The sequence below is a fragment of the Aythya fuligula genome, chromosome 1, assembly GCF_009819795.1.
Source record: "Aythya fuligula isolate bAytFul2 chromosome 1, bAytFul2.pri, whole genome shotgun sequence".
Classification (NCBI taxonomy): domain Eukaryota; kingdom Metazoa; phylum Chordata; class Aves; order Anseriformes; family Anatidae; genus Aythya; species Aythya fuligula.
The window spans coordinates 176,661,961-176,806,139 of NC_045559.1; the positions used below are offsets into that span (position 1 = coordinate 176,661,961).

Below are 144,179 nucleotides of genomic sequence, written 5' to 3' on the forward strand. Positions count from 1 at the left end.
CTTGTGCTGACTGTGCTGGAGGAGGGTCCTTGCCTGCCTAGCAGCTCCATGAGCATGTTTTGTTCATCATTCCCTAAATTTTTCCAAAGCTATGAGCAAGAGGGAGGCAGGGAGCACTTTCCAGGGGATGCTTTAACCCCCAGGTCCTGCTGCACAGAGATTGCTGCCCTATGATCAGAGAGACATGATGCAGGCCCTCTGAGGACGTCAGAAAGCAAATCATTTGGGGCTTTAGAGGTTAAAGCACAGACACCTCGGATTGCTTCCGTCTGCCAGCATCGAGCAGCGGCCTGCCCAGTTCCCAGCATGATCCATTGCCCATGGGAAGCGCTGCTGAATGAGGACACGTCGCCACTCTGTCCTGCACTCACTGCAGCTTGACAAATGCTTATAAGCAGCATCTTACATAGGGCCCATTGTAGGGATCATGCCTCAAGGCTGTGTCCTTTCTTTCCGAGCAGAAGAGGCTGAAAGCATGCATGGAAACTATTTCTCGCTGGGCACATTGGTGCAGAGAAATCCTACAGCCAGAGAAATCCTACAGCCCTGTGCTTTTCAGCCTGGACACCTTCACTTACACTTCTCTCACCCTTCTGGCTTTTGAGACTATTAAAACAGTTTAGAGCACCTACTGGTGAGCAATTTGCAGTAGAGGGTTTTTTTTCTGACCCCCGGTTAAACAGACCCCTGGTGATGTTGCTGCAAAGCAGGACAGAAGGACACACAACACAAAATGCACAGCATTTCCCCCTGCACAACCCACGAAAAGGCAGTGTGCTTGGGAAATCCCACTTCTGGCAAAGTGAATGGCCAACTTGCTTCAACAGCGTTAAGATTTTGTCTTGATATTTATTTTTCTGTAAATAAATAGCACTATGTGACGTGAAGAAGAGTGGTGGCCAGGCTTGTTCTGCAGAGCATAGCTGGCTATGCCACGATGCCTGCCTTCCACGTAGGCACAAAGCAATGGCTTGGGTGTCATTATTTTAAAGTCTCCTTTTGCTAAGCTGTACCTACATGAAGCTGCTTTCACCGTGGCCCTTCACTTGAAGACTTGCTGAAACGCAGCTGTTACCCCCAAGGTATATATCCTTACATCTCTGAAGAGAATACGCCGGTTCATTAATTTTGTCATTTCATCTGGGAAGGATCAAATCTGGAAACTTTTTTTTTTTTTTTTTCCGTGTTCTCCTTAACTCAGTAATTACACTGCCTGTGAGAAAACAGAACAGAAAGGAAATTGCTTCTAAAGGACACGGTAATAAACGTGTCCTGTATATATCACTTTTGGTGGGTTGTGTTTATTATTAACCTGGAGAAGCCTCAAGCCCAGACGTGGGAGCACGGCAGGCGGGTTTCCCTGGGAGCACAGCCCCAGACAGCACTTTATTGCCCCGTGTCTATGCCACACGAACCAGCCCCTGTGGCAGACCTCATTAGCCCAGCCAGGGAGCTGGGAAGCCTACTGCTGCCCACATTTCTCTGCAAGGAGCTCCCTGACGTTTTCCCCTTTGCTAATTTCCACTAATGGATGATCCGACTAATTTTAATTAAACCACTATATACTGGGAATAACTCCTCCGGCTTCACGTTAATGCCAGCTAATAGAGAAAATCTGCCTTGCAGAGCCTCATCCTTGGAAGTTGTCAGCTTCGGTTGTTCAGCTGAACTCCAGCACCTGGGGAGATCAACCTTAGGACGTTGGCTTGACGTTGAGTCTCGTGCCAGGACCGGTGCCAGTGGGTCTGATGCCAGTGGGTGCTAAATTCTTAGGAAAAGTCTCATCAATTTCCGTGTAATCAAGATTTCACCTTTATCTCTAATGCCTGTCTGCATTCAGGCCAGATTTGCTATCCTGTTTTTGATCACTCCCAAGGTGTGAATAAAATTAAATCTGTTAAACAAGTAGCTGCTTAACCTGGGTTTACTGCTGCTTTGCATAAGTGGAGTGCTTAAAAGCAGCTAGCAGGTAGGATATGTAGTTAAATATGGAAAAAGCTTGCCCAGACTTTTCTAAAGAAGTGGCTTGGGCACTCAGCCGTGTGTTGGGGTTCCTTTGTTTTTAACAAAACCTGCAGTAGCACTGCTTAGAGGTGTGAAAGTGGGGCGGCTGCACCTGAGACCCTCTGGATTTGGAAGTGAGAGGGAAACAACCTCTCCATGATGTGTGCTGGGACCCTATGTCATTCCCTGGAGCCATCCCAGGACATGGGAACATCACTGATGTAGGTAGGATGCTGAGATCACCTGGTTTGAAGTCCACTGGGTGAAGAAAATGATGTTCTGGTGGTGGCCAGTTTAGTTTTGCATGGCCAGTCCTGGGACGAACCGAAGCAAGCACACACGTAATTCCCAGCTCCTTCCCTGTGCCATGAGGCACACTTCTCAGGGCACATCTTTTGAAAGAAGCACTTTGACCCTTGTCTTTTCAGGAAATTAAAAAGGTGGAATCCACCCCCCCAAAAACTGTTTTCTGCTTAATTTAAGATAACAAGCCCCATCAAGATAGCAGTTGTTCTCCTGTTTGAGTACTGCCTCTGCTCATTATGTGTGTGTATATTATCGTTATCAGTAATCTCCTCGGAGCTTTACAGTGGCTCAAAATTATGACATTCCCTGCTCCCAGAGCTTGCTATATCAAACACAAACAAGTTATCAGGAAGAGCTGTAACTACTGAGCCGCTGATCCGAGCCAACCTTTGATCTGTGGCTGGAGATGGGATGAAACAAAAGGTGGCTTGTCAGGTTGTCAGGACCCTGAGTTTAATACGATTCATCAGACAAACCGGGTATTTCGGCTGGGGCACAATCAATGCATATTCTTTCGAGGATGCTAGGAGTTTTTCCTTGGTTTGGGATTTTTTTTTTCCCCACACATGGCATTGGTTTGAAAGCATTTAAGTGGTGATTATCCCTTATTTTCCTACTTTATTGGCAACAGTGAAATGTGGGGATAAACAGAATATATGCAACGGTGCAAAAAGAATAAAAACACATTTCTGAGTTAAGAAAATGAGCTGTGGAGCAAAGACCACAGTGTGATTACACAAGCTTATTCACTGATGGAAATAAGTGCTGTGGCAGGCAATTATTTCCAGATCTTACCATGCAAGAAAGGCAAACTGTTTGCTGGATAGCATTCATGAGGGTCAGATGATGGAGGGAAAGGCCAGGAAGACAAGAAGGAAAGCTTTCACATCCCTTTTTGCAAGCTGTCACATGAAAGAAATGCCTGCAGTAACACTCACTGAATGTGAACAGGGGGATGTTTGCAAACTGCCAGAACGTCCCTCACAGGGGCAGAGGGAGAAGAAAATGATCATTAAGCGAAACAATAAGAGAATTGTTGCCATTTCATGTTATTTTCGTCGTCCGGAGCTGAGCAAAGAGAAACAAGCCGTGCTTGTCCGGTCCGTGCTATGCCAAGAGAAGCCTGATGCCGTTAGAGGGGCTGCACGGACTTCTCGTGCTGAGACCATAAAGGTCTGGGCCCCATCCCCACCACAACATCACCTGGGCTTCTTCAGAAGCCACGCTGGTCCCAGCAGCACCTATTTGTGTATGTGTGTCTGTAGACTCCTGCCAAGCCACGATTTCAGCCATTTGCTATTTAGCCCTGTCAGCAGCTCGGTGGCCTTAGGACCCCTCGGTAGATGAAGGGTGAAGATCAGCCCAGAGGTGCCCCTCTCTCCCTTTGACTCCAGAGGGGACCTACAGCTCATGTTCTCCCACCAAAGACCCGTGAGGGAGGTGTTCAAAGCCAGGGGGGGTGGCTCTGGGCCTGCAGACATGTCTACAGCTGTCTTCAAGGCTTGGCCCGTGGGCCCAGCAGCTCCTGAGCTGCTCAGAACAAGGTGACCTGGCAGAGATCTCCTCAGGATCACGGCCATCCAGGCATAAATAAGAAAGTGTGCAGTGCCCTCGGCTGCTCGGCAGCTTCATAAATGGCCTGGGGAAAGGGTGAGGGGTGAGGAGGCAGAACCTGCTGCCGATAAGAAGTTATCTGAGGGCAAGGACACGCTGTGGGAACTGCAGGAGGCCCAGTGGTCAGTGAAAGGGCTGACATGCAACAGATAACTGCAAAATCGGGGTTTGGGTGGGTGGGGAGTCCTAGTTCATGTGGGCTCTGCGCAGGCTGATGCTGGTCAAGAAGCAGGTCCTGTGCTTGGTGTCCACCAAAGCATGAATGAGCTCAGGGCTCAGCAGCAGCCACAGAAGCGAAGTCAGATGCCAGGAGCCTACAGGAAAGGAGCCCAGAGGCTGGCAGATTGGTTTTTAAAGCCCTCAGCAATAGGCTTATTGCCTGCTCGTGGGGCCCTGGAATAAGCAGTGCCCATCAGAGGGTGGTAACATGTGCCACGAGATGGGCGAGATGAAATAAAATAACATATAACATAGCATAACATAGCATAGCATAACAAGGCATAACATAATATAATACAACATAACATAACATAACATAGCCAGGGATATTATAATAAAAATAAATACCCCAGCCCCTGGGGGACACCTCCAGGCGTGCTCCCCTGTGGCAGGAGCAGGCAGGGTGTCTCAGCTGGATACCTCCTCCCAAAAGCTGTTTGTTCTCTGCAAAGTGTGCATCTGCCCCAGCGAAACCTGCAGAGGAAGTGTCAGACCCCACCCTTGGGAAAAAAAAAAAAAAAAAAAAAAAAAAAAAAAAAAAAAAAAGCATAAGAATGTGTCTGTCTTTCTGTATATTTACATTTACACACACCCCTACATCTGTTTTTCTCCTGCTGCTCATTGAGGCCGTGGGCAAGGCGGAGGAGCTCACAAGGACAAGCATCTGGGTGCTGTCCCCTGGGGGCTACTCGAGCAAAGCCCCCCAGCAGCAGGGTTTCTCCCCAGAAACCTTTGGCCACCATCTAGCTTCCCTGTTGCATCGCCCTCATGGCTCCAGGGATAACCTGAAATGCTCCTCTAAAAGGAAATACGCTGCGGCTCTTGATGTTTTCCAGCCCGTGGCGTTTGTTTTCCTTCCACAAAATGCAAGTCAAAAATCCAAATGCTGTAAGCCCATTTAAAATGCAGTGTTTCTGCATCCCACCGCCTTCCTGATAACACAAATGGAGGGTGCTTTTGTTCTTTTGTTTTTCCTTTTCTTTTTACGTTGACTTTAAATGGAGTGAATCTGTTTTTCTCCTTTGCTCCTGCCTCTTGCCGATGTGCAAAGCAGCGTTTCTGCTCCGAGCGTCTGGGACTAATAGCGGGAGTCATCCCCAGCGCCACAAAGGTTTCCTTTTGTCACCTTTGTGTCTCCTCTGCCTGCTGTCCCGTCGGGTCAAAGGGGGCTGCTGAATGTCACCCCCATGCCGTGGCCCAGGGGTGCAGCGGGGACCTGCCCCAGGACCCCCATCCCTGGGGGGAAAAGGAGGGGAGACGAAGCAGGGGCTGTCAGAAGGGGCTAGCATCACCCTAAGGAAAAATGGAAAGAAAGGGGAAAAAAGGGAAGCCAGACTAGGGATTCTGCCACTCTTTAGACACAGGGGGAAAGGAGGCAGCGTCTTACATGACCTTTAAGTCCAACGGGTATCAGTTTATGAAAGCTGCTAGCTCGGTCCTGGCAACATCTGCATTTAGAGAACGTTTGTGATTTGTTTTTATTTCTGTGGAGTTTTAACTGTTATACTAATTAGATTAATTCATCGTTTATATTAATCCTTAATTAATATTAATTCATAATTAATATTGATTCTTAATATTTAATAAAGCATTGCAAACTTGAAATATATACTTAGCAATACCAGAAAGAATTACTAGTTAATTCTTCCTTATTGTTTTCGTTCTTCAACCTGCTCTGTGAGTACCGTGCTGGTGGTACACGTGAAAATGAAACTCAGCAGTCCGAAATGGCCGTAAATTTCTGAAACTTCTCCTTTTTGCCTTCCTCCCCAGCTTCAGCACCCTGCCTTGCCCTGCTTCGTGGTGCGGACTTGAAATAAACTGAATAGAGGTTGCAACATCTTAGCGAATTCCACATGAATATATTCCTGGCGCAGGCTGAAGAAAGAATAAAATTAATGGGATGTGAGGGAGGGAGGGAGGAGGGTTTAACAATTTCGCTGTTTGCTGGAAGTAGGAGTCGGCAGGAGGTGCCTGTATCAATAGTGAGTGAGGCAGCTCAGCAAGAGGAAAAAAAAAAAATAAAAATAAAAATAAATAGAAACCTCCTGGGAGAGAAACTCTATTGAACCATTGAAGCTTTCAGATCTCGGAGCATCCCCTATTGTATTTACAGCTCCTCTGTGACTAAACACTATTTTCCAATTACTATATTGTTGGTTTTTTGCTTTTTTTTTTTTCAGTTGGGCTCCTTATCCTTTCTTTGAAGCAACGTGACCGCATAGTAAACTGTTTTTGAGGAGTGTTTGCTGCTTGAGGTTAGAAGTTGAAACCACAGAGTTCCTTATCTTGTCTTTCTGCCTCTGTTTTTAAATGAGCTAGCAGGGCAGAAGAGCGCTAACAACCGAAATGTTCTTTTTGCCCTCTCCCCACCCATATTTTCAAGGCCACAGGAGGAGAAGTCCCCGGCAGGACCCAGCTGCTGGTTTTGCTGCCCGCAGACCAGGTACGTGCTTCTGAGGGGTGGGCAGGGAGGGGAGAGCAACCACCAGCCTAACATAGCTCCCCTGAAACCTGTGCTGGTTGCTTAGCAAAAAGCTCCAGAAAACAAACAAAACAAAACAAAACAAAACAAAAAACTAATTTTGGTACCTTTCCATCCCAAGCTTCAACCACATGGAAGCTTTAACTGCAGTGGGCCTCTGCTCCTGGGCTGCTGCAGGAGGGTCTCTGTCACTGCCTCCATCTGAGACAGCTCTTGGAGCCCCCATGGAGATCCAGGGCCTTTGGATGGATGCGGGTGACAAAAATTTCCTCCTGTGGTTTGATTTTAGTTTGCACGCTTCCTGGCACGTCTGGGAGAAGATGCTTCTAACTGGGGTGAGCTTGGCCAGCTTTCCAGGCTGCACCATGTTGGTACCTACAGACCTTCCCAACTAGCTCAGGCTTTCAAAATCACATTTTGCAGCACATTTTGAAGACATTTGTCTCCCATGCAGACCTGTAGTGGTGCTGGATACATCCCAACATCATGGTTTTATAGCAGGACAAGTGTGCTGGCATAAATCCTTTTGCAAGGATGTCCCCTTTCTACCTCCCAGAGGTGCCTGGACTCAACAAAGCTGGGTTCTGTGCTTAGTCCTCATTCTTAACTACATCTGTACTTGGCCTTCTGTGGTTTTTTTGTCTTTTTTGACTCTTTTTAGAAAGAAATCACTGGCACACAGACACATAGGTAGCCTCATTTCCTAAAACTCATAGCTAGGTTTTTGGGAGGGAACTGACACAGTTTTTCCAGCTGTGAGCGATGCCTCCAGTGGATTGATTTCTGCACAAAAACACTTGTGGTATTGAACCCCGAGTGGTGTTTGCCATTTGCACTCAGCTGTCGGCGAGTTACATGGGAATTTCACATGGGAAACAGAATTACTTTCATTATCTCGAGGCCCATCTCGAAAACACAGCACTGATAATTACCTCTGTTTAGTTCTGGCTCTCAGAAAATCAGACTTCACTCTTGAGCAAAACAGCCGGGGGGGCTGTGTTTAGACAAATGCTTCCTGCCTGTGGAAAACCTTTCCGAAGCAGTCCCAGCCAGCTTCACCTGGGGCCCTTGCCCTCACAAATGGCCATGCTGTGGGGTCTGCAGCCACCCCGAGACCCCAGCCACCTTCACCAGCACGTCCTGGGGCTGCGTGCAGGGACGAGGGGCACGAAGCTCGTGGTCCGGATGGTGAAGCCTCCTGAGATGACACTGGCTGACCCCGGTGTTTTGCAGGACAAGTCACCACCTAGTTCTCGTAAACTTCTTGACTTCTGTGGGTGACTTCTCACAACCACCTGGCCTGCCAAAAGCCTTAAGCCCGAGTCTAACCTGATTGATTTTTCCCCTGCAGTTTCAGGGCATTGCTCCTCATCTGGAGCAATTCCCTCCCTTCATTTCTGTCAGCACCTGTCACTACCTCTCCCATCCTCCCCCCCACTCACTTATTCCCATGGAGAGCCCTTTGTGACCCCAGAAGTTACACGTGTCAGCCTTCTGTGTGTTTGAGCTAGTTTCTGTATGCCTTTCCTGAATACCAAAGGTCAAAAACACAAGCTGTGTTGCTCTACAACCTCATTAACCCCACAGATTTCGCTAGCAAACTGTCTCTGCATGTTTGCAAGCAATCATCTTGTTTCCCTCAGGTTTTCTCTGCGGGGCATCCTGGCGTGCAGCATCCCTGCTTAAGCTCCCGGGCACTTTTTTTGGGTCCATGCAATCCAGATCTGGGCAGAGATGTCTCCTCTCTGCTGGACAGCAAGGAGATTTCAGGGGGGTGACTGGCTCAGCTGTAGCTAATTGTTAAATACCCGCAGCTAAAGCCCATACAACCCCCTCAGGGTTAAAATAAGGCTTGCATAGGGCCTGGGAGGGAAAGCCAGCCTGTGGAAGCACAACGCCACCACCCTAAAGGTGTCCTCATCTGCCTGGGCTGTGGTGGGCCACCGAAGCCCATCTCAATGAGCTGGGGCAGGTTGGGGAATCCAGTGGCTTCCCTCCTTCCTTTTTTTAATTCATTTATTATTAATTTGCTAATCCAGCTATCACACGAAGGGAGGGATTGACAGCTCTTACAGCATGTCCTGAGCCACGGGCTGGGGAACATCTTTCCCCCAGATGCTCACGGAGGGCACGGCACACGCGGGGACTGCCGGAGCCAGACCTGCTCCTCTCTCAGCTTGCCTCGGGTTTGTCTGATGCCTGGCTGGAGGCTGGGAGCACCCCTGGATGTGTCCTTCTCATGTGGCCCTTCTCACCTCCTTCACAGCCCCTTTTTTTGTTTCCTGTGATGAATTCTCCTTGCTCTGCCTGCGGAAAGTAGCTGGAACGGTTTCGTTCCTGTGGTGCTTTTCTCCCTCTTCATCCCTCTCAGCAGGCTCGGAGCTATTCAAATCCCCTCTATTTTCTTCCTTTCCAGCGCAGCTTCCTCCAGTCTCAGCTTTTTGGCTGATGCTGGCCTTGAAATCTGCCTTTCCTCCTCCCAGCGCTTCCTCCTGCGGTAACCCTCTGTGAGCCACGGGCTCGCTTTCTGCAAATCCCTCCTTGCTCCCTGGCAAAGCCACGTATGAGGAGTCCCACGATGAAGGGATTTCAGGGCACCCTGCAGGCTGTGAGGGCTCCATCCAGCAGATCGACGAGGTGGACAGGCTCCCAGCATCCTGGCATGCAGCAGGATGGCAGGATCAGGCCCCGAGGGATAGCATCAAACCCCTGTGGCATCGACCTCTCCTGATGGAGCGACAGTAGGCTTTGGTACCCTCGGTTTTGAGGGCATAAATGCCATCTTCTCCTCTTGGGGACCATCCCAGCCTGACCTGGGATTGGCAGCAACTCAACTGCTGTATCAGCAGAGAGGGTTACACATTCATAATTAAAGTAAGGAGGGGAAATTTATCAAAGAGGAATGGGATGGGGCTCTTACCAGCCTGCCCAGCTGCAACAGGAAAGTTCATTTTCCCTCTTGCATTGACTTTAACCACAGCAGTTGGCTGGCCTGGCAGCCCTTTTGGTTTTCCTTTTTGCCCAAGAAATGTATTCACCAAAAATACATTCTTGCTCATGTAGATGACTTTTTTTTTTTTTTAATGTTAAACGAGCCAGCTGCAAGAGTCACCCTTGTTGGACCTCCTCTCTCTTCCTAAAAAAAAAAAAAAAATAAACCAAGCTGCTCCCAGCCCTGCTCCAGGAGCAACCCATGGAGATCCCATCCACGGAATGCTTTCAGAAAAACATCCCGACCCATTTCAAAGGTGAGGAGCAGCATTTCCCAATGCCTACCATTAAGTTCTCCCGAATCCCCTTCCAGATGCCCTGTGTGAGGACCAGCTCACTGGGCTTCAACCCAGCCATATCTGAGAAAAGCGCCCTCCAGAAATGCTCCTTCCTACCTTCACCTCACTTTTTACCTGCCTTATATGCCTTCTGTGGCGTTTCATTAGTACTGTACATTACATAAGAATATTGTGCCAGTTTGTTTTTTTATCCTGTTTCATTTTAAAACTATTAAAACCATCTGCCACTTGGTAAACACTAACATGTTTTCTGTTCCAGATCAAAGTGTCTCCTGTCTGTGTTGTAGTGGAAGTTTGACATTATTTTTTTATTTTTTTTTACAAGACGGGCAGGAGACTCTTTGATCGGGTGCCAAACTGTTTCCCTACAACAAACAGGCAACACTCTGAGCTAGAAACGATAAGATGTTATTATGCACTGTGATGATTTCATGACATGTCAGCAGTGATGTTTTTTTTTTAAAAAAAAAATCCCTAAATAATATATAACATTTAAAATATCATCGTGAAAATCCAGATTTTTTTAAATGAACAATTTATGAATTGAAAGCGTGCCTTTTATATTTTCCCTCTACGTGACTGTGACTTCTTGTTAGCATTTTGACCATTTTGTCGTAATCCTTTTCAACAAATCGGTTTCTTCTGTCAAGAACGCTGCATTGAAAAAATTCTGACGGAGCCGACTTAAAAAGCTTTTTCCTGAAAGCCTTTTTACACATGCAAGATTATTGTCCCTGCCAGAGAACAAAAGGATCACCTGCTGGCTTTTTTGTCACGGCTAAATAAATTAATTGCTCCAGGATTATTTCCTCAGAGTTCCCCAAACACGGCGCTTCACACCAGCCCTCATACACATATTCTCCTTTGATGCCACGACGCGTTCCCTCCGCAGAGAGCCCACAGCTTCGCAGTAACACAAGCACTGAAGCTGCATGCTGAGAAAAGAGACATGCACGTTGTCATTTCTGTCTTCATTTGCATGCTGACAAGGAAAAGGGCTCTTCCATAGCCTCGTGCGTCTCTTCTGGCCCTCTGCGCAGCACCCGTCTTCAAACCTGCAAGCTGTCTCACCCTAAAAGAGGTGGCAAGGAACAGACACTTCACATCCAGGTCTCCTTTCCTCCCCTGATGGGAGGTCGCTGTCCCCAGAATGACTCTCAGCACCCACACGGCACAGGCTGCTCAAGAAACACTGAGCCCGAGCTCGTTTTCTCCCTCTTTAAGCAGGCCGTGTGGAAACAAAAGCCACAGTATTGTACGCTTCGCCGTTTCAACTCAATGGCAGTATTTTAATACACAATAAATCATTATTGAGGGGAAAAAGTCAGAACTCCAGACCGGGAGGCTAGACGTGTGGGTTGGGTGTTGCAAACCAACCCAAATGAATTCACGTCGGATGTCTCATTCCCTGGGGCCCCCCCAGAATTCACCACTTCCACGCTTTTCTTCCCCAAAGACTGCGTTCAGAAGTGCACTAGGCAAAGTTCACTTATTTTGGAGAGCTGATAATTCAGCATTTTCTCCCCTCTGAAAAGAGGACCTGCTTTCCACAGGTTGGTTGTTGTTACTGCTTGTCTTCAGCACCTCTTCCCCTTCCTCTCCCTCTCCAGGCAAAACTCAGAGCACTTCCTACTGCCCGTGATGCCTCAGTACCCCATGGGGTTATTAATTAGCTCCTGCCCTTTCCCCAAACCCCTGCGTGCAGGATGACCCAGGAAACCACACAGCCCGACGTGCCCAAGGGCTTCCCGCTTCACCAAGAGAGGGAAATGGCTGGGAAGAGAGAGACACAAGTCCCGAAGAGCCCATCTCTTCCCCAGTGAAAATATTTTGAAGCTGTGGCCTAAAGAGAACAGCACGTCAGAAGTGCCTACCCACAGACCTTGCTCTGGTACAGAGAGAGTGGATCAGAGCAGAACAAGACATGGAGCTGCTAGAGCAGGTCCAGAGGAAAGCCACGAAGATGGTCAAGGGGCTGGAGCTCCTCTCCTGTGGAGAGAGGCTGAGGCAGTTGGGGTTGCTCACCTTGGAGAAGAGAAGCCTCCAGGGAGACCTTATAGAGGCCCTCCAATATATAAACATGGGCTTATGAGGAAGATGGAGAAAGACCTGTTGCCAGGACCTGTAATGACAGGGCAAGGGGCAATGGTTTTAAACTGAAAGAGGGTAGATTTAGATTGTATATAAGGGACAAATTCTTCACTGTGAGGGTGGTGAGGCCCTGGCACAGGCTGCCCAGAGAAGCTGTGGCTGCCCCATCCCTGGAGGTGCTCAAGGCCAGGCTGGATGGGGCTTTGGGCAACCTGGGCTGATGGGAGGTGTCCCTGCCCATGGCAGGGGGGTGGGACTGGGTGGGCTTTAAGGTCCCTTCCAACCCAAACCATTCTGTGAATCTATAAACTGAGTTCATGTGCCATTCGGCTAGAATGTGCCATTTTAGCCTTCAGTAGCACCAAGGCCACCCCATGTTCCTCAGCTCCCGTCTAGGAGCTCCTAACCCTGCCTGGCTTCCAAAACCAGGGAGGATCAGGCATGGTCAAGGCGTTACAGCCATGGCAGAAATAATACAGACAAAATACAGCACCAGGAGGCCAGCAGATCTCTGCCCTGCACTCTCCCAAGGTGGCCAACTGTGTCTGCTCTGAAACACGGCAGAGATCACCTGAATCCAGCCCCATCCAGGCATCTTACAGGCTTCATAAACCCCCCAGCTGGCTAGGTAGCCGTGATCCTTAATAGCAGCATTTAACAGCGTTCCTGTGTTACCATGCTGAAGTACACCACGCAGTAATAGCCCGGGTCCCGAATGTGCCATTTGCCACATCTATTCGTAGAACAGCTTTCCAGATGATGTTCGAGCCTTTCCAGGAACCAAAGGCATCTCCACGAGGACCGGGCTATTATCCCACTGCTCCTCTTTGAAGTGCCTTGCCCCCATTAAGCAAACAGTGGAGGAAAAGCTTCCTATTTACCTGCTCCAGCACAGCCCTTTGTTTTAGCCCAGCCAGGCTGCATCTGTCGGAGCAGCAACGTGCAGCATATTCTGCCTCTCTATTTGCATGGTTTGAAGAAACAGGCTGCCTACACAGGCATTTTCCAGATGGAGCAGTCCCATGTGGGTACAGACCTTTACTAGCAGTTGCCAGACTTACCACGGTACATGAGAAATGCCTACGTGTAATTACAGGGTTGGGTTGTTTTGCTTAATCATCCTGCTGATGGTAGAATACAGCTGCCCGAGGGATTGTCCTCTTGGAAACCTCCCTCAGCACACATTTTGTGACACTCAGGAGGAACCAAATCTCCCGGCAGGCTCACGACAGGTAGCAGCTTTATGGGGGAGGAAAAGGTCTATTTCTTCAACTAATAGCTCTTGTTTTATTCAACACGCTCCCGTGTAGTTCTGCAAAGGCCACAGCACACGGAGGGGACTGGGGATGGGATTGTTCCTGCAGCCAGTTATTGCTGTTGGAAATGGCTGCTGCTGTTTTTCCATCTCCTTGATTTAGCCGGTGGGTTTCCAAAGAACAAAAAAAAAAAAAAAAAAAAAAAATTGGTGCTTTCTCTTGACCCATTGCTGCAAAACTCAACCTGAGATATAGCAAAACCCATGGTCAGCAGGCTCTCACTCTGATCTACCCTCGCCGTTGGTGGCACAGTAGGAAGTCACCAAGGATTGTATGGTCACCATCCTGCTGGGCACAGAGGGACACCAGCCTGAGCATGGCCCCTCTCTAATGAAGCCATCTGATATAGAGCAGTTGATGCTGTTCAATGCCCACACCGCAGACACTAAAATAAAAGCACTCCAGAGAGCCTTTGGGGGTGAATGAACTGATGCCATTGCTTCAGAAACAAAAGCAGAGTCTAACCTTGTGAGGTTGGGTATGATTGTGACACACCAGGTTGAAGCTGTTCCTCCCTACCTGTTTGCACAGCTAAAAGCAAGCAGATAATTTTATTTTCCATTTTTCTGGGGAAAAAGTTACAACCTTAATTCCTTCCTTAAGGAAGACATTGAATTTCTTTTTATGATCCTGAGCAATGCGATCATTTACTCATTTACTGAGTCTACAAAAGCAATTCGTGTTTCAGCTCGATTATTTGCATATAATGAGTCACGGGACAAAACACCGTGGGTACAAAAATGTTCCTTAATAGAGAAATTGATAAAACATGGTGAAGATTAAGGACCTGACATAACCTTAAACATCGCAAAACTGTCGCACATCAAGAAAAAAAATCATTCAGCCCCATTTTGTGAAGAGGGAAGGCCAGTCCTGTATTTCTGTTTAATCTTAATTAACTCTCCGCAGGATCAGGGGACACAACAGCACTGGCAGCTTGTGCTACTGTCAGAGCACGGGGGCAGAAACTTTGTTCCAACACGGTTTCAGTGCTCTCAAAGCTTCCAGAAACTACGTAAATCAGGCCCCGATGTGTCGTTTAATCTTAAGAAATAATTTGGGATTTTTTTCTTTTATTTCTTTTTGGGTTTCTGGCTCCATGCGTTGCAGCTCATTGATATTTTCGGCTCTTTTCCTCGGAAACCAAAGGCTGGAAGCTGACTCATTGTTAATAGAAGGTAAAAGCCTCTTGGAGGCAACACGATTTCAGGAGCTCATACCTTAATGGGAACACCAAATGCATCTGGCATTATGATAAGGTCATCAAAAATTAGCAACACCGAAGGTGCATCCTGGCTGTCCTAACAGAGATCAAAGCTGATATATATAAAACTGCATTTTGTGAAGGTTCAGACCAAAAGTAAGGGTTATTTTCCTATTCACTCCTTTTAGGCAGAAAACAGAAATCGATCTCTGTGAGGGTCCCACACAACGTCTCCGAAGGGTGAGCAGCTTTCATTCGAGCCTTGCCTTGGCTGGCTCTGCCTCCCAGCCCTGCCAGGATTGCACTCTCATCAGAGAGAGAGAAGGTAAAACTGTGCACAGAAATGAAAGTGACCCATTTAATGATCTCTCCTCTAATGACTTGCCCACAAAAGCAAATAAAATCAATGCTAATAAGGGATGCCAATGCCCAAAGCCCTCTCCAGATCAGGAAGAAGGGAGATCACTTCTTTTATGTAATGGAATGAGATGGAGACAGCGGTGAAGCAGGGGAGAGGAGATCTGTGGAGGACACCACATTTGCCACAAGAGTCTACCCAGAATGTCAAGGGTGGGGAGCAAGGGACAGACAATGCACACCAGAGAGGAAAAGCAACATCTGAGGCAACACACGTGGGCTGTCAGCACTAATCACCACCACTGCAGGGCTCCAGGGGTACCACTACGCTGGGGAGTGAGTGTGAACGCTCTCTTCCCCCCAAACTGGACTGGGGTAAAATTTTCATGACCAAAGCCACCAAAAATCACCATCTACAGAACTGCCCTCTCCTTCTGCAGGGTGTTCTTTGATTATTTTGGTTTGGTGGTTTGGGCTTGTTGTGTGTGTTTGTTTGTTTTGCATTGCTCTTTCTCCCCTGTTAATTCAGATGATTGCCTTAAATTTATTTTGAGAAAAAGAGAAGGATGCACCCATCCTGCAGACAACTTCATTTAGCACCCTGCTAATTTCCACCTCCATGTGGAAGCAGTGCCGTTGCCACCACCTCCAAGGCCAGGCATAGCACCTCAAGCAAGAGGATGGATGAGCGCAGCACCAAGGCCAGCCAAAAACGTGGACAAAGCCACTTTCCCTGGGCTACCCAAAAACTCCCTCAGACCACCAAGGCCACCAACAGCCTGTAGAAGTCCAGAGCTGGAGTAAACACACCGCTCACCCATGGCTTTTCCAACGAGGGTATTGGCATCCAACAGGTCACATCAGAACATGGTCACTCCCACAGTCTTCCTGCATCCTTGATCTACCTGAGCAGTCCCAGCCCTGGCTTCTCTGTAACCCATCCTAGGGTGGAGCTGCCTCTGTTCCCTACGTGCCCTGGCAATACAGCAGTACAGCCACTGCTTTTCCTCGGAAATCCGGAAATCTGGAGTGCCTTTGTTTATGGCACTTAAGGAGTAAATAGGAGTCGTTGCCTCCTGAGAAAAGGCTGTCCTGGCTCAATCCTTCACACAAACCCATAAAAAAGAGGAGCTGGTGTTCATTAAAAGCATGACTGAACCTGATTCACCGCCGTTCCTAACAGGATTTGAAGCCTATGGAGATGGGGAGAAGGGCTAGGGGACGTTTTCCTACACCACCTATCAGTACCTACATTTCTCTCCTCATCTCAGTACTTTTGTATTGCCCTGATCCCCGTTTCTTTTTTCTCCCAGGCATCCGTTCAACATCCTTCCCCACTGACCAAAGCAAGCCGCCCCCCGGGGCAGCAAAGCCTGCAGCGAGCTGCGCGCCACGCATGCTCCTGCTGCCCACCTCTGCTTTTCGCTTCTCTTCTGGTTTGGGGTTTTTTGTCAGCAGCACCTTTTCTAAAAAGGAGCCCACACAAACCTCCCTCCTGACTGCTTTCACTTGCGAGCCTTAGAAACAGCCCTTAGAAACACTTTGAAGGAGGCCATGAAAGCTCTCCTCAGCCTCCTTTAGGGCCTTTTTCAACAAGGCCGTGATGTGGGCCTGGGGACCGGCCTGACACAGCTCGGGGGACACATTTATCTCCAGGGCATGACTCCAAACAGCCCCCCATGAGACACAGGAGCTCGCTGCAAGCCTCTGTAGGCCACCACCACCATGGGGTCGGTGCCCCAGGAGCAGGGCCAAGGCCACGGATGAGTAGGACAAGGGGACGAGGCCATGGACAAGGCAGGGAGCAGAGCCCCCGCAGGCTGTGGCCAGTTTCACGGAGCTCACTCATGAGTTTAAGCTCATATCTAATTGAATTGCAGATGGCTTTTCTGATGGCTATCTGGGAGCAAAGCTTTGATTAAAGCAGCAGCGGAGAGGCAGAACAGGCTTGTTGTTCCCAGTAATAAAACTAATGGAAGGAGGAACGACCACTTACTGCAGGCTCCACGGGGAGCATAAAGCAGGCAGATACTTTAAACAAGATTTTATTTTTATTATGACTTTTTTTTTTTTTTTTTTTTTTGATTTTTGAGATTTGACAGCTCAGCACAAACCCCCAGCTTCTAGCTCCTAGAGATACAGAACACACGGAGGGCTGGAAAGCAGCTGACTGTCACTGAAAGGCTCCGCAAAGAAACTCACCCCCGTCCCTTCCCATACTCCTTGATGAACAACAGATCTGCTTTCTGCTCCGAAGGCCAGATATGTTTGCTGTCCTTTATTCTGTTTTTAGAGGCTGGCAATTTCTCTGCTCCATCCTTTTGTCGCTTCCAAGAATCAGGTGGCTTGGCCCTGAGGTCGCACACGCTAGATCTCAGCCTCTTGAGATCTTCTGGTGCCTTCAGAGCTCCGAAGAGGGAGAAGTTCAGAAGAGCTCCCAGCCCACCCAAACTAGAAAACTAAACCGAAGCGTTATGGGTTGTTGTTTTTGTTGTTTTTTCTTTTCCCCCTCATGACGGCTTGAACCACATCCAATGCACATTACCGCATACGCATCGCTGAAAAACCACCCCCACCCAACGCAGCTGAAGAATCAAAGCTGAACTTCGAGCTGACCTAAAAACCTGGCTCAGCTCAGGAACACGGTGTCAGAGGACTGCACTCCCCTTCCACAGCTGGCTGTGCACAAACCGAAGCCACACTAGGTCCTGGGGGCCTCTCGGCCACGTCCTGCTTCAACTTTCTCTCTCACCTCTTGGCCTTGCACAACTCTCCCGGGGGCACCTCGATGAACAACAACAACAACAACCTGGGGCTGAGTTTCAAGGAAAGTCCTTGGAGGTTTGCTGGTTTTCCCTTTTGAACTGCTGCCCTTTTCCAATGTATTTACAATGTAAGGAAGTCAGTTTATTCACGGTTTGGCTTTTAACTTCATTGTTGAGCTTGGCCTTGCTCCTGTTGGAAATTGGACCCTGATTCAGGAGGGCAGCTGCCAGTGTCTGCTGGAAACTCCTTGCCACGGGATTTTCAAACATGTTGCTTGTTGGCCCAGCTCAGCACAAAGTAAATGCAGGAGGAAGAGCCCTGCTTACTCATCGCAGGAAAAGAGGCAAGCATTTCGCAGAGTAGCCTCAAACACACATCGCAAACTCCTGAGCTTGTTCCAGGCTTCCCAGGAGCTCCCTCCAGCAGCCGGCCCGGGCTCAGTTTCGCACATCTGAAGTTACACTGACCAGCGGGGACGGAGTTGGGCCAACTGCCAGCCTCCAGCCTCGGCTTTGCAATTTGTTTCAGGTCCACCCCAGCAGAAATCTCTCCAGAAAGTTAAAACGCATCATCCCAAAGAGAAAAGCAAGAAATATTTCAACATCTCAGATGCCAACTGCTACTACTCACGAGGCTCCGTTAAGCCAAGAGAGCTTGAGTACTGCTATTCTACCCCACAAAGAATAAATATATGTTGTATTAAACTCCATATACACACATGAAGCTACAGAAATCAAGGGTGGTGATTCCCAAACAGCCTCGCTGGGCTCCTTCTCCAGCTGAAAGAGGGGAAGCCACCTTCCAGGCACTGATTTATTCCATAAGGACTGGGGAGAGGCATCTCTGAGACCCTGCACTTACTGCGCTGCTGCTGGGAGGTTTTGTCTGGATGCTCTCGGGATGGTTTTCAGACGCATAATGGAAGCCTATTTCTCTTCCCCAGCTATTTACAAAGCCCTCATTTTGGACAATCTGCACTTGCCTTAGAATTATTTGCCAATCTTTTTTTTTTTTTTTTTTTTAAAGCAATTAGGGAAAAATAGCAAGTTGTGCTCAGCGATAATTCACTTACCTCAGTTCATCATGTTGCTGTTAAAAATAAAGCAAGCGTGCGGCTAAATGTCAAGAAGGTAAATGACAAACAGTTTGAATATAGCCTGAAGAGCTACTGAGCGGCAGATAGGCAGAGATTAGGAAGCCTGACAGATTACATTTAATTTGATTCTCGCTGTGGATGAAAGCCCGAGCATTTCACAATTCTTACCAAAAAAAAAAAAAAAATATATATATATATAAAAAAAACAATCTAGTGGGAAAAGAAAAAGGGTACTCTTGGCTATTGGAGCCATTTGATTTAAAGTGCTCTGAAAAATGATTTGTTATAGAACAAAAGCAAAAATCAAAACAATTCATTCCACGAGCATTACAGCACAACAGGCTGAGCAGCCCTCCCTTTGTTTTGGGCTCAAGTGAAATTTTGGTCAATTCTGGGCTGTTTCACAGAGGGAGCCTTCAGTTTTGACAGAGGGGTTGCTAAAATAACCTCGGCAACCAAGTTTCTCTGCCTAACTTTAGAAGTTTCATGAACAGCTCCAAAAGCTGGCTCCATGGTTTTAAAACGATTAAAACAGCGCTTCACCAAGGAATAGATGACGAGATTTGCCAACGCTGAAGCACAGCATGCTAAAATTATTGACGTATTACCTAACCCAAAGCCTTCAAACTCCCAGACGCTGCCTTAAAGAACAGTTTGGAAAACAATCCTGGATTTAGGACATGCTCGGGCTGTTCTCCTAAACAAAGAAGAATAAATCAATCCAGAGGTCAATCTCGTTTTTAAACATAAAACAATGCTCGGCAAATTCGGGTGAGCGAAGTGGGTGAAAAAGCTTATCTGCATGTTAACATTGGCTTTTTAGACACTCAACATTACGGCCTGGAAGTGCTAAAGAGACATTCAGAATATAAAGGCAACTGGAGACAATTAAGCCACTTACAAAGCACCAAAATTAGCATTCCTTTTGTCAGGCCCAGATAATTCAAGTGCTGTTCTGCCACAAAGGCTATCATCAATTTCTAATTTTAGCTTAATCCATTAAAAAAAAAAAAAAAAAAAAAAAAGCATCTAGCTTTTCTCTTCCTCATTAAGGATACTTTTAAATTATATACTGAAACCTCGAGAATGCAAACTACAAATTACAGTTCACATTCCCACAGGGACATAGGCACTTGCTTTGATATACTAATCCCAGCAAGGGTATCTGACGCAGCTCCTTGTGCCCTAACACAGCCCAGCAGCGCCTGAACTGCTGCATGAGCTGAACCCAAAAGCAAGATTTAGTTCTCAATCACAGAAAGAAAGTCTCTCCCTGCCACTGAGCCCACAGCCTTCTTGTTTCCTCTGCTACACATATTTATCCACAGTAATGTTCCCCAGGAACTGTAGCTCCTGATATTCACTCACCAGTATTCACTACATGCTACCCTGCAAAAGACTCCGTAACAACTTTGTAATTACCCTTCACATTTCAAGCAAAATTCCTGCACTCAGTTTTTAGGACGGTGCTTTCCATGGCAAAGTACTGTCCTACCAGTCTGTAAAGGACTAATCATTTCGTACTTCATCAGTTGCCCAGGATCCACTGTAAAGCTGCAAAGCCCTTTGCTACCCCAGTTGCAGGCTGCAGTCTTGCTGTTACCTACGAGCCTTCGCCAGTAGCTTTGTAGGTTTTGGTTCACTTCTATTTTAATCATGATTACCAAAGAGGAAATAAGCGCTTTTTCCAAGCTGAAAGTGCTTTTTATCTCCATGAAGAACTTGGAAATTCTCCTCCACAATCCCACAAGGCACAATTAACACCAAGTTTGCACAATTTCAACTTGCAGAAAAACAATCGAGGTAAGAGCTGCGGGTGTGAAAGCGAGGTATTTGTGGCCATCCAACGTTTCAGCCAGGTCTAAGCACCAAAAGCTTCAGAGAGCATCTCGCTGCGGCTCGCTGCTGGGTCCGTGCTCCTGCTCTTCAAGGTACAAAAAGCACCCGGTGGTGCTCCTGGCACTTCCACACCACTTCCTCATCTCTCCGCTCAGGCAGAGCCCAGTTGCAACATGCTGAAGTGACCGCAGCTGACATGATTACAATATGCAAACAGTGATTTATCAACATTGTATGCTTTATTGAAAGTTGACAAGTGCAACAGTTAAATACATTGACGTGTTACAACTGTTTAGAGAACATGCACAAAAACATATGCATACTACTATACAGATCATATGCAAAAATCCATACTGGGAAATCCAATTTTTTTTTTTTTTCTTTTTTTTAAATTCTTTGCTAGCAGGGTTTGATAATAATTTTTGGAGTGGTTTTTCCTGTCTTAAACCAAACTACAATGAACAAAGATTTACTTCAAGATAATCAGCAGCCAGGGAACTTCAGAAGTTACACAAACAGCATAAACCTGCCAAATTCTGAACAGTTGCGTAGGTGCATTCTTATTTATGTAGCATTAAAAAAAAAAAAAAAAAAAAAAAGACTTTCCAAACTTTTTCAGATCAGCCAATGAAACAACTAAACTTCAATCTGTACAACCTAAATAGTTACAGTTTTTCTATTTTACAAAGTAATTACACTAAATACACAAATGTACAGTAGGCAAATAACCTTCATTGTAATTATCCTATGACCCAACTGTGTGTCACCTACCTGCCTTCTATATATAATACAGCTTTATGCACCTGTCCACTGCTGCAGAAAACGGTGCAAGTATTTGCACTTAAGGTTTCAGGTGACAATTAAGTGTTAAACACTGAGTTTACCTTTCTCCCTCTTCCTCTCAGATCCTACGCACCAGTCCTCACTTTGGAACCCCGGTGCTCTCTGGGGATCGAGCCATCGCCTTTCGTTTTTTAAACTCCAGTCTATTTCTTCACGTGTTCCAAGCTTGAAAAGCACTTGTATCGGTAGCATCACTGGATGAGTGGAAGATTTAAAAACAAACCAAAAAAAAACCAACAAAAACAAAAATATTCAGGCGTGCAGCTTCGTTCTTCAGCCATCTGCAGAAGCTGCTCCAGTCCCCAGTGTACTTGTGCTAATTCTCTGGAAGAAGTTTATTTTATTAAACCAACCTAAGAACAAAGACTCCTTCAAGCCAAAGGGGGAAGGGAGGGAAGAGAGGGAGAGATGAGCGCGTAACATGGCGGTGGGCGGGCGGGAAGCCTCTCGTAGTGATGCGTGCAGGGCACCGAGTCCTCAGTCCAGGCTGCGACACGCGCCGAAATGGATGTCGGGCGGATTCCCGCTACAGTCCTCCTCGCTCCGGGCAGTCCAGGGGCCGGCGATCACGACGGCAATGCCACGGGCGGCTACGCTGAAGGCCCCGATCCCTGTGAGGCCGGCTGGGCGGGCTGCTGCTGCTGCTGCTGCGTCGTCGTCCCTTGGGACTGCGAGGAGGACGGCGGGGACCCCGTCTGCAGCTGCGCCTGGAACTGGGCGAGCTGCTCGGGGCTGGCCAGCGTCTTCAGCAGCGTGTTCTCCTGCTCCAGCTGCGAGTTCTTCTCGATCAGCTCCTTGATCTGCTCCTTCAGCACCTCCACCTCCTCGCGCACGGCGTACATCAGGTGGCTCTTCACCAGGTCCTGGGGGGCGACACGCGGGGGAGAGGGGGACATCAGGGCACGGCCGAACACGTGCGCCGGGTGGCGCGCCGCAAGCCACGCCCCCCCTCCCCTCAAGCCACGCCCCCCTCCCTTCAGGCCACGCCCCCCGCCGCGCCGGCTGCAGCCAGTTCTGGGCGCAGGTTGCCGCATTTCCCTCCCCTGCCGCCGGCCGGCCGCGGCCGCGGGTGACGTCAGGGCGCGGCGCGGCCAATGAGCGGCCGAGTTATTTATAGCCGGTTGTTAAAGGCTCGCACTTCGCCTAGCAACAGCCGGCCGGCGGAGCCCTCCCGGGAGAGCGGCGGCTCCGGCTCCGGCACCGCTCCGCCAACAAAGGGAGCGGGCGGCGGGCACCGGGCACCGGCACGGGACCGGACCCCCACGCCGGGAACTGCCGGGCCCCAGCCCCCCCGGGCTGCCCCGGCCGCCTCCGGGGGGCTGCGCCTGTTTGTAGGGCGCGGGATGCGCCGAGGAAAGCAACAAAATCGATTAAAAAATGAATTAGAAAGCAGGGGGAAAAAATGAGGGAATAGGGCAAAATGCTGCGTGCTGCCCCAACGCACCGGCACCCAGCCGTCATGGGCTGTGGTGAGAACAGCCCCGTGGTGAAGCCTGATGGGCAAAGCCCCCAGCCCCAGACCCCGGACACAAAACCCTAAAAACACGAAACCCTAAAACACAAAACCCCAAAAACACAAAACCCCAAAAGCTAAGGGGTCCCCTGCCCGGCCCCACAAGCCTCCCGGCGCCGTACGTACCATCGCTTGCTCAATCTTGTTGTCGATCGCTACCACGCTTGCACCAGAGGAGCTGCGAGAAAAAGGAGGAAAAAAAAAAAAAAAAAAAGAGAGAGAAAAAAAAAAAAAAAAAAAAAAAAAAAACACCATAAAAATCAAAATAAGGACCGGAGGGCTTAGGGGCGGCCGGATCCCTCCCGAGCCCCGGCGGGATGCTGGGGCTGCAGCGCTGCGAGCGGGGCGGCCGCCCCCGGGCTGCCCCCCCCGGGCACGGCGGGGGGACGGCGCTGGGCTGGGGGCGGCGGCCCCGCTCCCCGCTCCCTGCTCCCTGTCCCGGTCCTAATCCCAATCCCGGTCCTGACCCCAACCCTAATCCCGATCCCGGTCCCGATAGGGGCAGGCGGGCAGCGGTGCGGCTGTGCGCGGACAAAGGATGCGGCTCCGGGGGTCGTGCCGCCCCCCTTTTACCCCTCACCCCCAAAATAAATCCCCCCTGCGTGTCTCTTTACCTACTGTCGAGCCTCAGGGAGGAGCTGTCGGTGCCCAGCAGGGACGAGAGGAAGGAGATGGAGAAATGCCGCAGCTGATAGACCCCGAGATCCATCGCCACCGCTCTACAACATCGGGCGCTCATGCGAGCGCGGCCGGGAGCGCTCCCCGCGACAGAGCCCACGGGGACGAAGAGGATGAGGAAGGGGACGATGAAGGGGACACGGGACGGGGCGGGGAGCCGGGGGGCTACCGGGATGGGGCCGGGGCTGGCCGGTGCCGGGCGAGCCGCGGGGCGAGCTGCGGGGCCGCGCCGCACAAAACCCGGCCATCCCGGCCCCCCCCAGCTTTTATGCGCCGCCGCCGCCGCCCATTGGCTGAGCCGCCGCCAGGCCACGCCCCCTCCTGCATCTCATTAAGGGAGCCCCCCCTCCCTCCCTCCCTCTCCCCCAGCCCCCCCCCCGCCCTGCTCTGAGCACCCCCCACACACACACCCCAAATTGGTGGGCACAGGGAGGGGGGGGCACGGCCCCTGCATCCCCCACATCGCTTTAAAATGAGACCCGAGGGGGTGTGGGGGGGTCTTGGGACCCCCCCCTCAATCCAAGCTGCCCCCTCCCTATTCAAAAAATTCGGTAGGAAATGGTGCAATTCAGCAAAAGCAACTTAAAAACGCGGGGAAGCGGCTGGCGGGCAGGAGCCCGGCCCCGTTGCCTCGCCGACACCGCCACCTGCCGGCCCCCTGGCTGTGTGTGTGTGTGTGTGTACAGGGGGGGGACCCCAAATCCACCCTAAATCCGCCCCAAAACGCAGCGCGGAGCACGGAGCCCGCCCGGCCCCACACGTGTCCGGGGCAGGGGGGAAGCCCCTTAGGGCTAAGGAGAGCGGCCCCATCCTTCTCAGCTCCCTGCTTCACCCGAAAAGGCACCAGCAGGGAAACCACCCCACGCACACCCGGCATTAATAAATATCCCCAAATAACAGACAGGATCCCGAGTCCGATCCCGGCTCGGGTCCTTAACCCTATTCCACCACCAACTTTACAGCGTGGGCTCTCGGCAAATTCCTCCGCCTGTTTTTAGCTGCCCACGAGCCCGGGTTGTGATTCCCCAGAAAGCTGTAGGGCTGCGCGTTGACGTGCACGCTCTGCTCTGCCCACCCTATAAAATAAAGCTCCCGCAGGGGCTCAGGAGGATGGCTGCGGTGTCACCGAGCGGAGTGCTATAGGGCCAAGCAAGCAGCGTGCAGAAATAATGCTTATATCAAAACACAGACCAGAGCCAGCAACTTTTGAGCGAGCTTCGGCTTTGGTGGTGTTGGAGATCTGAAACGCCGCTTCTGCCATTAAATAATTTCCTCTTGTCTCAATTTAATCCCGCTAAGCACTCCTCTTTGAAGTGCTTCTCATCTTAAGCACATAATGAGGTAAGCTGCAGCACAGAATCCTTTTGTCTCCACGCGAGCCTGCTTCTGCGTGCTTGTTAAAAAAAATAATAATAAAAATACCTCTTTATCCATCAAGCACCTCGCCAAGGTGGGCTTCCTTCGGGTGCCAGCACGGGACGCCCTGCACAAGCATCTCCCCGAGCTGAAATCAATCTCAGCTTTGGGCTGGGCCCCCAACTCAAAGCTAGAGGTATCCTACAGGTATCCTAGAGGTACCGACAGCTATTTTCCCAGCAAACTTCTGTGAAACTGCTCAGACCTAACAACCCAAAGAAACAACTCCGGCTGCATGAAACCAAGGGCTGGAGGGCTATTGATTTCAACAGGCCAGGATTTTTTTTCCTCATTTCAACGAGAGCGGAGAAACCGTACGATAATTTCTTTCCCCTCAGTAAGTCAGATTTTTTTTTATATACAATAAGATCCAATAAAAAAAGACAGAAGTGTAAGTTAAAAACACAGAATCTCCAGCCTCAAACCCGTAGCTCTGGTCTTTAAGGACACCAAGTTTTAATGCTGACAAAAGATGAGGTCTGTATTGAGTACCTGGATATTAGGACGCACAGAGAGGATCCCCCCTTACCAGTCAGCGAGCTCTCCACAGGGAAATCCGGGCCATCTTTAACCAGTTGTGATGTTTGGGACATTTCTTTCCTCAGATCATCCCTAGCTGACTACCTGGCGATGCGGTCGGGATGAAGGCCCCTGCTCTGTGCACATCCATGGGGTTGGGTTTCCGAGTCCCCTCTGGGAGTTGAGCAAGGTTGATCATAGCTCAAAGCCCGAAATGGCATCCAGATGCTGCACCATCTAAATTTAAGGACTTGCACGTTTGCAAGTCCGGGAATCAGAGGCTTCCCAGATTGCATAATCCAAGCTTAAAATGACAAAGAATAAAATATTTGCCTTAATTAAAAAAATCCTCCTCGGTGTCCCGTAAACTGCTCTTAACCAAAGGCTGCGAGCAGGAAGAGATCCACCAAACGTGTCAGTGCCCTCAAAAGTTTTAAATGAGACCCAGGAATTGGTTTGTATTTCACACACACACCCCCAAAAAAAACACACAACCTCGCTCTGTGCGCTGTTGCTATCCCTGGGATGGCATTTAGTGCCATAAAACAGTATACGTGGAAAAGTGACAAAATGTCACCGTTTTAGGTCTCACCACCCCAAGCACGGCGCTGAAATTCATTTTTCCTTTCTGTGAAACCGCTTAAATCATCCTAGATTTAACTCATAAAAAGAGCATTCGACTCCCTGCTCTTACGTGCAGCTTTCATGTGCTGTGCTCTTCTCAAAGCCGAGGAGAACACCTCGGAGTAAAAGCCACTTACGTTAAAATTTAATCCCACTCGTTCTCCTGACAGCGCGAGAGGGGATTTTTCAACCATCTACTCCAAAATTAACTGAAGAAGGGAAGAATGAGAGTCACTGGAGCATCTCGAGTCACACCTAGCATCACAAAAGAAACACAGCGAGGACGGGATGTGGTTTGGCACGCTGACATGGCAAGCATTTGGGAAGCCCGAGCACCCCTACCCCATAGGGCTGACGCCAGGACAGTGGCACACACACACACACCCCGCACAGCACTGCACTGGGATTTCATCATCAAATTAAAAAAAAAAAATGGATCAGTTAATAATTTAACCACACGAGAAATTATTCAGCATAGCAGCAGGCATGTACTTCTCACCAACTAGTGCTTCTCCTCTCTTTTTCCTTTTCAATTCAACCCCTGAAAGCAAGCCTGTATTTCAGACAGACGCCTATCACACCAGGAGGAACAACTCACAGGTGTGTGCCTTACACCTTCTCGGGGCTAGAGCTGGTTTTAGGGGCACTTCCAGCTTCTCCTGCAACCTTTTTGCAGGCTTTTCTTCTTGAGTTCAATGTCACTTCCCTCCCTCAGCAGGTAACTGGATGCAAGTCTGTTCCTCACCCGTATCTTCGCTCTCTGCAGTCACAGGCAAAGGGCTTCAAAGGCATCAGAAAAATCGCTGGGCAACTGAGGGAACGCGTTTCAAATCAAGTCCCCTGGATCTCCTGGCTCTAGTGCACGTGCATTAACCAAATCCCTTTGTTTCTGAGCACTCAGGGCACTACTGCAGCTGGGCCTGGACTTCCAGCTCATCAGCTTCAGGCAACTTCCTAAAAAACGTGGAGAAAAGTCAAGAGCTGCTGTTCCAAGCAGCCCTTCAGGAAGCAAGGGGGGAATTTCCAGAACCATGACCTGATTTAGCAGGGTTACTGCACACTGCAGGGCACCCCAAAGCCTCCCTCCTTTACCAACCACCACGTCAGGCACCCCGCAGAGCACTTCCATGGGAAATGCATTGAAACTTGCCTTGCTCAGGGAAGAAATCATAATAAAGCCACGCAGATGCGATGCTTGGTGTAAAGACTACGAACGGAGGTGTTCTTGAAAACTACTTAAAATTACCTAAAAGACAGCTGAAGAGGCATTTCGATCCGATCTGACTTGGCCTCAAGGCTCTGGAAGATGCGCTACCTACTTGAACACGGCTTTTCTCTCCCGTAGCCCTGCCACACTGCAAACCAGAGAGCAGCCAGCGCAGACGTGCAAGCTCAGCACGTTTTGAGCACGTCCCCGGAGCACCTTCCAGGCCAGAGCCTGCAAGTGGCTGGCAGAGCTCCACGTCATTTAAAGAAAGGAAAAAAAATAAAAGCCAAAGACCTTGTTCTCCTTGGAGCAGGGTCCAGCCTTCCCCAGCACCCTGCTACCACTCCAAAGGAGCTTTAGGGCTTCCTGTAGGGCTTTCTGTGAAGCCCTACATTTAGCCACCCCTGAGCCAGGCACTGCCAGCAGAAGATGTCCCCTTACCTTAATCTTCTCACGCACGGCCCGCGGGGATTACAGCACGGTATTTCACAGCTGCTCCACACAAGGGTAATCACCTCGATGGGGAGCTCGCCGAGTTTATGAATGGTGCCGGGGTTACAAAGCGGGCCAGCCCATTCCCTCAGACTGACGGTGGTTTCCTGGTGGATATCTGCCTAAAATACATTTCACGAGCTGTTCCAAGAGCCTCCCGTACAGAGCAAGGCCTGAAGTCACTTACGGGCCGCACCAGGAACATGACACTTCTTGAGAACTCTTACCTAATCCTCCAGAAACCGCTGTCACCAAGATGACACCTGCAGCCTCTACAGCTGAAGACAAAAACCAAAACCCAACAAACCCCAACCCCGAGCGATTCCAGCAGCAGCAGTGTGAGATGAGTAACCTGTTTGGGAACGCACGGGAGTCCCAAACAGCTCCCAGGGACGTTTCCTCATTCCCAGGCGAGGTGTTAGCTCAGGTGCCCAGCAGCAGCCACACTGAGCTGCCACCCCACAACCCATTTGGGAAGGAAAAAGGGTCTGCAGCCATCCCGGGCTTGAAGTCCCTCCTCGGGGAAGCCAGGGAAGCAGAGTGGCAGTGCCCCAGCAGGCGAGGGACAGGTGACCTCCTGCAGAAACACCCGTGGGCAGCCTGCCATCACACAGTCATCGCCTGCCCTGACCCGGTACGGAGCAGGGGAATTCCTCCGGCTCTTCCCGGCTGCTGGAGGCCCTGGGCAGGAGGAGGTGCCATCAGTCAGTTTAATCATTGTAACCAAAAACAGCGGTAAGTGAAGGTTTGAGTCACAGGTGGTGCTGCTGAGCTGTGCCCCTGCCTTCGGTCAGGTTGCCCAAACGTGCTCCTCAGCCCCGTTTCTGTAGTGCTGAGCATTATCATGCTGGCTGCTGATAAACCAAAGCGGGCAGAAAACCACCACTGAATTGGTTCAGATATCGGAGGAATTTACTTGTGCTGATGGACTGAGGTGTTACTGTACCTGAAATAATCCTTGAAAGGACTGGGACCTGTTTAAGTGGAGCAGTTACCTTTAAAGGAGAAAATGCTGGGTGCTGTCAATTTTTTTATTTCACTTATCAGGGCACATCTGTTTAGTATGTTAATGATGAATTAAAGCCTACCTTTTAAAAACAGTAGGGAGGACTAGCCCACAAATACAGGATGGGCTTTCTAGCCCTTGGTATCATCAGATGGCCCAGCACCAGAGTGACCAAATGCCCTTAGTTAAGCTCCACTTTAACCAAGCTGAAAGTATCTGAATCCGGATCTGGCTTTTTTTTTTTTTTCCTTCCCCTTTCCCATACCCAGGTCATCTCTATTTCCAGCCACGTTTCAAGAAGAAGTAGAGGACACCCCAGCACTGTTCTTTCAGTAGCAGGATGGAGAGGCATTGACATGCTCCAGATCTCGAGTGGACACAACTGCCTACCTGCAGTCTTGACTACAAAGGAAGCAGGAGCTCACACACACCCATATTGACCCTATTTCCAGCTGCCCAGGAGCATGTAGGAATTTGGGGTCACTTTTCCAAAGCACTGTGGAAGAGCTGAAGTGCCTGGAATCTAAATCTCAGGCTTCATTCGTTTAATCACGAATGGTTTGGGTTGGAAGGGGCCTTAAAGACCACCCAGTTCCCTCCCCCCTGCCATGGGCAGGGACACCTCCCACTACATCAGGTTGCTCCAAGTCCCATCCAGCCTTGATGGGGATTCTGGCAGCTAAGCTTACAATGAAAAAGTGTAAAATATTTAACTCTATTGAAAGTAAAAACCTTTCTCAGCCCCCTGTAAACTGCCATTGACCAAGGACTGCATGTGGGGCAGTGAGAGGGGATGAACACCAACTGTGTGGTAGCATCCTGAGAGCCTGAAATGAGACATCTGACCTGGGATTCATCCTTCTTTCCTACAGAAAGCTGCACACAGCTTCACTCGCCCTCCAAAGACACCGTGTCTTCTTTGGACTTGGCCTATGTGTTCAGTAGGGTCAGTTTGGGAAGGGAAATGTAACCATATGCAGTATAGGCTGCAAAAGCAGTTCAGTTTCTCCTTCACTTGTAACCCCCGGTGACGCGACAGTCATTCAATCTTAATTTAGAGAACAGCAGCCAGAGCAAAACCAGCATCTCTGCAAGAGACACCGAAGGAAACACAAACAAACGAGAAGCAAACAGGAAGCAGCCTGCCGAAAACGCGCAGCAGAGAGCACCCGAACTCTCAGAATAAAGCTACCGTGCAAATCGTGTCTCTGAGCAGAGCTGCCGCATCACGCCGCCGTGTGTAGCAATAAAATGAGTGACAGCAAAACACTGTGACTACGCCAGAAGCTGACAGAGGAACATCACACACCTCGGCTCCATCACACGTTTTCACTACTATGCTGTGTAGTTTTTGTTTTAAGGGTGTGGTGTAACAAAAGCACCAGTTCAGAGACTCGAAGCTATGAGGAACATGCCCCGTGCTTCCTCCCACAGCAGCCTATTTGTCTCCTGTGCACAGACCGATAACCAAGCAGCATCCGAAGTAGGGCATTTCCCCCCCTCTATCACGTATTTTAAATCAGCTCGGTAAAATAACTCTTCCCATTCACCAAATTACAGGGTATTTCTTCTACACACTAGGGGAAACAGATCAAAGTGAAGCGTGCATTGCACATTTCCCTGTTTGCGTGGGAAATTAGGTTAATAAATGCAGCTTGCAGAAGACCTAGTTGTATTTCATCGCCTTTCCAAGCATTCAGCAAGGCTGAACAACCGCGCCTTGAGTGTGTTGAGGTGGGAGATGCTACATCCTATTTCTGAAACACGCCTGAACACACACAATATTGTTTGATAACATGATTCAAACCACATTCAAATTCTCGTTTTGGGTTTAGCAGTACCTCACCTAAGTTTCCGAATGACTGCAGTGATGTGTTTTTGAGAAGAGAAAAGAAAACATGAATGGAAAATGTTTTATAATAGGGATTATTTTGAATATTGCAGTGAAGACTCTTCAAGACACGTAGACTTCTGGTGAATGAGTAAACCACTCTGCGTGACACAGTGCTCTCAACTGGAATTATACTCGTAGCTTGAAACAGCCTGAAATGGTTTTAACAAGTGCCAAGTACTTGGGTTTAGGAGAAGCATTTAAGTACTTGCTCAAACAAAATGGTTTAAGAAATCCTTATAACAACAACACAGAGAGACAAGTGAAGCAAGCATCGAAAGATTTCAGCTTTCTAAATACCTCTTCTTTAGGTGCTGCTCCAGTTCCAAGAAGAACACTTTCATGGTCACCCCGTCAGAGCCCCGCTTCTGGAGAAACGTCACTCTCATTGATGTATCTGTGTAGTACCTGCTGACCAGTTCCCCCAGACAGAGCCTGAAGAAGTACCCTGCAATCCCTGGCAGCCCTGAGCAGGAACCACAGAGCCCTGCCCGTTAACGATTATCCCCTCGCTCCTATTCAAAGTTTGCGGAGTTCAGTGGTGGTTGGTGGCGATCAACAAAAACAAGAAGGGCAAACGGTGACGACACAGCAGATCTCGGGATCACGTGGCTTTGTGTTACATAAAGCTTCAAGAGAGATTACCATCTTCACGATTAGGTTTTCGCATCTCAAGCAAACGCATCTGCTTTCAGCAGCGCCGGCTCCTCTAATTCGGACTGCTCCTGCTTGTTGTGAAGCAGGGGATCGCTGCTAACAGGTAGCTAATTGTGCTCACAGCCAGCCGAGCTGTACTACTCCAATCAGCCCCAGCACTTAATGACAGCTGTAATTAGACACGGAACCAACGGGTTAGCCCCCCAAAATTTACACAGGCAAATCCTGCCCCTGCCCGCTATCACCACAAGGACTGGCGGCGAGTTACAGATGTGATTGATTCATTTGAGCCTTCCCCTTTAGGCCAGGTTAAGACAACTCATCTCTCCTCCTGAGCCCTGTATCAATTCAAAGTTCCCCTGATTGCTGTCTATTCCTCTATTCCTCCTCACAAACACAAAAACTATATAGGAAAGAAAAGCAGGGAAGGCACAGGGCAGCAGAAAACCAACCCCAACTGTCTGAGCTGACAAGTCGAGCATCACATGAGGGGAATATTTTGGCTAGGAGTCAGAAAGGAAGCAGGCGGACAAAAATAACACAATTTTGGGCAGGGGGGGAATAGCTGCCCAGTCCCAGAGCCAAGAGGGAGTTCAGATAATTTAGGCTGGTATCCTGCTGGTATCACCACCACCTTATCACTTGTCCTACAGCCCCCTCGGCATCCTGTACACTCCACAGCTGACCGGAGGATTGCCATCAGTGGTGGTCAGGCTTGGCTGAGCCAACACCCAATGGCTTCAGATTTTAAGCTGTCCTTCCCACAAACCTCTTTAACATCCTTTTTGCCATCTGTGCTGCCTGTGCTCCCCTCTCTAAAGCTGCACCACTGACATCAGCACGGAGACAGCCTTCCTCCTTAGCTGCTGTGCATGCAGCCGTCACAGATGTCCTGCAGGGTGCTCGAACCAACAAATACACGAGCCTGTTGGCATGGGAAAGGACAAAAGCCGATGTTAACCTTTTACTTGGACAGTCTCTGCTTCCTCCCTTCCTATTCCACGATGATCCCTGTACAGGAGCTCCATCGAGGCAGCTGACAACGAGGTCCAGTAACGTGCACATCTCACCTACAGCAGCACAGCTCCAGCACTGCTCTGACTCAAATCCGGGATTCCTTTGTAGTCAGAAGGATGATTAAATAAATGTTAGATTACGTGGGGGAAAAAAATAAATCAATTTTTCAGAGACCAATCTTCAAGCACTAAATATAATTTATGGAAGATAGATAACCATATGTACTATCAACTCATGCCCACACACAAATTAAAAGATACTGTAAAAAAAAAGTTTTCCATCCTCCTCCTCACAAGCTAATGCCAAAATCCTTGTAATTTGCTCTGATTATTGAAGAAGCCATGACAGAGCCAGTCTGACAAAGAAAGGTGAATATATTTATATATATGCACGTATGATGCAGGGCTACTGGATACATTCAGCTGCTCTGTCTGGCAGAGAAGCAAGCCTGCTGCTGGATGCACAAGGAGAAGCTCCCATCTCTGATAACACTGTGCCTTTCCTCATGCCTCAGCCCCAGTTCTGGCAGCAAATTCGCAGTAAAAGCAGGCTTTAACACTCACAGGCTTTATTTAAAGCTAATTCTCCAGCTATTATACGTAGAGCTGTTTCCATACCACTGACCCAAAAGCGCATATTCATAGCTGCGACGCATCACCTTGTTATTTGGGGTGTTCGCGCCCCAGAGGAGTTTTATCGGTTCAATTTGCCACCTTCAAGAAAAACAGCGAAGGATTTGCTGTGTCAGTTGCTAGGCTGAGACCAAATTAAATTTTAAAACACAACCACTTCAGGGCCAGGTATGCCGATAACCGCGTGATTTTGCTCGCAACCGTGCCCACAAAAGCGCCTGTTCTGGTTACAGGGCGTCCAAGTAATTAAAAATATTGCTCAGTTATGTGTAGGTCAACAACTTGCAGGTAATAGAAACCACAGCGAAATTGTAAGTCAGCTGGATGAACCAAGTGATGGAACATTTTTACTGCTTTGAAAAATAGCCTCTAGCTGCAACTGAAAAAAAAAAAGAAAAAAAAGCCTGAAGTACAAGGATCTGCTTTCTGCTGCTGTCACATTCGAGAACTCAGCACCGAGCTCTGCTTTCCTTCCTTTGTCCTGAACCATCCTGGCTGTTATGTAAAGTGACAGATTGCGCACAGATGAATTATCACCGTGGGTACACTAGGATGTCAGATATGGATAAGTTTTAGCATTTAATGAAACAAAACAAAAAAAAAAAAACAACAAGATTTCATGCATCATCGCATCAGGGTACCTCGCTTCCCCCACACACACCCCGATAGCTGGGATGCCCCCAAAGGGGAAGGGGGGAGAGCACTGCGAGACGTTCGGCTTGCTGTACTCCCCAACAGCTTTGTTTTTAATAAGAAAATAAAAAAAAAAAAAACAACGCAGAAATGCACCAGCTTAGATTCAAGCTAAGTGAATTAAGCTGGCGCCCAGCCAAGAACATTTACCGCGTGTGTCAGTCTGAATGAAGTTCAGCTCCTGAGCACGTCACGGCCCGCCGGGGGAGCTGCCCTACCTCCGCCGAGTAAACGCTTGGCAGGTTCGCTTTCCACGGGCTGGGGAGGACTTCGGAGACAGCTTGAATAATCTCAGCTTTTAACACGGGGGAAAAAAAAGCAAAAAATAAAAGGCAAGCCAATCTTTAGATGACAGACATAAAAAAAAAAAACCCTCGGTAGAAATACCTATTTTGCTATGAAGCAGCAAACTAAGGAGGGGTTTAAAATTCTGGTGCAAATACTGGTGCCTGATGGGGCAGAGCACAGGCCAAACAAAGCATTCGAGCCCTTTGCGAAGTTTCAAACTCACACGTCTGCAATCCTTCACATATTTCAGCATTAAAATTACTAGAACAGATCTAAGACTGATTTAAGACACTGATGCAACAACAGCCTCCAAAGACTACAACTTTGTAAGTTAAAAACCACCCAATTTATACAAATTCACAGTGCTTACTGTTAGGGGAGATGCTCCGGGCACCCTTTACATCATACCTTACGTATTTTTTTATGCTTTGCTCCCAGCAGCACGCACACACCTTGATCAATCTTTATGGTGCACTTGGCAAGGAGCGTTTCGCAAGGCTGCTCAGCAGAGACAGCAGCACACGAAAACAAACCCGATCTCAGAAAATATTCATTAGAGCTCAGCAGTGAAGCAATGCGTGCTGAAATATCAAAGGAAGTGAAACCGACAAGAAGAGGCAGAAAAAAAACTACCAGAAGCTGTACACAGACACCGTAATGAAAGCCAAAGCACTGGAGTGAAAGACAAGTGTGCAGATGCCAGGCCTGGGAAGTGCCTCATCCTAAACACTGTAGCAGCAGAAGACACGGCTGGATCTTTGCACTCTTCGTATTTTAGGCTGATGTTATAAGTTTTTCTTCTCTAGTTGCAGTTTATTTCAGCTCACCATGAAGCAACTAAAAAAAAAAAGCATCTTTAGCTATCAACATCACAGCTGTGCATCTTTGGAATATTGTTTGAAATCCTTCCCAATTACCACCAAGCAATACAGAAGGCGAGCTTTAAGCTTTTCAGTGAAAAATGAGCATTACAATTGCACACAATTAACCTGCTGTTCTATTTTGCTTTATAATTTCATCAGAAATACCCATCTAGCCCAGGAAGTGGGCTACAGGACAACCTAAAAAAAAGGCAGGCAGGCAAGCAGGCAAGTTTAACGCTCCTGTGGCATCCTCCTACCTGTCAGCCTGCAGCTTAGGGAGCTCCTGCACAAGAAGAGATCACTTAGTGCTTAACTCTTGAGAGAATATTCTTCTAACAGCTGGTTCAGTTGGTTTCTTTTAAAGAAATGACTCACATCACATAGCTGAGACTTTGTAAAAACTCTGGCTAGTTAATTCTGGTGAGGCAGTTTTGAAGCATCAACCGCCCTGGCTGCTAAAGAGAGATGAATTTGAACCTCTAGAGCAGATCCAGGAGGGATTTCTTATTTACAGAGATTTGGAAGACGCCACAAGCATGACAGGGCAGCTGCAGGGAGCCAGTCTCCTCCAAGAACCACAGTGAGCAATGCGAGTGAACACTTTACCTGCCACTAAAGGGAAATCACTGAGCTCCCAGCATTGCATCACAGACCAGAACAAAAGGCCTCCAAGTGTATTCAGAGTGGAAATGTGTCCATGTGACTGATTTATGGTTTTTTGTACTATGGAGATGAGTAAAACCAGAGGTGTTCAGGAAGACGAGCCTCCTATCTCTTCAGCTTCTCCAGGTGAGATGTCTTTCCCCTGGCCACACTATGCTAATCTCTTAGCACCGTTCCCTTCCTTTGCTCTAGCACCTGTGAAATCCAAATGAGCAGAATGTGATTAAGAAGGAGCCTGATTAACGTGGACTGACACAGCACAGCAACAGCGGCTCAGCACTTTTTGCTGCAAGGGGTTGTCAATTTATTTCCCGTGTTACATCAGCTGAACACGAAACAAACAAGGAAGGGTTCCTGGGTAGCAGCTAGACCGGAGGGGAAGGCATCCTCCCCCAGCACTCCCGTACATTTGGATCTTAAAAAGACTTCAGAGCATGATGAAGTTGCCAGTCGTACAACCCATGAAACAGAGCCTCAAGGTCAAGGGTAAATTAATTTCCACAGACAAATAGGGCACTAAGCAGGACACAAACCTTTCTGTTCAAGAGGGCAGCTCCCCAAGGGAGCAGCGGTTGTACCTCAATACCCAAAACCTTCAAAGGACAGCTAAACAAGTCAGCATGCTGCCCACACCGAGGTACATCATGAGGTGTGGGCTAGCAGTAACCTGTAACAAGTTTTCCTCAATACCAGGAACTCTTTGTAAAGCTTTTAAACTCTGTAAGAAAAAGGATTGATAATTAAAAGCTTTTTTTTGCCCAACATTTTCACAGGAGGGGAACCATCGGCAGCTCGCTGCTGGAAGGGGAGCTGCAGCACCTGACACATGTTTTGCACAGCAACCCTTCCCACAAATAACTCCCGTGGTGGCTACAAACCTCCCTAAAACCTTCACGGAAACCAGCGTGTATCTCCAAGATCCCCTATAAAGAGATTTCACAGGACAACAGCAGCAACAACACAACACCCCAGGCAGCAAAGCCAATACCTTGCCACTTGGAACCACTGACATACAGCAAGTTTTTTGCCCCCATGACTAAGCCCCAGTAGTTCGTGTGTCACCAATACCCTACCCCTAAGCGTTTGTTATTTCAGCAGGCATCAGGAGACAGCAGTAATCCCGTAGTTTCTTATTTTTACCATCAACATTTCTCTTACCCTGTATTTATTTGGGTATTTTTGGAAATCCAGCGCATTCAGCACTGTTTGTTTCACAAGGACTGAAAGCCACAACCTTCAATGTTCTGATCTGGCTACGTAACAACAGCAAGCCGTTCTGAAATGAGCTGCTTCTGACAAAGCATTTTCTTCCAACGCCTTCTGCCTGTGTATTTATTTCTTCCCTTATCAGTACGCAGCACAGAACTGAAGAAAGTCCAGATGTACCAAAACGCCCCTCTTTTAAACCTGAGATTGTGACTTTGGCTCCGTAGCCAGCAATTATCAATCCCTTTCTTGAAAGGAATTGCTCAAATCGGGTAAGTAAGAGCTCTGGAGGTTATTCTGGGAAGCTAAATGCGGAAAGGTTTGAAAGGGTATTACTGTATCTCAGAGGATGAGAGATTATTTTTACATACACTGTTATTAACGAGACAGAGCTGAAAGGACGTGTTTATAATGAAATCGAATATTAAGTAACAGAATCACAAGAAAACCACCTAACTACAGACCTGGGGACTAGAAAAAACGTGTCAGTGAACTAAAGACATAACAATGAGAGAGAAAAAAGAAAATAGAAATAAAACAGCAAGTGGAAGCTGGGAAAGAACAGGGAGAAAAAGTAGCCAGAGAAAACAGCAAGGAGAACAAGGCATTAAAGACAGCAGGGTCAGGAACTGCATGTGGGAGTGAAGAGGATAAAGGAATTACGAGCTAAAAATATCCAAAAGAAAGGTAATGGCAGATGTTATTTTTTGGTACGTTTAATACAACATGTGAAAAATAGAAAACATTTCTGGAAACTCCGGATTTTTCGGGGAAGAGCAAAACATCAGAAGGGAAGGATTAAGAAACTAAATCTACGGTAAGTGGTTGCTAAAGCCCTGCAATTTCCCTTGGCAGGCCAGCGCTTCGATTCATCACCCTGTGCCATGACACCGCTGTCTCACGACGACAGCTTTTGGAAAAGGCAAAAATAATGAAAATGGAAGCGTCCAACTCTTTTCTCTGTATAAAGAAGCACAAATATCCAGCCTGTTGTGGCTCTTTCCTTAGTTCATGCTCTAAATGCAGTGGATTAGAGAAACACTTCAAGCTAAGGCACCAGAAGTGTAACAGCTGTGTTAGCCAGGGTCTTTGAATCGCTCAGCTCATCCCACGGGGCAGGGTGAAGGTGGCAGTGCTAGGGGAGCTCACCCCAAAACAGCTCACACCCTCTCCCCACGCTATTCCTGCTGCCAGGAGCACTGCAGCAGCAGCCCTGGGCTCCACTGCTCCAGCTGCTGCCCTTCGGTGGAGGCGAGTTAAACAGCGAGGCAATGAGGTAAAGTAAATGGAAGTAAATGAAGTAAGATGAAGTACAAAGCCTGCCCACACCTGCCTTTGCACCATCACAACTCATTCAGTCACAGCAAGCTCGGGGATTTTCAAGAGAACGGCTCTGTGTGAGCTCCAAATAGCACAGCATCGTTTTCCTTCCACGGGGAGGAGGGAATGAGCAGGCGTTGGAGTGGGGTTGGAGCTCGCTTACTGACATATCCACATTTCTTTCTGAGTTAATAATGGCCAACGCTCCGTAACGCTCAACAAAAACACCCGAAGAGGCAAGGATTACGGGTTCTAACTGCGCTCCGCAAGCCTGTGCTTTTGGCTTCTGAATATCAATTTATCAAGTTATAAGAGCCGAGAGCTCCTGTTTCCAAGACGCCTGAAACAAAATCGAAGTGTATTACTTTCTCCTTCAGCGAGCAGTTCAATATCCCATTAAACATCTGTGGTGAGCCCTGTTGGTGCGTACATACGGACGGACCCGAGTCCAAGGATGCGATCTGCTCAGGCATTCATGTCAACAGGCTGACAGAAGCTGGACTCCGTGTTTCACTGAGACACAAACACAACTAACAAGACAAGTTAAATTACATTCTCCTCTTGCCCCAGTAATGTATTCCACTATTGTATTTCACAACGGGCTCCGATGAATTGCTGCGAGTTCTCCTACTTCATCCTGCCCACACGGCCCTGCCTTCTCCTTTGCGTCGGACCTGATGGAAGAAGTAATCTGCCGAAGGTTACCTGCTGTATAGCACATGGACAGTACAAAAGCGACGGCAGAAATGAGGGGCTGATGGAGGAGAAAGAGGGAATATATTAACATTATTCGTTCTTGGCTAGCTTCCCCTTCCTCACACGTACACACACCAACCACGCTATCAGGGTAAAGTCCTCTGGAGCACACTAGACACGAAGCACTAGCACCAGAAAGAAAGCACGGATGATTTTCTGTCTATGTGTAAGGAGGATTCGGGGACAGGTCAGGAAGAATAAGAACAGCAGATAAGGAAGGAAATATTCAGGACATTCTCCCAGCTAATCTTCTTCTAACGACACCAGCCACTGCAGGGGGATTGCCCTGTCCCAGCCTGCAGCTGTGTGCAACGTCTGATTAAAGATTCACTGCGTGCTGCCAGGCAGAGGGTACGCTCGGTAAATATTGGTATCAACAGGCTGGTGTTTACCTGTGTCAGAAGATTATCAGAACAGTTGAAGAACCACATTCCAAACAGGCAGAAAAACACAGCCAAAATGGTAGGAAAAAAAAAAAAAAAGTTATAGTCAAAGCTCTAATATTAAAGAGAAACATAACAGCAAGCACAATTAACATGAAGCCTGTTGAATACTTCAAGGTTATTTGACAAGTGACTGAATCATCTGCGCCTAGGAACAAAGAGGTATTGGCACTGACATTACCCAACGATTTTACTCAAAAAAAAGTACAGTTGTCAGATCTGTCAGCTGTGTTACTGTTCAGTCCATTGAGAGGAACCCTTCCACAGAAGCCCGTTGTTAAAAGGGGACAAAAAAAGTCTGCTTGCAATGTTACTGATATAAGTCTGTGTACTGTGTGTGGAGGTATTTCCCAAAGCTTCCTTTAGCATAGGCAAGGTTCGGTGCCTAGGGGGCAGAACCCAGCCTAAGGCACTTTGTCCCTACCTCTCTCTCCACTGGAGAGAAGCAGCCCAATGAAATTAATCTCCCTGCACCAAAGTTAGCTTTTAGGAATCTTTCCTTCCTATAAAGCATTTTTTTCAGTGTCCAGCGTAATCCAAACTCTGAAAGGGAAGATCTTAACAGACAAAAACACCACCAAAAAAATAATCAGTTCAATGGACTGAGTGAGAACTCTGGTAGGCAAAAACCATTAGGCACAGCATCTAATGGCTCTCCAGAAGGTACCTACAGATGGTGCCCTTTCTGGGAAGGAGTCGCAGCTTTTCTGCTCCTGTGCTTTGTTCTCCTGGTTTCCAGCCCATCCAGTTCTTTCCCACAGCCTTTTCCACCCTTTCCCCTTCATTTAGAGGACTGCAACATACTGAACTTTCTAGGTCTTTTTCCCACCCCAGAAGACACATTCGGCAATCACCTTACAAGCATAAGGGACACAAAACACAAAGAGCTGAGGGTGAAAGCAAGGGATACCAAGTTCATCTGAGCTACTGACATCAACAAAGAACATAGGAAAAAATATTTTTTTGATCTGTCTGGTACCTTTAAAAAAGCCACAGGTAACAGGTAAAAAGAAAACTCATTACTTGTTATCCTAAATTGCAGACTAACCCTAAAACCAATTTAGGTTCTGATCTTTTATGCTCAGCTCAGCAGCTGTCTCAGCAGTTCCAAAAAGTGCTCACATTTTTTTTTTTTTATTTTATTTTTTAAAGGCAACAGGAATTAGTGGAATGGAAAGATTCTGATTTTTAAAGATCTGGACCTTTGCTACATTGCAGAGCAAAAGCTACTTGAAGAATCTGGAACCTTGCAGACTTCATTCTGTTCCATCACTTGTCTCAATTATTTCCCTGACAACCTGAATTAAGAGGAAATCAGAGAGCTTTCAGTCTCAAGTTGCTGCTCATGTGTTCAGGAGAGCTTTTCCTAGAATTAAATGCTATTCCACCAAACACATCCTCATTTATTTATTTATTTATTTTAAGTGTGACTGCTCGTGCTGACTTGAGCCTCCCTGCATTTACCGCTCAGGTTGCTGCTTTCTTCCTTCAAGGCCCATATTATATAATAGCTCAGCTGCCTACAAAATTATGTATCGCCATACAAAAAGCGTGAAAAAAATATCTAATTTTTGCTATGCGCTCCTCTAAATATATAAAAACCAACTTTATTTTTGTTCTTTACCTCTGCATCAGCTTGATCGCGTAGCAAGACAAAATTGTCACTGATACCAGCAGACACAAAATAACTCGAGCTTTGAAAATAAGCTACCCTTTGACCACATGCGTAGTGTTTGAGGCAAACCGAGGAGGTAACACGCATATTTTTATGCTTCCCCACAGCATGCAGTGCACAAAACTGGGAATCAGCAGTGCACAGGGCTTATGCAACCAGAAAGTCCCCAGCCTTGCTGAAGCACAGCTCAGTGCTGGCCACACCAAGCCTGCCCCTGAAGGTCTCCTTCCAGGGTGCAATTAATGTCTACAGTCATGCTAGGGCAGCAAAGGCTTCTTGTTTCCAGCTGGGAACTCGAACAAGACAAAAAGGTGTAAGTAGAGATAACACAATTCACCTATTTTTTCCCCAGGCATCACATAACCTGGGAGCGTTATTCAACTGCAACAATAATTAGGACTGCCTAATTAAGAGCAGCATACCTAAGAGAATTCTGCTGAAATATGCTACATTACTGATAGCACAGCCTTGGCTAAAAATAAGCCAGTCCTGATGTTGTTGAAGCTTTTTCTGCCTTTCCTACCTCTTTCTGCTTCCCTCCTGGGCTAGGAGAGGGACATCCCCTCCTCCCAAGGGTGACTTCTCACTGGGGGCCTAGCTCTGAGTGACTTCAAGGTTAAAAGCTATTAGAATGCTTCCCTGTTTCTATTAAAACACATCATTTAAGCGTAAAGCCGGAATCGCTGGCTCAGGAGGTGGATAAAGCCGCTTTGGGTTTGGGTTTATTTTCCGCCTCAGCTCCGCGGCCCAACCCCGCCATCTGGCGGCCGCGGCCGGGGGAGCCGGGGCCGCCAGGGAGCGCTCGGGGACCGGCCTCGCCTGGTGCCTGGCGCCCCTCCGCGGCCAGCCCCCGCCAGCTGGGAGGCACACAAATACATATTGAGATATATATTTTATATATTTATAAATACGCCTTAGCGGAAAGTAAGGGGATGGGCGAGGCGAGGGGCGAGCCCCTGAGGTGTTTCTGGTCACCTCAGAGCTCGTCGCGCCCGGCCCCTGGCATTGCTGCCAGCCCCTCGGTGCCGCCTCATACAGCCCGCTGAAGCTGGCTTGGTAGCTGAGGGAAAATACACACACACACAGAATATCCCAGTGGAAAAGTGGCAGGAGAAAACCTGAGGAGTGTTTAGGTGCCCATAGCGGTGCCCCCCTCACACTCAGCCCCTCTCAGGAAGGCGCTGAGAAATGGGGTGTGGGTGGCTGCAGGGCTCAGGTACGCTTTCCTACGCTTTCAGGGCTGTGAAAGAGCTCAGGGAGCAGAAATGCGGTGGCTTTCGGAGTAAATGTTTAAGGAGGAGCCCCCGCAAACATCCCTCTAGCTTTAAGGGCAGGAAGGCACAGCAGCTTCGAGCCCTAGGGGCTGACTTGCACAGAGGCACAAGGAGAGTGGTAAGAAACGGGCTGGGAGCTCACGAAGTTTTTTTTGGGTGAGTTGAGCAAAGGTAACGAAACGCTTTCTTTCCTCAGTCCTCTGATCCATGACATGCAAGAAAGCAAGATACTGGTGCTGATGAAAGGAAAAAAGAGTATTTCGTTTTATGGAGCCATAACCGAGTACGAGACACCTCGTTCTCCCCTTTCCAAACACTGAAGTGACAACATTTAAAACTAATGTCCTTTCTAGACTAAAGTAACCCTTACATTAACTAACCTCCTCCAAATTGATTACTTTCCACTGCTAGGAGGTCATCAGCTTACCCACAACAAAGCACATGCCCACAGTGTTGCAGCTTTAGTGAGAAATGACCCTTACCTTTGAGCCAGATTCACAAGATACCACAAAAATAACAACTCGTCGTTTTAACAGAGGATGCCAAAGGGTCACTGTGCTCCCACCCCCCCCAGCAAATCTGAATTTGTTCGCTGGCAGTTACCTCTGAGCAAACATTAAGGCTGCAAGACGTCATGCATCGGGACCCTGAATTCCTGCCACTATTCCCAGGGACGGAGCAACTCTGAGCTGAACCCAGCTTGAGAAAATACAAGCACAGGTACGTCCACACACAGGGCTGGTATGTCAGAACAGCCAGATTTTAGGGAGTCTTAATTTCCGAGAGCATTTACTGCTAAAATACCAGAATGCACTTTTACAGACAGATTTTCTTTCTTAAAAAAGGATTTCCTTACAAAAAACAACAGTATTTCTTTTAAAGAAGCACTCCAACACGCAATCATTTTCACCATGCTGGTATCTATTCAGTGTTCTCCCTTTACAAACACCAAAATGCTTGCGGGTATTGGTCTACCCACCTCTTTTTTTTTTTTTTTTCTCCCCCGTTTGTTTGTTTTAATAGAGCATCAGCCAACATGGCAAAGACTTGCTCTTCAACTGCCAAAAGCATCACTTGTGCAAAAGTGATGTCAGCACTGCTTTGTTGGGAAGCTGGCCTTCCCTCCGAAGAGGCAGAACACACACATTGCCAGGTCAAGCAGTAACGGCAGCTATTGTTGGTTTGCTCAGCCCAGCAGCGTGACAGCTCGTAAGACAAGGCAGCATCATTAAAGATGATCTGGGATCACCTCGAGCTCAATCACTGCGCTCCCTTCTGGAGATCCATACGCTCAGGAATCCAATTCACAAAATCCAAGTGACTGAGGACATCACAGAGGTAACAATACACAAGAAGATAAAACCATGACCTGCTGGGGCTCCTGCACCCCCTTCTAAGCTGTCTCGCCTCTACATGCACAGAACATGGTGTTCTGCAGAAAGCACTGCCCACAAGATTATGAACTCAATGGAAAACAGGCATTTTATAAAATCTACACTTCCAAATTTAGTAATTAACTGTCAGAATGCGATACAAGAGTGTCAAATCTTTTGTTATTGTACCAAGCTACAGTTTTGTCTACTATTGTAGCTCCAATACTGCACGTAGACTCCACGAGTTTTCTGGTCAAGACTATTTCTAACTTTAATTATTAAATCACTTCTTTATTCAATTATTTCAATGAATTGCCTTAGCTTCCCTAATTACTCAAGCAGCCGAGTTCTCTGCTACCATCTACTTCGGATGAAATTACAAGAACACTCTGAAAAAAGACCTCAACTGGGATACACAGGAACACATGGGCCACAGGAAACAGGAATACTGAAGTACAAATATTCTTAATTGACCAAATAAATGCCTTTTGCTGGAGGCTTGACACGTCAGAGAACTGAAGTTTATACCTTCAAGGCATAGGAGCAAGTAATTACGTGGCAGACCAATTTAAAAAACAATCAAGGAAATTAGCTGAAATGTAGGCCTCAGAAACCACTAAGCCAAGTACAATGTAGCACACAGTAGTCTGGTACTACCAACCAAAGCATAACAAAAAATAAGCTTGGGAAGGTTCTCTATCTAGACCAACCTCCTGCTCAAATGAGGGTTAACTTCAAAATGACATCAGGTTGCTCATGGCCTTCTGAATCAATTTAGCAAGAAGAGACAAAACTCAAAATTCAGGAGCACTACTGCCCCAGCAAGACCACCACAAGGCTCAAGAGCACTCAACAGAATAATGGTGCAGACTTCACAAAGACCTTGCAATTGAGATCAGCAAAAGCCGCACTCCTGTGATCACCTTCCAGGAGCTAAAGCAGAGTAAGTGATTTTCTGAAATAGCAGAAAGGAAAATAAAACTTTAGATGAATTTGCAACTGGTTCCCGAAATACTCTAACTCCAGGATATGAGAAGCAGGAGGCTGTATGGCCCATGAAAAACAGTTCCAGGAGTACAGCAGACAACTCCTCACAACATACCTTATATTAAGTTATATTTTAAAAATTACATCACCTATTTGGCTTCTACACCCCTGGTTGGAAGCCAAGCCACAACCGCAGCTCTCCAACAGCAGTAGCCTTCAGTATGTGGCACACAGTTCCTTATACCAGCTGAAGCTCAGGCTAGCCCGAAAAACGAAAGCGCAAACAACTCTTCTCCCTTCCTGGTTGTTTTTTAAGGAGGAAAGCCACATTCCCTCGTTCTTCCACGGGTGAGGGCACATAAGGCAACAGCTGAAGAGAACAAGCAGCTCAGCCCATGAAACCTTTTCAGACGGGTACAAATTGAACCTGTACTGCAGACAAAAATCGAAGTGAAAGATGACAGTGAAAGGAGCACCAAACACATCCATCACACAGAAGGTACTTGGCTGTGATGTACGGTCCCAGGTGACTCCCTGGTCAGGTGCCTTGCATATGTAAATCCAATCACATTCCAGCTCCAAACCACCCAGAAACCCCAAAAACTGAAGACAATATAACACAATGGTGATATGGTGATAATAAGGTCCAATTAGATTCGTAGGAACAACCGGCACCAACAGTTTCTGGGGTACAGGCAGCATTAAAAGAAGGCTATGTTCAAACTGGCAAGAGATCTTATCAAAAAAAAGCAACCCCAAGAAACTGAACCAAAACGTTAATGCTCTGAAGACTGCTGTAGACTTAAGACTAAATAGAATCCATTAAAAAAAAAAAAAAAAAAAAAAAAAAAGAAGTCTGATTAGCAGGTAACCGTAGGTAAGATTAAGAAAAACAAGGCAGGCACAGATAAGATTGCTTTGGTCTTAACTTTACGTTCAAAGCCTGCCCATAAATCCGCATGAATTTCATCCAGTCGTAAAAGCAGCCATTTTACCATCACAAGACTTGCACAGTCCAACAACTACATAATTTGGGACCACTTTGTTCATATTCTGCAACTAGATGAACCACTGCTTCAGTCCAAATGTTCAGATTAAGGCTGCCTGAATTCAGCCACCATTAACAGTTTGTTCGAGTGAAAAGACAGGTATTTAATGGAGGTACTCAGAACATTTCCTACGTATTTAACCCAGAAGGTACTGCTTTCTACAGTCACTTCTGGAACCTGAAAGGAAAATAAAGCAGAAAAGGAGAACAAACACTGAAAATTAAGAGCTATATGGATCAATGATTACTAATACCTATAAAGACAAAGCACAGAAGGAGGCAGGGTAGATGCTACATTAAGAGTACAAGACAAATCCCCAGCTGATTTATAGCCTTGTATCACCCCATTTATCATTATTCTCCAATTGCCTATGTTAAGCAACAGCAACTGAGTATTTTTGAAGTACATTAAGATCCAGTTACTGTTTGAATGCCAAATACTCTTGCCTGCACTTACAGACAACAGTAACCACGTGCTTAACTGAAATCTTTTTCCATAGTTTCTGTGAGTTAGAGAAGATTGATGTTTGCACAGCTTCTTGATGTTTCCACGGTTTCGGTAACCTGATGGTCAGAAAAGTTATGATGGAAGGATTTTTTTTTTTTAATGCCAGAAATTGTACTCCAGACTGAACTCTACCAGCAAGGTTAAAGACATGCTAGAAATGTTTGCAATACATGTTTGCAGAGGTTAAGAATAGCCCAAAGATAAGCAGTTGCCTAAACTTGGCAGTTATGAACTGGGACTCGACACAGGCACAAAACATTCTTGTGATGCTCAGACTCATTTGTTCTCAAACACAAACTGTCCCGGCTCCAAAGCCACACAAAAGTTTAATGAGGTGACAATCCCCTGTTGTAACAAAGTTTTGAGAGATTCAGGTCACAGAGGAAAAAAAAAATAGTCACTTGACACAACAGGAACTCACTGAAGAGACTGAGATAACAGGTGCTGGGAGATGGGTTTTTCCCCCATCATGACCAAAATCCCCCCCAGCCATTAAAACAGAAGGCACATACACAATTTTTCTGATACCAGGTATATTTGACACTTGAGGCTTGGGAAGGATTTGAAAACCTCTGATTAACCCCTTCTTTTTCAGGGCAGGGATCCCTCTCAATTTCTTTTCCCAAAGCTCTTTGGGGCTAGAATCACCACAAAGCAGCCTTACCTTTGTGTGTAAACTGAATTAAAACCATGTTTGGAGGGGATGGCTTCGTAGGGAAAGAAAAGTAGCAGTGCACATAACATCGGCCACAGTGGTGCCTGCTTTTCATCAACGTGACTGGCACACTGAATCCATCTTTGTTAAAAGCACACAATTTCCCAGAGCATTTGTGGGAAATACCAACTTTTACAACTTTAGCTTTTATTTTAAATCTCTAATGCTATCTATACCATTTCTCCTGAAGCTATTGTAATCCTACAGCTACTGGAAAAAAAACATTAAGTCATAGAACCAATTAAAGAATTATCTCTGCCCATAAAAATCCAATTTATTTACAGTAAAACATGCAGTTTTATTTGACATTTACCTTTCAAATGTAAAGTACACTTAAATCTGGGCTGTACTAGTACAAGCAAGCCTTATTTCAACTTAAAATTTGATCTGAAACCATCCATAAACACCCTGAACACAGGCACACTAGCAATAATTTAAGTAATTGTACCTGCCTGCTCTTTATTCATTTTTATCACCACATAGTTTAACATCGAAAGGTCCATTTAGTTCAAATGTTCCCATATTAGAAAGCTGTACTGAATCATTTTTCAGTCAACTCTAATTAAACGGGGACTCCGCCCTAGCATCGGTGACCACTTTCTAAGAGCACACCACGCGCAATTAACTGGACAGTCTGCACCTAGGTTAGTCAGATGCAATAAAATCCTTTCATTTTTCCTTTTTTTTTTCTTTATATATTCCTTGGAGGAAGTATCCAGGTTTCCATTAGTTTTAAAAGGAAACCCAGGAACAAAAACTTTTTTTTCTTTTTTGAAAAATCAGAAGTGATCTCTGAAAACAAAGAGGATTCTATACTCAGCAGGACAGTGCAGTCCTGCTTTGCATCAATATACGAGTCCATTACATCATCATTACATTGCACAATCGCCAAGAAAATTGAGCTTCCAGATATCTGGCATACGCAGCCAACAATCTGGGTATTTCATCACCGTGTGCAGGAGACAACAGTTAAATGATCAAAATTTCAGAGGTTTTACCCCCAAAACTGTCTCATGTACTGCAGCCAGAAGAAACTGAAGGCGTCATTCTCCTCTGAAAGAGCTTCATCTCAGAGCTAAGTTACCTGTGGATACCACCACTACAGACAGCAGTTTAGTTACTGGAAATAAAGTGTATTTTGTGTAAACTAGATGGTCCGACTCTCAAATACACTAGCTATAGTCCTTATAGATTAGCTAATAAAAACACCTACAGAAAACACCAGAATTAAGAAAATAGCAAAGTTGGAGAGGCAGAGCTGTAAAAACATTCAAAATACATCGAAACAAGGAAACCATCAACACAAGATATTTAAAATTATGTTTCCAGGAAAAAAAAACTCGGAGTTTCATTCTTTTCTTATGCTAAAGAACTGAAGAGAGCATCTTATTCAGCTTCCCCCCCACCCTCTATCGTGGGATAGAAGTTTCATGTTTTCGTCTAGATAATTACTACTTTAATCTTTCTGAATATTCTCACCCGTTTCCAGCCAAAATTGATTCATTTATTAACTTAAGATGGAAGGATTTGGGCTTCGAGTCATTAAGTATTTCAGAAATATAGGCTAGCCTATCTATAATTAGCGTTCCTGATGATTTAAGCACGGTCTGATGATTACTAAATTCATCATCTTTAAATAAACACTTCTGACTCAGCAACAGTAGAATAGAGACATTTTCATCAACTAATTTAGCTTAAGACTTTTTGGCAGGGAAGAATAGGAAAAGAACTGATAGCTTTTTATATAAGATCAGCGAAGGCAGGAATAGGCACGCAAGTATGTTAGTTAGCAAGGAACAGGGAAAATATTATCAGGGAAAGGAATCCAGAATCATCGCAGACAATTGTTCCCATACGCCAATGTTTTGCATTATAAAGTGAGTAATCAGCAAGCAGACACTACACAGACAAAAAAAAAGTCCTTATCTAAATATTCAGGTAAGGGATCTACCTTTTTTTTTTTTTTTTATTATGATTAAATGCCAACATGCCTTAGAAGTCAAGTTGGATCTTGTAGAAGCTAACACAATGTACAATGGAAAATACTTATTTTGGTACTTAGTGGTCAAAGAGGATGAGGCTAATGACTCCTGAATTAAAGATTTAATCCTATAATGGAACCATAGCGCTCAGTTGCTGCGGATGAGCAGGATTCATCTCAGCAAGTCACCTGCTAAGTCAGGAAACAATATAAAATTTAAGTGCCACGTATCCACATGGGAAGAACGGGTAGAACAAAGGCTCAAAGGACACGTACCCAGGAAGGTCCTCAGCAAATAGCCAAAAAAATCAGTTCAGTAGTTCCGAACTGGGATGTTCCCACACCTCTCAGAGATCCATCCCATATAAAGGCCAGATGGAGAACTTCACAAGACAGCTGAAGCCCAAGATCATCTTATTTACAACACACTGTGCCTCACAAGGCCAAACACCACGCTTTCTAAACACTCACAGAGAGGTTTTCCCAAGATGTGTGTGTGTGAACCTTCCCCTCGGTGTATCGATACCACACACGCACCCCGATAACTGCAGCAGAAGACGAGCCACTTCGCATATCAAGCCCCAAAGTCTGTTTTGTCTACAGCCTCCTTGGAAACTCGGTTTGCACAACACATTCTTTCCAAGAGACTCCTCTGCTGAAATAAATGTATTTTTTTCTTTTATTAAAGATAAGGCAGCTCACTTTCAGTTTCTAACTTTCAATTCTTTTTTTCCATCTAAAACACAGCAGATGGCTCTTCCATTTCTACACGGCACGCGAACACACGCTGCCACCCTACAGATTTTACCTGGAGGCAGTTCTTCCCCAATTCAGGATCCCTCTCAGCCTTTGTGTGTCCTATTGATTTCTTTATTCCACACTAAGATATCTGAGACCTTTAACTCTCTTTTCTAGTGTTACATCAGTCTTCAGCTCCTAGGCTGCATACCATTCCTCAAATAGCACAAGCCATTCACTTTTTGCTTGTTTGTTTTTTTACCAGTGCATACACACGAAGCAAACACCATTCCCCACGTTTCTACAACAGTTTGCCCAAAATAGTCAAGACTAAAATGTTGCTTTAGTGTCTATCTTAAGCTTCTCCAGAGGACTCTGCTTTAAAAATAAAAAAGGACTTTTTGGAGGTGACAAGTGCACCTGCACCAGGTAGGAGGATATGGCTGCCTACAACAGCAACCTATTTACACTGTCCCTGTGACATTTTTGAACAGCCTTGCAGCAAAACATGCGAGGCTCCACGCAGCACAACAGCATCCAACATTTTTTCACGGTACCTTTCCACTTTTCCTGGTTTTTGTCTGACGTTGCTATTTCCTCCAGCCAAATAGGTGGCTGAGCGAATTCACCAGAGCAAAACGTTTGAGGAGCTGTCAACTTGTGTGAGATGATACAATATTGCTACGAATAGTTTAAGGACTTAGGCCTTATGAATAGAGGCTTTTGTTCAGATCAAGCTTTCAATGCCATTAGGGTGATACTTATTACAGGTAGGATATGATTTGCAACCTGCACTACATCAGCATAGAAGACTAGCCCAGAAACTGCAGGCACTGCATGCTGCTCCTGGCTGATTTCTGTATTTTTCCACGGGGTAAGTGTGCAGAAAGAAGTCTTCAAGGCCAAATTTGGGACCCTGAATTTTGCCTAAACAGTCTAAAAAACGAGTTTAATAATATCAAGCTTTAATAACAACCACCAAGTGACAACATGGTACCAAACAGACCCCATTAACAGTTTGAAAAGCCGCAGAGAGGTCTAGCAGGGGAACAATGCTGTCGAACACAGCATGCCCATCTCAACTGTTATTCTAAACCAGTTTTTAACATATATAATTTATAACTTTGTTTTCCAAATGGTGTCACCTCTGACTTTCTAAAAGCCACACTATCTGCAAATCCTTGCGGATTGTTCTACTCGTGTAATATTTAAAATGCTACCACGTTCTTTATTCTCTACGCTTTTTACCAGCACAGTCTGGTTGAAAATCAGTCAGTACCTTCTGAAGGAGTCTGGGACATTCAGTCTGAGGTTTAAAAGGTGAGAGACACGGAGCATCTCCTCCTAGGAGCTGCTGACTCCAGCAGCTTGACCCCAGCTGCTGGCACTCAGAGCCCCATGCACATACAGGAGGCAGCCCCGTACCCAAGGAAGCAATTAACAACAGTTTAATGAGAAGACAGACCCAACAGCACTGATCAGGGCACTGCATGGCCGAACATACAGTCCAGCCACCCACTTTCTCCCTTTAAATCCCCCAGCTCTTCCTTCCCCCCAAAAAAAATCACCCCAATCCATCCTTTCCCCACCTTCGGTCCACTTCCAGCCTGCACACCCAAAGCCATTCCCCGAGCATTTATCAAAGCCCCGAAAATACCATTTTGAAGCTGAAGGCGTTTGGAAAATCATCGTGCTCGCCGCTTGCCTCGAGCTGGTGGCGGCGGTAGATTCGAAAACACAGGCACATCATTTATCAGATCGAGTTGTTGCTCTGAAGTGTCAGGTGCTTGCTCATGTGTAATCCCAATAAGCGTTTTCCAACGGTTATCAGGACACTTAAGTAACACCAAAAGCACCACACAGCTTGTTGACCATATCCCATTATATTTGCTTTATAAACACTCAGGGCTGTTAATGTTATTGCTAAGCAACTGGGCCGTCTGCCGGGCACTATTTGCCGAGCGCTGTCTATCAGCAAACAAATGATTTTGAGCTGCTTTAATTCCCAACAGAATTACACGTGTAGCTAACGCCAGGCAGATGTTTGGGTTTTGAAGCTTTTGAGAAATTAGCTAAATCTGACGACAAAAACATTCACCACTAGTGTTTAAAACGATTGGGACCATCAAAAGATGGAAAAACATGGGAGGTTTGGGTTGTATGGGAGACGACAGCTGAAGTTTTAATTCAGCAGCTCTGCAAGGTGGGTGAAACCAAACTGAAGACGTTACCTGGAATTTGCCAAGTACCATTTCATGCTTAGGATGCGAGGCATCTCTCCCTTTCCTCACTGCTACAGCAGCTGCAAAGATGCAAATCTGGTCATGCACAAAGGAAAAAAGTTACTTAGAAAATGGAAGAGGAACAGACGAAGAGGAAGCAGGGCAGCGCTTCTCGTGTTGCAGCTGAGAGGCTGTTCCCTTCCATCACCTCCCACTTACTACTTTCTCCAGTAACCCTACTTCTGTCCTGCCCTACCAATGCCTGGAGTGATGGCTCTTCCTGATCCCTCTTCATTTCCATGTTTTGTTCTGAAAAGCAGAGATTTTTACTTTTTTTACATAGATTATAACTTCATTGTTTCCAAATGATTCAGTCACCACGATGTACTTAACACCTGGCGATTCAGCTGCTATTACTGAATTACTCTAATGCTCCTTCCCCAAGTTTCACTGATCTGCAAGAAATTCTACCAAAATTCACATTCTGGGAGGCAGGAGCTTGGCCAGACAAGCCGAACGAGGCAGCACCCTCAACATCTGCAGGGGCAAGCAAGCCGAGCTCTCGCAGTGCTTACACAGGGAGCAAAGTCTTCACAGTCGAATTTTAGCCCTGAAGATCAGCCGTGGCAAACAAGCTGCGCTCTTGTCACCGCGATGATAGATTGAAACCCCGTCGGTCATAGCGAGGGGAAGGTCAAAGAGACACTAAGAGTCAGTGTAGCGTTTGCAATGCCCCATTTTTCTGGGCAGAAGCATGAATGGCGCGGGCAGCCACACGCCGGCTGAGCAGCACCAGGAGGAGCTCACATGTTCCCGTTGTTGTCAGGTCAGAGCAGTGGGTAATTTTAGCCCTACTCCCTGAAAAGAGGCCTTTAAAATAGACGGATGAATGATAGGGATCTGGAGCAGTGGGTGAGACTGCAGAAATTCTGATTACCCAGCGTCTGGAATTGAATGCTCCGCCAGCGGGAGATTAACCCAAATATTAGTTAGGCAGGTTTTCGAAGCGCGGAGCTTCACAAAGTCTAGGGCCGCCCACACAGCCATATGCCGCGCTCCTACCGGGCGTTCCCAATGCAAGCTGCCTGCTTTTTCGGTTGGATCTTCCCCCCATCACGAAGGATTCGTCACCTGCCGGGGTTTTGGGGAAGCTGCGGCCCCGCTGTTGGCAGCCTGGAGCTCAACAGGCGCAAAGACTCCCGCACAAGAGGATATAAAACAGAGGCTGTGCAAGAGGATATGCAGCAGATTTAAGCCGCTTTCACGTGAACACTGACCTGTTAGCATCATTTCTGGGGCGGTTTTAGGGCCGAGAACATCTCTTTTGGGTTGAACATGGGAGAGAAAGCTCTAGTTCACTGGTAAAGTCAGCACTGTAACAGCTGAGGTAGGGGGAGGAAGGTGGAGAGCAAGATGCCATACCCAGCAAGTGGAAGTGGGCAGCCAAACAGTATTACTACTTCTTAAAAAAGGGGGAAAAAAAGTTTTTAAAATCCTAAAATATATGGTTAACAGCAAGAATCACAGCTAGGCAGAGTAAGGCTGAGAAGAAAGGACAACTCCCTACTCCTCCAGCCTTACAACGTCCTCTAGAACACTGCATGTTGAGTTTTAAGGAGCTCCCAGGAGAATTAATCCCCTACTTGCAAGAGTTTTATGAAATACTCACATTTTGTATTATTAAGACAGTACCTGGAGCCATACAGGGCTGGAGCCTGCTAACAACGCGCTACAAATCAAGTCTGTATTTCCACAGGTGAAAACATCAAATATTACAAAAACTGCTTTTACTTACTCTGAACTTTTCCAGGGAGAGTGGGGGAATGCAGGAGGAAATGATACAAAGCAGACAAGACCCTTTTGAACACACTAAGCATGCTCACTGAGATTGGCAGCCACAGGTTTGGGAATCATCATTTAAAAAAAAAAAAAAAAGCAGATTTTTCAATAATAACAGTAGGAAGGGAAGCAACGCAGATGCCATCAGTGTCAGTTGAGAATTACTCACACGCTGATGAGGCTCAGGGCTAATTTCGGTATTAGAAAGCAATCATGTCAAATTTGTCCTGGTTTAATTCCATTACCAAAGCAGTATTCAATTTGGTCTGACTCGTCGAGAGCTGGCACATCCACTTACGGCAGAACTGGGATATGCCAGCAACAGCAACGAAAAGAAGCCCTTCAAGAAGGTACCTGGATATTTACAGAGCAGTTATGCACAGCCTGAAGTTCTCTGAATTAAACAGTACAGCAAGAGTTAGGAGAACTTCATCAGTTTCAGTGCTGTCGATCAAAGAAACATGAACTTAAAACCCCCTAGCAAACCCTCATGGTTTCACGGCTCAGAGATGACTAACACAACGTGGCCAAGCATCCCATACACCCACGTCAACTTTTTAATTATTTCTGTGTGCAGCTTCTCCTTCCACATAAAATCAGAAGTACGGTGCTTAGTCCAAAGTGCACGTATAACACAAAAACAGAAGCCTTTAAGGCTCAAAGACCATTTCCTAGTCTCACTTACACTTTCAGTCTCGTTTTAAAAGGCGACGAAAAAGATGACCTCAGTAAATTGCGGTTCCTTTATTGCAACGACTGATTTGCTAAGAAGTTTTCTTCGGTCTGCCTCATGTCAAATAAACTCTAGAAAAAGGACTGGGGGAGAGCAAAAAGCTCCAGCCTCGGCTGCGTTCGTGCAATTAAAAAGTTACAGCCAAGCCGTGTAAGATGTTTCCCCAGTAATGTCTCCGCAGAGGCAGAAAGCATGTATTTCTGCATGCTAAGCACCATCTGCAAGCAATAAGCTTCCCTGTCTTCCCCTGGCCTCCAGGAACGTGAATAATAACCTTTCACACAGAAGATACACAGCGAGGGAGGGGAAGATAAGCCCGGCGTACTTGTGTTTACCCTACTGAGTCCTGCACAATCCTTACAGAGTTCTTGGGAAAAGCCTCTCTGGGAAACCTGTCTCGCTTCTCCTTGTACACGTCCTGGCTTCATCTCTCTTTTCTGACACGCTGAAACAAAGAAGGGTTTTGGTGTGAAACAAAAGCTGAACGAGGAAGAGAGGAGAGCCCCGAATCTTCAGCTGGGATGGCAGCACCTCCTTCTTCTGAGCCAGCGATGCCGGAGCAGCACGTGCTCAGAGGCAGCAGGTACCCTGTAATTTAGGCAGCCAACACAAGCCAGCTCTGCCTACCAGAAATACCAACGCGCCCTCCACGAGCCCATCAGCTGGGAGAGGACGAAGTGAGACGGGTTCCTAAAAAAGGCAAGGCACCACGAGTTGGTGGCGGCAGACGGAGCCCGTTAATCCCCAGGGAAGGAGCACGATGCCCGCGAGAAGACTCGGCAGATGCGATGCGAGAGGTGTAGCTGCTCTCACGCCCTCCCCACCAACAGGAAATTAAAGCGGTGTTAACGAATCCTCTTGAGCTCTGAGACGAAGGAGAGATCCTTTTATGAAAATCTTTTTATAGATGGCTTCAGGACTCAAAAGCATCTCCTCAAAATAGATGTCTGGAATCGAGGCTCTTGTAAATACAATAAAAAAATAGGAGAGGCACTTCAGCATTCAAATCCACTTCTAAAGCAAAAGTACCTCAATATTTTCACTTTTTTTCCCCTCCTCCAGTGGGATCTTCAGTCTTATATACTGCTATGGCTGTCACTGAGAAATGCTGGGGCCAAGATATTTGAACTTTAGAAACTGCTAAAACAATTAAGGTGCAGGTTAGATAATTCATTTCATTACCAATGCAAGCAGGCACAATTCAACATCCCTCAAGTCCTAGCCCACTTTATTCCAAGTTTTCCCGAGCTACCCCTCAGGTACTAGGCCACTAAGGGAAGTTTTGTGTTGCTTTGCAACCACAGAAAACCTCATGTATAAAAAGAAATGTACAAAGACGTGTTCTAAACCAAGCTCACCCACTTCTCGATATTCATTAACAGCAGCATTTAATCTCCGAAGTTGGTGAGGGATCTGCTTTTCATCACTGCAGCAGTTACCATGAGCACGCAGATTCAGCACTTCTACGTGTATTTAAGCATCACCATTTGAGATGGATGCTCAACTGCAAGACAGCAGCCCCCACAAAGGGGTTAAAAATCCACACTGCTGACATGAGCCACCTCTTTCACTTCAAACGCAAACCAGTGGCCACCAAAACCACGTTAAGGTTTGATTTAAAAATGAAAGAATTAAGTGACTTAATGCCTTGTTAAGCAGTCTGCGCTCGGTATTTAAACCTCGACAGGGCAAGAGCATTCGGGTCAAGTCAAAAAAGCAACACGCAGGAGTGACAGATGGCCAAAAAAAAGCTTCCTACAGCCGTGCCTAATGACAAAGGGGTACCACTGCTGCAGGAACAGACCATCAGGGTCAACGTCAGTGCAAAGTCTTTAAGGGCTAGGGACGTGGAGCACAGTTACAGTGTGAAATGTTGGAAAAAAAATATTCTAAAGGCCTCATCTATTTAATGATTAGGTGCTGGTTTTGATGGAGTTTCAAGTCCAAAGGAAGAAATTTAAGTTGAATCCTCAATGCTGCTTACAAAAGGGATATCCTGCACCAGCACTACAAGTGCAGCTTGGACACAAAACATACCTGATGCTCCAATATGCTCTAGCTTTCATTTTAAAGGCCAGTAGGAGCATCTAGTGCTCTGAAGCAGCCCTTTAAGACATCAACTCTTTGAGACATCCTAAGTTGAAGACTTCACCGCTTTTCTTCCACCCTTCAATGTGTCTCACACACCACACACTATCATCTCCAAAACTCTTCTTCAGTGTGAAAACAAAACACACAGTAGCGTTACTCAACAACAGATCCCTTTGTAACCTGTTATATAGACATCAGCGTACATTTCCACACACAGCCCTGCATAATATTCACGGATCAAAGACAGACTGTTTTGTCTTACTCTATAGATAACAGCATAAAATTTTACATAAAACGCTAGAAACGCGTGTTTAGTTCCTTTACCTGTTTGGAAATTTTAATTTGGAAAAAGTAAACTCATCGCTATAGGCGTCACAAACAGCACAGTAGAGAAAAATGTCTTAACTTGGAAACGTTTAGCTAAAAATTCCTCTTTAAGGAGTACCAAAGTACTACTAACAGGCAAAAAAATAAAATCAGCGTAATAAACAGTCAAACTAGGTAATATGGGGACAGGGCTTATCAGCAGAAGGTCTTCACTAACAGAGCTCTACAACATTCACTAACCCTAACTAGCCCTTTTTCAAAAGCTCAGCTATGGGGAAAAACATAAAACCCCCACTCTTTGAAGATAATTACTCTTAGTCACATTAAAAGAAATGTTATGTCTTATTTTACTTTATGTTATACCTCTCTAACGCCACCTTAATGGGATTTTTGTCTTAATGAAACCTCTGTATACAAACCTGCCATCCCGTCTGACCCAAGCCAGAACTGTGAGGGAACAATTTTCAGTTTTAGGCACAAGGAAAGGAAGGTTTAGCTGGGGGGCAGATAAAAACCCTTGCCTTATAAACCACATGCTTAACTATTTGTAATGAAATACCACCCATAGGATTCATTTAATAAGCAAGGAACCCTCCTTTTTGGCATCAAGTAAAAAAGGGAAAAATGACATCCTAAACTACTTCATACAGACTTAGTATAACCGTAGATTTGAGGGGGAGAGGTAGGAACAGCATCCACAATACAGTCACTAATTCTAGGGGAAAAAGTAAATTCCTGAATTTTGAGACACACTGAGGGATTTTGGTGTGGGTTTTGTTGTTTTTTTTTTTTTTTTTTAGCATAACTACTGTATTTTATAAGTCATTGATTATACCGAAAATGATGAATTTTCTGGAGTTATCCAATAGCTGAAGATTCACTGAGAAGCATGGGGAGTTCAGTAAGTAAAGAAAAACCTCCTCATTAGGAAGGAGGAATTGCAAAAGAAATAGGGGCTTCAGGCAGTTTTATTTTAATTCCTTTTAGCTAGGGCTGAAGGAAGTTCCTTTGGGCCAGAAGATGACACGTCAGTCAAACTGGGGGACTACTCACTGAACCAAGGCCTGGCACACGTGTGGCTCTCAACATCTTCAGTTTGAAATTTTGGGCTCTGTGCATGGAAACGTGCAAATTGAACAAACACAAACAGCTTGTCAAGTCACAGCATCTTGCATCTACTTCAGCATGTATAAAGAAATCCTCCTCTCTGCCTTGAAGTACGCCACGTTGGCTGGTTTTGAAACAGCAGGCACTCCACGAGGGAAAAAACAGATGGCAGCTCAGGGGAACAAAATGTGGCAACACAAACCATTCACTGCTCGAGTGTACAAGCAAGTGGAGATCCTAGATTTATCTCACTGATCTACATATGGTGTTCAAGCTCTAAAAAAAAAGTTTAACTTAAAGCAAAGTCATCAGGAATGGGCAGGAGCACAGCCCTTCTATCATTATTATTTTGCCACAGGGTTTATAATGAAAAAAAGTCTCTTAAGGAGAGAAAGTTGATCTGAAAGAGTAGCTTGAGTCCAACTAGAGGCAGGAATCTGGGTGTTGAGGTTACCTGGACAGGCAAACAAAAGGCCCTGCAGCTGCACAAGCGCCACGCTGGAAGCACAAGGGGATACTCGAGTCCTCCAAGCAGTTTTCTCCAAAAACACAACAGGGGGAGGCAGTTTGTTTTCTTGATTTTTTTTTTTTTTTGAGCATTTATTCTCTGGACAAGTGTAGTGTTACTGTTCAGCATTCCTATTTGCAGAATTCATTTAATTAAAAAAAAAAAGAAAACAATTCTCAACTAGTTGAAGGAAGTAACTCAACACTTGTTTAGAGTACGCTTAATAAGGGGGATAGATGGAAAAGGTCTGCCAAGTGCAAGTATAGAAGAAGATAGCTAAAAATACTTACATTAAATTTAGCATTAACACAGAACATACTTAAAAGGTATCATTAATATAAACACAAAATGAATAGAAATGTCAGGACAGAACACAGCTTGTGGAACACTCCTCGGTATGCTTCAAAAAAGCAGTTCCCCAAAATACTCACGAACTAGTACAAGTTTGTTCTACGGCAGTCTTCATTTCAATATCCCTATCTTTTTTTTTTTTTTTTTTTAACCTATTTCTAACCTCAACCCAATCCAACAGAGGGCTACAGCTTCTGAAGGTACATGAGTTCTAAAACGTTGCCTAAAAGTAAATAGATAAGTCCAGAAGCCCTTCTACCTTATGCCTACTTTCTCCTTAAAAAATGCAGCACTGGGTCTATAGTTTTAGACACCACTGGGTCACAAGCAATCAGTGACAAAGGGCTAATGAAGCTGCAAATCAGAGCTCACACTTCAGACACCACAAAACCAAACCACACAAGCAACAGCCCTACAGGAACCCAGACTTTGATAGTGTCAAGCTTTTTTTTTTTTTTTTTTTTTCTCTCTCCCTGCCCTGCTGTAAGCAACAAGTGCTGCAAGTGATTTTCTGCCTGACAAGGGAGAGCTCCTACATTAGTTGACTGCTTATTTCAATTCCTGTGCTGTTCCGCTACCCAGCTTAGCCAAAATTTCTCTAAAATGACCCAAAAGCATCCTGTCCTTACACAGCAGCTTGCGCTGAAGTTATCTCTCCATTTGTTCTCATGCCCTTCAGCCTGGTTTCATCTCTTCTACACGTTCAAAAAAGATCTTGCAAATTAATTTTCCTGCTTTCTCATCTAACACAAAGTACTACCACAGATCAAGAAGATATTTTAAAAGGTGTTTCAAGTTTCACTGTTCTGTACAGTTCTACCCACAAGAGCAGCAGCAGGTGTGTAAAAACCCCCATGAATCACGTCAGTGGACGTATTCAACTCACGGCTTATGCATTTGGGGTAACTTCCAGTTTCTTAGAGATTTGTATTTCACACCCAAATGCCACTTCACTTTACTTCACACTCAGCTGAACTTCCTAACCTTTCACAATGCCCTCCCTCCCTGGTCATTGCCAGGGTAGACAGCTGTGACAGCACAAGGACTGAGGACAGAATTCAACTCCTACCTCAAGGAGCTGAGATTTCCTGACTGTGTGCCTTAAGCCTTCCCCTGTCCATAGGGGATCAAGCTTTGGAAAAACAGATCTCTCATTTGTCAGTAATTTCTGTAAAATTACGCATCCAAAGAGCCTTCCCATTCTTTCTGCAGCCCCATGCAACAAGTCCATTACAGATTATTTTACCTTGCATTCTAAATATTTTCCTAGTAATAAGAAACTAAATGTTTGCAAACTGCTAGAGATGAAACAATAGAGATCAGTTTGACAGAGCATTAATTTCATATCTCACTCAAAAGTGTTGGAAGTGATCAAGAAAGTACCACTGCCAGTGGTGAAAGAAACCAACTTCATATGATCTTCAAAACTTTTTTTTTTTTTAAATAGTTGTTTTGTAATGCCTTCCATGCCATTCATACGATCCAGCTTCTTCAGCAGCCAAACCCAGTAATCCCTGAAACAACCCGTCAACTCACCTCACTTTGCTGGTAACAACCTGAATCATTTATGGGCCTGGCTGAGGAGCTGTGCAGCTGCCAATTCTTCATGAAGTCCATGCAAGAAACAAAACTGGAATGGTTCAACTGTTTGTTAGCACTGCTGTTCAGAGAACACCTTTCTCCAATTAAAAAAAAAAAAAAAACACTTTTTTTTTTATTAATCCCCAAACCACATGCTTTCTTTCAGCAATCAGTAACATGTTTGACAATCCACGGTATCTATCTGCTTTCCTCAAAGAGTAAAGAGGCTGAAAAAATAATTTTGTCATTTCTACTCAATCAAATCCCAGCGTCCTGCAGACAGGGATGCAGAAATGAAGTGGGAAGCCTCTCCCAACTTACAGTACACTACTGCTGATGGAACCAGTCTTTGACTTTCAGAAGTTCATTGCAAACTGCTGATAGTCTTGTAATCCACCCTCCTTCACCATAAAAGCAAGGGAAAAACACCCCAGAATCTACGCTGTTTATAGAAGGATCACACTTTTGGTGTTTCTTTAAAAAAAAAAAAAAAATACTCTGAACTGACAAAGCATCTAAAAAAAAAAAAAAAAAAAGGTTTAGTTCTGGCAGAAGTATTCAGCAAGGTTTTCCCTGGAATTTCTCAAACTCTTTAAGAGACTCCATCACCTTCAAAATATCCCATAGCAGAGAAGGTTGCAACACAAGCCACAAAGGGTGGAGAGAAGGCGTGAAGAAAGCACATCTTTCAGGTTAAACAAGCTAGCTTTTCTTGGACAGGAGAAAAGACGTCAGCAGCCAGGATTTTATTGACTGGATATGAAACAGTTAGGAGGGGCTGGCATCTCGTAAAGGAGATGTAAAGAATTACAGACAGCGAGTTACGTAGCTCTAATGCTCAAGGAATCTTAAAGGGAGCAGAAAGGAAAAACAGGAACAAGCTTGTCCTGCACAATTATTAGTATTTGGGATTCAAAACCTAAAATCCCTAAAATCATCCCGTGCTTTTCCGTGTTTCCTGACATTCTGGAGACAATCAGAAGAGAGTCACTCAATACTCATACAATTACGTTAAGTACAATATAAACAAGAAGAAAATGGTTTTAGACATCTTTATTATTTAATAACACAAAGGCAGGAGCTATTGCTCTGAAGACGTATCAAGAATCCAGGATTCCAGCTGCAAAACCCAGAGAGCACCATAATAGCAGGCTAACAATGCTGATACACAAGTATCAAAACACTGACTTTATAAAAGCAAGTCTTTTGTGTCTTTTTTTTTTTTTTTTTTTTTTTAAATTGTTACTATGGAGAGGAGGGGGACAAGTGAAATCATTTTGGGTTTCCCTTCACTTTGGGCAGCAAGTGAGACAATAACATTAGAAAGCTCTCAGTGCCCCTGATATTTCACCGTAAGCATTTAGTGTTCAGAAGCATTTCATGGTCTTAAATTTACCTTCTTCTACAGAACACAATGACCAAGAACTGTGGCTGAGATAAGCGTACCTCTCTTAGGGAAGGCACACAACGTTATCAGACCTTAAACAGACCAGAAGTTAGAAAAACACAGGTATTTTTCAACTAACAGCGCCACTGGCACAGCTCTTAAGCCACAGATGTTAGTATTTATTTCTAAGACTCACAGATCTTCAGCTTCTAGCTTCCAGATTACTCCTGTTAAGCACACAATTCACATCCAGAGGTCTGTACCTGTAACAGCTACTCGGAGTCACCATAAACATATGCACACATTTCCACTTTTTTTTAATGAAAGCCATCGAATTTGATACATTAAACTGATTTCTTTAAATTTCAAAGTGTTACTGTGGTCGCATAGTTTAACACACGCATCAGTTTTCTCAAAATACCACGTTATAAATTTAGCATTTTACTTGATAACCCCAGAAGAAGCAAGGCAAAGGAGCCTGATATTCGTGGCAAAAAGAGTCGTAAAGCCATCCGCCAGAGCCAAATTTCAAGAAGGCCAATGCAAATGGCTCACTGCATAAGTATGCACTTAAACAGCACCATCTGAACAATTATTTTTAGAAAGCACCAAGACTGCAATGCATTCCAGCATAATAAGAAGTCACAACTGCCATGAAGCAGTAGCCCCGGGGCTACGTTAAGACAGTTCGACCATTTAAATATGCTGGTGAATTTAATGAAATTCTAGGCATTAGTTAAAAACAATGCTTTCACGGTGACTGATTCCAGAAATTAGCTGGATTCAAGCACGAGCATCTACTTTCCTCCGAGGGCCAGAAGCAGAAACCAGGAAAATCAAAGTGCTCTTCACCTACTGCCAGAGGGGCCGCTTCACCCTCCTGCCACCCCTCCTCGCTCTCAGCTTCAGAGCAAAGCTTCCCCCTCCCCTAATCTGAGCGTTCAAAGTCAGGCTTATTGTTCAAAAGCCATTTCCTATAGTGAAAAGGAACAGAAGTACACGGGCATGCGTGTGTTTGTCGCTCCTGCCAAACATAAGGTTTTTATTTGGGATCTTGCAAGACATTTAATTTAAGTTCGGCTGCAGAATCCCCTTAGGGGAAGACAATTAAAGCTTTCTGCTTTCTAACAAATAACTTTTCAATCTTCAATAATTTTTAAAGAAAAAAAAAATTATGTTTTTCTACTTCCACAGCTCTCAGCACTCCCAATGTACCTTTTATCTACAGAAAACCACAGGAAACCTCAAAAGATGCAGTACTTTTCACAATGCCGTTGACATTTTTGGCTTTTTTTTTTTTTTTTTTTTTTTTAAGTAAAATTGAAGAGGTGGAAAGCCTAATTAAACGTCATTTCCATGAGAATCTTCATTATATGCTTTATAATCATTTGAATAGGCTAGAAGTCGAAAAGGCTTTACAAATGTCAGTCCAAACCACAGCAGAACCCTGTTTCCCAGACTCACGTGGCATCTCCTATGTCCAATAATGACATTATCGGACCTGTAAACTCTTACACTTGGATTTATTGATTTCATCTTCATCAGATAGCAAGGTGCCAGGTTTAGGTTTTTATAAAAAAACAGCTTTATGACATCGTAACAACAGGACCATGGAAGGCCAACCAAGTTTCCTAAGGAATCCCGCGTTAGAAGTAATTCTCTGCCTACGCTTCCATATCTAGGGTGGCTCTGTGTGATGGAAAAAGGAGTCATTTCTTTCCCAATCCCATTTTTGCCAGGAGATCCTGCTTAAGGAAGGCCAAGATCCAAACCCAGTCATCTTCCAGCAACATAAATGGTTCTCAAGATCTTCTGCTGAAGGCTTGTGACGCGGTATAAAGGTTAGAAGGTGTCCTGAAGCGATTTGGAGGGAATGAAGAGGGAGAGAAGAGTCACAAGATGCACCAAAGTAATAATGCACGTAACATAGTTCCAAACGACTTCACTCAGCATCAAAGAGGAACTGGTAAAATCTCCTTAGAATTACACTGCCACTTCTCAGGTGACGCCTTTCGCTAAAAAAAAATCTAAAGGAAATTGGGAATCAATTTCCTGTGTCAGCAATGCCTGAGAGAAAAATGCTGGAGAAAAAGAAAAGGTCTGACTTGGGGCTGCTGACGTCTGCGAGGAAGAGGCTGTTGCTCTGCACAGCGTGAAGCGAGGAAGGCAGAATTTACCTGAACTGATTGCCCCTATCTGGGCCTTAGGAATTGCTGACTGATCAGCAGCATATCCCCTTCCTTTCTCAGAGCATTGCAGTCAATTCCCTTTGCATGGGCAAAGAAACGGGACAAACCCAGCAGCCGGACTCCTCTGAAGGCAGAACACATTTGCACATTGAGGTTCAGACCTGGGGAAGGCTGTCACTGCTGGGAACCCACCTGCTGGCCTCTGCCTTTACTGCACAGCCAAAGCTAACTAACACTGGTGAAAGAGACAGGGAGGAGATGAAAATGATGTGGCTACGGGCCTTGTACAATCAATCACTGGCTTTACCTAGGCCCTAGCCACCAATTTCTACTCAACTTAGCTTCCTGTATAGAAAAGGGTCAGACGCAGAGTGCCATGAGAGCCTCAAAGAGCTCCAGTGCAAATACGACCCTGTGAACAGGAAGCTTATGCAGAGGTATAAAAACATTCTTCCCGAGTACCCAGGATATTTTTTCTCCTCTCTCTCTCCCCCACGTTTTTCGTTAAGCCGCTCACACTTCCTCTCTCTCAGCCTAGAGAAGTGGAAGACAACATCAACAAAAAAAAAAAAGCATAGAGAAACAGCATAAAGTCCACCCTTCACACCTGAGTGGATGGCGGTTTAAAGGGGCCCTACCTACCTGCAACCCTGTTGTTTGCTTCAAGAACTCTGTCTGCCCAAGGAAAAAGAGACGAGCAAATCCTGGAAGCAGATCCTTCCCCAAAGGAAGTTTCTTTCTGAGTCTGCAACCTGGAGCTTTTGCTTGAGACTCAGTCCTCTGAGCGGGTTCTTTCTTCAAACTTTCACACTGGTTCTGTACTTTTGTGGGCAGCTGGAAAAAGAATGAAGCCGTAGGCTGAGGCAGGGACTCCAGACTTCCAGGGTAGGGAGGCAGAAAAGACTGGAGGGGAAGGAAAAGTGCTAGTTGGTAACTTCTTGGCAAATGATCTGCATTCCCTCATTTTCGGCCACACAGAGACATACACATAGAGTCACTGCAATAGGGGAGGATGACGAGAGATGAGTACTAGACATGCAGTTTTTTCATGCTCTGATGCCAAAAAAAAAAATCCCCAGGGTGTTGAACTGTGAACTTTCAAGACTGTTAAGACATCTACCAATAGATGAGATCAATAAGATGTTTTGTCCAGAAAGTTCTCTCAGTTTGTTACAAGGAAATGTAGGTGGGGAAAAAAATGTGATTTTAATTTCTGGGGGGAAAAAAAAAAAAAAATCCAAATTTCTCCTCTGCTCACTCTGAAGAGAATTAAAAATGGCATCTAGTGCAATGCAGTGAACATCTCCCCATGGTCATAGACAGGAAGTCTCTTTAAGAAGAAATTATACTTACCTGAATGTTTCCCTCACCAAGGGCTCCCTAACCCCACTTCCAGCTCCTCTGTAAGAGGCCTTAGTCCAATCTCAAGTTCTCTGTCCTTTTCTCTACCCTTTTGCAAAATCAGATTGATCAAAGGCTGACACCAGTTTAACTAGATGCCCTAGGAGTTATTTTTGTTATTGTTTTAATACAAACTATCAATGCACAAGAGCAGAAATTTTCCTCTTCATAAATTCTTGAGACTGACAGGTTCCAGTCACGTTTTATCAGGAGCAAGGAGCCAGCATCCAAGAGAGCAGCACAGAATGGGACTTAAAGCAAAATTATACGTAGAGTCATGTAGACATTTACTGGCTATTACCCACTGCAGTAACTTCTGCACAACAGCAGCAGGCTGGTATTTGCACATGGGCAGCCGTTGATCCATGTACCTCAGATGAGATGTCACCATTTTATCAGCAGTGCTTTCAGGACAGAAGGTAAAGCACAGCCCAACAGTTAACCAAGAAGATGCATTTCATGCAATTTCTCCTATAATTAATTTGGGGGCAGTTTTGGTGGCTTTTTCCCTCCATTCTCTTCTTTGGACCCTACACCTAACAAAAACACTTTGAATAGTTTGGTATCTTGAGTGCCCTTCAATTATAAGCTTTCCCGTCCTTCCTTCGTGCTGCTCCAGGTCACAAAGAGAAGCTGGAATGAAAGCTAAGTTTCATCATCCACATCTCTGCAATAATCTATTGTTAGAAAGGCACCTTTAACTTTTGCTGTTAGGGTAAAACAGGAATGCTTCATATGTTTCTTTAAACAGATGATGGAAAGCCATCAGCAACAGGACCTGATATCCTGCACTCACTGAAACAGAAAAATCAGCAAGTCAGTTCCAAAGAAACTCCTTGGGCATGCAAAAAGATGCTCTGCCTCTTGATTCCTGAGAACAAACAAACACAGTGATACTACTTCAATTTAAGGTATAAGGTTTTGCTCTAAATAGACTATTTTATAGGGGAAAAAAAAAAGATTAGCTATCCTTTAGTGGAACCTCATGACATCTGCTTAGATATTTTCATGCGAACATCATGAGACCAAGGTGTGTTCCTGTACTTTTCAATCTGGCAAAACACTGGCTTTTTGATTTAGTATCAACTCAAAAGGTTAGAGAGCCAGGTTGAGTCTTTCATCCTGCACGCCTGTTTCTGTGAAAGAGGGTCTCTCTGTACACCAAGAACTGAGCAAAACATACGTAAATGTAACTGGCCATTAGATGTCTCCAGGATGATCCTTTATGTTCTCCACTTCCAATAAGGTAGATGATACAAGATAAACACAGAAGAAAAATATCATAAACATGATGGGTTCAAGGAAAGAATTTCTACTGTTGGTTACTTGCTGGCAAAAAAAAACAAATCACAAAGGGACAGTACAATTAGAAGCACATATCTTCTTGTAATTATAAAGTTCCTTCTTATTTAATAATTTGTGAATACTCTTGACTCTGCAACTTTTCAAGTTGCCAGCACCTGCTACATACTCGACAATACCTATCACACAGCATTCCAGGCTTAATTTCAGGTGGTAGGTGTCGAAGCCTAGAACACCACCAACACTTCCTGAATTGATATTCCTTTCCAGCTCAATGTAATAGACCATATCAGAGCAAATCAACCCAGATGAAGCAGCATGACCCAGCTTAGTATAGGTTGCTTTCAAACAGCAATTTGTCTAGTGTCTCTGTGATATTAAGAAAAGGCTGCCTTCGAGACATCCTCTATAAGGGAAAGATCCTATTCACTGGAAAAAAAAGACTCCAGATCATACTGCCCGTTATGAAATCACCTATTCAGGCTTCAGGGGGGTGTGGAGAAGAGGATTACTTGGTCATATTCTATTCGTGTAGCAGTTCTGTAGAGGAGACAAAGATCCAACACAAAACCTGAGGAAAAAAAGCATCTATGAGAACTTGGAGCACTGGTGTTTTCCTCATGAAAACAGAAACAGATACGCAGCAAAACAGTTTGGGAGATCATTCTGAAACACGCTGTTAGGAATAACTTGTTTTTAAGTTCCTTTCTTTGCATCAAGGTCATAGTATTTCTCCTTTTTAAAAGGAATGGGAGAACCCTTTATTTCTACTTTTTACCCTTTCGTACATCTTTCTTCCCTTGTAGACTTGTTTTGAACACTGAAGAACAAGAAAAATTGGTCGTATTTGTGTTCTAGCTATGAAAAATACTAGCCTGATTTCTATATGCAGATCCATATTTCAGGCTGAAACAACTGAAAACTCCTTTGTTCTTCTAAAATTTAGAAGAGCAGAAAGGCCTGAAACAGGTCATCCAAAAGTACCTGAATTCCTCTTATGGGAATTTTCAGAGAGGATTACCATTTTTTTTTTTTTTTTTTTTGCCTCTTCAGAAGTGATTCCTGCTACAGAGACTGGGTGTTTGACCAGTTTAGGGAATTGAACAGACAACAGCTCTTCTCTCAGTCACTGTACTGTAGTTTGCTGATTTACCTCAAGTGCAGGCTGTGATGGGATCAGTCCAGTTGGAGCAGGGAAAAATTCTGGCTGTGATGACAAGAACTGCACATGTAGATGATCTTCAGATAAGGATGAGGTCAGGAAGGCCCTGGTATCTCTGCTTCTGAGCATACAGCAGACATTAAGGAATCTTACAATAGATGTTTCATCTCCTTTGTGGGAAAGAAGGGATCAATGCAGTGTCTTTGTCTCTCCATAGTGACCTGACAGTCGATAGAGATGCTGGGAGCAAAGCTCCCTTTACTGCTTTTTTCTACATTCTCTGCTCAGCAGGTTTCACTGCCACTAAGTGGATCAAGAGACAGTGAAGACTGATCCCCATTTTTCTGCAGTGTGGTTCTGCTCCATAGCCAGTAAAGAAAAATCTAAATAATTGAGTAAGTTCTGTGGAAGACCATCTGCAAAATAAGCAAAAAACTGAATCTGTGCATTTGGTAAGTGGTACAGAGTACAGAAAAGGAAAAAAAAAAAAGTGTTGCTGCTTGTAATACTGCAGCTCCAACCACTACAGGATCCAAGTAGAAACAAAAAGCAAACTGCTGCATCTGATTCACAATCCCAGCAGCTAGTTTAACTATTTCTCACCCTCAAACTGAAGCCTTATAGGATCATGCAATTATTTTAAAGTGCTGCTGGCCATACAGAGTATCTGCAACTACAAAACCAAGACTTCCTAGGTTGAGAAGTATCTGTTACCCTGCTGCCATTCACTGGTTTACTGGTTTAGTCCTACCTCTAGAAACATGCATGCTGAAATCCCACTGCAGGATCTATGCAGCAGCATCTGGTTGGACTGTTATTCAAAATAAACATTCCAAGAACAACAAATTTTAGCAAAGCACCTTTCTCCTGGAAGTTAGCACCAATATGCCATGGATATTGAAGAATCAGCAACAGTGATGTAAAGGTAACTGCTTACATTTCAAGCCACTGACCCAAAACGTTTCCCAAAACTTGATGTATTTTGGTTTCAGGGAGTGGGAGAGGAGCAGGGAACTGAGGGGACAGAAAGGAAGGAGGCATTGAGCATTGCAATAGCCATATCAGGAAACATTATCAAATCTCAGGAAAGAGAAAAGGCAGCAAAGCTATAGATCGAAGTATTAATGTAAAGAATTAAGTGTCATGCAAGCCATCATTAAAAGCTAAACTTGCAGGCAACTGGGGTGGCAGGAATCTTGACGTGCTGAATTTCAAAGTGTCTTTTAAAGCATTTGGCCTCTTTCCAGAAATATTTTGTGCTCAGTTTCTTTAACAGCCTACTACACACCTTTGCAGGCCACAGTGCTATCTAGATTATCGTGCAAGGACTTAGGACCTACCACGTGGGTCCTGCTCACTGAAAGACCTTTCCTATTTCCCGGTTAGGAGTGGTAGGAAACTATGGCTTCTCCAAATTCAGCAGGACAGAATCCCAAAGTTGTATAAAGCTGCCACAGAACGATACGTTTGAGAAATACAGACAGTACTTCTTCAAGCTTATATAACAGCAGGAAAACACTAAGGGTATAAAACTCAAGAATTGGTTGATTATAGAAAAATATTGCCTTGTAAGAGTAAATTCCATTAATAGATGCATCCATTTTATTAAATTAAATAAATGGGTACTTGTTAAGTAATGTTATTTTCATTTTAAGAGCACTTAATATTCTTTCAGTGTAAACAGTTTATCAGCATGCTTTGTTTCTTGTCAACTTTGTACGCCAAGCACTGTTGATAGCAAACCTTTCATGGCCTAATTAAAACACATTTTAAATCAGATTAACAGACTTTACTGGCACTAACTAATTTCTGCCAGAAAGACAGACCTTCATTCAGCCTTTGGGAAATCTTACGCTCCGAACAACGAGGCAGAGCCCATGAGCTGATACGCAGTGCTTTTAAGAAATAACATCTTTTATGATGCCAGGTTGTTCAGCTTTTTCTCCCTTAAAAAAAGCCACCAATAGTGACAAAGGTTGCAGTACTCCCAGTACTTACACCTTGAATTTAGTTGAAGAAGTTACACAAAACCAGCAGTTTCTTAATATTAAGAGGCTTTGTGCTTTTCCTTTCCAGCTCTAAATAGATGTTTGCTTGATTGAATTTGATTCCGCATACCCGCAATTAGCTTCTATACATTTATTACAGAATTTTAAGGATTTTTTAAAAGAGATTTTTCTCAATGAGTTCTCAATCTTCACGCAATTCCTGCAGTTCTCTGTTGAGGGTCTATCTGTAGAAACTAGAAGGTGAAATACTACACACAAGCAATGTTAGGAATGACCCCAATACAGCTCAAGACTGGATGCCAGTGGTGGGTTTTGGTGGGTTTCTTTTGTTGTCTTTCCTCCCCAGACTCAATTTTCAGGTGAAAACAGCTCAAAGCTTTTCTACGTAGGTTCTAACCCTTGCTCATCTCTACAAACTCTCCGCTGATGCCTATGGTATCCGGAGAACTCAAATACAGCAAAAATATCCCTTGCACACAAGTATTTGCTCAAACATATAGAGATTTAACGAGCTTATGTTAGTAAGTCACAGCACAGATGAACTAGAAAAAAATGAAACCTAGACAAATTTGTGGTTTTTTTTTTGTGTTGGTTTTTTTTTGAAGTCCTCCGTTTTAACAAGTTCTACTTGGGAAAGTACTCAAAACGTACATTTCAGAATTCAAGCCTTACCATGTTTCTTTCCATATCAAATATTAATTTCAACACCTTTCATATTCAAATACGTCACTAATTCTTGTCCTTCCAAATTTAGCGTGTAATTTGACCAACAGGCTTGACCATCGTCTCAGCCATAGGAGCTCTATGGCCAGAACCTGGACTGTCTCCTACAAACTTACTCTTCCTGCTGAGGCAAAGTGATGTTATGAAACTATTGTAGCTTAGAACTACAGTACATTTTTGACTATTTTTGCCTGCTGAGTAGTAACAGTACACGAAAAATGCATTCTAGGTTATCTCGTACTGCTACCACCACACAAAAAACACTTTCTGACTTTTTAAGTTTGCTGACTTATTAGTTTTCCTTACTGGACCACTGCCCCAAGTTCACCCATATTTTAGTATCGCATTAAAATTGCACGACTCTTCCCAAATATGACTTGAAGTAAGACCGCCACAAGTTTTATAGCCAAACACTCAGAAGTCAGCTGAGGTTAAGGACACCTGAAACGTTATTTGGCTCTGCTTAAGTAGAGCTGAGATCGTGCTGAGCTCCCCTGTATCTTTTCTCCATGCGAGCACCTTCACACCTACCTGCTTTGATCAGCCAGAGCTCCCAGCTTTTGCACTAGACACAATTAAACTTTGGCAGTGCCTCTTCACGGGCATACCAGTGTGCAATGTTTGACTGTCAGTCTGTATCTGTTGAAATATCAGCACTTGGTTTAGGTTGCATGAAAGGAAAAACACAGCATCAAGTCATACATAACAATAAAAGAGAGATGAATACACATGCACCAAGATCTGTTTCTAGCCCAGACTTATGGCTTGCACAAAATTATTCAGAACAGGGAAAGAGACACCATGCATCCATACCAAATAGAAACTTACCCCACTAACTGATCTGGGGTGTTTAATCATACCCTGAATCTCACAGGACCCTCTTTCTTTTATTTAAATACTTCATTGGCAAAAATATAAACGCAATCCAGGACAGATAAAAAGAGCCTCCCACACAGTCAGGCAAATATGCAATAGAGTAAGAACCCTTTTGATAGAAAACATTATTTGAATCATTACTGAACACCTCTATATATGATCAATACATACAACATGCAGAGCTGATTTTGAAAGCAAGCTTGACAGCTATATACAGCAGAAGCCCTTGACATAACAGGTTTTTTAGCATGAAATCAGTTGCCTCATCTGTGCAAAAATGTTAAAAAATCACCATTTCCTCAAAATAGCTGTTATATTTAATAAAATGCTTCTGCCTGTAAGGTTCTAAGATCAGCTCTCCTATAAAAGAGCAGCGAGGCTCCTTTCCTTCCCTTCCATCACATTTTCTTTTTAAGGCAAGATTCTAAAATTAGTTTGCAGCAGGACCAGGGAGAGGTCTGCGTTACAGTTATCAGATCTTAGCCGCACGGTATCTGTGAACAAACTGGCAGATTTTCATCTGAGGGGCTTCCTAGCCACCAAAGAAAAATAAAAGCCAAAAATCTCACAAGCATTATTTCTACACGCAGGAAAGGTTGCAACAAAACTATCTTACACACTCCCAAATCATTGTTTAACTAGAACTCCATCTTCTAGTGAACCAAAAATACAAGGAGGAAAGCAGAGAACACATGACAGAGCCTGACACAGCCAGCTTAAGGAAAACTGCAACCCTGATGCCTAATAAAGTAAAAGGCATTGTTTGCATGTGCTCAAAATCCCTTCTCTAGATGCTGTAAAATTGAACACTACACAGAATTCAACTGAGTCCGCGTTAAGTGCGGTTACTCTTCCAAATAGCTGTTTCCCCAAGTTTTAAGCAATTCTTTGTCATAGTTTAATAGCTACACAAGTGAAATCCCTTTAAGCATTTCACGAACTGGACTGGAGCCTTATACAGCCTAACTTTTTTTTCCTCTCCTCCCTTTTTGGCTGGGCAAGCATTACGCTGAGCATCTTTCACGCAAGCAATTCTATAGATCAGCATCAAGTAACTCTCTGTTCCTTTATTTCTTCAGTATTTTTATTGTAGACTTCAGTCCAAAGGAAAAATTCTTCGGACAGAACTGCCAAGTTCATATTTCATGATGCAGCTTACTGCAACACTCTGCTTTTCCTACCTCTGGCAACCTTTCACATGTCCTGTGTTGTGTTTGTTTTTTTTTTTTTTTCCAAGTCATCAGGGAATTGCCTTTTACCAGTCAAGTTCTTGCAGCCTAGCTTATAAAACACAGCCTGCGTATGTATTTAAGCAGCCTGTGTGACAGAAGAATCATTGATGGTACCCAGTAAAACACGTTCTAGTCATACTTGCAGAGGCAACTGCACCACTTTGTTGGAGAGAAGCTGTAGGAAGTATTTCGGTGAGCACTCAGTGGCATGTTGCAATGCACCATTAAAACATTCTTCATGAACTGAACACCACTTGAAGAAATACTGAATTTTCAAGCCTGTGCTAAGCAGGAGTTTGCTTTTCAATCAATGAATCTTGATATTATGACTCAACATTTTGCTTCATCAGTTCTTCTCGTGTATTTTAAGCATGTAGACAGAATAAAGGGCGTGTTAGGAAAAACAAAAGCACTAACAAAGTGTTGATAGTCTGTCACTACCACAAGCAAGTAAGAATGTCTTCATACTTACTGCAATTTGTAACAAAAAAATGCAGTGAAACACATTCTGTATTCAACAAAATAGCAAGGGGGACTATTCACATCTCCCGCTGGGGAAGAGAGAACAGAGATGGAGAGAAGAGAGGTGGGGAGGGCAATAGTCCACAACTGCAACAAAACCACTTAAACACACTTTAGCAGCATGTACATTGGCAGGTAATTGTCAAAGAGCAAGTAATTTAAGCATGACAACCCCAGCCTGCAAGGAAAGTAATCATTAAAATGGATCTCTCAGATTTTTGAGCTCTACAAAACCTAAAGGTGCTTCACTTCAAAGTCACATTGATTATACACTAAAAGAGTACAGAAACATATGACGACTCTTACCCCCGCTTATGGGGTTGCGGTTAAAGAAACTGTAATCTGTAAGTATTCTAAAAGGAAAGTCAAGAGAGAAAAAATAAATGTCTTAAAATCCTTTTCACTGCAGAAAAGAGTTGTCTTCTTTTCCCATACACTCCCCAGCATGCATTAACACAACACTGAAGACCTACCAGAACAAATGGCTTTCTGAGCAGCGCCCTAAAGACTAATGTAAACCAAAATTAAGCCTATTTAGCAGCCAGCAATCAGGAACGTTAATATCATCTGACTCCCCTGCTTTCAACCTACCATAACTAAATTTTTACTACTTTCTGTTAATTTGGAGCATAAATGTATGGTGTAAATAATCTGAGGTAACAAGCATGACACTACAGACAATAATATCAGTTTTGAGTAATCCCCATTAAAAAGGAAGAACCTAAGTCACTGGGAGAAAGACAAACTCAAGCAAGCTTGTTGATCCACTTGGGAACTGCAGCAAACTTCAAATACAAAAAGCATTTTCTCCTTTAAGAAAAGCGGGCTCATGGCTGTTTGAGCTTTAAACCCTTGCACATATTTGATTAGAATTACTCGTTTTATTTAGCACATGGCTAAACATGACTAGAAGGTGATTTAGTTCACACAGGCAGTTTCAAACCCCATGAACTTGCAAATTACTAGTTACCACCCTCAAATGGTCTGAAGGGATAAACCATTCCGGATTCCGCAGGATTACTGCCCGTGTCGTCCTACCACAATTTTGACAGGGTCATTAAAAAAAAGGACGGAGTGTTTCTGCTGCATCTTCCCTACGAGACAGCTTTTAAATCCAGCTTGACACCTCCCCTGTTGGAGCAGCGAGGCAGAGCATCCTGAGCTCGCAGAGCAGCAGCACCGTGTCTTCTTCGGGCAGCCACTAAAAGGGAAATTGCAGTGGGAGAGGAAGAGGAAAAGCAAGAACTTGAATTATCAGGGGTGAAGGGAAGGGAAGAGCAGCATGGCAATAGGAAAGGGATAACTGCAGTGCCAGAGTAAAAGGGATTTCCGATGGGAAGTCCTAGAAGGGCTACCTATGCATGTTTTAACTCTAATACTCGTGGGATATATTGCTTGTTTCTCAAATAACAAACAAAATCACCTGGGGAGGGGGGAAAACAGATAGATGGAAGTCAAATCTTTTAGCTTTGCTTCCTACATCCCACACTCCCCCTGTAGCAGAGCCACTGGCTCAACCTCCCTGACTTGAACGCTGCAAGAGCCGACCTAACTTTCTGCATTTATTAAGCCCTTTGCAGGACCAGCGGCCACGTTATGGCTATAACACTTAGGCTTGAACATTAACCTGAATATTGCATCAGCTATGCTATTTTGAAGCACAATTCAGCTTTTCTTTCATGACCTGATGCAAGCCTCGATGTTTTGGTTTCCAAAAAAAACCTTCAAGTGTAGTTTGTTCAACATCGTCCTACTTGCCAAATATTTCAGAGCCATTCTAATTTCACGCAGCAACATCAACTAGCAGAAAGGTTTATTAAAAGCAGTGACTGTTGTGCTTGACAGGAAAGCAGCTAATATTAAATTTATCCTTCTAAATACACTAAGAAGTTCTGTCAGCTTTGTTTAACTTCCATTTTACTACATTAGGCTGCATGAATGATGGTATCAATGAAAAGAAGAATTCATCGTGAAAAGAATTTGGGAGTCTCAGGACTGAAGTTTAAGAGATTCCTCATCCATAACACTGATATCTCAAAAAGAAATTATGGAAAACCAAGCTTATCATTTGTGAAACTCCTGCTGTCACAGTGCTATCGGGAGACCCCAAAACACAGGGTCCGGTTCAGTTACCTGCTCTCTCCTGTTTTAATATTTAGCATTCAGGCATTTTCTAAAAGCTTCCCAGGAGCTCATGAAGAGGTAGTCAGGCTCTAGACAGGGTGTATGAAGAGGCATGCAGTTGCCAACTCCTCCACCTTTGTTTTGCCTTGAGTTACCTGCCAAAGGCATTTAGCAATTTAACAAACAGGCAAAGAAATAGTTTGAACAAGGACTCAACAGCATATGCCATTTTCTTGGCTCCAATACACCCACTCTGGTCTGCTCACTGGCCAAAGCGAAACCACAAAAAACTAACAAGTTCTGAATTACTGGTGTAACTGAAGTCTGAGCATGTCATTTGCACCCAGTTATGCCACATTCTCTGCAAGTGGAGGAGATACAAAAGGAGGAAAGCGATGAACAGAGGCTTCTGATGCTAGAATATCTGAAATCAGTAGGGCTAAAATACCCTATTTTAGGGTCTAGTGGTCACCCTAGGGCTTACCTAGATGAATTCCAAAGGATCTGCCTCTCTGCTCCTGACTCTCACCTACCTAGGAGGAATCTCAGTGTCTGCACGGGCTGACAGCTGTCCAGAAACTTGCAGGCTGCTGCCTGAAGCAGCAGGGTAACAGCATACCGCAAAGGGAAAAAAAAAAAAAAAAACAAAAAAAAAACAAAAAAAAAAAAACAAAAAAAAAAAACACAGAACTGGCACACAGACAGAGCCAGGCCAACAGGTTCCCCTTCAACACTGTCATACTTTACGGAGCTCGACTTCAGGCTTCTGTTCTCTCCTCTGTAAGCATCAGGGAAAAGGAATTTGGAATGCAAAAAAAAAAATAAAACCAAGGCTCTTCTTCCCCACCCCGCCCCCAGCTGCCTCCCCCAAAAAGTCAGCATAAAAACCCGTTAGAAATCCCAAGGCGCTGAGCTCAGGACAGCTTTGCTGACTGCGCTGTGGATTCCAGGACTGAAGGAGCCAGAAGGGGGGCATGACATGGCTCGAAGGATACAAAGGGTCAAACAGGCAAGCATCAGAGAGATAGCAGAATAAACTCTAGGTTTCCTCATAGTCCTTCAAGAGAGCTTGGTTTACAGAAAGCTAGATGCTTTCTCTCTCTCTCAGACTAAGAATAGTCAACTCAATTACCAATAATAACCAACGCCAGCACCATGCACTTCTCAGAGAAAATACTACATTTTCCACACCTACTGAATTTATCACAGGATCACCACATCGCTGAGATTGGAAGGGATGGCACAGCAGGGTCAGCTAGCAGGAAGAAATAATAAGCTGCAAAGGGAAAAATAAGCTGCAAGACATTGCAGGGTACTACTCCTGAGATGGAAATAAGCAGGGCTGGGAGCTAGCCACCTCTCCCCAACATCCCCTCCTCCTGCCCACTGAAGATGTGCATTTATCTTGTCTTTACAGGAACAACCCCACTCACAGCAGAGCACCACCTGCCACAAGGCCATTTGTATAAGGGAACTCTCTTTACCGTATCACTCGGACACCTCATTATCAAATGGGTAAACTTTCTTGTTTATAGATGTGTCACAACTTGGTATTTCCCAATTGAGGGGAAGCCTTTTTCTATTTGTTGAGAACCCCTTCCAGGCAATATGCTGTACCTTAACTGATGGGAAAAGGCTATTGTTGATTCTTAATTAAAAATCCACGTACGGCAAAACCAGGGCAGCACACAAAAAGCCTGCACCTCACAGCTTTAATTTCAAGGGTGTAAAATGCATAGTGAAAACTAACTCCTTCTCCAGCTAATACAAACCTGAAGCTTATCAGTAACTTTAATTGATAACTACTTGTTTTGAAGCTAGAGAGCCAAGAGACAGCTCCAGACAGTGTCTGAACCTTTTTATCTATCAGTGTGACTTAACCCAGGAAACACCAGAAGACATGAGAAGCGTGAGCTGAAGCTTCAAAGAGCCAGCTCCATAAAGAGCAAAGATAGTGAGAAATATTCATGGACACTATTTTTTATTGGTTTCAGGTGAATTTCATCAGGATGGCTCAGGATACCTTATTTTTAATGAGTACATACCATGACTACTAAATAAACTAAAAAGAGAACAGGAAGCAAGTAAGGTAACCCCTCTTGAAGCCCGACTATTAATAATAATGCATCATGCTCAAGTGTTGTGTTTTTAATTACTATCAACTCAAACCCATAAGCAGAATTAAACGAGTTACACAAATATTACTAAATCGCTCCTCCCTAGATGTTAAGTAAACATTTAGAGTCACTCGGGACCCTTTAAAGACAGTGATTTATTTAAACCGGGCCAACAACTGAAATTAGCATGAGCATTTTATGTTATGTTTTCGTATCATGTATCATCACGCTTTAAGCATACATCAAAGACTTGGAGACAATGTTGTGAAGTCTGTTTTAGCTTCTATAAACTAATAGCCACATCAATGACAGAGAAAACATGATACTGTAAACACAGAACTGTAATATGACTCGTGAATAATCCCACTGACTTCAATGAAAGCTCTTTACATGTACGATTTAAGCTAGAGCTACATTACTAAAATCTTCATTTTTAACACAAGCTTTTTATATCCGTAACTGTTAACTAAATGTAGAGTGAATAGTAATGAGAAACTACTCATAAAGGAGTCAAAATTGTGAAAAAAATGAGGAGCCTCGAGGGAAAGACATCCAAATTCCTGTTTCTGTGGTTCACTGGTGCAAAAGGTAAGCAAGGGGTTTAAAGAACAAATATAATCAACTCAGTGTTAAATTATAGCAATTCACATTCTCTCCCTTTCCGTTAACTTTCCCTTAGTCAAAAGCAAAACCATAAATAAGCAGTTGCAGTACCAAATCTCAATGAATTAGCTACGAGCGAATTCCAGTAGAAAATTCTTCCCTGGCTACATCACTCTTCCTTTTCCTCCGTAGAAAAATGGGTTCCACATAACTGGAAATAATAAGCGTTTGTCAGAGTCCTTGAAATTCCTCCTGCCTAGACACAGCACAGAAATAACCGTCCTATCATAAACCCCAAATATGCCAACAATCCTCTTCCCGAATTTATGCAGGATTGCAAGAACGATCAAAGATCGATTAAAAAGTTCAGCCACAGATTTGTTTGTTGATCTCCTTTTCCAACCCAGGCTTTTGTGCGTTAAACCTCAGGTGCTGGGATTTTAATTAAGTAGGGTTTTTTACATAGCTAATTATTTGAATCAATTATATTATACTTGAAAGGCCAAAAACTGTTAGCGCAAACAAAGAATTTAACAGCTTGTTTTGATGCTGGACCATGATGTAAGGCTCTTTTGTGCAGCAGCTGAAAAGCTTAAATAATATGGGAGATCAGATGGTCCAAACCAAAACAGAAAACGCTGTACACAATAACCTGAATCAGGTTCAACAGTCCTCAGAACAGCTCATGTTTTCCACATAAGTTTCAAACAATCCCCAAAAAATTTGCGTTTCAGCCTCACACCCTGAGTAATACACGTACTAATTCAATCACTGAAATTCTACTTCTACACTTCTCCATCCGATTACTCCTAAAGCTTCTGAACCTCACCAGTCTATTCTTTAAATTAAGTCACATACTTGCAGGAGTAGCAAGTTTTCCAGCGCAGCCACGTGATATAAAATTGCTTCTATTTCCCTTTACATTCTTGGAGGGCACCGACATCAGAAATCACTGTTTTCAAAGGTCTTTACACAGTAAGAATTATGCTCTGAGCTGATCTGGCTTCCTTATTTTTTCCTCTTAGCTCTGTCTCCATCATCATTCTACTGACATACCCATCTTTTTTCTTTAAAAGAGCTTCTGCATCATTCTGATATATAGTTTTTAAAAAATACCTAAGCCGTACCATTTAACCGAACCAAAACATTTAAAGACCCAGATTCTAGAAACTGCAATCCTTCATCATTTTCTTCCCTTAGTCTCAAGCCTACAACAGCACAATCGTTTCCCAAATGTAAACAGTTGTGACAATTCTTCTCAAAGGCAGAACAGAGCCAACACTTCAACAACTTACATCTGAGAAGTGTATCCGGAGCAACTTGCCTTAAATCCTCACCCAGCAGGAATAGTACCCCATCCGTCTCCAGTACTGCCTGCTTCCAGCAGTGCTATCTGATGAAATTGTAACCAACTGTGCAAAAGGACTTGCTGCAAAAGCCACCTATTAAAGTTATTGGCGCTGGGTAATTAGCCTAATGAGGTGTATAAACTTATCCAGCCCAGCAGACAGGGTCCTACAGAATCACTTGGCTACAGGTGGCAGCAACTGATCCTGTGCTTTAAGAAGTACTTGAAATAGTTTGGCCCATTATTACTCTTGGACGTCTTCAGACTTCTCCTAGGATGTTTTACAGAGATAAGCAAACTTGTACTAGACAAAAAGGGGTCACGTACAGTTTCTTGAGAGTAAAGCCACATACAAGTTCATAAATTTCTTGCATCCTTCTCCCCAGTCCTTCGCGCCTGGTTTATCTTGCAGGAAAGTCTCGTGTTCACATCTGTCACTCTTCCTGGAGATGCAAGCAAGTCATAAGCACTAGCCTAAGAATTACGGTTACTTATTTCTATTTAAATTCATAGAACAGAATTATAGAATCATTTAGGCTGGAAAAGACCTCCATGATCATCACATCCAACCGTTAACCTAGCACTGCCATGTCTACCACTAAGCCATGTCCCTAAGCACCACATCTCTGCATCTTTTCAGTGCCTCCAGGGATGGTGACTCAGCCACTTCCCTGTGCCAACCCCTCACATCCCCTTCAATGAAATTTTTCCTAATATCCAACCTAAACCTCCCCTGGAGCAAACTGAGGCCATTTCCTCTTGTCCTGTTTGTTGCTTGGGAGAAGACACCAAGCCCTACCTTGCTGCATCCTCCTTTGAGGCAGCTGCAAAGAGCAATGAGGTCTCCCCCAGCCTCCTTTTCTCCAGGAGAAAGAAGCCCAGCTCCTTCAGCTGCTCCTCACAGGACTTGTTCTCGAGACCCTTCACCACCTTCACTTCCATTGTCCTGAGAAGATATTCGAAACTCTAAAATTACCTGCCTCACTTTACCATTCCCATAACAGTATTTTACATCACCTACAGAACATGATGTAAATTTTGAGACTATTTTCTTCCTCCAGCAGGAGAAAGAAATAAATTTCCTCAACAGTGAGCTGCAAATAGAACACTTGGTTAACAGCTTTAGTTAGCATTCATAAATTCTTGAATATGTTATTGAAAAGTTAGGATATAACACTTTTAAGGTAAGAATGCTTTTTAATTTTAAGCCATACATATTATTTCCCTTCACCACTACCCAATGGTGCAGCTAGCAGGGAACATTTCAAATGTTTTGGTTTTGATACTTAGAAAACGTTACAACAATTTACTGGCTTTAGTAACTGGAATTAATTTAAAAATTTCTTTTTTTAAAAAAAAAAGTTTTCAAGTTTTTATATTTAAAACAAGATCATTAGGCTTCCAGTATTTCTCAATTTATTATTCATTTTACTGCTAACGTGCAAAGTAACTGCAATGTCTTTGTATAACCCACACCCCACTGCATTAAAATTGAATCAAGCACCTTCTCCAAACACCAAATACATCTCCTGAGAAGTCTGCAAACTCCTCCAGTTTATGAAGAAGGATTCCTGGGAGAGGTATAATCCAATACACTACTAATATGCAGCAGAGAGCCACAATACAAGGAGGGAACGGCAGACTTAAGGGCTCATCTTAACCCAGGTTCTGACTCAAGACCTCACCATAATAGTACTTCCTTAGGGAGCACATTCAGGCCTCGTTCAGGCACAAATGCATTAAGCAGAACATTATTTGCCCAGAACGACTGCTGAATGGATTAAAATAAATACAACACAATGGAAAGAAAGCTATTTTCAATGTAGCTAGGTGTTCTAAATAAAGTCATAAAAAGCTTAAGTAGATTACTTGTCTCCTCTAGGGTTTAGTGACCTCTGACATCTTGCTGATCTGCAGAGCATCTGATAACACCAGCAGCTCTAGAAATTTGCAACTCCTGAAAAACGTGTTTCAGAAGTTATTACTGAAGTCCAATTCCTCCTCGGTGATACTGGCTAGAATAAAGCATAACAAGGACATCTGTATCTTCCTGCATGGAAGAGCAGAGCTGCATTTGAGAGAAGCAGCACCGTGATGAGGAAGAGCTTCGATGAAGCTGTATCAGATCTCACAGATTCTCAAAATGACTATTAGTGCTCCAGTTCCAACAATAACCATGCAGTTGTGAATCAAGTGGAGCTGTACTGTCCTTTTTTTTTTGTTTGTTTTTTACTGCAAAGACAGTTCTCAGCAGCTTTGGTACCAGCACTCACCTGCCAGAACTGGGAGGGGAAGCATTTCACATCTTTTATTCAGAGACCTTCTCAGGCAGCAGTAAAATTAAGAGCCTGGTAATTTTTAATGCTTGCTACTCATTTATTCATTAGCAACAGCTAATGGAGTTGTTCACAGAAGCTTTAAGAGTGGATATCATAAGAAAAGGCTTCTCTCCTCCCGTGGGGGAACGTATAACTACCAAGCATGTCTTGGGTAGGAGCAAGAAAGGAGGCTGCTGAAGGATTCCCCTCCTCCTGCTGCGTGGCAAGGGACAAATGGCATTGCTCGGCTCTATCACATAACCACCACACACATTTATGAAAAGATGAATTTGCCTGGAAAGGCCTACAGTGTATGCTGATAAGGCAACCAAGCATTTGCAAAACATGCACGTAGGGAAAACAGAAACATGCAACTGCTGAAGCTTGTTTCTTTTGACCCTACAGGTGCAGCTACCCCTTCACTTCAGCGCAGTTAGGCACCCCACATGCCCTCCTGTAACAGAGTTATTTTTGTGTGGCCTGTAAGAACTGTTTCTACAAAGAGACTCTTCACAGGGTTTTAAACTTCGTAGTAGCTTTGTGAAGTAGGCAAACAATTTCAAAACGTTAGCAAAACTCAACATCAGAAGCTGCTTTATGAAACCAAGTTTAACACATAAAGCATTTTTCTTCTTCTTTTACATTGCTCTTGGACGTTTGCCAATGGGGCTCTAATGTCAGTGCTGTAGCATCCAAAGGGCTATTTTAAGCCATTGCTGTGCTGACCATTACATTTTTCAAGCACGAGAACAGCTTCCTGAAAAATAACGATTGTGAATGAATGTTTTTGTTGTTAATGGCACTGTAAATATCTTGCTTTGTGCTTACGTGACATCTTAATTTGAGCTACGTTTTGAAAGAACATGGCAGGAATTACAGCTTTCCCTACCTCTCAACTTCTGTTATTCCATGAAGCGACACATCTTGGCTTTCCAGCTTTTAGCAGCCCATGTGATCGATTGTGATCACTCACACTTCCATAAACAGTTTGGGGTATGGCCTATTTCTGTACCTCTTTTTCCATTTGACTCCATCAGTTCCCTCTCCTGCCATCATACTTCAAAACCATTCTCAACAAAAGTTTAAAAACAAGCGTGAAGAAGTATCCTGTCTTCAACAAATGCCAGTGCCAGGTACTTCAGAAGCTGCTGCAGAAGGAAGCTATGAGTAACCTGTCTCAGAAAATAATACATTTACTTGTACATTTACTGGTACCAGATCTTGATTGAAACTAGTGTTCACTTATAACCTAAAATACAAAATAAGTATGTGTGTTATAGCTTTAGGCTCCTTCTGAGTCATTGCCTCAACCAGCAGCCAGATGGAGGTTTACCATTCAGCTTTAGAGATTTGTGTTTCTTGTTTTAGGTATTACTTTGCCATTTCTTTTTGAACTCGTTCTAATCCCAGTAGATCATACTTAGTCATTAAAAAAAATGCAACACTAACTGAATTCTACAATGTCCTACTAAAGGCTACAGCAACACCACAGGTCTTAACTTTAACTCAGTTTTTGTTTTCAAAGGTTCAGAGCAAGCAAGCCTACTCTAAGAGGAGAGGACAAAAGACTTCTGGTTAAATAAGAGTGACTCTAGTCACCAAGAGTGACTAGTTTCAGTTTTCAGAAAAGCCAAGATGCAAGAGGCTGCCTTAATTTCCACGTTTCACGGTCCATGTCTGTGCAATCTTAATTCAACCCACTAACATACTTACAGACAAAACCTGCCTAGCTTTTGAGGAACTGCATTTCAAACCATTACTTCCCCATCTGAGATTTAAAACAACCTTTGTTACTATCCAAGGACAGTCTCACAGGAATTGGTCACATTCCCTGACAGACACTGTAATTAAATAGTATTTAGCCAGGGCTAGATTTGCTTTCATGAAGAAAAAAGGCTACTTACTTTTACCAGCAATTATGTTTGGGGCATTTCTTTTGTGGTCACTTTAGGCAGACCAGACTACCTATGGTAATTACTTTTTCTAACTCTTATTTCTGAAACGAAACCTTCCCAGAATTTATTTTTTTTAATCGCCCGTCTTCATTAGAGGCAGATGACATACGCCAGTGGCTGTAAACAAACAACTGATAAGCAGAAGTTGAAATATCCAGCGTTTGCCAGTCACACTGAAAGTATCCTGCACAGGGACAAATAATTTCATTATATCTTAGGATAAAGTGTATTAAGAAGTTAAAATTATATTTGGCATATAAAGCACTACAGAAAAAATACTATTAAGCTATAAAATAACTTCAGTGCAAGTATATCCTGATGTACAGACTCCTAATTTTCTAACTGAAAATGCAGATATTTTGGAAAAAAATTAATCAGAAGTTATTTTTACTATTTCTTTGCCCATCTTGACATTTCCACGAAGATAAAAGTTCATGAAATATGACTTTCCATTACACTTACATTCTAAGACGGGTGTTCAGGAAAGCAAAAGTTCTTAGCAGAACTGGCACAACTGAAGAAGTTCCAGCAAGAAAAGATCTACATACACATCCTACGATTCACTACAGAAGATTAAAACTTGTATTTGAACATTTCTGAACACAGACCTTGGTGTCAAGCTGTCCGTGCCAAACTGTGCAAAGCTACACGGCCGTATTATCAGACAAACGCAACCTGCGTGACTGTTCCTTTTTAGGAAGGCAATTTTAAAAGAGTACCTATAATTTCAGTGAATTATAGGTATTTTTAAAAACCAAAGTGAAGTAAGAAAGAAAAGATGTCTGGGATTTTGAATAACTGTGTCTTATATTGATCTTCAGTCTATATTTGAATATAACATACACAGGCCATTTAACAGAGATATCCCAATATCCAGTGTATTTATTGCTGTACATTTTAAGAATGAAGGTATATAAATGTAGATAATACACTATATAGAGATATATATAGTTGTACTACTACTACTATATATTATACACACACACTACAATAGATACTCATATTTTTATGTTCCTGAAATATCAAGGGTAGTTTAGACTACCTTGTTTAGAGGCTGGAATAAGAAGGATCTCCTAAAAATAATTTTAAAAACATAATAAATAGCTTCATTTTACATTTCTTCAATTAAAAGTTACCAAGATGGAAGGTTGCATGGCTTTCTTAAACATTGTTTAGTTTAGTAAGCCTCAACGCAGTCTATGTGAAAATACGTATGAACACTTACAGCAGAATTTCAATGTCCCTTTAAAAATTCTTTGGAGAGCTGTTTGTGACACCTTCGGAGAAAACACTTTCATCCAATAGCTTCACAGGCACTAAAATTCCATGTTTAAAGTATTTTAAGCGTTTTGACAGCAAATATGCACATTAAAGATTCTCGGCGAGCAGATTCTCACAGCCAGACAAACGCAAAGAAGATAACTGCTGCTAGCCACAACTGTCTGCTGGAACAATGTTAATATTTATTTTCCCCACTTCCACAGATCTCAGTATTCTTCAGAAGCCGAAAATATCCTCATGCAAGTCATCAGCTGCCATTTACATGTTAATTTCCAGTGAAATAAAAAGACTGCTCAATTACGTCGCTGTGCCCCAGCACAAGCAAGCGGCACTAAGAATACACACATCCCCAGAGAAATCTCCGAGAAACCCCAGAGAAGAGGCCAACCCATGCTTTCATGACAAAATGGTGACTCAGGTTTTGGTGCAGCAGCCTTGTAGAGCCTCCTTCGTTCCCACCAGGATGCACATCCACAGGAATATACAGATTACTGTCTTGCCTCGCTGCTGTTTTTCCATAAACCACTGAAAAGTTGTTAAATTTTGCATCTTTTGAAGGAGTGCTATCTTAAAATCATTTCAGAAATAACACAGGAATCAGACAGCAAGTCTTTTAGGATCATCATATCCCTGCTCTTGGTTATAAGGCAGGGAAAGCAGAACCCCAACTCCTGCCTAGGCCCTTTGGCTACCATCCCTCCCTCCTCTAAGAGGCTGCATTGCCAGCAACTGCGAACGCTTGGCTCGAACACACACAGGCCTGACACCATTTCACGCCGACTGAAATCCCTTTCCCCTCTAAGAAGAGACAGAAGAAAACCAAAAAACCACCATCATAAACATTTCACACTTCTTTTACTCCCTCCTCTCTCTCCAATGAAATCCATGCTCGGGAACTCCTCCTTTACAAGCCGGCACGGAGCTGGAAAAAGCCCTAAAAACTTGGAAAGAAAGAACAGAGCATGGAAGCACATGCACATCCTGCCCCATTCCCTGGGCACTTATGAGTAACTTGCCATTTCACCTAATTTAGGATATTAGGCCTACTAAAGAAACCCTTGGCAGCACAACGCGCTGATCCATTCTTAACATAATAACCTCATTCAATAGATTAAAGAGGTGCGTTTATACCTTAAATTCATTTGAGTGGTACGGTAAATTATTTAACAAGTGCTTAAAATATTAACTCATGGTTCATTTTATTTTTATTTTCACTTGGTCTTATTTTTGTATGGATGCAAGAAGCGAAACACCAACAGCAGCAACTGCTCACCAGAAGTTTTTGTGGGTTTCTTCCTTTAAAAGAGGTTTATATATTCTCATACACATAGAAATAGACACACATATGTGTTCAGATAAGCAGCATTCAGAATTTTTAGACCAAAAAAATGAATCAAAAAAAAAAGTTCTAACATTTCAAGTTAAGGTCAGGTCAAGATTTTCACTAAACAGCTTGCAGCATAAGCCATAATGCCGAATATAAACTAATTACTACTGCAGAATCCTTCCTTGCTGGATTTCAGAGATGCTCGGAGTTCGTGAGGATCCAAGTGACATCAAGGGACAGCGACAATTAATACCTCCTTAAATTAATGGTACTACCAACTGACTTCCTCAGGGAAATAAGAGCCTTTTCACATGATACACCAACATGTTATGAGACTGTTGTGTACACACACATCCAATAAAGCTACCCAGCTGAAAATAATCTCTCAGGAAAATCGACAGAAGCTAATTTTTTGCCTAAACTGATCCCAATTCAGTTGCAATACATGCCAAACAAGTCATGTATAATTTAAACCCTGCCTGAGAAGTTTTTGTTTCATCTTCTTTGAAGAGAGAGATTTCTAAACTGCAGTCACAAGAGCAGTCCAAACAACCATACATGAGTTATTGGGCTTTGTCACACTCTTTATTAGCTGTAAGAGCTCTAAATATTTAGAAACACGAGCTTAGCATGGTTAAGTTTTGAACTGATCTCTTGCATGTAAGTTATGACCGCCAGCAATCATCTCTCTTCCATCCAAACACAACTGTGACAGAGCTGGGTGAAGGGAAGGTCAGGGGAAGCTTAAAAGCGTCAAAGTTCTCCCTCATCTTGACAGGGATTTCATCCCTCTCCAGTGCATGGGGAGTCACTGGAAGCACATTAAAAGGTATTTCTATAGCATGCATTTGTTTACAGAGATGTAATGGAAAAAGCCATTCCTAAACCAAGCACAAAACTCATCACAGGTACCAAGCACCAAGCTCCACAGCGTGACACCGAACGACCAGGCTGCTGACTAGGTACATCAGCACTGAAATTTAATGTTTGGTACCAATAACGAGCACTGCCAGTGACCCAAGACAGTTGATTATAGATTTAAAAAAATCAATGCTTGGAAAAAAAACAATATAAGCTACACAGAGTTTGCACCTTCAGATCTTATAGGAATGAAGCAAGCGTAAGGCTCAGGATACAGAAATGAGCACATGCTAACAGCACCTTACCTACATAACTCACCTTTCAGAGCTACATTACAGTATATATTTTTTCCTAAGGAGCTATTATTTAAGGCATGAAAACACTAAAACTATTGCTGAATGCCCATCTGCATTTTCAGCTGCTTTAAGTCCTGTCCCTAACACTTAGCGCAGCACTTTCACGCTGTTGCTTAAGCAACTGCTGCAGAAGTCCAAAATTGCATTACACGTGAAGAAACCAGAGTCCTGAGAAGTTGCTGCTGGACATCCACGCTAATTTAAACCCCAACAACAGAAAGAAGGCTGGACAACTCGCACACAAGCTCAAACAATCTGCCTGGCCAAGCGGTTTAGCACATTTAACAGCACGCTCGAAAACTCCCTCCAAACAACTTCCAGTCAGTATCAGATTTCCAGTTCCTTACTAGAAATAGCAGCTCCATCTTTTTAACAGATCCATTCCTATCTTTCAGTTAAGCCTAAACCTCCAGGAGATCTTCCTGTGGCTCTTTTTGCAAATTCTAAGTGTAATTTTGCAATATAGATGAGAATACGATGAATATAGAACAGATAGCCAAGACATCCCTCATTTTATTAAGATAAATATGAAGCAGTTTTCTGAGAATTTCCCTGAGAAAAACAAACATCAACGGTACCCACATTTGTTGTGCTTCGTGGATTACAGTCAGCTTCTCAGAAAGTGTTAAATTCCTAATCCCTGGTGATAATGAAAACCTCAAACTGCTCTACTTCCTACTTTATTCTTCTAATGCACTTTCCGAATCCTGCACCACTGCAGCCTGTACAATACCTGTAACCCCCAGCAAGGAAGGTTAAAACAGAGAGCAGTTTGTTTAGGTAACAGCTCTACGCTGGACAAAGAAAAATCACTCCGACTCTTCTGGACTATTGCTGGCCCTGAACTGCAAGAAAAAAAATAGAAACAGGGATGAGAACTTCAAGCTTGAATGCCTGCAATATTTAGCCATACATCCTGACTGTCAGAAGTACTCGATACCTGAAGTCTCATCAACAGCATGCACCTCGTAGCAGTACAATAAACACTTAAAGAAAAAACATGTTAAAATCCCATAAAGGCACACACCACACTAAGTGAGTTACTAACTGCCCAATAAAAGGTTAAATTACCGATAGCATTAAAACAGCTTAGATGAAGTCAAAACCACGATGTTAAAGGCTGTGGAGTAGGAAAAAAAAATCGTGAGTCACATCTGAAATACAAAAATTGAAAGTGTTTGCTCAGAGAAAAGTGGTAAGTAAGCCTAAAGAGTCCCACTACCTAATCAAGTGTTTGTGAGTTAGGATGCAAGTATAAATATTTCCATAAAACTGAAGGGGTTCAGCTCTTAAAGCACAATGCTGTGTTTCAGCTGTGATGAGTCATTCTTAATCTCTGCACAGCACCAAAGTGAGAAACCCTCATTTAGTAGGTACCAACAAGTCGTTTAGTTTAGTCCACAAGGTAGCTAACAATGATAAAACAGCCTGAATATCATGGCAAGAATCTCACATTTGCATGTATAGGATCATTAGGGTTGACAGGCAATCTCTGCCTGTCGAACACCAGGAACTGCTCGATCTCTCTCAGTGAAGTCTGGCTTCAATAGAAGATGGAGACTTCTGCACAGGGCTGCACCACAAAGCAAATCCTGCTTCAAACACTGCTAATTCACACCAGGTGTTTGGAAGCTTGCACCAAAATGGGCTGATAAGGGCTTCTACCCCACAACTGACTACAGCATAAGTAGTATCTTTGTTAGCTAATTCCCCAGTGCAGACCAAGAGTTAAATTTCTCTAAGACAGCAAAACCGTAAGGACAAGATGCCCTGGTTTGATGCCATATTATAGTAATTACACTGTGTTTCCATCATTCAATTCCTAACTCTGTAAGTGTTTTAGAACAGGCTAAAATAAACCGAGGGGTATCTCCAGTCACTCAAGAGGTCTTTCCATCTTACCTTTCGGTTATGGTTTCTTGTACAATCACGCTGACAATGAACTAGTTCCTTATTTACAGTGATTGTTACCATGAAATAATTTACTTAATAATCTTGCCCATGATTTGTGCTCTGTAAAACATGCTTTTGCTTAATATCATTGCTTTTGGTGGCTCAAGTGCAGTAAATGACAGGTAGAGGCCCATTTTTAAGCAGTTACCAGTATTTGTTCACCTAAATACATATTACACACACAGCACATTTCATTCTCATAAATTAATCAAGAAGAGAAGAGAACGAGGGCATAAAAATCAATGAGAACAAAGACAGAGCATTCTTTTTCAATTCTTATGCTTTACCTACACTGAACTGCAGACCCAGATCACAAACTATTCCAAAGAAGTCATGCCAAGAACGTTATTATAGCTCTCTCCATAGCATAGGCGTGCTATCCACGTGTCTTTCTACTTGTGTTTAAGCAAGCTACATTTTAATGTCTCCCTCCCACCCCCATTCATGTGATTTTGCTTACCAGGGAGCATCACAGGCATTGCTCTGCTGTGGCATTACTTAGGCCATGGCGACTGGTGGAGGTTGAACCACTTCACTCCCAGTACAGACTGACTGGCAGATCCCAATTTCCAGTTCAGCCTGTCGCTTAAGGAATGCAAATCCTGAGAAAGCAACGAGTGCTTTTCAGCACTGAACACTTCACCTTTTGTTCATTGGTTTTCACACCCGCAGATATTTAGCCTGCTTATACGCTGCCGATCCCAAAGAGCAGCCAAAACCATAGTGCTAATGAACATTTGCTGGAAATCCCATTAAAACCCGTCTGCTCTTCCTGTCTTTAAAGGACACAACACCAAGCATGCAGAAAACACATCCCCAAAAGGGAGACAGCAGGAAGAGGTCCATCCAAACAGATACCAAAACTTTTTGCCTGCATTGAGTTCACCCTTACTGCAACTCCACGGTGCTGGCAAAGCAGCTGCTGTCATTACCCAGGGAGAAATGTGCTAACTATCCCAAAATGTGGTTTGGGATAACCACAGGCCCAGTGGCACAGAACTCAGCTGACGAGTTACGGTGGACCAAAGCTGCTGCAGACACAGAGGAGAGCAGCACCCTTGTGCCTACAGCTGGCCAGCAGACACAAGAGGTGCAGACCCTCAATTCCTCCTCCTTCGTTTGAGCAGAGAACCAACAGAGTCAATTCTGCCAGTGCTAGGGCATTTTATTCCCTCAGATGAAAAAAGAAGCTGAACTTGCCAGCACCACACAGCAGTAACGGCATTTTCTTCGCCAAAGTACTCTTCGCTCGCACAATCTGTCATTAACAAGGAGGGTAACTTTTTTTTTTCCCAAGTTCCATAAATAGCCAAATTGAAAATATGAACAGACTTTTTAAAAAGTCAATATCCAGGAATTCGAGTGGTGTCATTTTTAAATGACATGACTCTAAAGCAAGCTTAGCCTCTGGATAATGGAAGACGGTGACACTGCCACCAGGCTGCACCTAAAAAAAAATAACAACCATAAATCCATGCTGAGCCACCATAAACGCTTTGTTGTGAAGCATCTTCTAAAGGTTACCTTCCTCCTTTTGCTCAAATATGCAGAAGCAATCTTCACAGCAAATGAAGAAGTCCATGTTAACTCTAAACATCATGCAAAAAAGCAGTTATTGCATTAAAAATAGCATTTAATCGAAACTTCCACTTGTGCTTCAGTATGTTCATTCATGCTGCCTACCAAAAGCTTCAGCAAGAACCCAGCTGCATCTGTAAAAACCTGACCAACCTTCCTACTTGTGTGTATGAAACCTCATCCAGTTTCCAGAGTGTACCCTCCCTTTACAAACCACTACTAGTTACTACTACTAGAGATTCTTAAAATTCAGTTCACAGGTCTTTCAATTCTCATGTTCAGCTTTAAAATCCCAGTTGCTCCAAAGATTTAGCAGGCCAGAACAGATACGGTATAGAGAACATTTCCTCCAAGAATGCCTTTTGCTGTCTGTTCTGCTGTAAAGATGTCTTCTACTAAAAAATTCTCTTAAAAAGAGAATTACAGGAGAGATTGTCAGCTAATAAAGAATACTTCAAATATCTATGCCAATTTTATGCGTTTAGCATCTCTTCCTCCTTCCTCTTTTGCTCCACTGCTAGATGAAACGCACAAGCAGGTGAAAACAACTTGCATCAGATGAAAGAATGAAAGCAACTCCACAGGAAACGTCAAGGACAGGGAGACAGTTATTAGTTCTCTCATCTTTCATTCATAAAATCTGCTTTTGAGTAACGGGTACTCAAATTCAGTTTCTGAAATTAATTTACAATAGCCCTTAGAAATGGCATAAATGCATTCATTTCTAGTTTTTTGTTTAAATTACTGCTGAATTGGAAGATTTATATCCATCTGTGCGAATTCTTACTGCAAATGCCTACAACATAATAAAGCATTGTCTATAAAGATGTAAAATTGATATATTTTGCAACACTAAGTATAAATACTCAAAAGAACTTGCTGCAATATAAACATGTTTTCAATACTTAAAGGTTTCAGAAGCATCAAAATAAAAAATCCTCTTCTACAGTTCCAGAGATGAAATACTGAGCTGAAAAGACCAATGTCTAAAATGGAGAGAATTCAGTACCAGAACTGAATACATTGAGGTAACCACTGCAAATTTAAGGGAGTAACTCTGTGAGAATCATATATTAAAATGGACTCATACCATGGTTCAAACTAATCAAAACATAATATAACATCCAAAAACCTGGCTGGCATTTTTGTAGATTGAAATATCAGAAGAGAAGTCTACCAACAGGTAAACATCTTATGGCATACCTGACAGGCTGAAGAAATATTAGTCGGAAGAATTTATTATTATAAATACAGAACCTGACTGCATTATTTGTATCCTCTTTAATAAAGTTTGTAAATTAATTTTCCATATGACATTCTGCCAAGGAGATCATTTTTAATATCTCTTTGAGTCGCACCGGTGATTAAAAAACCTGATCCATACCAGGGAAATAAAGGTTGCTGTTTTCAAAGCAGATACGCCCCACGCTGCCTTTATTTAAAAGGCCATGCCCTGATAGCAGGCATCAAAAGAACTGCAAACAGCATCCTAAAAACGAGAGCTGAAGGCTTAAAGATACCGGGATGTCTTTAAGCACAACTATACGCAGGTTTAACGAAAGCTGGGAGTTAATCTAAACGAGGTATTACATAGGTCAGATGTTTCTTCAAAGGCACACTACATGGAATTTTACAGCTTCTTCACTGGCCCAATTATGTCAGCGCCTGCCTGCTTGCCTCCCCTACCTTCTCCCTTGTCAGGTTTAGAACCACTAGGGATGTATTGATATAATTTTAAATGAGATGTATGGGTGCACGAGGGAGAGGGAGCAACCAGGATTTTATATGCACGCACTTACAGGTATTTATTTATTGTGCATCTCTTCCTTTAATGTTTACGTACACTTACAACACACTACCCCTTTACCTGCTGTAAAATAGGGAATAATCTGACAAACAGGCAAAAAAAAAAACTCTCAAGAGTACTCTAGTTAAAGACATTCAATAACCAGAGAAGTAAATGAGGAGCCAGAGGGTAACAGCACGTCCTGTGCTACCTGTAGGGAGTGACAAGCTCTGAGCTCCAGACCAGAAGAAATTCCATGGTCAAGACAATTCGGTGCTTGCCCTGAGCCTCCCTGGAGCAGGAGCAGAAGCCATCTCACCAAGTTTCCAGTTTTACAGGCAGAAGCTCCACCAGAAGTTACCCGAGCAAACTGATCTCCGCTGCCATGCAGAACACACAATTATTTTTGGTCTCCATTTAACAGAGTCACATCCTGCTCTGTGTAAAGCATCTGAATGATTTTCCAACTGCAGCTGAACAAAAGTATAGGCTACCTGGAGACGACAGATAGAACAAAGACACAACGTGCATGGGAGAAGAAAGGATATGATCTTTAGCTGGCCAAATAACAGAGGAAGGAGGCATTTCTGGCTATTGTTACCCTGAGGGATTTAAACATGCTGGGAAAAGCTACCAATCATGACAAACAGCTAACATATGCTCTTAAAATCAGGGTACAATCACGTGCTAGACGTGATTTTCCAAAACACCGGGTATCAATGAGCTTAAAATTCTCTAACTTAGCTAGGATCTCCTGAAAGCTTAGGGTGGTTTTTTTTTTTTTCCCCAATTGGTTGGTTAAAAAAAAAAAAAAAAAAAAACAGGATCAGTGTCCGAGTTTAGAAAGATTGAAGGAAGGAAAAGCAAATAAAAAGTTTGAGAAAATCACCTGCTAGTAGCTACAGTGGTGACACTGCGAGCTTGAACACCTCCATCTGTCTTCTACCACCTTCACGTATTTATCGACTAAAAAACACGATCAAAATGAACCAGTGTTGGAACTTGTCTCCCAGCACTCCTCGAAGACAAGCTGCTACTCATTATAGCTCCCTGGCATCTTAGAAAGATGTGATGAAAGCCATGAAGACAGTCAACACCTCATGATCAACATAATCAGGGACTGCTGATAGAGTTAGTATTTTCAATATTAAGCAGCCAACCTCTCCCAGCAACCTTTTTTTTTTTTTTTTTTTTTTTTAAAATAGAGTTTGGCCACTGATATTTCTCTTATTTCCTGCCTCCCATCCCCACCTTGTAAATATTTGGTGTTGTGTCTCTCACCTCAAGTCTCAGCTTTTCTTTACCAGTGCTCTTTTCTGCCCTCTCCCCATTTTCAAGGTAGGTTATTTATTTTGAAGTTATCTACTTCTCCCACTAGCATCGGTTCTTCTTAGCCAAGAAGTTCCTTGGGAAACCACCACAGTCTTCCGGTCCGTTTCTAAATGCGTATCACCAGAGGTCCTCAATAATTAGGAATTTCCAGACATAATGAACATTAAACAATTGCACTGTAAAACCGCTGGGAAGATCACTTTACCCTGAGCACGCAAGGGCCTTCTGCAACTGACCCAGCTTCTTTGCACGCACCAAGAAACGAGAATATTCACAAGCACACACCATTAAGACCAAGCAGCCTTCATTTCTTTGAAAAAAGTGGAGGTGGGAGACCGTGTAGCTTATTACTCTGCACAAAATAGGTGCACCAGACTCAAAGGCTCGCTGCCCCTCCACAGGCCTGAGCGGCTCCCACAAAGGATTGCTGCTTTGAAGCAAAACCACCAAGACCAAAAGTGCCCCGAGTTCAATTTGAGGAGCCACAACAGCGTTGCTGAATCTCCCTTTTCCCACCAGACTCATTTGCCTAAAGCATCTCTTGGCTGTCAAAGAGAAGGCTTCTATATATACACACCGCAGCCTCGCAACTGGTTCAACCTGAGTGAAGGCAACACTTGAAAAGAGAAGCTGAGGCAGGATGAAGTCTAGGCTTGTGGAGGAAAAGTCATCCGCCGAAGAATAAATATTAATTATTTCAGCATAATAAATAATCTAAACTACAATCACCACCAGCGTACCCACATTCCGCCGTATTCTTTTGTCTTCCTCTATACAATGGGAACATACACACTGTCACAGACTGTTAAACACAATTTACCCACGCAGTAGTTTCGGAGCATAATCAATACAAGCCACCCCCTCACGAGAAAAACAAGCATTTTCATCTCGCACCTCCACACGCTGGGACCCGAGAAACGCGATTTTCAGACAAAAACCCCGCGCCGCTTCACCTCACAGCACAGCCGGGCACAGAGCTGTGCTCGAACCCTGGGCTGCACCTTTGGAAGAAAGTTCCAGGCCTTACCTCTCGTCCTCACCATCTACGAGGGGCGTCGTCAGCGGCAGCACCTTCAGCGGGAAGAGGGAAGCGGAGGGCGGCGCGCTGCTGCTGGTGCCGTCGGCGGGGGCTCCGACGCCGCTCTCGCCGCTGGCAGCTTGAGGTAAACCAACGAGGGAAGGTTCCGTGGGGCGCCTGCCGTCCTCCATCTGGCTCACGACCGACTGGGCCAGCGATTGTGCGGGGAACTGGGCAGAGCTCAGCGGTATCTGCTGCGGCACACTCTGTGCCACCGGCATCCCTATACTCGTCGGTAGCAAGGGAGGCTGGCTAACGCTCCCGTTCGGCACGGCCGAAGCCTGAGCCATGTTCTGGGGCTGTCCCAAACCTATAGAGGCAGAAGGAATGCCAGGAGGCACGGCCGAAGCAGCTTGACTCGGCGCAGGAACAGTACTAGCGGAAGGTATAGGGCTAACTGCAGGCAGCTGCTGGCCGCTCATTCCTTGCACCACCGACTCCACCGCTTGCGCCTGCGGCTGCACGGGCAGCAAAGTGTTTTGCTGAGCCATCACCATTTGCTGGGGAAGGCCCGAAGCGCCGGCCTGTAACCCCGGCTGCATTATCCCCGCCTGCACAGGCTGCACCACTTGCGAAGACGGAGGAGCAGCCGCCGACGGCATGCCGGGAGGCGGCATTTGGTTGGCAGCAGGCGCCGGCTGCACCACGGCGGCCACGCTTCCTTGCTGCCCGACGCTCAGCATCTGAGCCGCCGGAGCGTGCGCCACCGGCGGGGCCGGGGCGGCAGCGGGGTGAGCTTGGACCGCAGGCTGCATGCCCTGGGCCTGGGCCACGGGAACCGGCGGCCCCGCTCCTACCGCGGAGGAACTGGGCTGCATGGCAGGCGCCGGGGGCTGGAGGATCTGCTGGTGCTGGATGTACTCCGGCATGGCCCCCGGAACAGAGTTTTGGTTCACCGGCTTGACGTGAGCTGCGGCCATCGGCGGAGGAACCGTTTGTTGCTGCTGCTGCTGCTGCTGTCCTCCTGCGTACTGCAGCTGCTGCTGCTGCACAACCGGCAGCGTCTGCACGGGCTGCGCCGGCTGCGGGTACGGCAGCTGCTGCTGGGCCATGCCCTGCATGGCAGGCTGCTGGTGGCCCAGTGCCGGGGTCACACCCAGGATGTTAACCGGGGCCGGCTGAACCCCAGGAACAGTGGCGAGAGTGGGCTGCGCGGCAGGCTGGACCCCTGGCTTCTGCTGCGGGTAGTTTACCTCTTGAGAATGCAGCTGGACTTGTGCAAGCTGGGATTGAGAAACACTCTGTGGTATACTCGCTGCTGGAATTGCCGGAGGAGCAGCGCTGCTAAAATCCATCTGCTGCGGACCCACACCTTGAAACGCTTGCTGCTGTACCACAGTAGGTGCTCCCATTTCTCCACTTCCCACACTTTCTGTATAGTGACTCAGTGTGCTTACATTGCTGCTAACAGAACTCCCACTGGTGCTCTCCCTTTCAGAAGTCACTTCGAGCGGGTTTTGTTTTATTGTCTCTACTGCTTTGTTTACTGCTACTCCTTCTGCAACTGCAGCAGTGTTTTCTTTATCATAGAACTCAGTGCATGTCCATCGACCTTTTTTGAAAGGTTCGGAACTAGAATCTAATTTTACAACTCTAAACCTTGACGTGCCAGATGCAGGCTGCTGCTGGCTTGATCCCACTGCCATCCCTGCAGTTGGATTAGTAACATTGTTAATGACACTAGAGGAAGCACTCGTACCATTGCCAACACCACTCAAGATATTCACATTAACATTGCTGCTAGTTCCAGACAAAGCATTTACATTACCAGTACTTGTGATGTTGCTTAAATTTATAGTACCAAGCACGCTGCTTGCCACGCTAGAGCTACCACCGCCCATATTATTTAAGGTACTAGTTCCAGAAGCAGGACTTACACCTAGATTGCCAGGAGTACTCGTAGTGCGGATATTAGACGCGACAGATGCGGGGGAACCAGTGGATGATGCAGCAGAACCCGGTGCGGTTGCTATAACATTGTCAGAGCTTCCAGTTGTGGATAGTTTTCTAAACAACGGACTGGGTGGCGGTCCTCCAGAAATCGGGGCACTGCCCACCCCAGGATGCGATGGATGATGGTGTCCGTGGTGGTGGTGGTGAAGATGATGGTGGTGGTGAACATGATGGGGGTGAACGCTTCCGTTGATCACGACGCCCTGCTGCGGGTGATGAGGCAGAGAAGGGTGCTGCTGAGGAAGATGAGGCTGGTTTGGAGAAACAGCCCCAGGAGTCTCTGCCTCCTGGAAGTTATTTAAAGTCTCTTCAGAGGAGCTCCTCTCGGGTTCTCCCAAGTCAGTGGCCCTGGATAAAGAAACATCCAAGATTTCTGAAGAGGACAGGTCTTCAGTGTGGGACTCATCCAGGTCATCGTAGCTTTCGGTGTCTTCGGCTATGCTGTTATTAGAGCTCATGCTAGCCGATATTTGAGCAGGGGTCACGCTGGTAATCTGGAAGCCACTTTTCTTCTTCATCTGAGCTCCAGCCTGCGCGAGAGGCTGTGGCTGGAGCTGAGACTGCGAGAGGAGGTTCAGGCTTTGTGGAGGAGGGGGTGTCGGCTGTGGACCCGCCGCCGCCGCCGATGCTGCAGGAGATGGAGGCGGCGGCTGGACCAGCAAGGGCGGCTGATAATCCTCGGCGGAGAGGGCAGCGCTCCCGCCGCCGGTACCTGGTGCAGTGGGAGCCGTAACGCAGCTGCTGCCGCTGCTACTGCTGCTGCCCCTTCTAGGAAACATCGCCGGGTGCGCCATCTTCCTAGCACTAATGTCTGCGGCTGAGTCAGGCTGGTGCATTGTATCGGGCGGATTTTAAGAGCGCGGTCCCCCGGCACGGAGAGAGACAGACAGACAGACAGACACACGCACAGTTAGCTGGGCGGCAGGGCGCAGACCCCGCACGGACCCCCCTATAACCCCCCCTATACCCCCCATTCCCCCACCACCACCCGCAGCGCAGGGGCTGAGCCGCCTCAGCACCGCCGCTCTCCTCCCCCTCTCCTCCTGCACAGGGAGGGGGCGAGCACCAGCCCTGGATGTGACACTCCCCAACCCCCCCACACCCCTTTTACCCCCTCAGGACCCCCTCACACCCCCCCAAATCCCATCCCACCACCACCACCACCACCACCGACCTCCCCCGGCCCCTCCGGCGAGGGGAGGCGATGCCCGCCTCAGCCCGGCCGAGCCCCTTCCCTTTCCCCTTCCCCTCATGGAAGCCGGCAACCGGCAGAACCGCCCCTCCGGCCCTGCCTGCGGCCAGGGGAGGAAGAGGAGGAGGAGGAGGAGGAAGGCGCGGATACGTACGGGACCGGCGGCAGCGGCAGGCAGAGCCGGGCAGGGCCATCCCCGTCAGTGGCAGCCATGGAGCTGAATCATTTTGGGGAGCCGAGAGACGGCAGCAGCAGCAGCAGCAGCAGGAGGAGGAGGAGGAGGAGGAGGAGGAGGGAAGAAAAGCGGCAGCCCGGCGAGGAGAGCAGGGAGGGAGGGAGGGAGGGAGGCAGGCGGGCGGGCGGGCAGCCGCTCTGCCCTCCCTCCGTGTCTGGCTGCCTCCGGGGGAGGCTCCGCTCGGCTCCGCTCCCTCTTCCTTCCCCCTCCGCCTCCTCCCCCTTTATAACACCCGCTCGCCCTCCGCACAGCCCCTCTCCCCTGCCTGCTCTCCCCCGGCCCCTCGCCGAGCCCGGCGGGGAGGAGGAGGAGGAGGAGGAGGAGGAGGAGGAGGAGGAGGAGGAGGGCGCTGCGCGGGGCCGCAGGGGGTTGGGCAGCGCTGGCCCTGAGGGGAGGGCAGCCCGCAGACGGCGTAAGATGGCGGCCGCCGCGCAGGCGCGCCCGGCCCGGCAGACATAAAGCCCGGCGGGACCGGGGACGGCGGAACTCGGCTGGGCTCGGCTCCGCTCGGCTCCCCCCGGCGGAAATTGCCGAGCGCCGCCGAGCCCCCCCGAGCGCCGAGGAGGGGCGTAGCGGGGCTGGGGGGGGGGATGCGAAATGGCGGCCAGGTGCCGCGGTCCCGCAGCGTGACTGTGCCTCACATGACCCGCCTCCCTGCCCCCTCTCCACCATCCGCGGGTTTATTCACGTTATTCATCACCTTCGTCTTCATTCTTCATCCCCTCCCTCGGTCCAGAATGTTCCTGTCGCTCTCCCTCCTCCTCTTCCTCCTCCTCCTGCCGTGCGCGGCGCCTCGCCCGTCCCTTTGTGCCGCCCGGGGTCCCCTCACGCCCCGACATGGCCGCCGCCCCCCTCAGGCACCCCCGTGCCCCACCGGGTGGCAGGAGGGCCCGGGGCTGCCACCGCTCCCTGAGGCGGTGTGGGCGCATCGAGCAAACGTACCAAAGCACTCCTTCAAAAAATGGTCACCCTTCACAAGTGTCTTTTTGTCATTAAGTGAAATTGAGGTCAAGTCCACCGCAATCTCTCTCTTGCTGTTTCAGCACTGAAGACCTCGTGGCCTTCCTCAGATGTAGCAAAACTCAGCCATCTCCATCCCCTTGTGGCTTCAGCTCTCCCATGCCCAAATCTTGGCTACTCCTCAAGCTGGTGCAGCTGCTGTCTGATCCCTGAAGGCACCAGGTGCTTGTGTGATGGCCAGGAGATCTTCCATAGCATCTACAAACCTGCTAGCATGCCCTGGTGAGCATCCTGCAGGTGGGGAGGTATCTCACTGCAACACAAGCCCAACAGATTCACACCAATTCAATTCACCAAATTCACAGTAATTTCATCGCCCCACCACTCCTGTCATAAGGACCCTCTCCAGGAGCACTCTCAGAGCTTGCTAAATTGGCTGTCCTGCTTTCCTACAGAGGGGGAAATGTTCACACCTTCTCCTCTGTTTCTCCAGGTGGATGAAGTGTGCACCTATGCCAGGAGGGGTGCTTGTGTGTCCCATTTTCTGGCAGCACATCCTCATCTCCAGATACAGTCTTTCACGAGCTGGTGGAGATAGCTCAGTCACCTCTTTGAAATTACTATGTTGTGTGTGGAACAATAAAACGTTTGACTGACTCGGACTAATTCTGTAGCTTATTTGTGAAAGCCACCACTTAGGACAATCAACAGGACACGTGGGGGAAGCAAAAAAAAAAAAAAAAAAAAAAAAAAAAGAAGAAGAATTTGGTGTTTACTGCAGTGAATATGTAAATATGTTGTGAAGAGTAGTAGAGCTTTAACAAGAGAATATGGGAGAGTCCAAGCTACTATATCACATAGCTGAGTCATTAGAGTTCTTGTGGGAGATGTAAATGTGAGTTCCTTGAGGCAGAGAGGAGATTTGAGTCTCCCATGTTCAGTGTGTGGTGTTTAATCACTGAGGTACTAAAAATGCTGTTTTTCTAGCTCCGTTTTGTGAAAAGGGTGAGGTTTCAAGGTCACGCACAGTGGGAGTTTCTGCTGCCTGTGCCTGAATCTCAGCCTTCCATCTTGTCTCACCCTGTTAACTAGATTATCCATCTCTCAGTCAGTGTGAGGGACAGGGGTAGCTTTGAGAAAATCCTGATTTTTGCATCCTAATTGCTTTTATATCTGGAATGCAGACGTTCAGCTCAGGTCTCTAGGTACCTGAAATGTAGACTTGCAACCCTTGCTCCTTCCATGGCTCTAGCCCACTGCCTGTATACAGACAATGCTGAGTACTGTGAAGCAATTGGCATGTAATTAAATAAGGTTCTGCCTGTTACGAGAACTAGGCAGTATTATGTTTTAGAGCTGATAATCAGAACATATTGAATACCATGCTACCTGAACGTGTTGTGAGCCCCATACCAGAAGGCATCTTCATGTGACCCTCACAGATTTCAGGAAAGCATCACAAAGATGCCCGTGATCTGTCTACATGGAATTGATGCAACGCTGAGGCCTTATTGATGAGATACTCATATGCCGAATGCTAAATGTGTGTAAACATTTTTGGGATGAGAGCCTGAGGTTGCAAGCCAACTTCCATTATAAATTCCTGTTCTGTCTGCTTATAACTTTCCCAGAACAATTTCCTTGAGGAATTAAGCCTTCTATGATTAGTCCCAGCACAAAGATATTTTTTTGAATGTTTGAACAAAGGCCAACTACTTTTAAAGCACATGGTCTAGGAAGAGGGATGAATCTGTTTTTAACTTTAAAAATCTCTGTATAAGTATCTCAAACAGAATCTTGTATGCACCTAATAGGCATCAATCAGCTTGAAAAAGAATTTAAAAAGTAGTATGGTAATTGGTTAAATGTCTGGTTTAGCACACTCCGACTAAATAAATTACATCCATTTCAAGTAGTTGGTGAGATACCTGTCATCCTCTCGGGCTATACACTTCTTAGTACAGTATGTGAAACATCTTTAGATTAGCTCCACACAGTTCTTCCCCAAGGCAAACTGGAGAAAAAAAGGAAAAAATATGTAATTTAGATAAGTCATAACTTACTTGCATAATGTGGTCACTAGTCAGTTAACAATCCAAAGGATGGTCTAGGCTACGCAAAGGACGTCTGGAGTAGCCTGATTGAAATATATTTTAAATACTGTTAATAAATATTAATGTAATCTTAGATATTTTTTTCCTTTGCTTACACCTTTTCACCAGCCATATGCTTACAAATTTTTTTTTTCTTTCTTTTTTTTTTCAAGCCTCAGTCTCGGAATGGAATTCCCAAATTAAAGATTTTAATTCCTTTTCATATTTGTCAAGGTTGATGAAATTAAAATTAAACTGCTGAAATTGATGATTTGTTTGCTATAAATGTTGTTACTTAGTTGTTGTTCAAAGTGGGAAAAGAACCTTCAACATATATCCAGTTTAAAACACACCAAATATTTCAAAACTGGGCAATGACAAAATTAACCATCTTCAAGTGGGGTGTGTTGGACTGTAAGGGAAATTGCTCCATAGTTATTCCAAACAAGTTCACCCCCTTTTTTTTTTTAATGAACTGTATCAGTCTACTGGCTGGATACAGAGGTGCTCTGTCATTACTGTCTGGATCCAGCACCTTATCCACTGTGGTCACCGCTCACGACTACAGGGCAGTCCTACAATGGCTTCATGAACTCTTGGGGTCTCAGTCAGAGACAGAAGGGTTGTCAGTATAGAGGAATCCCCTTAGATTGCATCTCATACACGCATGCTTTCTGGACAGGCACGTACAGATGGGATTGATGGAGCCCTTGCTGCCAGGTAGGGTGAGCATGTGTCTGGAAGAACTCTCTTTCCATCTTAAAATCTTGTACTTCAGGTTTGTGCAAGAGAACAAGATCTTCACAGTGTAGATATTTAGAGATCTGCCTTCCAAATTTGTAGTACTTCTTCAGACAGGAAACAAACCCTATTGCCATCACAGATTCTCCAGGGATTCCAGAAGAAGCAGTATTTTAATATTTTCTTTCTCTGGCTCCTTGACTATGAGACACAGTTGTATACGTTCCTCCTACTATATGCAGTAGTTTGTATTTTTGTACACAGTAATTATAAAGCCAACAAGCAGGAGTACTGTTGGTTTCTCACTCAAGACAAAGTCAGAATCAAGGGGGATCAATCTGACAGGTGTTTTAAATCCCGTGTGACTGCTCATAAATATTTTTTTGAAACTTTAATGAAAAGAAATGTTTATGATATGAAGCTGCCATTGTTACTTTAGACAGAAGGCTTTTCTGTGTTCATTAATATTGCTGACTGTAGTCTCTCCGTTGATTTGCAAAGGTGTATGCAATTATTTTCTGCCTTCTTAGAGGAGTATTCATAAGAAAACTCACCTTTCAGCTCTGAAAAAGCTGTAATTCTGCTTCTGTGTTTTCTTAGAAAGTTCAAGTCAAGTCTTGATCTTCCTTTCTTGTTTTGTTTTTAGTTGGCTGGTTAGTTGGTTGATTGGGTTTACTGACTGATTCCAAAACGCCTACTGAGACATTTTTCAGTCCTTATTTTAATTCTTATGAAATACTGTCAAACCTTCTGGAAAGGGAAATTTTCTCACAAGTTTCTATTAAATGCTCGCAGAAAATGATAATTTTAGCAATCTTTAAAAAAAAAAAAAAAAGATAGGTTTTTCTTTACATTAGTCAGTTCTACTTCAATGCCAGTTTTCTCAAAATCATGTATTTCTAGATCATCTGGAGAAGTTGTTTTAAAATATTCCTATACCTGCACTTGGGGAATGTGGCCAAGTAGGTAGTCTTTCTCTTTTTTTTCTTGGTAAGGATTGCATTCAAAGTCAGAGTTTATGGAAGACTTGTAGAAACTTTTACCATCACTTTAAACTGTACAGACTATATTTGTATAGACTATGTGCAAGGCAATGTAGTATAGAAGCCATGGTTAAAAGTAAACCCTCCACCATTCCTTGACAGATGCGTTATCAACCAAACCAACACCGTGGTTTTTATCAATATCATCTTCTTGTCCTTATCCATTTTCACCTGGGTTTGTAGTCAATCGATGAAATTGCATCTTATAGCAGAGCCAAGTTCTGGAAAGACTTCCTCAGGTACCTCAACCTCTGATGGTTATAGATGCAGTTCCATTGTAGTCTGAGATCATTTATTTAATTAAATGTTTCTAGAGTACAGGTCTTAGATTGTTAACTATTTGATCTTTGATTAGTCAGCCAAGTGGTATATATAATTAAGCTGAAGATCAAATAAAATGATGATCAAATCATTGAAAAATGGTCCAGTTGTTAAACAGACCCTCCTTTTTTTTACCTCTGGAAAATATGAGCAAAGTGGGAAGTCAAACAGTTTTTTTAGATTAGCTTTAGTTTTTACTAATTAATCAGAAAGATTTTTCACAGGACTCTTAAATAGTATTGGAAACCTGAGCTCTTTTGAGTTGCAGTTCTCAGTCACAGGGACTGTGTGGAATTGTTTTCTTTTTGCAGATCTTAACCCTGATAGAGGAAAGCACTTAGGAAAATACTTTGTTTAAGAACAAACTTTTCTCCACTGATTACACTAGGAATTCTGCGGTGCATAGAAGTTCTGCAATTTATGTGTCATCTTCTTCAATGGTCAGGGTGAGTGTGTCCATTCTGATGAGGCAGAAATCTTTAAAATTTTAGACTAGGAGTAAATAAATAGATTTCTGGATTTATATATATATATATATATTTTTTTTTTCCTGAACCACCAGCCTTGTCTGATACAGAATTCTTTGCAAAAGCAGACTGTGCAGTTAGCTAGTTTTTAACACATCCACGTAATTTTTGTTGCTACAGGAACTGGAGGCAAATAGTCTGTCCTAGTTGTAAAGGGTACAGAGAAGCCATTCTTGAACCCATTCGATTTTCTGAATCTCGTGTATCTTAATTTTCATCTCCCTTTTTTACTGTGTCAACAGTTTTTCTTCCCATCTAAAACATATTCTGTGGAAGCAAATATTTGTTTGCGCAAATCTAAAATTTTCTATTGGACAGTGCCTGAGCAAACTTAAACTTTGCTTTGTATATGCCTTAGTCGTAGTATAACTGGATCGCTTACTGAAAGCAAGCACAGACTGGTCATGAGCACAGCAGAAGTAAACATAACTTTTATGAGTAGTCACTTGGTAATTTTCCCATAATTCTAATAATACAAATCACCTATTTCTCTACAGTTATTTCACTACTAAACGACATGCAAGCCTGTTCACAGTAATGGGAAAGCAGTGTATATAATTCCTCCGCTTATCTAAGGTCTTCGGGTTGTTTCTCTGTTTTATAATTGTCTGGGCATCTTCTCTTTGATTGCCTCTGCATTTTAAATTGCTCTGTGTGACACTTTTGCTACTGCACACACTCACTGGCAAGCACTGAAAAGCTGAATTAAAAGTTCTTGTAACAGAATTCAGTGAGAAACAGGTTTGGAAATTGCGATTCAAGCACCAGGAAAAATTGCCTCTTCCCATTTCAGCAGAACAAAAGATATGAAAAAAAAAAATGTCCTGACAATTTATACATTGTAGTCAGAGGCTTAACTTAAGTCATGTGAATAGTCCCTTTGACTGTTAACTTTTAGTCACTAAACCCCTAAAAACTTAACATAAAACATGTAAATATTTGGAGACTCAGAAGACAAGAAGATGAGGTATGTGCTAAGGTGTGGTCTTTTGTAGCTTTAGGATTACGTTGATCTTTAGTCGGTAACAGTGTTGAGTCCTTTTCAAGTTACTCCATATGCTGCTAGACCAGAGATTCTCCAATATTTTTGTTGAAAGATGCTAGCTTTTTGTCCTATACAAGCTTTATGAATGAGCTTGACAACCAGCCCTGCAATATTTCACTGCTTTAGGATCAAGTCACATTACCTCATTGCCAGTTTTACCGCTCATAAGGGCATTTTAACTGCTGTTAGTAAGAGGCTCAAAAATTACCCGTTTTAAATTGTATTATACAAAAAAAAAAAATATGTTTTTCATGTTTCTGTTTGTTAGAATGTGCTTTATTTCTGCTCGGACTTAATGGCTCTGTTAGTAGTTCAGCATGGAAGCACTGATGAGAATTTGAAACGCATCAGCATTATTTGCCATGTCTCTCTGCAAAGTGAATTCTTAGATAATAAATGAGCAGAGGCTCAAAGAGTGTCAAAACACACCTCTAACTGTGCTGATCGAGTAGCCCATCCTACTTAAATAAGGGGCAGTGTGTCAGTGTGCTTGTCCTGTGGGACAAAAAATAGCGGTGCCTTAATTGAGGGAAACTTTAAAGACAATTCTTTTTTAGGTCATGAATAGGAGAAGTTAATAGGATACAAATGAAATTTACAGACATGAAGACGGGAGGTGGTATGGAAACCAGACAGGAAATAACACAGGGACTTGATATTTCCAGAAGAAAGAAAAAAAAAAGGTGCAATTGCTTAGTTTACACATTTAGTAAATATGAAATTAAATGTGATTTTGTAATATAAAATGGATGCAAAGAAACACTTTTAATGACCTTTTGATGGCATTTGCAAAGATGCTGTTGCTGGTATACCTAGGAATTGTAATAATTTAAAGATATTATGGTACCAGAAGTGTGCTGAAAAAGCAGTAATAGTCCAGGGAAATGAAAAAAAAAAAATAAAATGATGTTTGAGTCAAATGAGTTTCAGTCTGGGGATAATGTGTGTTTGTTTTGCAAGTGTCTGCAGGTCGAGGCATTAAACCACAAGATAATAATCTCTGGCTGTTGAAAGGAGAGGGGAGATACGTTGAAGCAAGAAGATATTTCAGACCCAGATTCAGCTCCCTCCACCCCCCTGCCAGTGAAGTACCCGACTTAGAAGTGTTGCTGTAAAATTTCTGGTGGGGAACACGAACCTTCACCTGCCACTTCTACATCTTCTGGAGCTGCTCATTTTTATCCATTGACTGCTGCGAGAGCCCAGGGTTATTATTAGGTGTTTAATGTATGTGTCTCAGAAGGGACTAGATTAAGGTGGGAGGTATGTGAGCCAATGGCATGAGAAAAAGAATATTTTATTTGAACATCAGGACAAACAATTTTGAATGTACAAGGGACATTAACAGTGAAATATAGCCTGTGAGAATGTGACAGAAAATCTATTACAGGGACACTCAAAATCAGACAATAAAATACTTTAATAAGTGCCTGTAGAGAGTAATCCTACTGACCAAGAGAGGTCTCATATCATCTGTAAGATTATTCGTACCATTAAAATATAAAATACTATTATTATCTGGGAAAGAACAATAATCTATCATTTAAGGTTCTTACCTGATACTAGGATTACAGTGACAGGTGAGTATCCAGTGCAGGAAATAATGCATAATATAATTTCCCTGCATAATAATACTGGGGAATAAAATCACATTCTTTGTACACACGCACACATGTACACGTATATAAATATATACATGTACACATTATATATATGAAAATGTGTTTTTATATTGCATATATCGATATATCTACTTTTTATTTCCTCACTGCTATTTTTATTTCCTAACTTAGTGGTGCTTTCAGCGTATGCTAATTGTCGCTTCTGCAGCTTCCCAGCCGTCAGATACCATAAGCTGAGGCTTCAGACTCTCCTGGACGTCTGAGAGCTCCTTCGCGTGTTTTTTGTCTTCATTCACCCAAAACTGGCCAGCTCACTACCCTCCACATAAACAAGACCTCCCAAAGCAAACTCAACCAAGTAGATGAAAACAGAGTGGTAGGCTGAGCCCTGGCTTCAGTGACCTCGGCTGCTTTTCTTTGCTGTGCGTCTGTTGCGTTTCCACGCGGTGATGCTTCTTGTTGATTTAAAAACTCTTTAAGACCAAAGCTGCATTCTACAAACTTCTTCATTGTTCAGCTTTTATTTGCTGTCCTTACATACCTTTAACCTGTCATTTGTATCATTTGCCTTGTTCATGAACATAGTGAAATGCGTTCCTTGCTTTGCTGTTTCTGTTTTTTTTTTTTTTTCTCATTTGTCTTCTATCCTACTTCTCAGTTCTCATTTTATTTAACTCTTTCTCCATTTGATGCATAGATTATTTTCTTTCTCTGTAAAACTTCCCCTTAGTTTAATTCAGCTCTAGCACATGTACTCAGAGCTGCCACCGCTTTCAAAATACTGCTTTCAGACTTCCAGTTAGACCAGCTTCTTCTCAGATAGGGTCACCGGGAGGTTATGCTGCCTCTCGGCTTCTCAGCTAATCCTCTGAGGCCTAGAAACAGGTTTTTCTAGCAGAATAAATAACTCTGCTGAGCCATTACACTCGTTACAAAGTGTTAAATAGCTGATTTCAGTGTTTTTGTAGACAATGATGAGTGAATACTGCATTTTGTTTCTTTTTTTAGCCTGCTTTCCTAAGGAAACAAAGCTTACACAACTGTTCTGCCTGGCTGTCCATCTGCTTGTCTGTCAGCCTCTCTTTAATAACTTTGAACCTGTTGGCTGATTTCAGGCGGGGAGACAGAGAGATCACAAAGGTATGCTCGCCCTAAAGTTCGTGCCCGTTGTACAGTTTGGCAGAGGGTAAAGTCCTAACACCCTGCTCTCGGGGGAAAAGGGGAATCCCCGCAGCCATTCGGGGCAGCAGCAGCCACCGTGTCCCAGTCCTGGCTGTTGGCTCTCGCCAGTCTCTGCACATCTCTCTCCTGGGGACAAGAGCTTCAAGAGGAGGAATAAACCTTCCCCTGACAAAGGCAAAGGAAGGAGACCTTTTGTATGGTCTGTAGGCCATCGAGCTTCATTGCTGCTGCTGGAATGTGCGTTTATGACAAAGAAGAAAGTGAGCAAAACATTTTCTTTATAGAAGTCTCTTTTCTTGGAAAGAGTGTGTGCGTGTAATAGACTCACCGTGTGTTTGTGTATTCATTTTTCAGCTGGATGGCTCAATCTTGGATCTGGGTCACTAGGTGCCACTGAAATATGAACAGGAGATGTTAATAACACTGCAGCAGGAGCGCTAGGCTCCATTCTTTGGTACCCAGGAGGAGTTGCCTACTGCTCGCAATTCTCAGAGTCCTTCCGGGCATTCAAGTTTCCAGCTCCTCTGTCTCTTAATCTTCTGCTCAGCATTGAAACGATTTTCAGCTGTTTATTCTTCCAGCAGGCTAGTCTCCAGATATCCAGTATCCAGATATTCAGTATTTGTCCTCTGTCTCCCTTTGTGCTGTGGAAGATGAGACTTTGCAGCTGCTGGTTAACAGATTTCATAGTCGAAGATTTTAACATCTTCGTGCTTTAGCTCTGGAGGTCATGGTCTGAATTCTTGGTCCTGACCACAAATAGCAAATATGATAAATCATCCGATTCACATGTTAAGTGATAAAGATTCATTTAATTACAGTGTCTGAAACACCAATCACGGTGGCAACTAATATAAACAAACTAGAGAACAAAATATGAACAGCTAAATGAACGCTAAAAAAAACACAACTCATGCATCTGGCATCCAGGGCTGCGAGTTGCTATATTATATCTGAAATGGGTTGCTAGTGGGAGTGAATGCTAAATAAGGTGCCATCAGCTAAACAAGTCATTTTGTCAGCAACAGATTTAACGAGGCCCATTTCCTGGGGATTTGTGCTTCATACTTGGCTTCTCCATTGTCTAATATGGAGCCAACCTTGGTCCAAGCTTTTCTTGCGGATGGGCTACACCAAACCCATTTCCTGCAGAGTTTCTCTGCCAGTTTTCTAAATTAAAAGGTCCCGGGGAAAGTTTCTGGCCACTGGAGTTTGGCTGTCCATACTGCCAAATTGCCTGCATCTATTGCCCGTGTCTACCAGCAGTCTCCCAAATGATTCCTGAACGCAATTTGGGAGCAAGCTCAGGCCATTTCCAGCAGGCAGTTGGCTTTTGGCCCACCCTCTTTTGGAGAACAAGAGCGTTTAGGAGTACATGGCATGGGCTGTTCACTGCCAGCTGCCCTTAGTGCCAGAGAACTGTCCTGGGAATATTTAAGGTTGGAGTATAGACATTGTCTCTGGTATCTAATAGGAGCTACTCCTTTTCCTCAGGACTACTGATACACTAATAGGGCTTTTATTCATTAATTAACTGCCTATTTATACAGACCTGTTGGAAATGAGTGTGTTAGAAATCTCTGCTCTGCTGCCAGGTTCGACTGGAATTAATGGAAAGCTTCACAGTTATTAGTAGGTGACGGACAGTAATGGGAAGGGAAATTCACAGACACCCAAATGTGCATTTATGTAGGGCCATTTGTGTATGTACATGTATGTACGTGTTCCTGCACACAGGATGCAATCACAAACCTCTCCTAAGGAAATCAGGCTAGAAATATAGTGGACAAACACAACGTGGTCAAACCTGGCAGAGTGTGCTCCATAACCAACCTATTTTGATGGTGTTCTGTGTTTGGTCAGGCCCCTTGAATTATATCAGCTGAACTGAATTTTAAGCAGAAAGAAGGCCACTGTGAACTAACACGTGCTTTTGAGCACATGCAACGTTTAACTATGTTGTGTAGCAAGAAATCGTTGTGACTGTATGTGTAGATGTGCGTGAGCGACTCTTAAACCAGCCTGGGGACTCATAGAAGTGTAATAATCTGAAGCTCAGCATTGAAGAATAGAAGACACTTGAATGGTGGGATCATTTCTTGTTCGGTGAGCCTGTCCTGGGCTATGTTAGCATATGCAGGGTGGTGAACACAAAGTTAGGTGAAAGATGTCGCAATATGCCTGAACGACCTGCACTGAAACAGTGCCAGCCATCTGCACGGTCTAAAGCTTGTGCTGTTGTTGCTGTCCATTTCCAGCCCAAAGGACCCTCCTGCCTTCTGAAGTTGCAAAGAAAATTTTGAAAATATGACCCGCTGCAAACTTGCATGGCAAATCTTCCCAAGTCTGCAGGCGGCTGAACCAAAAGTTTCAAGCAGCAAGAAAAAAAATAGCTTGTATTTTCTGTAACATGAAAACCAGGATCCTCAAAAGGAGGGTTGAAGAGGTCAGCAACGTTAGCTGGTTCACATCTGGTCTCTTCAGTAGGTATAGTTTACTCTCACAGTCTGAACCTGCTTCTCCCACTGCCCCTGATACAGCCTCCCTCCTTTCATCTGGCTCCCCCAGTGCCTGTTGATATGTCACCAGCTGGGACTGGTTTATTGGTCATGCCCAAGGAAAAGAAAAAAACATGTCAACACAGTGATTTTTCACCTGCCTTCTGAGCAATTTCAAACCAATTTGCTCTTGAAAAATGAAAGATTCATCATAAATTTCCATAAGCAATCATGAAAATCCAGATTTCTCATAACCGAGATGGTGATTTTTATTTTTATTTTTATTTAAAAAACAACCTCTGTCAAGAAACAACATCAGATCAAAGTGACAGTCTTAAAGATTGGATGGTGCAGCTGGCATGGGTACAAGGCATTACGGGCTGTCTAGATTAAAGACAATTTTTCCATTACAAGGGCGGGCTAAAACCAAGACCTTGCAACTACAGAAGAACCTAAACATTATAGTAGGCTGGCTGCTAGAAATATCTCATTGACTGAATGTTAATGCATCTGTGGGATTTTCAGGAGTGAGCTTTGAGGGCAGCAGAAAATGGAATGGAGTTTAATCTGGAAGGAGACATGAAAATGATGTCTTTCTCTGTTAGAATCAAAGCCAAGGAGAATTTGGACGCATTCCATTACTTAGGACTGACTCAGCCTCTTTTTTGAATTTAGTGTAGTGTCAATTGCAGAGATGCCAACAAAGCTATCCATCAAAATGCTGGGAGGAAAAAGCACAGGTGCTCTCCTGCTCCAGTTATTTATAGGAAAGGCTCGCAATCACATATGATACAAATGCCCCGATTGAGTTTTTACGTTCCAGAGCCCTAAATCCATCTCTTTGGCTGAAAACACAGCTCAGAAAATTATAATTGGCTATCAGTTGTTGCTGTTTAGCAAAGCTGAAAAAAAAAAATGGGTAAGACATTAAATTTAGCTACAGGGGACTAAGAAAGTAGCAGTAAATTTGGGAAACTTTGTAGGAAGCATACTGGTTTGGGAGAAAGTTACTAAGGCACAGGAGAATTTGCATGGTATGTTGGTGTATAATAATATTTTATTTCAGAAATTACATCCAGTCTTCAGCGTATTTAGGATGCAGAAAATGCTATGGCTCCTCGATACAGGCTCAATACCTGGATCAGCACATCTTTTACTAAATATCCTAGAATATTTCCATTTATTCTCCCGCTGTTTGAGGAAATCTCAGGAAACCCAATATTTTTTCTAGGATGATTGGTGTTGCTGTGGGCTTTTGAAATTTCTCATACTTTGTTAGGTTTTCAAGATAAAAATTTGTAATAAGTATGAGAAATGTCTGGGATTAAATCAGAAGCATTTTCAGTATACCAAAGGAATTATTTAGACCTTTGCATATTTATGTGAACATGTTGCCTCTCTTCTCAACACGACTGCTGTTGTCTCAGTTGCCATAATAATTGTTTCAATATATTTTTAACCACTTCTTTAAATAAGCCAAAGCAGACTGCAAAGGCGGCAACAAATCAAATAATTTCAGATTTTTACCTCTTTCGGGAGTCTACCCGGAGTTCTGCTGAAACTGATGTGCAACACATTGACCTACTTTGGCAAAGATCACCACAGAGTCCTAGAGGACTCAAAGTCTGCCTGTTCTGTTGCTCTTTCTTTGTATATTCTTTGAGACAGTAATTTGTTAGAAAGCCACATAATCAGTTGCTACATTTCCAGTGGACAAAAAGTGCATATTTAGAGAGGAAAAAAAGAACATTTAAAAAAAAAAAAAAAAAAAAAAAGGCTCTGCTATTTCTGTGTGAGGGCTTTTGTTTCTTCATGTCAGACTCCATGCAGACTACCTGTTAGTAGAAAAGACACTAAAAACAAAAGGTATGGGCAACGAATCTCAGGATATTCATAATTTTGTGGGAACCCCAGACATCTTAGAGCCTCTGCCTCAGCTGATCCAAAGAAATCATGTCCCAGCAGTGCTCCATCCTGTCTTGTGCAAAGCCCCATCTTTCAGAAAGACACTTGAATAGCTCCAGGGAGCTAACAAGGTGGCTATGACTATATTCAAGTTTTGGTGGCAACACACCACAGACATCATTCAGTCCTGTGCATCTTGTTTCCAGTGTGCTCAGTAACTGGAATTGTTACTGTTGGTGGGAGGTGCCCCTGCCATTGGGATGCCCAGCAGCATTGTCCTAGCGTTGTGTCTCTAAATAAAGTGCTGTGACCACTTTACTCCTTTTGTTCAGCAGTATGGTAGAAAGCCCTACATACAAGGTATTACTTTTTAAATCTACTTTCCAAAAGTCTTGGAATTTGGATAGTTGTCTTTCATGAATACTTGTTTTCCCATTATTTCTCCAAACCCCAGCAATTATTTCTGAGCTATGTGTGATTTCTGCCGTATTTGACAAAAAGGCAGAGGTCCCAAAAATCTTTGGTTTGAACAAGTGTTGTGCAAGTAGAGGAGAAATGTCAGAGTGCAGCATTCATTCCTGATTTAACATGAGGATGGAGAGAAGAGTGTAAAGGAAAGAGAGGGATGGTGTAGATCACAGAATCACGAAAACTCTACAGCCACATAAACTCCCAAATTTCGCAGACGCAGCAGGAAGGCACACAACCACAAGGCACCGGGCTTTCCTCGCCCTGCTACAGACCAGTTTGCAAGCCTGCACTGCAGCAGCTGGGTGGTTGTACAGCCACAACTAGCACAATAGCATGGGTTATGGTGGCTTTATAGTGCTGACGTAAGGTAGGTGGGGAGGTGACACGCCAAGCCCCACACCTACCGTCACGTCATACGCGGTGTCTATGGAAGGCCAGCACTGGTCTCCCGCAAATCCAGGGGCTGTCAAAACGCTCCGTGTGTAATTCTGTGTGAGATAAGCAGTGTGTACATTGCTGCGATGATATCAGAAGTCCTCAGGGCAAGTCATGCCATCTGGGAAGGGCAATCTCGGGTGAGTTTAACTTCTGAAACGGGAAGGTGAGCCTGGCACCGCCATCCCACATCCAGACCGCTTTTAAAAATTATGTTCCTGCAAAGATAGCACAGGTTTCCTTAGGTTGTTTAGTAGAAGAAAGGATCCTGTGAATTCAAGGTTCATTGGCACACGGTGAAACCCTGCCATGGTCAGGTGCAATGGCAGTTGTGGAAGGTTGGGGTACCAAACCGAAGAGCACCCCAGAAAACAGCTGCTCACTACTTTGGGCTTATTCTCTTGCCACCAACCTGATGCTTCAGAGAAAGTTTAAGCAACAGCCTGGACAGAAGTGGCTATCAAATATGTTTGAAGTTTCTGTGTGTTTTTTTCTGTTGTTGTTTGCTTGCTTGCTCCTTTGGCTTTTATGCAGTGCTTCCATAGCAATGATTCCAGCACACAAGGAAAGGTGCAAACCTTTGCTTTGCTGTGGTGAAACCGGCTGCTTTCATTTGGACAGCATCCAACGTGTCCAGAACGGATCCGAGTGAATCTGACGGGGTGTGACACACGTTGTTTTCCCTGGTGGAAGCGAGCCAAGCAAAGAGGCAGTCGCAGACAGAGCCTGTGGGTACCTTCAACCCTCGAGGAGTCTGGCGATCCCAAGAGCCTGGGCACGTCTCTTCTTGGGAAGGTCAGTTTGAGAGCTGGCCTTCATTTCTGCTGGGAGAGCTGTGCCGAAGTCTGCCTGGCTGAGCTAGCGTGAGGGGCAAGCAGCAAAATGTCCCACAGCTCTGAGAAATAAATATTGGCACACCGTATGTATCTTGAAATATACAGACCAAGAAACACAATATTCTGGGGGGAAAAAAAAAAAAAACACGTACTAATACTTCGGTTTCTGGAAGTGCTGAAATAGCACAACTTCCCAAATGAAAGCCTGGCACAACTGAAATCAGTGGGAGTTTAGTCTGTGACTTTAAAAAAAAAAAAAAAAAAAAAAAAAAAGGTGATTTCACCATAAACTGTTTTATAGCTTTCACTAGGTAGGGACTACAAAGCGAAACCACATCCCTGTGCGCTACATAGGTATTTGCCAACTGGGTTTGGGTCGGCTCAGAAAGGAATAAAATTTGCTCTGTTCTTTCCTTTCAGTCCTCTAATTAATTTGTGCTTAGCTCCACACTGCCTTCTTTTGCTGCGAAGAGCAGACATTAAATTGGGATTGTATGTGTTGACAGTCCTGGCTCGAGCCTTCACGCGGGTTGGCTGAGATTTAACAATACATTTTTTTCCCATGGTATTTTCTGTCACATATTTTTTAAACAAGCGCTATTCTGTCAGCTACAGAGGGCAGGAAGAAAAGATGTACTATAAAGCAGCAAACAAAAGGCAATTTCAGGTTTAGCGTTTGCAAGATTGTATGATTATATTGGCAACTCTCCTTCTCTGTAATCTCCTTATGAAATGTATAGTCTGTTTGCTGTGCTATCCGGAGGAATAAAGGAAATTAAGGAACACTTCATTAAAAAGAATGACTCAATTTACCTTTGGCCACAGCAGCGTAAGCTCTGCTGACATTTTACGGAGTCACTGCCAACAGATCTGGACTTTGGCTTCCATCTGGAGGAAATGGGCACCTGAAAACGAGCCCAACCGGGCACCTACCCCGTGCCACACCGGCTGCGAAACCCCTGGCTCCAGCTGGAAGGGTGCAGAGCTGCGTGGTGTGTCACAGGGCAAATGCTTGGACGGTGCCATCACCATGGTACCGCATGGTCAGGAGCAGTCTGATAGAGTAGCCCATTTTTCCACAAGACCAGCCTTACAGAGCAATTGCTGTTGACTCCGTCAGTCTGGGATCGTTCCCTTTGGAATCAGTGATAAAATTCCTCTTGTCTTGAACGGGAGCAGCACGGGGCCGTGAAGCCACTGGGCGAAAACGCTACGCGCTGCTTTGAAAGTTAAGGCAGCATTAAGGTCGGAATAATAACTTTCATGAAGTGTGACAAAAAACAATGCAATTTGCACCGTCCAGCTATTCGGCCTGTACATGCAGATTATCAGAATCTGGTTATCACATTTAGTAATCCCAGCCTGGCACTGGCTGAAAAAGTGCTTTACAAAACATACAGCCCAGGGCAGGAGACTCCATAAAGTCAATGTTTTTACTGCTTTTTTTTTTTTATTGATATAACCCTCTAGTCATGTAGCTTTTCTTTTCTTTCTTCTCGTTTAAAGACAGGGGAAAGAGAAGTAGATGATACGAGATGATAACGTAATGCAACGATTGCTGGTTGTCCGCGGAGAAGCACAAACGTGACCCAGGTCTTGGGATAAAGCCAAGAAAACTGCTGAGAAGACAGATCCTTGTTATCACGTGCTGCAGGTTATTGGGAACCCGTTGCAGAGCCTAGCTCCCCCACAGAATGGGGGAGAGGATAGAGGAATCATCCTAAAAGAGGAACCTGGACTCCTGCTACCTCAAAGACTTACCAGAAACAAAACAAAAACAGAAAGAGAGAGAGGGAATAGAGAATGCTGAATCCATTCCTAGACCAAAAGGTCTCTCGGTTGGGGTGGTGGGGCTGTAGCTTTTGCCACCAGTCCATTAGCTTTCGTGTTGCTCCTATTGCTGGTGCCATCAGCACTTAGCTTGAGATGGTGTCCATGCAAGGAGGAGAGAAAGAAGGGGAGATTTTCCTTGCTGCAGCTTGCAGGAGGGCCCTGAGACCCCATATTCCTGTCCTGCAATCCCATTAAAGACCATTTCTTCCTGAAGAACTTGCAGAAGAAATATTCACAGAAGAAATTATTTCCAGAAGAACCTCTGGGCTTATCCACAGGCAGTGGCTTCTAGGGTTGGACTCCTTCCTGGACAGGGAGGTGAGTGCTTGCAGGCTTTACAAGCTAAAGCAGAAGACCTGGTTAAACACAAATGATGAGGAAAGCTTGGTGGGGTGGGTCAGAAGGAAGAACAAACTTCTAAAATGTATGGGGCAAGGCCTCACTGGCACCTTGGACGGCTGCAAGGGAAAATGTGCAGCACACGGAGCTGGACTCCCCTTCCAGAGGTCACATACTGAAAGAGTCTTTCAAGAGGATTTGCACAAGCCAGACAGACTTATTTTATTTATCTAATAATGCTGGTATTTGTACCTAACCAATATAGGCCACGGAGTGGGAAGTGCTGAGGCACTTTGCTGAGGGCTCATCGTGGAAGGGAGGCCATGCAGGCCGGTTACATTTTTACGTGCTAGGAGCCTGCTGACTGTAGGATGTATTGAATTTCAGTGAACATCATGAAATGTTATAATGTACGAGCCTGCACCGACAGGGCATTTCGAAGCGGGCATCCCCTTAAGCAAGAGGATTCGGGCTGCCAACAGGGCCTTTATGCTCACCTAAACCCTGAGATAAATTAGCTCGTTATTGCTTTTTTCCCCAGGCACCACAGACAGGGCTTATTGGGTATGTCTCTGAGCTGAATGAGGTTGGTACTTTGCCAGCCCTGGTCACAGACCTTTAGCGAAGACATCTCATGCTCTTGCCCGTAAGGAAACCTGCTTCATAAGTGGGTGATCATTACTGAAATACATTTGATAACAGAGGGGTTATCATTCAAACGCTGGGCTCAATAAAGATAGCTGAACAAGCATGGCTATGGCATTGGTGGAAATGGGAAAACATATCTGCGGCAGGTTTCTCTCTTTCTGTTTAAGGTTATAAAACATGAGATGTAATCAACATTTATTTTCCATACCAGAAGTAAAATGGCTTAAATAGTAGTATTCATTATTTTAAATAAGCAATGAAACAAGCAAAAAAGCCCCTGTTTTTCATGCTTTTTTAAAAAACAAACAAACAAAAAACAACTATCTGTTACTTATGGTCCCACCAGCATTATGTATTATCTGACCATGCAGCACAGCTTGGCTCTAAAAGCTAAATTTGAAGAGGAATACTTTAGAACAGAACATCTCTTTGCACCTCAGTCTAGAGGGGTTAAAACCCATAGTGTCCACGTCCCAGCACACTACAGTCTCTGGCCTTGTTGGATATGAGCCATGCTGCCACATAGGGTCAGGGAAACAAGATAATAACACACCTGAAGGATGGCTCTGAAGATGCAGGGTTTAGGAGCAAAAGATCTCAGGTTTTGTGTTTTATCCAACATTAAATGCAGGTGCTGCCCTGGGATCGAGGACTTGAACCTCATGCTCTCATTTTCTGTGCTTTCCTTGGTCACCAGTGTTGTTAAGAGTGTGCCTCCATGAGTTACACCATTTCACATATCATCAGCAGCAAAAAGACTTTCTTGAGGTCATTAATTACAACAGAGCCCAAACAGTTGATGTTTTTGGGGGGGCAACTTCCTTTAAGCTAGAAGGCAGACTTACTGAATTATACCTCTCCTAAATCCATTTTCCCAGGAAATGCACATTCAGTTTTTGATTTGGGGAAGCAAACAGTTTTGTTGTATCCTAAATGCCAGCCAGAGGTTAATCCATGATGTCAACCAGAGCATTTTCCATTTGCATTGGTATACTCCTGGAATTACTCTGCTAAGATGCAGCAACTTACGGTAGGGCTCTGTGCTCACAGTTTTTAAGCAATATCTGCCTCCATCCCAGCATTTCTCTCTTCCCAGCAGATGTAATAGAAGCACCGTTCTGCAGGAGCCTGTCTATCCTCCCTGCCAGCTCGGGGTCCAGCCTGCCACTCGCTGCAGCCACTGGGAAGTTTTCCACGACCTGAGGACAGGCTGGAGCTGGCTCGCACTCTGCTCCTTTAAAGCTGCAAACTGGTTGAGCTAGCACAACCAGCGCTTTGCAGACAACTCAGCAATTACGGGATCATATAACTACAGTAAGAGGCTGAGCTGCAAATTACTGTAATTATGAATATTTCTGTTGCAAGGCAAATTTACAGCCAGATATGTCATGTCAAAATTATTTCATTTTGTGGGTAATTCTAATTTTGCAATACATTTCTAGAACTTCATTTTCCTGTTAAACAGCATATTAATTTGAAGAGTCTATTACAGCGGTTATAGTGGATTATTGTTAGAATTCAGAGGCAGATTATGAAATGCAAACATGCTCCATGGCAGGCTAAATCCTGATCCCAGACAGAATAGCTGAGATGGGAACGGCGATTAATATCATCATAAGGGTGTTGGGCAGTGTCTGAGGAGAGGCTCGGTTCCCTGCCAGGGGACTATTTTTTAAGTACATCTGCCCATATCCCAAACCTTGCATTCAGACTCCTTCTGGAGTTCACCCAGGCATTGCTAACGATGATGCCTCGCAGGGGACATGGTGTGAAGGAGCTCTTGGCCTCTCCCGGCCCCATCCGTGACTGACACGGGGCAAATGCAGGGATTTAACCCAGCTCTCCCTCCCGCACCGGCTGCCAGTGGAAAGAGCCGTGACTCGGGGCTGACCGGGTCACCGCCAAAAGTAGGAACGACCTTGTCAACTTTGTCATCGTATCTGGTTACGTGGCATGGGAGGAGGCCAAAATCACCCCCTCCCCTCGCCGGTTTGCTCATTAGCAGTTCACGGAACGGGCTTGACCCTCGTTTCCCCTGCAGACACCTCTGCCACGTACCAAAGTGGGTCTGAGGCACGCGTGGCATGTGGGGCCAAGCCCTGGGGTACACTCACGGCCCGGCCCAGGTGGAGCTGGTGACCGAGGTGGTTTTCTTGGGGAAGAGCTGTAGGTGAGATGGCTCTTCTGCCCCCCGAGATGGTGGTTTGGGGTGCTTCTGCCCTGCGTTATTCCCCACCAGTTCACAGCTGCTCCCTGCAGCATGTGCGCTATTCGCAGATTATTGTCACATAAATATTTCCCTCTCCAGGCGAATGCAGATAAAGCCTCTGTGATCCAGGCTTTCATCTGCAACTGCCAGGAAACTGGGCTTTCCATTCCCAAACACTGTGAAGTCCGAGGAGCCTCACAGTGGAGCTGGAAGTGGCCTTTGTAGGGTCCCTCTTGCCCCCACGGACACTTTTCAAGAGCTGTTTTATTCCAGCAGCAAAATCAGGAGACCCTCTCCAAGAACAAGCGTCGCAAGCAAGTGCCTGGGATAGAGAGCTCTGCCAAGTGCAGTGGCAACTGGGTAGAAATGACTTTTTGGACCCTAAAAGGGTTTAATGAAGAGCAGGGAGTAAAATGGTTTATTAAAATATCGACATATCATTAACTCCTGCATTACACCTTAGCCAAAGCACTTAACAACAAAACTGCATGGAGTCTGACATTACAAAGGATCCTCCCCTCCGAAGAGGATAATTCCCATCAGACCTTACGGTCCCCTTCATGAGGTATCAATTATTTATCCTGTGCACTCCAAAAGTCAGCGAGTCCTTTAGATACGAGAGAAAACTGCTAAACAAGCTGCTGATCAGGACGGTGAAATGTTAGTCTTTCCCCATGGGATGCTGCCCACGATTTCACCCAGGAGCTGGGCAAGGAGGGAAGGTGCTGGTCCCCCTAAAATTTCCTTCTGATGCTCACCTGCACGGCCAGCTTCTCCAGGGCATCCTTCCCCTGCCGAGCAGCTCCACTCAGACATAACTACTGTCCTTCTTCCTCACGCACGGCAAACTAGATTCAATTCCTCATGAAATTAACTAGCGATCTCTCACAATTAAACTCATAATTAATGTAAATAGTCAATTTAATATATACCCAAGAGGAGATGTTTATTTAAATGCGCTCTTACTGGTCATTTATATTCTATTGCATTACATTAGGCTGGAAGATCCATCTAAGCTTGCCCGAGACTTCTCATTAAATACAATTGTAACAGGAGTTTCAATGCAGATTTTTTTTTATGCCAATTATCTGCCCCAAGCAAGATATCCAACTATTTTAGCTACCTGTAAGAGTGAAAATAGAAAAAATGCAGGTGATTTCTTGTGACATAAATGTTCCCTGTATTCCCGTTGAACATGTGAGGGAAAAACCTATGTATTTTTTCAAGTTCCAGAGTGTAAAATGAGATTGTATAAATGAGACTGATTTTTTTGCTTTTGTCTCAGACCTCACATTTGCACTGGACTGCTCCGACTAAGGGGCAAATATCATGGTAGCTATTCTAGTTGTACAAAAAAATACTCATCTCAGGATATGTCTGCTTGCTGAAGTGCCCATGGCCTAAATCAGTGCCTATCGTCCAAGCTCACCTACTCTCTGTGGAGATGTCTGAATACCCCCTGGACAACTCACTTAGAAAAATCACTTCTTTGCAGCTCAGGTCAGAAGCAATCACTCCACCCCGTGGAGTGATTCCACCCCATCTATCTATCTTTCTGTTTACCAACGAACCTACCATCTAGGACCATGCCTATGGAGGCAGCTTAACCTGCTCTCAAACTCCAAAAAAATCACTTTTGCACATTATTTATCTGCAAGTAAAACTCTCTATTCTGAAAAGTGGAATTGTAGCTCCCAAGTCCAGGCCCTCTTGCATCCCAAGAGTGCTCAGAAACCTACTTCTGGCATGGCACAGCACGTCGTGTAGGCACAAAAAGTAGCCAGAACCTGGGACTTGAGCAGAAACACTTCCTAATGATGCTGTGTGCACTGCAAAGTAATTTCTGGAACCCAAACTATGTAAATAAAGTCTTAGTCTGACCTCTTTCTCCCCTCTCAGTTCCCAACCTTATAAATAACTCTTACTTCCACCTTCAGATTTTTTCCAGAGCTCTGCTGAGGCTTTTGGTCTGCCTATTTTTAGCTTTGCATTTATTGACAGTGGTTTCCTTCTCGTCTGCCTATTCAGGCTGCAGCCTGGAGAATCAAGAGGTTATTCTCTTTCCCCAAGTTGGCTTTCCGTGGACAGATTTGTAAAATTTCTGAAGACAAAAAGAGAGGTCACCGTTTCTTTCCGTCCCACCTGGCATACACATCCTCTGTGAGCCACCATGAGACTCACTCACTGGCTGCCTCCAAAAACTTCCCAAGACACGAGAACATGCTCCTTGATACCCAGGTACAACCAGTCCTCTCTGGGGAAGGCAGCAAGGAAGACGTTAATGTGCATAAAGAGGAGTAGGAGGGCAGGATGTATTTTAGATAACTCCAGTCAAAGAAAAAATATATATATTATCACTAATGGCTGAAAATGTGTAGGAAAACTGCTAGAATAATAGCAGGTATTTTTTCCTGTTTCTCAGCAGACGGAATCAAATAACTAGCTTCGTACTATGCATGTTAACTGGGTATAAATTGCTGTTAGTTGGGCAAATTTCTTGCTGGGTGGTTGGAGGTGCGTGATAGCCTGCGTGGGATCAGGCAGGTTTAGCGTGCTTCAAAAGTGCAAAGGGTATATTCATCCAGCTAACAGAGCCTGAGAAAAGACACAGGCAGATCCCATAAAATGTGTCTTTTTCTGAATCCCATTAACAAAAAGGAGGTTAAAAACCCCAAGCAGTCTTAGCAGCAGATTATTTTTTTTTTTACGGTGGTAGTCTTTCCTTGTGGGGTAATAATGCAGAAAAAAATGGAAAATGATGATAGCGTCAATTTAAGCCATAAAAAAGATAATTGTTTGATGAACCTACTCATTTATATAAACTGTTCTGTTTGCTCGGTGCTCTGCTTCAGGCACAAAAGTTTAGACAAATCCAACGCGAGGGCTAAAACGACAGAAGAAGTTGTAAATTGTTGTAAAAATTGATTTTACAGAGATACGTGCTGTAAGGCCCGATTTTCAGAGACACGCTTAAAGTAGGACACATGATTAAAGAACTTGCTGAATCAGAGATTTTGTGCACAAAAGACCAGTTATGCAGCTAACTGGCTGTGCAAATAGACAGCGTGGTTTCCTTATGCAGTTGTAACTGCATACAGAAAAGCTACTTGTTCATCACTGCTACAACTTGCATGAGCGCTAATTGGGAAAATGTGGTGTTTGGTATGGCCACAGATTCACAGATTTTCCACTGTGAGTTGAATTTTGGCTCCCACCTTGTCTCTCTACCAGGAAGTTCTGCTTTGAAAAGCCAGCAGGATAGCTGAAGTCTGTGGTAGATTGATCCTCCAAGACTTGAAGTGACTCAGACGCTTGATCTGAGGAGTAACTGATAACAGCAGAAGGTAGCTATCCAGTCCTTGGACCTGGATATGGTGAGGATGATGGTGGTAGCACAGCTTGTGGGTGTGCTCCATGGCTGTTTCTTACCAACAAAGTTGTTAAGTTGGCAATTTACCAAAGTGCCAGGATGAATTTTGTCCCAGGGCCTAGTGGAGAACATGCTCCAGCCTCTCTCAGGTCTCTGTTTCTTGTCCCAATCTCTTAACCTTTCCAGCCTTTGCTATTTGCCAGCTTGTCAGCTCTTTACCCTTGGCCTGGCCTCTCCTCCCAGTCCTTGGTGTGGTCTCTGCACCACCCCAGCCTGCAGCTGGTGGCTTTGCTCCAGTCACAGCCTCTGTTCTTCTGGAAGGTCTCTCCCTTCCTCCCCTTGAGAAGCTCCTGGGTGGCTCCTTAGCCACTTTCTCCCCCACAAATAGGACTCTGACCGTAACTGGATTAATATGATGAGTGAAATGGAAGGAACATTAGGAAAGGATCAAACCTACCTCTTAAAATGACTTGGATGGTATGTGGTCAGTGGGGCGTTGGGCTATCCATTGAGCAGGATGGAAAACCACAAGCTGGGCAGCTGCTCACTTGGTGGACACCATCCTTTCTGTGCCAGCGGAGACAAGGCTGGGTGACCGGTGAGGGGTCGGGGTATTGGCAGTGGCTGGAGGATGTCACAGCTATCTGACTTCGGGGCCATGGAGAGGAAGAAGTTAGAAATCAAGTCAGCAGGGAGAGGTCATGCCCATGTAACCTGAGATGGGAGGTGTGAATACTCCTTCGTAGGTGATCACACAGTCAATGAAGAGATTTCAGAGTCCACTTTCCTGCGGGCCCTTCCTGGGTGTACCCCGTCTTGCAGCTCCACGTTCCTTCGGCATGGTTTTGTGTGTGCATTGTACAGATTCAAAGCAACACCTCCTACCACACCCTCGAATGAATAGCTTGGACAGATGATAAGGCAGATGTGCAAGACATTTGCGGTATGAAATGCTACTGAATAAGCAAGCAGCTGTATACTGATCTGGCTTCGTTTTCCAGATGGTCGCAGCAAGCAGCATCCTGCAGAGAGCATTGTAATGGTCAAGTCCTGAGCTGACAAAGGCTGAGTAAGTGTAATAATATCTGCGACTTGAAAGAAGGGATTGTACAATTCCTGCCAAGAACAGATGGCAAGATAGTGTTCTTAGCCACAGCTGATACCGACCTACTAGCAGGAACCACAGATCTTTATTGCAAACATATCTTATGACAATTGATGCAATCCCTTAATCAAAGAGCCTTGACTGTTCCTCTGGTTAATTCCCCCATCCAATTGACATTACCAGGCAGTGTCTGGTATAAGGCTTAGCCACATAAGCAGCTCCTAGATTCCTATCTCTTGAGGATGCTGGCTTGTATTGTGCATTACATCAGCCTGATCAGATTAGATGGAGAAAGGGGCTTTATTCAGACTCCTGATCAGAAGTGCCTCGCGTAGAAACTGTGATCCTAACAGATAAAAGGACTGATGAGTGATCCAGATCGCAGACCTCATGGCATCAAGAGACATTCTTGGGGCACATAAATCAGGCAGGTCCTCTTCTGAAAGTGCCTCACAGGGCCACAGAGACTCCTTGTCTCATACATCTCAACACAATCTGTGGCTAAGACTTTCCGTGAGGGTCCCCCTGGGAAAACCACGTGAGTCCCACGTCTCGATGAGCTCAGTGTAGGCACTCAACCAGTGTTGCAGGTCAGCTGATGAAGGGCAACTTGATCAGCTCCTACAGACTGCTTCCATCCATGGACTCGTGCCCTTCATCCAGGCAAGGGAAACTATTTCAGCAGTGATTAGCCAGCTAGAGCAAAGTTGCCTCCTCGTTAGCCTTCACTTCAGTCTGAGCTGTACCTTTAAATACAAGATAATGAATTACAATTAAAAATATTCTTTAATATGAATGTTAAAAGGTACTGGTTAGAACATGCTAACTAATGCATTTTAGAATAATACCTTTTGTCTTAAACTAAACAAGTACTCCCCAGCCGTAAGGAAACACCCCCAGTGCTTCATTCTCCATTCATTCTAGCTTTCCGTTTGGCTATACGTGCACTCTCCTTTCTTTTCCCACGAGATCTTCCATATTTATACTTGCTTTGGGAAGCTGTTGCTCTCCAGCCTACCATACATAATACCCAGCCTGTGAAATCGTGTTTGCCCTTGACCATTCACCCTGAAGCCAGCAAAGAAAGATGTGAAAGGTGAGGAGGGAAGGGAAGAAGGAATGTCTTTTAAAGAGATACCCCTACCCCTAAAATGCGCTTCAGCCAACCTCCAACCATCCTCCCAGACCCCAGCAAATGCTGGAGAGATGCTGGTGGCCCCAGGGAGAGCCCAGGGCTGCTGTCTGCTCTGGGGTCCAGCTCTCCATGCCCAGAGCAATGCCAGGCTGGGGGTGCAACTCCTTCAGGCTGTGCCTGTCTCAAGGACTCCACCAAACTGACCCACAAAGCAATCTTTTATGGCACCAAGGAACACACGTTCATTTACAAACCCCACAAATTTAAAAACAAAAGCAGCACATGAAATGCCAATTGCACTTTTAAGAGGGATGGCTGCTCCTCTTCCATCTGTGTTGCTTTTTGTCTTTTCTGCCATGCATTTATACAAACAGTCGGGGCCGGGAGGGATGGGGGGGGGAGGGGGTCATCATTGCTGTTGTTTTCTTTTCAGATTAAAACCTTATCCTTGCAGATCAGGCAAAACATCAGCTCAAACACCCTCGGCGCCATCGGAGTCCGAATCTGCCTCTGAGGCTGCGGACAGGGCGTTCGCCTTCCTGTTTCTGTAGCTCAGCAGAGCCTTGGGTTCCCAAAAACCCCAGTGCCTGTCTTTGATCGCCTGCTCTCTGCTTTATTAAGATGCACAGACAATACTGCTGCAAACACCAGTGGGGATAGAAAGAGCCTGCACATACCAGCTGAAAAATAACAAAGTGACATTCACTCAGAAAATGAAACATAATACAACTGGGGGAAAAGCAGCTGAAACGCAGATGTTCAAGGGGATGAGAAACCTAGAAAGTCAGGGCTCTGGAGGAGAGCTGGGGGTGGCAGGAAGCGAAGGATGCATCGAAAGGAAATGCTGCAGATGGTTTTGACCTGGTGTTACGTGTTCCCCTGCAGTGACAGGGTGGTGGTGGTGGTACACGCTGGAGCTTCTTGCTCGTGCACGATGCCAAGGCCATAAAGTTGGGTGAGGCTTCTCCATGCTGGAGCCAAGCTGCAGTCTGCTTCCCCTGGGGCTCTTCTGGGTTACACACCTTCACTCTGGCAATCCAAGCACATCTCTTTTATCCTTCTTGAACAGTGCAAAGAGAGCTGAACTGGTCAAAAATGGTCAGGAAAGATGTCTTCCTCTGTTACCTGCTTCTCTCTGCTACCCATGAAACCCAGACTGTGTGTGTAGGGCCTGCAGAGCTCTTACACACTCCCTGGGGATAATTTATCACACCCAAATCTTCTGGTGAAACACGTCTGCTGCTGAACCTTTATGACAGCTGCAGGAGTTAGAAAACATCAATGAATCCTAGCCTGAAGGAACTGCTTTGCTTCCTTCTGTGCAGCTGAGGCGCACGCAGAGGGCAAGGAGCCTCATTTCCCAGGCCTACTTCAGCTCATTGCACAGGAGTATGCTCAAAACACGATAGGAAAAAAATGAAAAGCAGTACTAAAAGGTAAGTGAAATGCATACTCCATCTCTCTCTTGCACCCAGAATGTAATATAAAAGGAAGAAGAGATTTTACACAGATCTTTTAATTTCTCTTTGTTGGAAGCACAGCCTCCTTTTCCTTGGACTGTCCTTGCTCACAGCTGAGGATCTCGTGTGACACAAGGCACTCCCTGTGCCCACATGCCTGTATGTCTTCCCCAACGTCTTTAACTTGCAAGGGCTTTACAACAGCTCTGCTTACAGCCCTTCGTCTACATCTTTTGGAGCATTTTCCCATCCACTGCTGGTGTCCCTACAGCTGTGTGCCCATTCAGAGGGCTCATTTCAGAGAAGTTTTTGAATCGTTTCCCATCCTCATCTACTTCTAAAAGCAGAACGAGAAGTGTTATGTATAAATACGGTTTAAGGAAGTTGGTGTAACTACCTTTGATCTCATATTTTTTCATACTTTTCCAGAGGAGCCTGGATAATATTTTCTGGTGGGTGTTTGCTGAGACTGTCAATTTTTTCATTGCGTGGTTCTGTTTTCTGGATAAAGATGAGAGAGATCCATGATTTTCCCAAGTTATTTTCATTTGCAGACATCTATCCAAGGGAGGTAACAGCACTGAAATAAAGAATTGAAGCCTACTAAGGGCTCGCCAGCCTTCACTGCTTTCTATGAACTTTTTCAAAGCCATTCCCTGGTGTCCACGAAAGCACTGGACTTGACTCTGTTCTGGAAAAAAAAAATAAAATAAAATAAATAAAAATAAAAATAAAAAACCTGAAGATGGCTCCATGTTATAATTGTCCAGGCCCAAGACGTTTGAAGGAACAATGTCTTCTTTCAGATTCCCACCATGGTGATCTCGCGTCCGGCTGTGCGGCCGTGCGGGGGTCTGAGCATCGCATGGCCCAGATTCCTTCCCTGACTTGCAATTGTTCTGCTGTGTGACCTATCTCCGTCATCGCTCCCCATAGCCCTGATTGCTGTCTCCCTCGAGTCCTGGGAAAGGCACTTAACCTCCCCGAGGTTCAGTTGTGACCTCTGTGAAAGAAATTGCTCCAGAGCCTCATGCGAGGAGCACTCTGAAAGCTGGGAATGAGCTGCTTTTGCTCGTTAGCGGGAGCTGGAAGGAGTTAAAAGGGGAGCAAGGAACAGCAGATGACCCTGATAATGCTTTCTGAAGTTTGAGCTGGGCCAGGCTGTGGCATCCCGCTACCTGACCTGCCTGTTTCCTGAGCCCATGGCAGCTGCGCATCTCCCCGCTGTGCTGGCTGGCAGGGCCCCAAGCGTGCACGAGGCATTTCGGCTCCTTGCCCTGTGCTCTCACACCCAGATGTTCACAGGGAACATACCGAACATTTTCATTGCTTTTTTTTTTTTTTTCATTTGTCCCCAGGCCTCGCTGGACAAGCCAAGTTTCTTCCCAGCCCTCCTGGTGCTGAATAAGCCCACCTTCTGGTGCACTATTGCATCGTGTGAATTCAGCCCCAATTGTCCGCCCTGAAAATTTCAGAATTGCTGAATGAATTCCTTCCTCCACATGAAGGAAGTTCTCTCCTTTGTTTAAGGACTGTGGCACATTACAGCAAGTTTCCTGTTAAAATGCCTCTCTCATCCCAGTAACCCTTTGTTTTCTCCAAAACTCGTCTCACAAACCGCGGAAGGAATGCAGTCTTACGTGTAATGCTTTTGAGCATTTCGTTAGTAACAACTCATTCCTCTCCAAGGAGCAGGCTAAATGCAAAGAGCAATTACCCTAAAATCATTTTCCACCAATAGTCTCAATTTCTGCATTTTATTGTGTCACGTACAGATGTGCTTCTGCTTTGCTCTTGAAGAATGAGATGAATCGGCTCAGGGAGAGGAAGCACGGGTTTAATTTTAGCTCTTTGGTACATTTTGAAACTAAATGCAATTGCTTTTATCATGATTCCTCATGTTCAGACTACTACTGTTTATTCACCTTGTAGGAAGCCTTCCATAATGTGAATATACAGTGATACATGACATTGACGGAATATTTCCTGAGAAGCAATCAATAACAATTTGTTAACACTATCACACTCTTTAAATGTCCTCATTTTTAAGAAGTCATCAATTATGTGATCAAGTTCTCATTTATTTCCTAAATACCATTTACAGTAACAAGATAGTGATTTACATGTTTTGGTATGACAAAAAAAAAAATATAGAAAATAATTCAGCTTTGCTCGCATCCCTTCTGTGTGTGCTGTTTGACTCACTGCACAGTATCCTAAAAATGTTTTCCGATAATTCCATCTCTGGAACTATAAGTGAATGAGACCCCTGAATTTCTGAGAGTGTCAGCAAATTTTTGCTGTACAAGCAAAAGAAAAAATAACAGTAATTACATTAAGTGTCACTGAGACACAAAATTGCCAAAACGAGAGCAAAATCTCAAACAGAGGTATAGTTTGGAGGGGGGACATAATGGTGCTGCTGAAAGACAAGTAGCCATCATGTATATGCAAGACTTTTCTATTTTGATTGTTTTTCTCTTACTCTTTCCCATTTTGTTATCCAGCTTCACTGAATGTCAAGGAAGCAGCCAGTCCTATCACATATGTTAATACAGTACTAGGTGAAAGGTACCACAACATCACTGGGAAAAATAAAATAAAAAAAAATAAAAAAAAAAATAAAAAAAAAAACATGAAAAATAAAATCTCGTAACAAATAAATTTGCTTCCCACTTGAAATACAATGAAAATGTTGCATTAGCAAATAATCTGGTGACTTATAAAATATGTGCTTCTTAGCATTAAGAAGTAGAAGAAACATGCAGCATAAAACAACTTGAGGTCAATAAGGTATTATATTGCAGCTTATGGATGAAATGAAGTCTCAGGCTCACAGTTTTTAAATGGTGCTGCACTTAATAAAATATGCTTCTTTTTTTAAGTTATATTGCCTATTACATTTCAAAGGCAGAAAGACTCAAGTTTTAGAGCTTCTCATTTCAGCTTGCAATCTGCGTATTCTCTGCTTTTCCACTTTCATCCTGATTTTTGATAGCACTTTTGAGAAGATAATTAAAAGATCTGAATTAGCTGAGGGTGAACATTATGACCAGCAAGCTCGCTGGAGGAAGGTCTTTAAAACCACAAGATGGATGAGAAGTGATACGGATGCATGCTAACATTATTATTCTTTCCATTAAGCCATTTACTGCTCTTGATCTGTGACAGAACTCCCACCGATGTCGAATGAGGATGAGCGCATTGATCCAGGGGGAAGAAAAGGCTCTTGCAGGAGGAGTATATATATATTTTTTCTTTCTCCCTCTGTGACAGAGAATTGATCAAAGTGCCAGCTCTTGGGCTGCAGAGTTTGTCACGGCAAACTTGAGGCCTGATCCAACTTGAGGCCTCCACCAGCCTTCACTCATTCTGATGAGAAAAAAAAAGGACACCACGATGGTGGATGGCTGAAACTGCTGTGTTGGAAGCACTCAGGATCTGGAAGTGGCCCTCAGGAGGCTGTGGTGATGGGTGTTGTAGGGCCTGGCGAGGAGGTGGCACAGTAGCTGGTGGCCACCAGGAAGGACGAGCTCCTCGTGCCACTCTGTGGGACACAGCAGCAAGGAGCATCATGGCCTGTTGCACAGACAACACGACCCAAAACATATCAGATATCCCGAGGTCTTTAACCACCAGTCCAGAAGGCTTGCATGGACTGGAAACCTGGCAATATTCAGCATTGGGCATGGCCAAAAGGGCGAGGTGGGAGCTCACCCCACTCCACACAGCCCTCATGCTCTGGAGGCTTCCAGGCCCAGCAAACTCTGGCCATTTTGCCCTCCGAGTAAAGTCTGATTTATACTCATCCCCCACATGTATAGCATTTGTTTATTTCTGTAATATATTAAAATACAGCAACATTCCATACTTGGGGGGGAGCTTAGAGGGAGAGTAATGACTTACACATGTACTGTGCTACATTGGATGTCTTCCAGTATCATAAATAAGAAAGAAAGCAAGATTTTACAGCTCAGCCATTAATGAGAACAGTCCACTATCACATATGGAAAAATACTTTAGTCAGTAAAAGCTGAGACAACGCTGATGGCATTTAGCTGTCCAGCATGAATCATCTTCATAGAATAAATTCCAAGATAAAATATTATATCTTTAGTTGATTTGTAGCCTCATTGCAGGCAGATGCAAATAAATGTTGGCATTGGTATGTTCTAAAACTGGCTAGCACAGCTCTAGAAATAAGTTAATTAAACTGTAGGTACTGGACAAGCACACGCTTTCAAGGCTTAAACCTTCCAGGTGTTCTTTTGTGTTACCTGCAGGTGCTTTTTCCCCCCTCCCCATGCTAGGTGGTTTGCAGAATGGAAAACTGAATGAATGCTGCAGGTGAATCAGGGCTCTTTTAAGAAATAGGCATGGCTGACAACTTCTTTACAGAATTATACATATATATTAAAAAAAAAAAAAAAAAAAGTCCTAAGGAAGGCATTTAAACAGTGAAGTGAAAATAGTCTGTATGGCAGAAATGGAGATTCAAGAGCCATTCACCTCTCAGATGTGGGTTACACCGATGCCTCTATCCGCCACCCCCAGGGAGTGAAGCACTGTACTTTTTCACATTTTTTGCTGCTAACAGAAGTGTTTTCCAGCCTCTCCCACGAAATTCCTCTCCAGGCTTGTTTATGGCCCTCACTCTCCAGGACACCGATTATCTTCATCTGCCGTCTCGCACAGCGCTGAACCTGCTCTGAAAGCCTGCAGGCACCCACAGCTGCCGAGCTGGGAGCTTTATATTTGAAGCAGGCTCCCTCCGCAGAGAGCACGTGGAGATGTGTGCCTCTGAGGGGTGTTTTGGGTCTGAATCATGCCTGAAAGAGCCTCTTTCTCCCATGCATCTCCATGATATGCTCACTGCTAGCTGGGGAGGGCCTGGCCACCAGTGCCTACATGGGCTATAAGTGCCTGAGCACCTGTGTGGATCCGAGCCCTTTGACCTTCCCAAATGAGCTGGTTGGGCTTCATGCCTGCCTCCACATGCAATGCTGTTAGTAAAATAAGAGCTTGCAGTCATCGATACTTTCTGCAGCTAGTCATTAACGTTGCTTGCATGCGTTTGCCTGTGCCTCAGGAGAATCAAAGGACAAGTTTTGCATAAAAATATTAGCACAGCCATCATCAGTAAACTGCCAATTTTTCTTAGCATTCAGTGCATGCCTTTAAATGTTCTCCAAGCTGTGCCACTCTGAGCAGGTGCCAGCACACTCCTCTGACTGCAGTAACTTGCACCACAATAAACGTAAGCAAAGTCTGAAATCAGGTTGCACCTGTGGCTCAGCCTTTTCTCACTAATTTAATCTTACAAAGATGTTTTATTTCACTTCTTTAAAATATTAAAGAGAATTAAAAAAAAAAAAAAAAAAGGTAGTGGTGTGCTGTGAAGTGCTTGTGCTAGGAAATAACATGTAGCTTTTAGAACCTGAAAAATCTGAATTCTTCCCTGGGCTTCCATGAGGAGCTGGTTTCATACCCTGCAAGCACTGATCTTCAGTCTGCAGCAAACAGCAGAGCTATCCTTGTGCTCCTTACCCATTAAGTGTGTTTTGGTGATACCTCAGGGGCTTTGAGCAACCTGGTCTGATGGGAGGTCTCCATTTGATAGGCACAATGAGTACCCATGTCACCTTTTGTGTTGACTCCATAAGATAAGGACTTCTCTGCCATGGACAGAAACCATGGGCTCTCAAGAGAGTTCCTTTGAGAGAGCACTGTCCCTAGAGCAGAAGCTCTCAGTAAAGCCAAGGTGAGCATTTCTAAGTAAGCACGATAAATATGGGAGAAGGACTGATTCTGGAGAGCTATATGGGTGAGAAAAAGCAGGAACAGGAACAGAAAGGTTAAACATATAGACAAAAATAAATGGGTCAGTGTATTCGGCCAAGCCATCTAATTCAGTACAAACTTGTCTGAATTCAAGCCAGGAGACTGCAGCGTAGTGAACCTGATACATCAGTGAGGACAGGCATGCACTCAGCCACAACCCTAAAAAGATTGTTTTTCCTAAATATAATCATAGAATCATAGAATCGTTAAGCTTGGAAAAGCCCTTCAAGATCACCTGGTCCAACCATCACCCTACAACCAATGTCACCCACTGAACCATGTCCCTAATAGCTGCTTATGCTAAACAGGAGAGTTACAGCAACTTTCTAGCCCTGCCATACTCACTGAGATTTTCATCTGCACAGGGACTGAAGCATATTTTGGGTATCTGAAGCCTCTCTGTTCCTTTTCAGTTCACAGCTTTGCTCAGCAATGGTCTTAGTAAGAAGCATGCAACAATCCATTTGCTTGGATACATAATTGCATTCTGACAAGATTTCCTTATAAAGCCATATTATTGATCAAATTAAAAGTATTTTTCTATAGAGTCATCGCTATATGTTATGCCAGACCTCAGATTTATTTTGGATACTGCCAGCAGGAAACTTTGTTAATGGAATAGAAAAGGGAATTGAACAAATTCTTACTTTATACTACAGAAAAAGATTTGCATCCAAGCCATATTGGATTTTGGGGAAATTCAAGCACTTCACCTCTCTTTTTGTTCTTTGTGAACAAATACCAGGAAGGAGGAAATTAGCTTCTTGACATGATGGAGCAGAAATTGCTGGATCATTTTTATACCACAAACGCCACGAGGAAACGTCAAGTAAATCAGTCAAAATACTCCAAAGGAATTGCTGCCCATGGCTCAGGCTGCTGGATACTCGGCCCTCCCACGTTCCACTTGGTGAGGATGTAGGGGCCTGGGGTTGACAGGGAAGTATGTTTTCCACCCAGACGTTTTTCTCACAAACGTTGCCTAGCTAATTCATTGCATAATTTCTACCCCTCTCTAGCCCCTGCAATTTGTTAGGTGCCTGAATGCTTTCCTTCTTTGATTAAGAGCGCAAACTTTGGGAGACAAATACAATATTCCCTTTGTTTTTGTGCAGCACCACACGCAAGAATAGGACTCGATAGGTAATTAGAATAATGATGTTAATGGTCTAGCAAAGAGAATGAGCTCTTGATTGTCATCGCGAAGTATCACTCGCATTAGGTATTAAGGGGGTACTGCAGAGTAGAGGTCATTGTCTCTGCAGGTGACCAGCAATTTAACAGTAGTGCATTACACTTGCTTTCCATCTCCATGAAGGCCAGGCATACAGTATATTTTTCATGAATCTCATTGAGGTGACTACAAATCTCTCCTTCAGATTGTTCAGATAAGCAGAGATGTCTTGGGGTGCCAGGAAGACATTCTTTTCTCCAGCCAAGTAATAGGTGGGGTGATAGCAAGGGCTTCCACAGGCTGGAGAAATGGTCCAACACTGATGAAGTCCAGCACAGAGGAAAGCACACCTGGGGTCCTGGTGGCCAGTAGCACCTGGTGGCAGCAGCAGAGCTCACCATCCCCTTGGGCTGGCGTGCAGCCAGCCCTCTTCCCTCCCTGTGTTTCCACATTGGGTGACCGGCCACATTGCCCATCGGCTGAGTTGCCACTTCCAAGCATGATAAATATTTGCCCCGTCCACCATGTGCTGCTCTGAGCATGGCAATCCCCTTCCAGCTTGTCTCGGTGGGGTCTCCAGGCGGGCTTGGGTACGTGACTCGTCCCGGGACAGAAGGAGGAAAGGGAGCTGCAGCAAACGGCGCTCGCTCGGCCCGCAGATTCCTTCTGCACGAGCTAAGTTTGGGCACGGAGCTCTTAAATAAGCTCTTGAACTTTTCCATTCCCTTTTTGGGCTAGATTATCTGAGAGGCTGAGGCACATAACTACCTGGCTGCTCTCATCAGCAGGGGATGTTCAGCATCTTGCAGGCTCTTCGGGTACACATCGCGCACATGGAGGGCAGGCCAGCGTTCAGCAGACGTGGGAATTTGTGCCTACTGCTCATGTGTGAAACGGGGGGAAAAAAAACAAAAACAACACAAAACACTTCTATTCATATCTACTACCAATGGGATGTCACAAAAAAACATCAGACTAATGAGGCACTTTATAGCAAAACTCAGCCCAGACTTTGTTGCAGACAAATCAGTCTCCGTTTTAACAATTCCCGTGGCCTGTACATGCTCATGATTATGTGGGCATGAGTGCGGTCACTGACTCCAAACACTGCCATCCATCTGAATACCCCAACTTGGAGGCATTCAGTCCTAAACCCTGGGTCTGCTGAGAACCTGCCACTGTGAGCTGGTCACTCCTCACATGCGAATGCAGGGAAGTGGAAAGCATTCAAAGCCACTTGGGTATGCTTGCATAAACCTTTTACGGCATACACTAACAGTCTGCAATTAAGTGCAAGGAGGAAAAAATAGACTGACCCCATGATTCAACAGCGATGGTGTTGTACAGAGTAGAGGGGGAGTTTCACAACTGACCTTGAGATGCGGGTGAAGAAGTCGCTCACTTTCTGCATACACTGAAGCGGGAGGTAAGACCCTGTCAGTCTGATTTAAGCACTTAGCCTGTGCCTAGGCACCAGGTGTATGGTTTTGTTTGATCAAATGGGCATTGTGGATGCCTACGTCTGGTTGTCTGGATTCACAGAGGAGAGAAATGAGCTTTTTTTTTTTAAGGCACGGTTGTCTTTGTACTAAGAGAGATGTGTGGAAGAGCTGAGGTGAATGGCTTTCTGAATGTGGCCAGTCTCAGCCATTAACTACAAAGGGTGGCTAGGTCAGGCACAGATGGCCTGGTAATAGATTTTATTAGGACACAGTTAAGAAAGATGAATCAGACCCCGGTCCTTCGGTGTCAGCCCTTGAAGGATTCCGGCACAGTGGTCTACACTTAGATGCGATGTCCCTCTTGCTCTCAGTGGGAGCCTTCAGAGCAAATTCCTCCCTCTGTTACCTTTGGAGGACTGCTTCAATGGGTGCCTGCGCTGCTGACACAAGCTAAGGGCCAGAAGGAGGCAGCCTGCTGAATGAAACAGACAGGAGATCTCCATCAGCTGTTCCCTTGTGCGAGGGATTTAACTGAGCAAGGGAAGCTAGGAACCAGAAAAGGTCAGAACTGTAGCAGGAGTTATTGGAAAAGCGCTCCGTCAGCTGAGGACCCAGTCCCCTAAAGCCTTTGCCACACATGTAGCCTTTATTCGTGGGGCTAAGCAGTTTCTTTGACTGTGTGCAAAGGACAGCGTTTGCTGGATTGTATCCCTGTTCATAGAAAGATTTACTGGACTCAGCAGTTTGTTAAGGCATCCTCTTGAGTGCAATCATACAGTCAAAGTTGCAAAAGCGGTTTCTACCCTGAAGCCTTGCCTTCGCGGCACTCCAGAAATGTTGCCTTTTCGGATGGGACGTCCCAAGGTTGATTGCGATCCAAAGATCGCTGCTGAAAAGTCAGGGCAAAATGCTTTCAGCTGGTGAAGAACTGCAACTGTCTCTGTGTGTGCATGAAATTCGCTCCGTCGCAACCTTCTCCACCATCCTCTGAGGTATGTGCCACGGGCCAGCGTGGCAAAGCTACGGGATGGGGTGACATGAACCACTGGGATGAGCTGGTGGATCGAGCACCGTGCTCCCAAAACCCTGTCACATTTATAATCATATATATCCTGTGAACCCAGGACCAAAGCTGAAATGACAGGGAAATTAAAGTTCTAGACATTTTTCATTTTTCTTTCCCTGATAAGGTTGAATATGAGACATTGGCTTGTCTGACAGTGTGAACTTTAAGAGGACACTGTGTACAAAATATCCGTCAGCCTTACGCCCTTCCCATGGAAATCAGAAGTCATTCTAAAAAAGCCTTAAAAATGGCTTAAATGCTTTAAGCACCTAGAAGACTTAATAAGGATTTAAGTTGGCTTTAATGCTTACATTTTGCTACCTTAAAGATTTAAGAAAGCTTAAATGCTTATGTGCCTTAAGAAGTTAGGGTAACAATTGTTTTGTCTGCACAAAGCCCAAATAATCAGGATTTACTGGGTGAAACCCTTCAGGGAGGTCTTCAAATCATCTCCTTCATTATTAAAATCACAGAAAAAAAATAAATAAATAATGGCTGAGGCTGGCAGGGGGCTCTGGAGGCCCCCGGCCCCAAGCCCTGCTCCAGCAGGGCCCCCAGCGCAGGGTGCCCAGGACTCCCAGGAGGAGAACCCACAGCCTCTCACTGTCTTAGTATTCAAGGTTTATCCCATCCAAGTGTGTACTTTGCTGTGAGGTCTGGAAAAGCTTTTATCTCCATGTGAAGTTTTGCAGGACTGAAGAACCATCTGGCTGAGGGGCTTGCCCAAGAAGGCATAGGAATGGGCACTTGAACCCAGCCCACCAGGCCCTTGGCTGTTGGTTCACTCCAGCCACAGCACCTGGGCTGGCTTTCCCACATTAGTTTCTTCCATATTTCAAGGGCAGCCCAAACTGCTGGCACACCTGGTCTATTTCCTTGCAACCAAACCCATTTCCACTTCAGCCCCAGTCCCCTTTCCTTCCCCTCTCTATTTTTCTATAGAAAAGCCATGAAAGCAGTTTTTGCCATCTGGCTAGGGTAACCTCCAGCATCTTCTGAGAAGTCTCCTCCCATTCCCTCCAAGGAATCTCTCCTCGGGGCCCATTCCTGCTGCCCAAGTTTGGGGTTGTAGTTTGGATATGTCCCATGTGCCTTCAAACTCTGAGGAATTTGCAGCAGTTACAGAGAAAGCTCATTTCTAGAGCAAAATTCGAGATCTGCTAGCTAATGAGTGCGGTCAGCCCGGAGAGCAGAGCTTACAGCACCAGATAGAAATGCAGTGGGGTCCGGAAGGCACTGCTCTGGGAGTAATCACTGGCAATCGTCAGCCTGTCGAGTAATCACTGGCTTGCTCTTCTTGGATATATCTTTTGGAAATATCTTATAAAACAATAAGCCTAGCCCCAAAGAGTGGGACAAGCTCTATGCACAGGCAAAGCAGGCAGCTCCCCATGGGGAAGGTCAAGGTCTGTGATCCTTCTCTTTCCAGAGCCCTGGAAGCCAGAGACCACTCTGGAGGCTGTGTAAGGAGAGGCTGGGGTATCAGTCTTCGTGGGGGCACAGCCTCCCCCAGCAGCAGTTGTTCTGACCAGCCCTGGTGTCCTACAGGCAGCTGCAGCAAATGCAGCTCTCCATCAGCCTTGATATTTCTCCCCTTGCCATGGCAGGAGCCTCTGAGCTCAGCCTTGGCCTGGCCTTTGTCCCTGATCCTTGGGGTGATACAGCACTGCATTCTTTAACCTCAAATTAAAATTACAGGGCCAGACTCAGCTCTATCACCTGAGCACTTTAATCCCTACCTTGCTCCTCCGCAGCATTTCTCCCTGAGGCCAGCAGAGCCATACCAGCTCAGCCTGGGGTGCACCCAGCACCCCAAATTTCATCCATCAGCAGTTTATTCCTCATCCTTGCCAGGCCAAGTAGGGGACAGGGAAGCCCTTGGCCCTGTGCAGCCACTTTGCTGTTGCTGGGCTGGCTGCTGACAGCAGACACCCCAAACCGGGGGCTGCCAGCATCGCTCGGGGCAGGCTGAGCCAACCCATTTAATTTGCACAGGGTTTGCTTTGCAAATGCTCTTTTGAATATGCTACCGAGAAATGCTCCATTTCTCTGGCTTTTCTTCCAGGGCCCGGGACACGTCCTGTTCCCCAAACAGGCCCCGGAGTCACCCAGCAAGCGCCAGCACCGTGAATAGTTGCAGCACGAATTCCTCGTGTCAGCTCTTCTGTAACTGATGTCCCCCCCGCGCCAAGCAGCGCCGGGACCTGCTGCTGCTGCTCCCGGCCGAGCTTTCCAAGGTAGGACAATCGCCCTGGTATGTAAACGTGGTATTTACCAGCTTTCCATATTTAATGTTGCAGCTAATATCTAAGAATGGTCGTTAGCTATAATTGTTATGAAGATGTCTTCGTTTTTTCTATTAGTGCCTCTGATATAACTAACTTTTCATGTCTTTTTTTTTTTTTTTTAATAGGCAGCTTCAAAGAAGCAACAAAGTGATGAGCACTTCTAATGGCCTTACTTTGTGTGTTTCAACCTGGGAGATAGACATCCACTGTGTGGGCTGGGTAACAGGTGATGCACGCTCAAGTAAATATATACACACTGAAGAGGAATGTGGAAACCCTTCTAGGGTTTATTTAACGTGCTACGGAGATACAAGGTTATGACTCTTCCAGAAAAACTAGAGGAACTAGCTCTAATCCTTCAGAAAAGAAAAAGGGGCTTTGAGTCATTTACAAAAAATAAAGGCAAGAATTGAGACCTCTAAATATCTTTTATCACCTTCAAATACTGCGGCTAAGCTGCACAAGCGCGGATCCAGTTACACCCTGAACATTGCCTTTCATGCAAAACCCATCTCCGTATGCTTCAGGGCCCTAATTAGGGTGTTACAACCAAGAGAAAAAGAAAAAAAAAAATAGAGATGTGAGCAAGCATGGGTTCAGATAAGCTTTGAGTAAGGTGGGAGAGGCAGTGAAGCAGAGAGCTAATGTCATCTCCCGGTAGGGGTCAAGAATTTAAGCTCCGAGTGTGCAGGATGGGTGGGCCCAGGAGGAATGCCAGATGACTTTAAATAGCAGAAGGAGCTAACGTACAGATGAGATGCCATGGGGGAGAACACAAGCAGCTCGCAGAGCAAGATTTCTGCCGTCTTTTTGTAAAAAATGAGTTACAGAAGGCAGGGAAAAATACTGCAAGGTGAATGCCAAGGGGGCAGATTCGTGCAGACTCCTTACCTCTGTCATTGGATGGGCTGTCTCCTGGAGCACGCTACCGTATGATTAGTTCTTGAATTAATTAGGAGCATAACGAGCAGCCCATCCTCCCTGTGGTCAGTGCTCTGAACCTCATTAGCACCAGTGCACAGCCCATTAGTGGAGGGCTTGCAACATCAAACCCTCCGAAGGCTGGCTGGTGAGTAGGACGGGATTTGGCAGCCTCTAACAAGTGCAAGAGCTGCAAGCATCCCTGGCGATGAAAACCTGCGCATGCGAAGGCCTGACAGCGTGGCACACGGGAAGCACCTCAGGGACCATCCAGGCCCGTGGAGAATACCAAGCATTTTTTGCAGGCTTTCTCCTTCTGTCCTGCTGGAGAGCGCTGGCATCGCTTTGAACTGCTCGGTGCTCACGGTCTCGGGATGTGTTGTTTCCCAGGGGCCAACAAGAGAGAACTTGCAAATTGCTGATAGCCAAGCAAAAAGAAAAAAAAAAAAAAAAAGAAAAAAAAAAAATGAAAGCATGCAGTAACATTTGGCTTTGCAGCTTATTTTCTGAGGAAGGTGGTTTGGGGTTGCATTTTCCCCCTGCATTTTCACACATAACTACATTAGTATAATCTGAGTCATGTCTGCGTATTTACAAAGAAACAGATCCCCAAGGAGTTTATGGATTTGTCATCCCAGCGCTGAATCCCGGAGAATGATCCTTCCAGACCATAATGAGATATTGTGTTTGCTTCTGGAGACAAAGCTTGCCTTTGGATGCCCGTCCAGCTTTTCCAGAGACGTGAATAAGAGTCATGTGTACGTAACCCTTCTGCCAGGGTTTTGGGCAGCAGTGAGGGCTGGGTTCAAGCACTAAAGCATCACTGCAAAACCTCTAGCTTGAGCTCACACCTGGGAAAAGCAGGCTAAGCTATCTGATGGTCAGTCATCTCTCTGCTTTCTCACACAGGAGTCAGATGGGCAGCACAAAATATGCTTACTTATGGAGAAAGAAGTAGTTGAACAAGGTAAGTAAACAGCATCACAATAACGAATTCCTAAACTGTATCGGTTTCAATTTCTCTTCCTTTGGGATAAAGCTGCTTGGCAGCTCTCCTGCTGCTGCGTCACCTTCACTGGTGGTTTGAGAGTTGGTCTTGCAAAGACATGAGCCTGTGCTCTGCAAACATGTCTCTGCTGCATGCTGCTCTGCTGGGGCTTTCTGTCACGGCAGCTCCTGCACAGAGCACAGGGGGCTGATTGCAGAAGCTCTGAAGCCACATCTACACATCCCACACTCCTTGCAAGAAATGGTCACCAGTGGTCTCCTGCAATTGCTCTATCCAGAGCTGTACCTTCCTTTTGCAGCTCAGATGCTGAAAGCTGCAGGTTTAGGTTGAGGGAGCCACTCATCCCAGGCTCCTTCTGCAAGATTTTGTTGGCCACGCTTGTGCATATCAATGCAATCACCAACTTTCCTGCATATAATGTTATTTAATCAGGTGCACCTCTCAGGCATAATAACGCAGCATGTGCAAACCAAATCCTCTCCAGCCACGGCCACTGTATCTTTGTTTCATTTTACCTGGTAGCAAACCCCTGGATTTGGGCACTTTTTCCCAAAGGACAAGGAGAAGCTTTTAAAATGTATCTGGCTTTCTGTAGTATGTGCATTATGTGCACTGCATCTCCACCTGAGACTGGCTAAGTATGCAGGACCTCAGCTCTCCAGCTGAATCAGTTGAGTTATTTGCATCCAGACCTGACAAGAAAGTGCAAGGATCCCAGAATCAAGTACATCTGGAGCACAATGTTCATGGATTTTTTTTTTTCCCTAATCTTCAGCAGTTACTGATTGGATCACCCCTTGAAGTGGCTCGCAGACCATTTCTTTCTCTCGATGTTCCTGCTGGGCCTGTTGGTCATGTTACTGCCCGCTGTCTGCGGAGTCAGGCTGAAATATCAGTTCCAGCACTGCCTTATGGAAATCACTACCATGAATGAAGCACTTGCTGCTGCTGTCTCAGGAGAAACAAGAAGCCACATATCCATGGTCCCGTGTGCAGGCAGAATGAGAAAATACCTGTTCAGTCATGGCAGGCAAAGCCTGCATTGTTCTCCAAAAGTAGCGCTTCGCTCTTGAATGTTTATACCTGCTGTCTGTCATTTCCATCTGATGTCACTTTGCTCTGGTGTTAAATAAAAGCAAATAATGTGTTCAGCTGAATTTCTCTGTGTTACTTCAGCTGACATGTTTTGTACTATCTCAAGTCATCCTGTCAGGTTCCTTCATATTTGCCATCACTCCCACTTGAGTCTTTTAATCTTTCAGTCTCTTCCATGCCTCAGATCTTTTTATTGCTCTTTCTATAACCCTTCAGCCCTTTTGGGCCGCATCTCTGAAGTACCTCACAGGTTTTTCTAGGTTCAATTATCCTGGGCAAATTGATGTCCTCACCATATTTTGCCATTGCCTGGTTTGTCCTCTTCTCTGCCACACCAGGCAGCATTTTCTCCGAGCCTTCCTTCATTCATGGGAACAGCCAAAGAGCCACCTATTTCTTTGAATTGTCCTTTAAAAGTCATCTTCAGCATGATGGCTGCAAAAATCATAATGAACTCCTCTGGGGCTGCCTGTTGTGCTGATCAGGATCATCCTCCTGCTCTGCCCACAAGTACATCTATAGCCATTTGCTGTCTTTGCCTTATTGAAATTGCACTCTCGTTTTACACAATCATAGGCGATTTTTATCCAGGACAGAACTTTACCCACATTGCTATTTGTTTTTCTGAGGAGCATTTTTTAAATGCCAATGAGTATGTAAATACATATTTTTAATTGCCTCTGCTGCTTAATGCAGGTGACCTAATAGGACCTAATCTGGTGGGTGAGGCAGAGCCCATCCTCGCAGAAGCCCTGCTGCTGTCCTGCTGCATTCACCGAGTTGTTTTAAAGTAGCATTTCGGTTATCAGTTCAGCCAGTGCTTCCTGTTCCTGATTCAAGACTTCCCGGCCCACAGCGTTTATTTCAGAGGCTGCTACAATCACTGTGCTTTGGAGGGTCTTAGAAGTCCGGAGGAAAATATCCCAAATCCTTTAGGATTTAGGGGGGATGTTTTTACTGGCAACTCAGCCTCATGGCTGTTCCAATCCTTGCTTGTTTCATACACGGAGCAGGAAGGAGGAAAGAAAAGAGGTCTGTGGGTAACGAGCCTCAAAATGCTCAGGCTTTCAGGCTGGAAAACAACATCTGAAGTTCTGCCTCAAAGGCCATCCCCTGGGAGCATGGGGTCATGATGGAGAGCATTTCTGAAGGCAGAGGCGGCTGCCCAGAGAGCTTCTGCAGAAGCAGCATCTTCTGGTGATGAGAGCATTTGGCTCCACCTGGGGCCTGTGAGGACCCTGGCCAACACCGAGGTGACAAGACAACTGAAAAGCCACCATGCTTTGCTGGGAAATGGGCCACAGCTGCTTCATCCATTGCATTCCCTATTCCGTGGCCCATGACAAACTCTTACCAGTTCCTCTTGCATTGCTTCTTCCAGCCTGCCAGTTGCCCTTGAAAAAACACACATCGTGATTTCTCGATGGGTGCACACAAAGGATATAACTTCAGGGAGGGAGGAGACTCCTTAGAGTAGCTGGTGGTTATGTACGTCGGGACTCTGTACATAGGCACAAACACGGACATCTGTGTAACAGCTGGGATTGCCCGGCAGGAGACTCTCACACAGGATGGTTGGGTGCTGTGAAGCACTCTAGAACAGGGCACGGTCCTGCAGAACACTGCACAAGGCATCTGAGGATGTTCCTGCTCTTCCTTTATCATTTCCTTTAACATAAAAATAGATCCAAGACCACAGAGAACTGAAACAATCACTTCAACACACAATTGCCCGTGGGGATGTGCAGCTGACATGATTGCCCTTGTGCTGGAGTAATGACAGGATTTAGCTCTTTTTGTAAACTCTCATTAAAACCTAAACCCACGTGCACATCCTGGTTATATGGTTGTTATAGTTCAGCATCTACTGTGCTTGTCTCATCTTGAAAGTAATTGTTTTTCCTCTGTCTTGTGGGCAGTTCCCTTTTGTTTTATAAGATACAGAGGAGTAGTAGAATGCATGCAAACTCCTCATTGCTGTTGTATTCAAGAGGTTTGGCTTTCCCGCATCTCAATAAATAACTAAAATGTTCCATCAGCCCAGTAGCATGGGGAGTGAGAACAATGTATGACCAGATAATTAAATGTCTTGTCTTTGAATGAGAAACAAAGTCATTCTCACCAGAGGCTGTTAAACCAGGCACCCTTGCTCATCTGACATGCTTCCTGGCCTGTGTTCGGTGTCTGTGACAAGTGATTGTGTGGGGGGATTTTGCTGCATGCAAATGATGAAAAAAATTGTTTATTCTGCTGTTCAGGCTTAGTCATCCCAGATAAGACTTTTACAGTCCTTTTGAGGACCATGGGTGTTAGAGACCATGGGTAACCCCTTCAAGCTCTGCCCTAGGTCCACACAAAGCAGAAACAAGACACAAGTGGCCCTGCATGGGCAGAGTATGCCCTGGTGTGAGAAGGTGATGAGCCATTCTCCATCTCCTCTACATGTTGCAGGCCACACAGAAGCATCTCCTGGCCTGGCTCTACCCTATAGATGCCCCCATTGAGTGATGTTGAGCTGAACAGTAACAGCCTCTGGGGCCAAATGGGATGCGTCAAGTGAATCACTGCAATTTGACAATGAACTACTGACATAAGATAGAAACTCTTCTTCAGCTGGCCATTGTTATGACCTCCATGTTTCAAGCAGGTTTTTTATTTTTTTTATTATTATTATTTTATTTTATAAATGTAGTGCAACAAAATTGGTCAGAGCAGGAGATAAAATATTTAAAATCAAGAAGGTAAACTAGAGATAAAGAAGGAAGAAGAGAAAATAGCTGTGAGGGAAGGACAGGTCCTTAACATGGGTCCTGCACTTTAGCTACAACAACCCCATGCAACACTACAGGCTTGGGGCAGAGTGGCTGGAAAGCTGTACAGACAGAAAGGATCTGGGGGTGCTAGTCTGGAGAAGAAGAGGCTCAGGGGAGACCTCATTGCTCTCTGCAACTACCTGAAAGGAAGGGGTGGGGAGCTGGGGGTCAGCCTCTTCT

The 144,179-nt window shown here is 44.7% G+C and overlaps 1 protein-coding gene across 3 annotated transcripts; it reads right to left on the reverse strand.

The window, feature by feature from the left end:
- Positions 1 to 20,807: 20,807 nt before the first annotated feature.
- TSC22D1 (TSC22 domain family member 1) lies at positions 20,808 to 98,578 on the reverse strand. Of its 3 annotated transcripts, XM_032188857.1 has the most exons (4): positions 98,492 to 98,578; positions 95,142 to 97,972; positions 23,070 to 23,121; positions 20,808 to 22,293 (listed from the first exon to the last, which is right to left on the reverse strand). In XM_032188857.1, exons 2-4 carry the CDS (start codon positions 97,937 to 97,939, stop codon positions 22,021 to 22,023), a joined length of 3,123 nt encoding a protein of 1,040 aa, XP_032044748.1. In that variant the 5' UTR covers positions 97,940 to 97,972; positions 98,492 to 98,578; the 3' UTR covers positions 20,808 to 22,020. The 3 variants fall into 3 exon arrangements, with proteins under 3 accessions (XP_032044748.1, XP_032044757.1, XP_032044766.1); XM_032188866.1 differs by lacking the exons at positions 95,142 to 97,972; positions 98,492 to 98,578 and adding an exon at positions 23,558 to 23,768; XM_032188875.1 differs by lacking the exons at positions 95,142 to 97,972; positions 98,492 to 98,578 and adding an exon at positions 23,562 to 23,617.
- Between the last annotated feature and the right edge of the window lie 45,601 nt (positions 98,579 to 144,179).

Bases quoted from the DNA above. Each gene is read 5' to 3' on its own strand.
- TSC22D1 (XM_032188857.1), bottom strand. From the start codon at position 97,939: ATGGCGCACCCGGCGATGTTTCCTAGAAGGGGCAGCAGCAGTAGCAGC. The intron at 23,122-95,141 runs GTAAGGCCTGGA...TTTTTCTCGCAG, and splicing joins GTAGATGGTGAGGACGAGAG to CTCCTCTGGTGCAAGCGTGG. The intron at 22,294-23,069 runs GTACGTACGGCG...GTCGCCCCCCAG, and splicing joins ACAAGATTGAGCAAGCGATG to GACCTGGTGAAGAGCCACCT.